Source organism: Amblyomma mixtum, chromosome 4, assembly GCF_055824585.1.
Source record: "Amblyomma mixtum isolate Tamu chromosome 4, ASM5582458v1, whole genome shotgun sequence".
Taxonomy (NCBI): Eukaryota; Metazoa; Arthropoda; class Arachnida; order Ixodida; family Ixodidae; genus Amblyomma; species Amblyomma mixtum.
Window position 1 is genome coordinate 64,689,120 of NC_143015.1, and position 143,716 is coordinate 64,832,835.

Consider the following 143,716-nt stretch of genomic DNA (forward strand, 5'->3'; position numbering starts at 1 on the left):
TATATATTCTAGGCACTATAGCTGCGGCCGCAAGCTCTGCCCTTCCCCCTCCTCCCGCGCGCGTCGGTAGCCGGCGGAGGGATCTATAAAAGAAAACACAACTTTATTGGGATCTCTTTCAGAGTCCCAGTGGACTGTGGTTACCGCATCAACCAAGAAAGATAGATAGATAGATAGATACTTGAGGCCGTACCCTTTGTAACGGGCGGGCACCACTAAAGTGAGCACCCAGACCAAAAAACAAAAAAAAACACTGTGGCGCCGTCTAGTAACAGAAGTTGAAAGCATATGATCGCTGATGCAAAGGAGCGCTGCTTTTCACTGAAAAGTGCACTGGAGAGAAATGAAACTATCATTAAATTTGAATACTTCTGAAAGGAAAAGATACACTGTGCATTTCCACACAAACGGCCATCTGAAATAAGAAGGAAGGGGGGGGGGGGGCTCGACCTATACGCGGAGTTAATCTGTTTGCGGGGTGCTAAGGAAGTTTCGGCCGAGTAGCGGGTAGTACGAGCCTCGTGTCGGTGCCCGTTCCAGGCAGGATGCGTGGAACTCCATGTGTCATAAACAAATCGTTCATTCGTGCGCAAATCAGTTCCATTCCGAAAATTCGATATGCGCACCGTTTACTCAGCTCACTCACGCTGGCGGTCGCTTTGCATGACGAACAGTAGACAGCGCGCGACAGCAAACTTACAGTAACCTCCGGAGCACGCATCACGCTGTAATCCGAAACTATAGGACCATTGGCAGGTCGGTTTGCTGCTAGTCAGCCGGTCGTATGCAAAAACAGAAGGCAGGGAGGAGAGCGTTTCATCGCCTTTGATCTCCATTTGCCTCGTAATGCTGGTCTTGTGATGGCATCGTTACGCGTTTTTTTCTTTGAGCTTCGCGCACCCCGGTGCCGTCCCGCGGAGAGGTTGGGGGCGTGCGTCGACTTATATTTGGAATCAAAATCAATTTTTTTTCATCAACGAGAGCTGTGAGCTGGGGGCGGTGGATCAACTTATAAGCAGTAATATACGGTAATATTTTACAGAGGTGTGGTCACGTTGTGGAATACCCCGATAATGACAAGGCGTAATCAGTGAGGTTGGCACTTCAGCTCGTTTATGCGACTGTTAATGCTGTTTATAACTATAGATCCACATTTTCTCAATATTGCAGAGCACAATTCTTACAATCTGAGGCAATGTATTTTCATTCCCACTATCTCAAGCCATATTTTGATGAGCTGTCTAACCCTTTAAACTAATACTGTTACGGGTGCGATTTAATATGACTACAAATTCACCCAGACAAAAATTAACACCAGCCAGTTTACATAGAATATCAGCAAATGCAACAAAAAAAGAAGCACAAACCTAATTCAATGGAGGAAAAATGCTTCTCTTCACAATTCATCCCCTTGACTACAATACTCCATGTTATCATCACATGTTCTCCCCAAAACATTGTAATGATAAATGTTTAGCAAAAATACAATACATACGTGTAAAACAAACGGCAATGACAGCCAGCTAGGTTGTGGCAGGACCCAAGTGCATGAGCAAGGCAGACTATAACTACTGAAAGAGACAAAGTATAAAAAATTGGCAATGGTTTAGCTCTGGTTAAACCTGGAGGATTGCGAAAGCAACGAGGAGAGAGAGGCGATGGAGAGCGCGCGGCGGCACCTCTCCGCGCAGCGGCGGCGCGCCAGCTGTGCCCCGTGTGACGTCACTGCTCCTCGCGCATGCGCAGTATGGCCTTTCCTCGGCTCCGCGAAATGGCTCGGCGACTCGCGTACGTAGTGTTGCTTTCGCAACAAAATTCACAGGACAGTTATAAGCGCGGAAAGCAAATTTTTTAGCGTTTGTTGTGGTGTGACAGCAAAGAATCTTTCACAGACACTGCTTTTTCTTTCTCACAAAAAAAGATGGACTTGCTCACGACTGCAGTGTTACTCTGAAGATGGGTGTCGGGTCGGGGGCACTTTACCCATCTTTGTCTGGAGGTAGGTTTCAAACTACTGCCTCCCATGGCCCAGGTGGATGCCCAAACCACTCACCCGTTGCCTCTCCTCTACCCTAAACGTGGAGAGATTTCCCTACCTCACCTTTGCCGCCTGCCAACTGGGGCATGCTGCGCTGTGGACGGCAACGATGACGGCGCGAAACTGAGGAAAGAGGTAGTAAGAGCTAATGCTCTAAAAGCAAGTTTAAGGCTGACATAAGGGCAAGCAAAAACCCGCTGCTCCTCCTCTGAAGATTTGAAATAGTATGGATACTAAGAAAAGGTACAAATGACATTGTGCTTCAGAATATGATTGCAATGTTTTAGCATGACTTTTCTTCAAACACATCTCACACATTGTTTTCCAATCCTTGTCATTTTAGGCACAGTGACATGGCTGTGCTCTTGGACAAGCAGGTGGCTTGCCATGCAGCCCACATTGCATGGGCTACTGCGGAGAAGCTGCGCAACGCCTCCGCCGCTGGCACTCTATCAAAGGCTGATGCTTGACACATACCCAGGGTTCTTCAGCTTTGCTAGTGAAGTAGTGCTTTCGCATGAAAAAGAACGGTTTCGTGGGCAAACAGCTAAACAAACGCGGGGTATATACAGCCCATGCAAGGGACCATTAAACATATGGCAGCAGCATAGTGGAAGCCTGGTGAAGGTAGTGGAAATTTCAAAAGAAGACAATGTCAACAATCACACAAAAGTAGCTAGCAATCAACTAAAAAGCACTTAAAGAAATGAAAAAGTGGAAGAGCAAACAATAATGAGCAACAGATCATGTACATGTGCAATATAAGCATGTAAATTGTTTTTTCACGAAGCTCTCTGTATGTCCATATTTCGGTATTGTTACGAGGTTATGGGTCAATGACTGGTATTTATAAAATATGCGGAAATGAGGAACTGCCCAGATATCAGTGTTTATTGTTTCCATGTTAAGAGTATAGACATCAAATTTCGGTTCGCATGTTTTCTTCTTTGTAATGATATGTAAGACATTACTATACATGGATCACCATGTCATATTCTCCTACTGTTGCTAAACAATTTTAATTTAATTTCTTCTCGCCCGTTTTGGTTTCAACAGCCAAGGCATCGTTGTGGCATCGAACTCTGTATCATATGAAGCTTGAGAAAAACTAAATACGATATAATCGCTGCTTCTTCACTCATTGTGTTCCAACTCTTGAGGAAGGCTGGCTTTAATGGTGTAGTGAATTAAAACAACAAAGCAGCTACCGTGAAAGCAGCGATTACATGGCAGTCTTTCTCATGCTTTATGTGACCTATAATGGCCTTTGACGTTGTAGTCATTGCTCAGCTGTTGAAACTGGAACCAAAACAAATGAGAAAAAAAATTTTGACTATTAATTATTTAGCAGTCAAAGGCAAGTACTACTAATTCCTTGCACATCAATACAAACATGAAAACACGCAATGAAAAATTAGTTGCCTAGTCCTTTAATATTTTGTATCTCTAAAGATGCCAAAGAAGCTTAAAGGTTATGAACTTCAAAGGAGAAAAAGTAGGCCAACTGTAATAAGCAAAATTCATAAACCTTGCCTGCACTCACGATATTAAAGTTGCCATGAGTTCAATATTTGCACTGTAGAGGATTTTTTTCTGTAGAACAAGAAGTTTATTTAACTTACTCTTGTTGTACACAAAACTAGACTGCAGCATTTTAAATGCAAGCTGAACAAAGCATAACATAATCGAAGTTTTATCTTTGGGTTGAAAGTATTTTATGACAGCACAACATTGCTCCTCTGTAGAAATAAGCTTTTTACAAATGTGATCAACGCAAGTATCCTAAGTTATGTGAGAAAAAAATATATGCCTATTATTTTATGCAGTCAACATAGTCTGTTCCTTGGCATTCAAGTTATATGTAACTTCGCTTGACGAACTTATGTTTAGCACGGAATACATTATGTTTCATTTTATTGGAATTGATTTGAAGTTGATTTAGCTTGGACCATTCAGATAACTTAGCTAGAACTTCATTATATTTTATTAGTAATAACAGTAGTACTGTCATTATTATATATCAGATTTTAAAGTATTACCTGTATTTAACAAATCACAAACATACATGTTAAATAATAGCGAACCTAACATGCTGCCTTGGGGTGAACGATTTTTGATAGGTAAAAGGGAGGAGCTGTAGGTTTTGACAAATGCTTTTTAAAAGCTGTTGCTGAGGCAAGACCTCAGCAAGGCTAGACACATACTGCAGATTCCAAAACCTTGTCTTTTGATTAGAAGAATGTCTGGTCTAATCTGTCAAAAATATCTAAATAACGACAAGCCAGAAGAAATTACTTTCAGTGTTCAGCAAAACATTTTCTTTTTAAAAGCAGTCTCTGTCAATCTGTCCTTCCTGAAACCAAACTGTACACCATTTATTGTTTTATTTGTAAAACATGTTTGTTATACAAGAGAAAATAATTTTTTCCAGAGCCTTGGAAAAAAATGGAGTATAGAAAGTTTGAGTCGCCACCCTTAAAAATTACAGAAATCCGAGCACATTTCATTGTGTATGAAAAGACGTCCAACTTCAGTAAAAATTAAATTAAAAATGCAAGAAATATGGAAGTTATTAGGGGCAATATGTATTTCACCAGCATTATTTGAATGTGTTCCGGATCGCCAATTGGAATATGCCATAAGCTAATCAGGGTGGCTAGCAGATGGCAGGGCACGGTCGAATTAACTAAAACTAAAAGATTTTAGTCCATTAAGTTTAGGAGAATCCCGCAAGGTGAGGTAAACATGGGAGGAATTGCATGATGCTCTGGCATCAAAACAAGGCGTTGTTTGGTGCTCTGAAGTACATTCGCTAGTACAGAAAGTCATTGCTGTAGCAAATGCTCACACTGATGTATGTTCAGCATGGAATAACTAAACTAAATATACTTAAATATCGAACCTGCGTCTTTCGGGCCAGGAGCCAAGCACCGTAACCACTGAGCCAGCGCGGCGGGGTCTATTGCTGCTTTCATTGCTACACAGAGGAGCATGACTAAAAGCTGCGTGTTGGTACCGATCCCAGATAGTGTTTGCGGCAGGCTGGCATGCACTCAGTTATACCATTTGGCGTGTGCTATGAAGAGAAATTCTTTGTGCTGATTCTTTGTGCTGTATCCACTCAATTTTCTGCTCAGCTTGTTTGTTACATAAATCTGAATATGCTCAGCTTTTGCTTTGAAAGCTTTGGTGAAAAGAAACATGAAAAAATAATTCAGCACAAGCACACATGCAAGAAGCTTCACGGTTTATACAGCAAATCAGCTTCACTGGGCTCTGACAGAAACCACTCAAGAGACATCTTGTCGTCTAGTCATGCACGGTAGTTTCTTCAAAATAAACACTTATCGGAGATTCAAAGTAGAGCTCTGAATCCACGAGGGACGACCAAATCCATTTTGACCAAAAAAAAACAAGATTTCAATTCAAATCACCCACTGAAGCATTCTTTTCAGTTTGTGGAGCAAGAAGACATGCTCTGGATTGTCCACTGGCACACGCCATCAAATCTTCAAAAAGAAATAGACAAAAGTAATTCACTCGGACATACATCCGTAGAGTTTAATGTATATTTTTCAGAAAAAGCAGCACAAAAAAAAGACAACAAGAACGAGCGACAAGGACAGGCCAAGCACCCCTCCTAGTCGTCTCGTCTTTGTCCACGTCTTTTTTTGCACTGCTTTTTCTTAAAAATATGTACCACCACGGCCAACTCATCGCTTTACTGTATATCTTAGCAACCTGCCATCAGCCTGTGCACCAAGAAAAGATGCAGGTGCATTGTTTGTTTGTTTTTTTCCAACTCGGGGGTGCACTTATAAATAGCTGAATACATCTACCATGACAAAAGGCAAGTACCTAGGTTACAAGTGAAAATCAGTTAATAAGATCTACACCTGTGTGGTCCCTTCAGTATCGTCAATTCGTGAGCTATGAACTGCACAAATTTAAAACTAGTTTTGAAAATGTTAATATTAGCCCAAGGAATGTGAAGAGGGTTGACACAGATCCGTAAACAAGGTAGAACAGCAGCACATGTACTAAAGAGCTCTTATTTCTCCCCCAAGGAACTAACAAGACAGGCACTAGAGCTTTATGCATATAGTGTATTTACTGGCATAATGAATGCACTATTTGGTCACCAAAACGTAAACCTCTGCTAATAATTACTCCACATAACAAACATACCTCCCTAATTTTCATGCTTTTTTTTTTACTTTTTTTGTGGTGGTGGTGGTGGGGGTGGGGGTGGGGAGGCCGCGTGTTTATGTGAGCAAATACAGTAACTATGAAAACATCCTGTGAAAAGATAAAATCTGCTGCATCACAGAAATTTATCACATACTGCTTTATCACACGATTTACTGCGCATACGATGGTACAGTTTCACAGTGCCTGGCAAAATTTGAAGCGGCACTAAAGATACTGTAACGAGGAATGCTTTAAACAGAAAACTGGGGGACACTTAAGGGGGGACACTGGTCTTGAAAAGAAAATTTTATTAATTTAGTCACAGTTATGAAATTTTCTGGGCACATGTATCTTTGTGCGCTGATTCTAGATATGTCATTTAATTTAATGTAAAACAATTCCTTGTGCACCTATGCACATTTTATGCAAGTATTTTGCGGAGAGTTTTGAAGAAAATTTGCTGCGGGAAACTCGCTGAAATGTATGCCATTGGGTTCTCTTGACACCAAGGAATACAATAAGGGTGAAATTGTCATCCTGGCTATCATAGAACTTGACTAGTAGGGTACTGAAACTGCCACTTCAGAAACAGGAATACACACTTTCCTTCTCATTTCTGAAGCGACAACTTCAAAACTTTATAACTTAATTTCTATGATAGGCAGGAAGACAATTTCACCCTTATTGCATTCCTTGGTGTCAAGAGAACCCAATGTCATACATTTCAGCGAGTTTCCTGCAGCAAATTTTCTTCAAAATTCTCCGCAAAATATTAGCACAAAAAGTGTATAAGTGCTCAAGGAATTGCTTTACATGAAATTAAATGACATATCTAGAATCAGCACACAAAAATACATATGCCCTGAAGATTTCGTAACTGTGACTTCATTAATAAAAATTGTTTTTTCAAGACCAGTGTACCCCCTTAAACTCTGCCTTTAAGGGTATGACGCGACCTCTTGCCCACGTAGCACAGACACTGTTCCCTCATTCACAATCATTATGTGAAACGCCACGTGACATACATACAAAGCATTACTTTAACCAAGCCGTACGAACGCGTCTCCATGGCACAGCAGCTGTGCATCTGACTCACAGCCCAAGGGCCCGAGGGTCAGGGGTTTCGATGCACCACTGGCGCCATCTATGGGAGCCTCCTGTAATCGACTAGGCCTAACTTGCCCATCCTGTCAACGGCAACACTGACACCAGCTTTTCTGTTGGCACATAAAATGTGCCAACAAGTGGTCCAGTGAAATTTTAAAAAATCCTCTCCTGACAAGCAGTTTCCATTATCCAGAAGTAAAACTAGCATCAGTGATGTATGGACATACCAAAGCCACACCACAGGATTGAACTCTAAACAGCCAAAGTGACTGCGAATACAAAGCAATTGTCTGAATAGACACACAAAGCTGGAATGCCTTCTTGTGCAGACCTAAACAGGGACATACGGACATCACAGTAACTACAAGGTAGTCACAAATGTGCCAAGTCTGCTGAATGAAACACCTCTACAAATGCTCGGAAAGGCATGGTATAGCCAAGCGAAAGAAAAGGTGTTGTAACAGTGTCAGCACCGGGTTAAGTTTTGCACATTCATGAAGTGCAAATGTGACCTCTGATATTATGCATTCAATCACTACAGTGCACATCTGTGAAAAGCTGGCAAGACTGGTATAATCCTGTTACATAAAAATCCACTTATAAAAGTTACTTTCCCCTGAGCAAATGCCAATGCCTGCTTTCCAATGCTTCGTCCCATAGGATGCCATTGTGGTCTATGCCGGCTTGGCAACAAGCAGTCTTCAACAATGGACACCGGCAGCCAACTTTTCTCTCTCGCGAAGCTGGTGCCGAAGAATTTTGCCACTGATTGTCTTGGGCAGCTGGTCGACGAATTCCACCTGTCCAGAGAACGGGATTCACCATTTAGCAGCATGCAGGTTGGACTGCATCCAAGGAAGCACCGGCACTCAATGTAAAGAGTGATGTAAAAACCAACGTCAGCATTCACGAACAGCCGAGGGGTTATGCATTTGATATCAAGCTCCTATGGACACGTTCTTATGGGGGCAAAAACGTAAAGGACATAAAAGGTACGTTGAAGTATGCCAGATAGTTTAAATAAAATGGCACACCCCGGCTAACATGTTTCTTGCAGCCTCCGAGAGGTTCTGAGATGAAAAAAAAAATCAGTTATTATATCTCAAAGTACTCAGTAATAGTGTGAATACACCCATTTTGAGATTATACTGCAAAGTACAGAAAGAAGCCTTTGCACTAAGCCTGAGCCCCTAAATACTTTCACAACACAATAAAGAATCCACCGTATCCTTTCTTGTGCATTATCACAAAGAATGGCACATATCAATGAATGTCCAAGGTCACTATTTACTGTTAAGACTGCAGCTGCAGGCAACAAAACATGTCACAAAGAGGCTCCTTAGTCATGAATACGTAAAGAAGTAATCTGTGCCTCAGTGCTTATGAAAGATAGCATAAGAAAAGTGGTTTAAATGTTAAGACCATCTGGGGCACTTTTCTGTTCACCGATGTCACTCAGTACATGGATGCTTTAGTATTCTGTGTCCATCAAAATGCAGCTGCCATGACTGGAACTCAATACTGCAAATTTGGCTTAAACGAGTTTTTTTTTTTTTTTTTTCGAAAGCATTTGCATCATTCCTTCATAACCTCCATTCCTGGGTGGAATGATGCGTTTTTTTTATTACACTAATGCGCTAATATCTTGTACAACTTGTACAAAGTAATACACACTGTGAATACTCTGGTAACCAAATCCCTGTACGGGCCTGTCAAGGCTCATAGTACTGCCGAATAAATAAATAAAGATAACAGAGCAGGAAAATGTAAGAACCCTTCTGAATGGCATTTCTCAATTTACAAATAAGCACTGCTTCTACAAGAGGTTCACTGCATTTTTTCTTTGTTCCACAATTATCCAGCGGGAAGGTTTTCTTGCACTAGAGTGTTGCTGATGATGGCTGTGCCTTTGATCCATTACCCTAGACTGTGTCAACACACCAGCAGTCAAAGTGGCATTCACCATACATGTTTAGAATGCAAAACAAGCAGAGTCTACCTTTCGGGGGTACTTGTACGGTGCAGTGTGTTTCTTGACGTGCTGCTGCAGTTCTTCGGCAAGGTGCCTGGAGTCCATTGCCTTGTAATCCGAATGCAGCACAACAAAGGCCTTGACAACCTCTCCACGATCAGGGTCCGGACTCGCGACCACAGCGCACTCCACGACAGCGGGGTGTTCCACGAGAACGCTCTCAACTTCAAACGGCCCAATGCGGTAGCTGAATGACACAGACAATGTGCAGGAAAACTCAGCACACAGCAATGGCATTCGCTGTTCGGTGGTGATCGCAGGTTCAAGGAGAATTCTGCACACAATAAGCACTTCTAGGCCAATTACTTGGGCACAACCTTCCACATTCAAGAGTTATTTACAACCTCACACAACATGCTCAAACATTTAATGATGTGTAAGAGGAAGCTGCATTACAATCTGATGTATGAACTGCAGTTTGTGTTCTATACTGCATGTGCATTCTTTATGATGTGAAAACAAAGTTATCCTATATACACTACATGTGCCTCAGATCACAACTATTCGCATTCAACTGCCACAAGCATGGGTATTGTCTGGTCTGGTATGGTATGGTATGTTATGGTATGTTATGGTATGGTATGGAATTGTATGGAATTGTATGGTACGCTATGCTATGGTATGGTATGGTACGATATGGTATGGTACAATTTGGTATGGCATGTAGGGTTTAACGTCCAGAAGTGACACATATGGACTATTAGCGATTCCGCAGTGGAGGGTTTGAGATTAATTTACACCACTTAGTTATTTTTACTGTACACTGACATTGATTAAGGCTGTGATTTGGGCTAGTTGGTAATGATTCATGGTGAAAACAGCGCAGGAAAAACGAACGGATGACGAAAGACACAACACAAGCGCTGACTCGCAACTGATTTTTAATGGAAGAAAACGTCCTTTAATAAAATGCTTTCCTAATCAGGAAAACATCAAAAGTGAAAGAACACAACCAAAAATCCTGATCATACATGACGGTGACAAGACGCACACACCATCTTCGTGGCGCATGCACGTGAGACAGTTAGATGTCTCTTCCGGATAAATACGAGAGCTCTTTATCATTAAGAGCGATGGAAGGATCGCTGATGCACCCGCCACTGTTATCGTGAATATGAAATGCCTCTATAATTTCACGTGTTAATCAATCTTTGTGCCTGGCGAGGATGACGGTGTTGGAGAAAAGAGGAGTGCATATGCCTTCCTTCCAATGACGGGCAAGATTGCATGAAGAATCATTGGTCGTGGAATTGTAATGTTCACTCAAACGAACATTGCGGAACACATGACATTGCACAACACATGGGCAGTTAACCTTCTCACAGCAGTACAGTTCCATTTTAAACTGCGGAATTGGACAGAATGCGCACTGTGTATGATCCAGAAGAAACAATGATGCTGCCATTTCGCCCTTGGCACAAAGCAATGCATAGCTAGTGTAATCCAAGCTCTTTCAGCAATGTGCTGAAAATCTGCTAACCTCAACTCTTTCTAGACCATTTTTTCATCCAGATTCTTTCACTAGCTTTAAATAAGCATTTGTATTGGTATGGCGATTAAACCCAGATTCAAAACTTCTGTTTCTTTTTGATTAAGTCACCAAAAGAGCAGTGCTCATGACTGTGGGGTGGTGTCAAAAGTTGCGCTAATGAGCTACCCAAAATGACAAGTGCAGCTAAATAACACACCCTGCCGAGATGATCACATCGTCTGCACGAGAGTAGAACCAGAAGTAGCCATCCGCATCCACCGAAGCACGATCACCCGTGTAGTAGAAGCCATTCCGAAACGCGCTGACGGTCCTCTCGGGGTCATCCTAGAAACCACATCACACAACAGAAATGTATCGTGTGTCTCAACTGTGATGCAATGGAAGCAACACTACTTGGTATCTGGTACACCATCACAGTCTACACATCCCCTACAAGATCAAAATCTACGGCAGGAGATCTTAATGCACTGTACGACCAGATCACAGTGCACTGTACGCGAAAGATCACAGAACATAAAGCCAAAACATTCTACTGCAAATCAATGACACACCACTGTGACAACTTACATGTTCACAAGACAGAAACTTTGACCCTGTAGGCCCCTGCGTAACACATACAGCAGATGGTGTAATCATGCAAGTGTATAGTTTTCGTTCCTGCTTACAAAAGAATATCAAATTGTCACGTACTGCACTAACCACTTTTTTGAACGTAACATTTCTCAACGTAAACTCATAGCATCAGCTGCCAGAGGTAAACAGGTATGCTGTGTGATAACTCAAAGCTAAAACTAGCCCATCCCACAAGGTAACACAGAATCTCAATAGATGTACAGTTTCATTAGAATTTATGAAACTGGCTTTTAAATTTTATGTGTTTTCTATTGTTCTGCAGTCTCTATGTTAATTTATATTCCAAAATTAAACACATTTAAATTTTTTCAAATAAAGAAATACTTTTCTAAATAAATCTAAAAGCTTTTTACATTTCTGCATGTAACAGCCAGTAACAAAAAATGACTGAAGTTTGGACCTTTTATCTCAAATTTTCAAGGCCCGGTAATAGCAGCATTAATGAGGAAAAGACTAACTTTAACAATGAAGGTCCCCCATCACCAAACATAGATGGACACAAAGATGTGCGAACACACAATGCAAGCACCTCTTGTCCGATGCTAACAGAAAAGTGGAAAGCATTTTTTATTAGGCAAATGTTTCTTCCGTTACACCACCATTTCTCGTCGACGCCATTTCATTACTTGAAACCGTAGCTCTCCAAATTAATGTTTTATCTGCTAGCACTATGTCCTAAATAATTTGCGCTATACTACTCTTCAGAAGAAGGCCTGATGGTGATGCAGTCATTGCAATGCCTGAACCAGCAATGTGGACACGAGAATTCCTGAAATTTAGTGCCGCTCATACTCTTTTCCCATTTTATGGAACTGCATGAGATCAGCATGATGAATAAGTAAATGGAATTTCACGCAAATAAGTGAGATCAAAATGATTAACGGCTTAACAGCATATAATACAGTACTGACATGGCAGTGTGAAGGAAATCTCCACCGATGTACCAACTTGAGCCATGTTTTCTTTCTTTTCTAGCAGCTGATGCAGACAACATGTTAAGGCTTTTTGCCTGGAGTGTTCTGCGTAAATAACCCTAGTATGAAGCGAGATCTGAATGCACAGCAAAGTTAAAGCCATACGCCAGCCATCAGCTCGCTCTGAGTTCTGACGAAAGAGCTGCATGTAACAATGCGGCCTTTATCTACGTATTAAATTTACGACTGGTGTTGAGTAAAAATTGCCTGGACTAACTTTTTTTGCTGAGTGACAGAATAGAAAGGTGTCATTTTCAAATCAAAGTCTAAGATGTAGTCTTACGCAAGAACATAGGTATTAAATTTTATGTAGTAGCCTCCATCAGTGGTGGTGTATTTTCACTGGCCTCCACATATTACGGAAGATGAGAGCAGGAATTGACCTCAATGGGGCACTGCATCAGTGACTTCTTCAATTGAACTCACCAAGTATGTACCCATCCAATGTTTTTTCATTAACCTTAGGTCCAATGACAAGTCTATAGGTCTATAGGTCCATACACCTATATGTCTATAGGTCTATATGTCTATAGGTCAAGTGAAACAAAACAGCTGCCCTCGTTCTTCTACGATGGCATGCAGAAACTATAGTGCAACGGCAGTGGAAGCACATCGTCGATGGTGGGACTAGTGTAATAAAAACTGATGTTGTATGTGCGCAGGAAAAAAGAGGACATTCACTTCAATCTACCACCTTTTCGTCCCATCAATCATAAAAAAATTGCAGCTTGGCAGCAAAGTTTACTGAGCAGCCGCTGTATCAATCAAGCTCTGGCATTATTCGTGATTTAACTTCTTTTTTTTCCCATTAAAGATAAGCAACTAAACTGCTGACAAAATAATTTGCAACCTCATGCGTATCCAGTGCATTCCACCAGAATATGAGTTAACAATATAAGCACACAGCAATGGGACCTTACCCTGTAGCAAGAGAAAAGGCCAAACGGTCGTTTTTTGCCCACAGCAACAGCTATGAGACCAGTCTCACCAACAGGAACCTCTCTGCCCTTCTCGTCATGAATCTGATGAAGCAAAGAGTATACCCGACTTAGTCAGCTCAGAAGAGACAAAAGTATGCTTTAATAAGCGCAGCACATGAAGCTGGGCTAGTTGGTGGCAGTCATATTAGTCCCACTTTAATGAAATTCGTAAAGAGGCCAACACATAAATAAACAGTTACAAGAAGTGGGTAGGCTTACAAATCAGTTTTTGTCCTCTAAGCATTCTACTAACGAGTTTCTGAACCTGCACAAAAGCTCTAAACTAGAAAAATGAATAACACGTAGGCAAACAAGTGGAAATGCTATACACAGAAAAGGGTATTATTAAGAAAAAAATTATGAGAAAAATTATGTAACAAAGTTTACGCATGTAACTCAGTGTTAACCTCTAATGGTTCAGCATAAGTAGTCAGAGTGAATTATGTCCCTCGTTAGCTGTAAGAAAAAATTAAAGTACCAATCCAAGCCCAGACTTTCACTTCTTGAAAATGGCCGATTTCCATGCTGTGGCCGTTCACAATGACATTGTTTGTCATTGTGAACGGCCACAGCATGGAAATCAGGTACCCACAGAAGCTTCCCGGACATGAAAGAGACAAAACCACTGAATTTTCTCTCTACCTAGAGGCCCAGCCTGGCATTCTGGAGTGTATAGCACAAGTTGCACAGGAATGTGCACCGATAACTTCCTGTCTGCATGGTTAGCCTGCCAAGCAAATGGACTTTTTCGTGGTCCCCATGTTTCAAAAACTTTTGTGGGGATTTATACAGGTATCACATTTGCCAGCCAGCCCCAAAGTCACAGTCATGTAAAGCTGCCTGTTACAAATTTGCTTTCAAAGTGTACTTCATTATACGAGCGGAAAAATTACTTTTGAAGAAATCTGAGTGGGCCGACGCTTTAAAATCTGCAACAGTCTTGAGAGTATCACCGAGTCTTACAGTATGCAACCCATGTCTGGCTACATGTACTATCGGCAGCAAAAAGCTTATGGGACACCCACTCTTAGGGAAATATTTATTTTAGTCTTATCTCTCGACCTAGTCACGTGGCATTGCAGCCAGCAGATAAAGTACCCTGATACCTCAAGACTGGATTACGTGACGGCAGCAAAACAAAGTTTTTTTTCTGCAGACTCGAGTCTCGTAAACTTTCGCTGCCAACAGTACGTAAGTAGTATCAGCTGAATGCTATTTTGCAATTATATCAAAACTTTTTTTTTTCTGATTACTCACAAGAGTTAGACCAAAATACAAAAGAAAAAACATGAATGAACATTTTCAATCCATGCTGTCAGAAGCCAGAGGGAGGGCCAAAGCCTAGCACTAACCTGCAGTGTGATATTTCGTGGTGGAATTCCCATGGAGCCAGGCTTGATTGGATGATGCTTTGGTGCAGCACACAGTATAACCTGCAGATGCAACAACCCCTTGTTAGAAGAAGCAAGATGACAAGCAATTCTATTCTAGCTTCCAATGCACTGCACATGCCCTGAAAGACTTGCTCTTGGCATCCCAATTTACAGCTTGAAATATCCTATTTAATTTTTCTATATTTTCATAACTTGTTCCACCCGAAGGCAAAGAATGCTTCTAGAATCAAACTTCACGACTGAGTGCTGGTCACCAGTTGTCAGGACTTAATCACATCACAGCATCTCTTTAACCCCTGAGTTTGCAAAATTGGGTTCCAAACTTCTATTTTTCGCTTGTTTATGGGGTTTCATGTTCCAAAGTGACTCAGGCTATGATGAACGCCGTAGTGGAGGGCTCCGGATAATTTCGACCACATGAGGTTCGTTAATGTTCACTGACATCACACAGTACACAGGCCTCTAGCATTTCACCTCCATCGAAATGAAACCGCCGCAGCCGGAATCGAACCTGCACCTTTCAGGTCAACCACTGAGCCATCGCGGTGGCCCAAACTTCTATTTCAAGGCGCATATGTTGCTATTCTAGTACTGGTCACCTGTTATGAAGACTTAACCATCAAAGCAGCAGTTTGAAAGGTGAGTTTTATTTCAGAAAATAGAGTTCTGAACGTCTCTATCAACTAGGCATACGATGCTTTTCTACACGTAACATATCCTAGATACTACACAGTTGAAAACAAGATCAACAACACTATGTACATGGATCCATATGATGAGAGAGAAAGGCGAGGCATCCACATACCGTTTCTGTCTGACCGTACGCTTCCCTGACCTGGACTCCTGTCAGACTGTGCCACTTCAGCATAACCTCGGGGTTCTGGAAGAGAACACCGACATGCCATCATAGGCTGTTCTTAAAAACACAAAGGAGGCAAGCAGTCTCCACTACTTTGGCGAGTGTTACAAGGAATCTAGCACTAAAGCATACTACTGCTGTGAAACCTACCTGGTAAGGAAGCGTCTGTTGAGAACAATGACTGTTGAGAGAAATAAAAATTCAAGGAATTTTATTTTTTTATGAATGAATGCTAACTTGAAATAAACATTACAAATGCAGTCTTTAAATTTGGAACAAGCAATGCAGTTTCCAAAATTCCCAATATGTTATGTCCATCTCCCCTGCTTTCCCTTTTCCTTCAACGCAAACTGTTTTTCTCAGCATTCATTTCTCATTTCTCAACAACTAACAATTTGACCTGTTGATCTGTTTTTAATACTTCTATGCTATCTATTTCTATGCTACCCATGTTATTTGTTTTTACTAATGTATGTACCTACTCTTGCTATGTCTCTACTCCGAGAAAGCAGTAGTTGTAAATAAATAAATAAATTGTAACGAGGGGTTTATTACGAGGTACTGGGGCGAAGGGAACGGTGATGGTAACAGTCTAGCGAAGCACACACAAGCGTAGCACTGGCAAAACTCGTGAGAGCACTGCCATCTCGTCTTCGTCTTTTAAGATCATCGGACGCATCGTCTTCTTTATCCTTACAAAATAAATAAATAAATTTCCCAAAAATATCTCCTTGAATTCAATATGAAAGAATTTATCAAAAAATTCATAAACACACAAGTGTAGTCATTAATGCAGCAACTCCACCACACAAGATGGGACAAGCATGGACTTCAGAATCACAATCAAATGCATGCACGGTTGCCTCAGTCTCAAGACTACTGCAAGCTCATATCCCCAAATTAATTTCCTAGGATTATTCATTCCATTCATATTAAATAAAGGTAAGGGACACTAAGGACAACTCCACCCAATACAGTTGAGCCTACTTTTAAACAACTTGATGGTCACGCGGATTGCTTCCGTTACATCCACTGTTTGTAGTATCCTCCAAATATAGTCAAAATTACAAAGTCCATGAAAAAGAGGCTTTGATTTCGTACAAACTGCTTCATGCGCATCTACTTCACGAAAGCAAAACCTACCCCAACATGCCCACCATGCCTGCCATGCCTGCCATGCCTGCCATGCCCCACATGCCCATCATGCCCGACATGCCTCTTCCAGTATCCTCTCTGGCGTTCTTATACAGTGCCGCAGCAGGCTGCATTACCGTCCTGGTGCACTACCAAGTTCGCCAAGCAAGCGACCGCCACCGTCACTCCCGTCAAAACATGAACATGCTATACAGTTGCTGGCACACTGCACCTTGGTGCAGTGCCAAGGTCTGTGCTGCGGACAGCATTGTTGCCAACGGAGCTAAACTGTAGACTGAGCTAAGAAGAGCTAAGTCACTGAAAATGCAATCCTATTCGAAGAGGCGATTGACTGATGGTGAAGAGACCACAAGTATGCGAAGCGGCAAAGGCAGATCAGATCGGGCAGGAACCAGCAACGGAAGCAGTCAGCTCAAGCAGGAGACCCGTGTGCGGGCTATCAATGATGACAAAGAAGCGGGCACTACGTCTTCATCGCTTTCCTCGAAACGTGCACTCTGAGTGCCAATGGCGCAAAACTGAGTAACGACTAGGTAAAGCTAAAATTCTGGCCGACGGTGCACAAAACAAAAAACACGGTTTGCAATCAGCACATACCATGGGCTCTCCTGCTGATATGCAGTCCCCAAGGCTCCTAAACTGAAGCAGGGAAGGGTCCTGTTGAAGCAAGGTGCGGTAAACTGTCACCGGCGCACACAGCTGCGTGATGGGATAATCCCTGAGAACCTGCGCAAAAATGTTGGACAGTTGCAATGCTGCGCTGCTATGTCAAGCACAAGTGCAAGACAAAGTCGTCAACTTGCAGCGAGGGTTGTGGCGGGCAGGAATCGCGGCATCTCAGCCTGGAAGTTGCAGGCACCCTTGAGCCACGTGGGGAAGGTGCCCCATGCGACCTTTGCCCAGCCCGTGTCCGAGATGCACCACGACACGTCGTGCTGCTCGGTGTTGTGCATGTGGCTGTGTCAAGAGAGAGAGACACACGGTCACATCGCTGCTTAGCTTGAGAGACTTCGTTCATTTACAGGGTGATTCAAAAGTCATGGGAAAAGTAAAAATTTGTAAATTTGAAGAAAAGAGACAGTAGCGTGATGCAGTTGTCACAGAACCGCACTGAAAAATGTGGGAAATGTTGTTAATGACGTGAAATTTTACTGCCAGAATACCGTATAAACGTGTGTCAGGGCCGCACTCTTTTTTCCAGATTCGGGGGCAATTTTCGGGGTGCGGCCCATACAGGCGATGAACGAAAAAAAAAATTTTTTTTGCTAAAAACACACCAATCAGGGAATGAGCGGCATTTATTCTACGTTCAATCATCACTCGCGGAGTATTTCGACTCTGAGCTGGTGCTGTGCTCTGGTGCATGCTCATCCCAAAGAAGCTGCGCAGCATGTCTGCTGTCAACGCGTAGCCGTTGTTCTGCATTTCCATCACATGAGAGGGGCAGCTCTTCTTCCAGTTCGGGAAACTCGCACGGCTCGCCTCGAAAAGCGCGCTTTTTGCAGCTCGTGTTTCTCAATGCACCCTTTTGACTGCATGATCATCGGACGCACTTCTCGGTCACGTCGAATTCCCTGTCCGTCGCACGCTTGCCGTGTTCGAGAGCTAACTCCCAGCCGTGTAGCTGATAAGGTGCTTGCCCATCGTGCTAAACTGCGACACTCGGCAGCAGCTCGCGAAAGCCACAACACTACGGTGGTCGCGCTAACACGCCATAAAGGGCTGGAGCTGGCGATACTGATGCCAATGTGAATAGCGGGAAATCGCGGGGGAGAAAAAAACTGACGATGATGATGATGGCTGCAGCCTCGGGCGCCATCCATGGACGGTTTTTGAAAGCTCTTGTGCGCGTGCCTGGCCTCCGCGATCAACAGCACCATTGTTCGCAGCTGGAGCCGATCACGGAGGCCACGGCGCGTGCATTGAGAAGGCTATTCCCACCGGGTTCATGGAAAGTTCGGGTGCGGCCCTTACACGGATTTATTTTTTTTAAAACATTTCCTTCAGGAAAACGGGGTGCGGCCCATACACGCGTGCGGCCCTTACACGCGTTTATACTGTAGTTACATTTGCCACCAAAAGGTGGCAGTTTAGCCTTTTAGTTGTGCCAATAGTTTGTAGAGTAACGCTACAGCGCCACATTATGATGAGAAATGCGACAATAAAATTTTTCATTGGTTAAAAAAAATCCAATATCTATCAGTGTACATCTGTGAAAACTGCATAGCACTGCTGACTCTAATTTTTGCATTCTTGAATTGTTACTTTTTCTGTGATTTTTGGATCACCTTATATTTAAAGCATCTTCAGAAAGTAGAAAATAAATGACAAAAAAAATTCAACCTGGCTATGAGGAAAGGGAAGACAAGTAACTGCCTCACTTTTCGGTGGATACCTGAACGAGGCCTGATTGAAAGGATATGAAGAAAGAAGTGAAAAAACGGCAGGGCCCAGGATATTTTAAACACTTCAAATTATTCTATCAACTGAAATCTTCTCCACAAAATCTTGACCACCATGCCTATTAAATGAAAAAAATGAAAGAACAACATGCAGTCCCTATGGCAATGTGCAGAATGCCCTTTAAAATTTTTTTTCAAATCGATACAGAGCAAGTTCGAGAAGGCATGACCCACCATGCTGAAGACAGGTGGGCAAGGTAGTATCCCTGCGTATGCTCCACCATCTTGGGTGGTCCTGTGGTGCCGCTGGTGAAGAAGACGAGAGCGGGGTCGTCCGTGTATGTTGCTTCACCCTGTTGAAAACAGCACAAGATATTTCAAGAATCAGCAGCTTTTTAACATCCAAATCTACTCCCTGGGCTATTAACGTGGGCTGTAAAGGACGCTGCAGTGTGGAGCTTCGCACAAATTTCAGCCATCTCCCTTTTCCTGAGGCACAAAAAGACCAATTGGAAAAGGCCAAAACACAGCTGGAACTAACCGGAATCCCACTGGTTCCAACTGTGTTTTGGCCTGTTCAAAATAGTCTTGTAAGTGGAACGGGCAGAACACCACTACAGAAGCAATGTGCCTTCGACCCCTGTCAAAATGCAGCGAAGACATCTGCTAAGTAAGCCGACCAGCAAGCTCTTCATTTCCAGCATCCTGCAACCACTGCAGAGATTTGCCGACAGGCATATTCTCCTACCAATAGCAGTTCAACGTCCCACTAGTTAACAGCTGATGCAGTGGACGCAGATCAAGAAATGAACCAATTACATACAAGTCACCGAGGGACAGACCGCTATCATTATTGCTTTTTCACTACTGATTTCTTTAAAAAAAAAAGAAAAAAATGTAATACTATGAACAAAACTAATTTCTTTTAAAAACAACCATCATAGTTCTGCAAACTGAGCACAGTGTGCGTCGAAAACTGACCTCATATTCTTGACACTTTCGAAGCAGAGAATCAAAGGACTTCCAATCATTTCTGGAATAAACAAACAACAAACAAGTTCTTGTTAAAAAAAAACCACATATTTCATTCAAATATCTATCACATCACCTTTCATCCCGTTTGGATCATCTCTACAAAGCTGGTATCCCATACTGAACAACTAACATTCTCTTCCAGTCGTTTTTACCGCACACACAACAGTGGAATCATCTTTCTGCACCGATAGCAATCATTAGAGACTAATAGTTCTTCAAGAAAGCGTTAGTTAGCTGCTAACATGGTATGAGTAGACACATCTGCAACTGTTTTGGTAACAACAGCCCCATTTCATTTTTTCTTTTGTTCTTTCTTTTCGTATCTGTAACGCCTCCCATTTCTAGCACCTTTAGCCATGACGGTATACAGATTAAATGAAGAAACAAATAAACATAAAAATTCTACACACCCGACTTGCTCTTTCGAGACAAGCACCTTGTGCTGCACACAGTCAAAGCTTCCAACCACCTGCAAAACCAATGAGCTCCAATTTCAGGCGCAAAGATATAAATGCACTTTTATGTTTTGACAGTACCGTTATCACAACTCAAATAAACAACTCTTCTCCTATGAGCAGGAAGGAATATGCACATACCGTATTTTCTATCGTATAAGACGCAACTTTTTTCCTAGTGCGTCCTGTACAAGTCCTGTACAATGATTTCGTCTTATGTGCATTTTTTTTTTTTTCGTTCTTTTGCTAGTGTAGGAACAACTCCAGTTGATGTTCAGGCTTGCTTCATCAAAAAAAGGTGTCACTATTGATCACGCAGTTGTAACACGGTGATACTTTAATACGAGGACCACCGTGCACAATGTTCCCAGGTGAACTTCACCATGAAATGGCGGTGGTAACAAATCCCACGTATGTATAGTTAAGCAAAAATAAAAATTAAAAATTGGTTTTTTGAGGAAAGGAAATGAGGCAGTAACTGCCTCACTTATCTCGAACCCTGCCATAAGGGAAGGGATAAAGAAGGGAGTGAAAGAAGAAAGGAAGAAAGAGGTGTGGTAGTGAAGGCCAAGGTCTCGGAATAATTTTGACCACCTGGGGATCTTCAACATGCACTGACATCGCACAGCACACGGGCGCTTTTTGCGTTTCGCCTCCACCGAAAGTGGCTGCCGCGGTCGGATTTGAACCCGAGTACTATGACTCGGTAGACGAGCACCTTAGCCACTGAGCCACCACGGTGGGTTGTAGTTACGTCTCACTGACCTAACTGGATAAATTTAGGCGAGTCTTATGTATCAACTTTTTCACTGAACGCCTGCACATATGGGAAATGCATCTTATACGAAGGTGCGTCTTATACACCGGAAAATAAGGTAATTAAAATAATCCGACAGCATTTCATAGGCACAACAGCAACACTGGAAACAATAATCTACGGACAACAGTTTAAAACCACACTAGCCACAGTGACCAGTTTCGCATCAGGCTATATGTAAATCAGTGGCATTCAAACCTAGATAGCGATAATCTGATGTCTTCATTTATTCACGGGCAAACAAAAGCAAGCAAATAGGCATCTCAGCTCATTAGTGACTTACTAGGCGAAACTGGTTTGTGAGAACAGTACACCTGTATCGTAACGAAGTACAAATGTATCATTAAAATGTCCTAGTGCTCTGGGGAAGTTACCAAGTCCTTGCTTGCTTCACGGAACATGACAGGAACAGCACACACAACACCGCTCTGAAGTGCACAAGCAAACAGGGGTGCACTGCAGTACCTGTTCTATTGTGGTCATCTCATTTAAGCCAGCTATGATGCAGTCCGGCTGAAACTTGGATAGCCGGAACTTGATATCCTTTGCTGTCAGCATCGGAGTGCAGGTGGTGAGAAGTACTCCTGAAATGCATACCATGTTAGTATGTACACTACTGACCATACTATACGGCTGACCAACAAAGCAGTTAGGCAGTCGAAAGCTGGGGAGGTTAAACTAATATACTATTGAATTCCCCAGCTGGGTTACTTAACCAGCAAAAGCATTCTCAAAGCCAAAAGTTCAAGAAATTGACCTAATTGCAATAAGTTATTCACTTGATGATGCAACTGGAGAGTCCTGTGTAGTATTTGATCCGACTCCAACTACTTCACTGGCATGTTGCCCTGGCCTGTCTTCTCACAAGTCTAGTGCAGAGGCTAAAAACTGCACCCTGTATTCTCAGAAGTCTAGTGAGAGACTACAATCTGCACTTTGTCTCGATTAACTGAATGTTTGCCACTGGTGTGCTTTGCCTGCAATCACTAAAAGATGTGCATCAACCTGGCCAGGGAAAAAAAATACACCCTGCTAGCCAACAGGACTACTCTCGCCACCTGGTGGTAAATGACTGAAGGAGTAATAGAAAGAGCAGCAGTAGATCTGCTCGCTCTGTGTTTTCCTTGGCAGATGGCGCTACTGACCATGTTGGTTCACTGTACTGTACCCTTTTCCTGTGGCCGAGCTCAAAGATACCAGACTTCTTTTTTTTTTTTTACTGTGTTATCGATATAGACCTCATTCGGAAAAAATGCTAGACTGTGCATCTGAAGCCTCTTGTGTGTGTTACATGGCATGACTACTCATAGCCAAAACTACTTTCCAGTCTAGCCAATGTTTGGTTTGGTTTGGTTTTATGGGGTGTAATGTCCCAAAGCGACTCAGGCTATGAGAGACGCCGTAGTGGAGGGCTCCGGAAATTTCGAACCACCTGGGGTTCTTTATAACGTGCACTGACATCGCACAGTACACGGGCCTCTAGAATTTCGCCTCCAAAGAAATTCAGCCGCCGAGCACCATAACCACTGAGCCACCGCGAGTCTAGCCAATGTGTTCTCAATCTTTCCACGCCTGGGGGAACCCCAGCAATGCTCCAAAAGTGCTGAGGGGCCCCACAAGACTTGACTGCTGTCCCTTCCTGCCATGTAGTCATGATGACAGGCTGAAGACCGGGCTGATCGAGCAGTCGTTAGGATCATAATGACTGTGGCTACTGATTATGCTCTATTTAGGGCGGGGTGAAACTGTGTTCTGTCAAAAAAATCTATTTGTTCAGTTTTGCAACCATAGAGTATTTATTCAACTTCAAAAATGCTCTCTGATCTTTTTTTGTCATCAGGTCGACCAGAAAAGTAGGAGTTTTCAGAGGTTTTATTTGCATTTATCTCAAAACAGCAATTTTGTAGGCTTGTGTACCTTTTTCTCAGGAAATAATAACCACAGAACACTATTTAAAGAAGCAGATATCGCAAGATGTCACGGCAACATGAACATGGTGTCGACGCATTCTCTTAGATGCCCCAACTCACCACATCTGATGGCAGCCAGAAGGACCAGCCAGAATTCTGGGGTCTTGGGCAGCATCACCATAAGTCGACTGCCCTTCCCCAGACCGAGTTCTTGCTTAAAGAAGCCAGCCACCCTGTAGTACGAAATGACCAGCAGCTTTGTTTTGTGCTAACTAAGCACAGTACATGTTTAGCCTCTCAAAATAATTAATGCACTGCATCAAGGAAAAATTCTGATAGCAAAATTACATAACTACTAGGGTCAAAAGTCTCGAATAATCTTTCTCAAGGTACCCTCCCCTCTTTTTGTACCTCGAACAGTAAAGTACTGAAAAAATATTATTTGGTGCAGGTGTTTTAGCCATGGGCTTACTACCACGCAAACATTTTAATAAAATGTATTGCATGTTGCATGCGTGCTATCCCTCAGTTTGTTAAGAAACATGTAATGTAGTTAATTCCGTGTTTTGTTGCCTATGCTGTTTGGAGAGTATATATAGTGTATAGTGCTCAATCATTATGCATATGCTGTCTAAGACATTAAATAATCTCCTCGCATGATTGCCTTAATTATGCTTTGTTGGCAATGCTTTGAACAGTTTATAAGTTAAATTTTTTTCATCCATAGTCAAATGAAGTGCGTATTTTTTTTTTTTTTTTGTGTGTGTGCAGTCCTTCGCCCCTCGCATTCACACTTATGTACATGGACTTCGTAAAATGTCAATGCCACTGCAGTTTACTTGACAGCCTGTGGCAGCAAGAGAGAGTGTAAAAGCTCCATAATCAGCGACAACATTAGCCTTATTGGTCATTACAACACGGTAGCCTATTCGTACATGCCAATTTAAATTTGTACTTTAAACTCGGCAGACTATATATAAGCAAAAAACTAACATAGTCAGTCTCTTAATAACTAAAATTGCATAGTCTGCTAATTTCTGGTTCCAAGGTTAATGCTTCATTAGCAATTCTGAAGCAATTTGTGAATGTGGGAGAAGCTTCACAGCAGACGTATCCGATTATAATATAGCAATTCCTCGAAGATAAGTGTTGACTGTTGCCCTTCATGATCTTGTGAAATATATCACAACACACACTGAATGCAGTGTGTATATGACTTACCTCTGCGAGAGAGTGCTCAGATCAGCAAAAGTGTAGGTGGTGTCTGGTTCACCGCTCGTTTCCCTCGAAAACCAGAATGCCGGACTACCATCGCGCCCTTTTCTCTGCACACACAAAATGAGGGGACACCCTTCAGCTTTTGCGGTATCTATCGAGTACCACAGCAGATAACTCATGGAAAGCTGAAGACAAAAACTGCCAGTTCAGTGGGCTGTGTACTGAAAATTACGCTAGTACAAACTTTTGAAAATAGGCTTGGGGAACACCAACCTTCACACGTCTAAGGCAATTAAAACCACCAACAGCAATCTTGTTATCTCTCTGACTTGGACCCAACCCCTGCCTTCTCCTGCCTTAAATGCCTGCCCTTGCAGCAGTAACGAATTACTTTCCGTGGAGAGGTCTTTGACAGTTACGTCCTGTGTCTGGGCCAAACCAATAATGCATGCTTTCTGCTTATTCTGCATTAACCTATGCCTATTTTTGATGACATAACAGATGCTGGCAAATGAGCCAACTCAGGGGTATAGATAACACATTTTTTATACACACTGCTCTTCCATTTTGCAAACCAGCCAAACAGGTGCAAAACACAATGAATAAACATCCTGCGCCTACACACAGTCCTGTACGCACCAAACAGAGCACTGTCAAAATGAGGATGCACTGCTTTCCCTGTTTGAATACCCTAGCTAAGAAAAGACCAAACGGAATGGGCCAAAAACAGAGCTCAAACCAAAATTAAACCTGACAGGTTCCAATTGGCTTCCAATCAGTTTCAATTAAAGTTTTGGCCCTTTCCAATTGGTCTTCTATAAATGGGACTGCAAAAAACGTAAACACCCTCAACAGATCTACTTGTGAGTGCATAGTTTCTCTAATACAAAAGACGTACAACATATACCTGTCCATATCACATATTACCAGCGCATAATGGTTTCCGATGCTAGCCGCAGTTTTTGCCAGACACGAGATGGCACAAGCTGTGACATAAGAACACATCACGAGCTAGCTGGTTTTCCATCACAACAAAAACAGCGCAAACTTCACGAACGACGCAGAAAGGGGAGACGAGACACAGGCACTGACTAACAACTGAAAATTTTATTGCTCTGACACATCGGTAAAGATATACTCAAGGCATCATAAACAACAAGAAGGATAGGACATGAATCACAGACAATCGCAGCAGGAAACGAGCAGGAAGTCATGACTGCTGAGCTATTGAAAGGAAACGGTATTCCTTATCCAGAAGTGCCACGGATGGAGTGCCAACACAGCGGTCTTTAAGGCTTGCGATTTTTTTGGCTTCAATTATCTCTCGCGTGATTTGGTCACTGCACCTGCTCAGCACGCTCGTGTCACTCCTGTGAGGAGTGCATTTACAATCGCACCAATTAACGCCCAGATGGCATGAGATTCGTGTGCTTACATTGTAGTTGTGCTTTGACAGTCTTTTGTTAAGGCATCTGCCGGTTTGGCCTACGTAAGCATGACCACAAGACAAGGGAATTGAGTAAACAACGCCTTGAGCACAGGAAACAAACCGATCGCGATGATTCGTGGTGCAGCCAACGTATCTGCGACCCATCTGATTTACATGCTTGCACAGGCTTGACAGACGATCTGGGGCTGAAAATACTATGTCTATTCCTACTTTTTTCCCGATCTTTCTCAGGGGATGTGAAATCCCGTGTGTGTAAGGAAACACGGCGATCTTCTAGTCCCTGTCCCTTTGACGTGGTTCTTTTTTTGTCAGCATGGCATCCTTTGTGAAGTTTGCGCTGTTTTAGCTGTGTGACATAAGAATGAACTAGCTATTCTCGTTATGCAGTCACCCTTGAAGCAAGTTGACGAACGTGCAAGAAGATGCAATTACAAAGTGTGACAAGAAGCTAGCAAGGGCTACTGCAGCCTCCCGCACATACCAGCATGGGGTCTGGGATTGTTCTAGATGATAGGTGACCCTACAGGTAGCAGCATCCTAGCGGCAGCTTTTTAAAAGGGGGGTCCCAAAGCACTCTGTAAGGAGGAGCAGTTGGCGACAGGCAGGTGGCAGCTTCCATGGTTCCCAGTGAGGGTGATGGCCCCCGAGATGAGTGCACAGCACGGCTGGAGAGCTGAAGCATGAGCAATGGGGCGGAACAGGGCAAGCAATGTATAAGCAAAGAAATAAAAGTAAAGCAGGGAGAAGAAGGACAGAGCCACCAGACCGTAGCCCGCACAACTGCAAGAATTTAGAATGCCAGTAAATCGGCTTGAAATCAAGCAGCCATCAGGAGCAAAGTGTGTAGCAATATATGCGTTTATGATAGCACACTGTACAGGCCTTGAAGAAACACCGCTCATCTGAAAGTATAGACGCGAAGAGTGCAACAGAGAACTGGAGACCCAAAGGCGGAAGCACAGGAATGTTTGTTAAAGGTGCACTGAAGAGGAATCTGAACTCGTCTTTTTGCCACGGGAACTCTATGTACACGTTCCCAGCATTATTAGAAACTGCGACTTATGGCCCTGTGTGGCCGATTTCCCTAATTAAATCGAATTAACGTCCAGTTCCCGCCTTTTTTTTCAAATTCTCCCCCGTACGGTGGGCAGAGATGACCAACGCGTGGAGTGCCTTTCAGCCAGCTCTGTGGAGGCTTTGCTTTCGCTTTATTTTGTTTTTTAGGTTTCCGTGAATAAATAGTTTCATTTGCAGTTAATATAGCCGCAAAATAAGCCCGCAGAAATAAAAATACGCGCGGACTATTTGCTTCTACGGACTACTGCGTTTCATTCCGCCGATGGCAGAGCAGCAAGCCACCACGGGACTGGGTGAAAGGCACTCCACGCGTTGGTCGACTCCGCCCACCGTACGGGGGAGAATTAAAAAAAAAAAGGCGGGAGCAGGACGTTAATTCGATTTAATTAGGGAAATCGGCCACACAGGGCAATAAATCGAGGTTTCTAAGAATGCTCGGAATGTGCAGATTGAGTTCCTGCGGCAAAAAGACGAGTTCAAATTCCTCTTCACTGCACCTTTAACAATGCGGTTAACTGACACGCAGCAAAGAAATGTGAGGAAAATTCATGGATAAAATGCAATACTGCAGGCCAGGAAGTACTGTTAGAAGTAGCGAAGTGGTGGCAAGAACGAAATGAAAGAAAAAGTTTAATCGATAGTGCAGTTGCAGGAACACATCAATTAAAGCAATGCAAGGCCAAGGAGAGGTCACTATGATGGGGATATAGTGGGGATATGGTCACTATAATGGGGATATAGCCTTAGTCGCTTTGGGACGTTAAACCCCATAAAAACAAACATAAAAACAAAACTCACATAGAAGGATTAGAAAGGTAGACAGACAAGGCAGGAAAAAGAATGCTCAGTATATGCAGGCAGCACAGTCTAATCAGGCTAAACAAACAAGTGATATCAGACCGATTATCTGCTCGGGAATCGGGTACTGAATGCTCCAGCAGAGAATGCTGCTCAATGTTGGGAACTGTGTATGAAAGGCTGGATGTCATGAGACAGACAAGGAAGGGTGAAGAGCATTGGCAGAGACAGCAAGAGGTTATTTGCAATGTTTTGGTATGACAGGAGACATAGATACAGCCCATATTTCATGTTTTTCAAATGTGCATACAACACAAACATTTGATACCCGAGTGATGGCTATTTGGTGGCTAAAGCACAGACAGCAGAATAAACCATGGACATATGACAAATTCCTTTCGCATCATTCACGTAGCTGAAGGGAGAGCACGATGAGCCTGACATACATACAAAGGTTTTGTAAGAAAGGAGCGATAGTGCCAACAACAATAGTAACATTGGTGCTGTCCAGAGAAACAATGCAAGCAGCCAAGGAACAATTTTGTAGGACAGTCTTGAAGAGAGCTGGGTTATCAGTGAAATTGCAGAATGGCTGCAGATAAGGCTGCAGACTGGATGATAACTTATATGCCTGTCAGGTGGCAGTTCTCCAAGGCCTTTCCAACAAAGGCATCTTGTTTCACCAAAGCAGCAAGACCAGATAGGAGCAGTTTTACTGCTTTAAGGCAGACAAAAGGAATACTGGCAGCTTCCCTCATCAACAGTAGCCGATTTTGTTTATTGTTCTGGCCACCATGGGCACTAGCTGCTGCTACTACTTTTTTTCTTGTGACTGAACATGAAATATAAGCACACGTCCAAAAACTAAACGCGGGCAGACTTTTGTTATATTCATAAGATGTTTTCAAAGGTTGTTTGCTACTTAAATTTTTTCTTCTTTGGTTTTAGTTCTGTACAGTGGTTGACACAGTGATCGCAGCTTCTTGAAGGCTGCTCCTTTATCCTTCAAAACCCTTGGATGGCCACCTTCACCTCCAAGGCCCTTTGCAGTAAAGGTCCAACACTTGTACCGTGTACATGTATACTGTACACCTTTGAACGTAATTTTCAAAGGCCTTCAACTGAGCATCAATCACTGGAGATAGCATTTTGATATATTACAGGAGTATACAACAATGCAAACCACTTGCACGCAAATCCTAAAAAATGATGGTGCAGTTAATAGAATGGAAGGTTTATTAAAAATATATCTGCAAAGGAAACAATGTGGAGGTGACAGGAAAAAAATGGAAGGCAGAGTAAGCGTAGAAATAGAGGTCTTAGGCAGGTATTTTCATTACTGCTATTATTTTTATGATATATATAAGGGGGAACCGAAAGAAAACTACACATGAGCAGATTAGGTTTGAATTCATCATGCCAGAGATGAGGCCAAGTAGAGGTGAGTTGCCTATCTACGTATCATACCATTCTTCTAGGAGAAAATCAAAAAGGTTTCCAAGACTGGCATATATATGCAGGCCTGCATGCAGATGGCAGTTCTGAGAGTGTGGTTGAGTTTATTATGATGATCTCAGTACGATTACGCTGCAGAATCTGGAGCAATGAAAACACAGCCTGCAAGTGATCATACACAGTCAGCAGCAGAAGTTTACGGAATGTGTGTGCTCAGAAACAAATTTACTCTGATAATGATAATGATGCCAGCAAATGGCACATTCACGTTCCCTCATGCCTGCACATATTTCACGCGACTAGATTAACTTGACGCTGCTGAAATAATTCTTTTTTTTAATACAACCATACTCAGTAAACTTTTTCTGCTAACTGTGCATGAATGAATGTCAGGCATCCTCAGCCGTGTGAGGGAATAGAAAGGAAAGCATCAGAAAAAAAGCCTGGCTCTAACTTGAAAATGTGGCGTCAGGTCCGACATTGCCAAACGCTGTTGTATCTCTGGGCATTGAAACAATTGTACACTTGGAGTTAACATATGGCAGCGCAAATATCAATGAAGTCATCTGAGGAATGTTTAGTGTGGCCAACATTTGCATGCGAGAGAAAAATGAATAGGAAATAGCAATAGGAAAATAGGACTAGGAAATAGGAATAGGAAAGTATGAGAAATTCAACTGGAGGTGAATTATGGTGATCGGTGTCGAAAATTTTCAGGTACTCAGCAACGCTGCATGGAGAAAAAGAACTCATGGCTCGCGAGTAAATGCGGATATGTTATCAAGAAGACATGGGCCTTGAAAATAAGAGAAGCACAAAATTCAGAAAATATTCGCCAACGAAATAAAACGCTAGATAAACCGACGTGCTGCGTAATGCGAGTCAGTTGATACAGTATCGTCCCACTTAGACAATTCAAGGAATCTGTCCATTCGATTAAATATTTACCTGCTTTTCCGCCGCCCAGAAGTCAATGATATCCCTCGAGAAATTGAACTCATGTGGCGGGTCATCCAAGACTTCCCAGCAGCCATCTGTATCATTGTTACTGCGAAAGAAATATTAAACGCCCGATTATTTGAGCTCTTGACAACGACCGATCTGTGTGATACTCACGACAGATACTTATGAAGACGGCTCACGGACCTCGCGTGTACAAACTTCACGTGAGTTGACACAGGACGCGTCAGTGTTGAACGTACTACAGTAATCATCTCGCACTGCTCTTGCGATCCCGACTGCCGCCGTTTAGCCGCGCACGATAACTTCAGTGCGCGGCTCAAAACAAAGAATAGACGTTACTGGAGATAGGCGCACTTCGAGTCAATGCTCCCCACAGCTGAGCGCATCAACAACAGAACATAACAAAACTGCGCACGTGACGTGTACCACGTGCGTAATCAATGGGACCCATGGAGGAAGGAAAGAACTGATGGGACCGCTAAAGCAGCGACTTCGGGAGCAAGTTAGCGAATCTTTAGACTTCAGCAACAGGCTCAGCTATAAATAAGTGAATCTTTTAGCTTTCGAAGGAAGCTAAAGCCTAAGCTGTTGTTTGTGCGGCTGAAAAAGTCCTTCGTGACAGCAATATGTGATTTGCTGTTGCGTTGCGCGCTGCTTGAGCGCATAACAAAACCGAAACCAACATTTGTGAACCTAGTTTGTAATAGTTTTTTGCTGCTTGCGTAAAACACAAAGCCTTACATTGTTATTAATTCGCTATTTTTGGCTTTTTTTTAAAACTAACCCGCTGACAAACGCGCTGATATTAATTAAATATTTCTGCCCGCTAGGTAACGCGTTGGTCAGTCGAGAAACAGGAAGAGCGGCTGTTTTCCGGTTAAAGGCCATTTGCTGTCACCTGATTGCATTGCGGCCGCTCCTTGCAGCGTCCAGCAAAGAGAGTGACATACCATTCGGCACTTTAGGGTCGCTTGGAGGCGGACTCAAAGCCGTAGAAAACAAAAGAAAAAAAACCCCCTCCGTTCTACGTTGTTCGTTCGAGCCGCCCCAGCGGTGCCCCGCGAAATTCGCGATGTTCAGTTGGTCCACGGCGGCTTTCGACAAGCTGTTGGGTGAGCGTGCCTCTTTGCTCGTTTACATCTACGCTTCTCTGTTTCTCCGTCACGTTCCAGCATTCTCCGTGCCAGCTCTGTTACACTGCGATGACGTCACTGGCTCCCAGTTGCCACTGCGCTGCGATCCTTGCTTTCTGTTGCGTTGCACGTAAGAAGCAGTACCATTGCCTTTGGGCTTATCGGTGTTTACACTGTTGAATGGATACAGTCATCGGCTTCGAGAACTGCATCGGGATATCCACTATCATCGGTAGCTCCGTGTGTGGCTAGAAGTGTATGCTGACTCTATTTCACTTTACTTCTATTTGTCTTGTTTGAACTGAACCATGCGTACTGCGTACAAATAATTTGACTTCCGTGCTAATACTCGCGTTGCCTGCTTACGTCATTCGAGTGTAATCGTCCGCATACCCTTACTGCTGCGAGCTCTGTACTGCATGATATGAAGCGATCATTTTTATTTTCTTAGCGCCTGTCGCTTACGGACTGGTTTGCACGCAACAAGTTGTGACGGGGTCTCTTAGTCATGTGCTGACGGCTCGTCGCGTGGTTTTCAGACAAGGCCACGAGCCATTTGCTTTTGGAGCCCGACTGGCCTTCCATCATTCAGATTTGCGACTGCATTCGCCAGGGAGACGTGCAGTAAGTTCACAGGTTTAATTCCGACGCTCATACCTCACTTTTAGTAGCTAAAATGTGAGCACTTCAGTCTTCACGCATAGGTGAATTGCTGTGTGCTTGCTTACAGCGTTGTCCTGTTTCCGTTGCAGACCAAAGTACGCTATCAGTGCGATCAAGAAGAGACTGTACACCCGAAACCCACACGTGGCATTGTTTGCCCTTCAGGTGATTTGTAAATTTCAATCTGTATTGAAGCAGTTGTTGCTGCTCTGTCCAGTCCTGTCAATTTGGTGTGCAAAAAGCGATCCCGTTCAAAACTTGCTTGCTGACTGCACGTCTCACTTGCAGGTTTTGGAGTCCTGCGTTAAGAACTGCGGCGCCTTGGTTCACAATGAGATTGCCACAAAACCTTTTATGGAAGAGCTGAGAGATCTAGTAAAGGTGAACACGAATTTTCCCAAGTCTCCTGCCAAGTGAATTGCTTGTGCATGGTTCCGTTTCCTGCATGATGTTGCTGCAAGCTGTAGGTCTGCGGAAAGAATGCTGGGAGTAGCCTGCATTGGGATTGATTCTGATCAACAAAGTCGGGAGCTACGCATATGCTGGAGGAGGCCATCCAGTTTCTTAATAACTTGCGGCAGTTGTATTTCGTTCGAGGCGAAATGCAGAAATGCCTGTGTGCTGTGTGATGTCAGCGCACGTTAAAGAACTTCAGGTGTCCTAAATTAATTCAGACCCCCCCCCCCCCTCTAAAGTGTCCTTCATAGCCCATCTAGTTTCTTATATCCGGAGTCTGAAGAAACAAACTGTGGCTCCTTTTGAAGAGATCTAGTCCAGCTTAATGGCTACTTCATGGCTTGAAATAGGCAGCAATCTTATGGGCGCTGTTGTGTTGCTAGACTGCTAAACTGACCAAATAAGCATGCTCACGTTGCAGGTAACATTCCGGTTTGCTGGCTGCAGCATCATTAATGGGAACAGGTTTGAATGGAGAATGGTATATTTAATCTGCTAGCTTGCATGCACTCTAACATGCATGGTGGGGACTTTGACAGTATATTTTGACAAATGATTTATTTGTGGATCTTTTTTTTTTTTGTAGTTCATCCAAAAGTTGGAATAAGCTATTGTTTGCTGATTGGTTTAGGGGTGATGTGCAATTTCTCCGAGAGAAACGTTGTAGTGCCGCTTGTTTCTAGGAGCACCAAAAATCCGCATCCCAATGCTTGCAGGATGCAAAGCTTAATGTACAGACACCAAACTTTCGGTCACATTTTATTCTGCGGAATGGTGCGTAAGACGCAAATAGACATGACCGCCTTGTGGAATTTGCCTGTGGCTGGTTAATAATTTTTGGTCCAGTTTTATCTCTCGTGTTATTTTGTTTCATTTTCAAACAGCCTAACTGTAGCTGTGACGTGTAAGGGGACTTGAGGTTTCATGAATTACGAAAAAAGAACTGCCGTATACCCGCTGTCTTATTGTTTTAATTCACTCCAATTCATACACCATCCTACTCCAAAGAGCTGGAATGAGAATTTATGAACAAACAGCTATAATACCGCACTTCTTTTCTTTATGCTTTACATGACCTCAAGTCCGCTTACACATCGCAGCCACTGTTCAACTGCTGAAACCAAAGCTACACGTGAGGGGAAATCTAATTATAAATTATTTACCGAGCATGAGCAATGACAATGGTCGCGCATTGCAGGCTAATACAAACGAGGCGGTACGGGACAAGGTGCTAGAACTGGTGCAGGCTTGGGCCCACGCATTCCGCAACGATCCCAACTACAGGGCTGTGCAGGACACTGTCAACTTGATGAAGATGGAGGGTGAGCCACCGATGGTGGACGTCGTATTTCCCTGTTGCCTTCTTGCCATTTTTCTCTGTGCCACTGCCTTTAAAGGGACTATGCAATAAATTAATTGAGATTACGTAAACCAAATAAGGGATAGGCATTCCGTTGCTCGTCACCCCGGCGCAAGAATTTTTATTATAGCATTAATAGCAACGAAGGTATAGACGATTAAAAATTATGCTCCTCCTCTCCCCCCTCAACTCATGCACGCGGGGCACCAGAAAAAAAAATTAAGAAAACAGCTCTGGGACTGGGCCCCGCCCATGAATACGTCATTCGCTGACGTTTGGTTTACGACTTCCGGTTGTAGCACCCAGCAGCAGTATCGGCAGCACCTCTCCGGTCTCTCTTCGCCTTCCTGGATTATCGCGAGTGGCTCCCGAACTCCCGACAGAAAGAGGCGGCTGAGGTAAATTGAAACCATATGCGCGAAGGCAATGCCCTGGCTCGCGCTTGCCCAAGAGGGTCGCGCACTATTTTCACGGCTACCGGAAGCGTGCCCGTGACGTCGTGGCTGCCGTGGCTCCACCGAATGACAGCGTGTAGTGGCCTGCCGACGTCACGGGACTAGTGACGTTTATTTTCGCGAATTTAGTTTCAAAATCGGTCACTACGAACGCACCAATCGGCCGGCGAATTTTAAAAAACACGATTTTTAAAAATGCATAATAAATTGCCGGCTAAGTTTCGAAGACTCATACTTGGTGTGAATGCTTCTTAGCATCACTTCTAAGCATTGAAAACATTTACAAGAGACTTTTAATTTGTTGCATAGTCCCTTTAAAGCCTAACATAGACAATTTTATGACTGACCGCGGTCGTAACTGTGCGAGAGGTTCTTTCAGTCCACTTGCAACAGTGCTGGCAAAAAAGCTGGAAAATTTTACAGCTTCAACAGCATGTTACCGTGTTTGAGTGAAGTACATGGGTATTATTAACCAGGCATGTCAAATTAAATTAATGGTTGGTATGGCTGGTAGGAAATGTCTAGGAAATGGGTTTGTTGCTTACCGGTTTTCACTGTAGTTGCGGAAAAGCCTAAACTGACCTAAGCGTGCGTCAAGCACTGCTGTCTTGCATTCAACATGTACTAGCTTTGGTTGTTTGCCACGGAAACAAATAGCAAGAAATTGTGTCCACGTAACTCTTAATATAGCTATTTGTGCATGCCTGTTGTTCTGTGTGGTCTAAAAGTAGATTCATAAAATAAATGTGCCACGAAGCGATTGGCTTCAGAAAGATGACTGCTGCCAGGCACATTTGTTGCGTTAAATCTTACCCAAGTGAAATTCATTTGCAGTAAATTGATACTACTTGGTGGGAAGCCATAGAATAGTCCAGTGAGACAGGCGGTGATGACATGTCCTAATGGCTGGTGGGCTTAGTTGGAGCCGTGCACCCATGCCATCGCTCGCTTTGTCATATTCTAGTCTGTAATCATAGTACGGAAGTTAACTTGACGTTTACATTGGTATACCATGTGTAGTCATTTGTACACATAGTTGTAATACACAATTAACTTTAGTAAGATTATGTCATGAACAGAGTTGGTCTGATGGGACAATGGCAATTTGTGTATTTGGCAACTTTTTGTGGTGAATTCAATATAAAGCCTTCCACGTTAATTCACTGGTTGAGCATTCTGTAAAATATTGTTCTGTTGTGAACATAGCAAAATGTGCCGTACTCTGTTTTGAGATGTGTGTTACGCGGTTGTAGATTGCTGAGTGAGACTTTCTTTTTTCTTAAACTTCTTTGGTTTGTACAACCAGGGTATAAGTTCCCGTACTTGAAGGAGAGCGATGCCATGTTTTCGGCAGACCAGGCTCCCGAGTGGGCGGACGGCGACTGCTGCCATCGGTGCCGTGTGCAGTTCTCCCTCGTCCAGAGAAAGGTACTGGCCCCGAAGCCGCTGGCTCTTTGTTGTTTTAATGCAGGATGCACTTAATGGGCTGCTCCCCGAGGTTCCTTGTCTGCAGTTTTAGAGCAGAAATTTTAGCGTACCTAGGAGGTCACATTTGATATCTTTCTAAAGCACAGTCATGTGAGCACCTGAAAATATCATTTTTAAGCTAGTAATTAAACTTGCACTGCATAGATGGCTTTATCGAAGTGACGCAGTAATAACAAAAAAGTGCATATTGAGCATCATTAGGCGACCACTCATCCATCATAGTCATTATCATCCATCATCCTCCACCACCACAATCATCATCAAACTTCGCACTGGTGACCGATCCGAATGAAATGCCTTCTGTCCTAGACATGCACGAAAATATTGGACTACAGATTTTTTAAATCAACACGGACTGCCTGGTGCCATGGTTTTACATTGTGTCCAGACGAAGGTATTAAAAGGGACGCTCAGGATGAATTGAGATGGCCGTGATCATCGAATAATGCTTTCTAGACGACAAACAGGCCATTTCTACTGAAAACTAAGCTTTTATAATATAGAAAATGGTGAACAATCAGAGATGCGGCTATCACCACCGCTGGCCATTTACACAGCTATACTGGAATTCTGTGCTCCACACGGCATAAAATGAAAGATTACTGTTTTGCACCTGATAGTGGCACTTCTATTGTGCAAGGCGGAAAGAGATTTAATGAAGCAAGCTCTCAGCCCGTACTGCTATCCCTGACATCATCAGTTTGAATCAGTTTGGGAAGGCTATTCGAACTTTATACCTCCAGTTGACAGGGTGGAACCAGCGGAACACAGACGCAGGACAAGAAAGAGGAGGAACAGCGGTGTGGTGTGTGTTCCTCCTTTTTTCTTGTCCTGCGTCTGTGTTCCGCTGGTTCCACCCTCACAACATTATGAACCAACTAGCCCAGCAATTTGCGCTCCTTATACCTCCAGATTTCTCAGCAGTGAAAGCACCTTGCGCTGATGAACAAATGTGTGCAGAGTCACAAAAGGCTAAATTATCACATTTAGCAAGAAGAAAGGACTGGAGGAATTGTCCTTAGTATTCTTTTAAACATTGCGTTAGGCTTGCTGGCTTATTGTCTTGCCCTGCTGCATACTTGTTTTGTAAGGCAGCATATTGTTTGCCTTGGCCAGTGGTCCACATTTTTCTCAAGCACTGAAATTTTTTTAGTGTACTTTGCTAAGCTACTTACCCTTGATGTTATATGTGGATTGCTAAGTTACACTTGTTGTGCATGTTTTTCTGCTGGTTTAGTTCTCAGTGGTTTAGGGCTCAGTTCTGTTAATTTGCTTAGCAAGAAGCAAAAAAATGGTCATAGCGGTCATTTTTAAAGGTCAGCTCGGCACTTGCACCATGGCAGGTGCAGTTGGTTACGTTAACTAGAAAAGCTCGTAAAAACTTGTAAAGGGCTTTTTTTTTGCTGCTCTGGGGGAAAGTGAGAATCAGATCTTCAACTAGCCCTTTTTCAGACGTTAGCTGTTCGACATCACTGTCCTTGCTGAGCCCACATGTCATGCCTTTGTGTTTCCACAGCACCACTGCCGCAACTGTGGCCAGATCTTCTGCCAGAAGTGTTCCTCGCAGAATGCGCCCATCCCTCGTTTCGGCATCGAGAAAGAAGTGCGTGTCTGCGAGGCCTGCTTTGAGAAGTTGTCGGCGTAAGTGGAGTGCCCCCTCTTTAACGTAACCCTCCCCCCCCCCCCCCCCCCCCAATCCTCCACCACTGCCGCTACCACCACTTGGGACAGTGGTACTGCTCGTTTGGTGGAAACAGTTCACTGGACACTGAGAAACTATAGTCTTGGAGTAATTGTTGGCTAGTTGTTTTATAGTTTGCATTTGTTTTGCCTGTGTATGCCTTAATTATGCATTTCTTGTACAAGTATTCCTTGTTACATTCTATTCGAATGGGAAGACATGGGCAGTATTCCTCTAAAAGGGTCCACGAAAGGGAGGCTCCGAAAAATGTTAACTGACGGGCTCTTGTGCTGACATCAGTGCCCAAGATTTCTTTATTTTTCCTCTGTCAAACAAAACCATAAGAATTGGTTCACTGCACGTGGTTGGAAAGTTCCAGAAGTCATTTGCTGTGTCTGAAACACTTGGACGTTTGATGTCTTGAAGAGTCACTGCCTTCATTCTCAGTCTGGAGTATCATAGCCCAAGTTTCAGAATTTTTATGTCGGATGTCTAAAGTGCGCGCCTTGGTACATTTTGTTTACTTCTCTCTGCAGCCTGCTTAAAAAAAAAAGGTTAAGAAATAGTAGCTGTGGGAGAGAAATTACATTTTTTTTCTCAGAATTGCGCTGTTTTTTTTGTTTTTTTTTTGCTTTTTTTGCTTGGCTCCCTTCATTTTATCTTCTTTTTTCTTTCTTTCCCTGTAGTGCAAGCAAGATTGCGACGGCTAAGGTGTCTCAAAAAGGAAGCGGCTCGGAGCAGTCTTCCCCTAGCCAGACCTCATCTGCGGTGAGTTGCATTGCAAAACTTTTCCGTTCTCGTTCACCCATCGTGCAACGAGGTCTGCAGCTTATATTGCACGATTTGACATCCTAGCAGTGAAGACGCATCAGAAATTCAGCTGGCATGCAGGGTTTGTTCTGCATGCAGCTTGTTGGTCAGGTGCAGCAAGTCCAGGCGTCTGCTGCAACAGTAGAAATTCAAAAACAAAAGTCTGTTTCAGGTTGAGCACTGTCCCAAGTATGTTGTGCCTGTTAGGCAATCGGACAGGGTGTACCTCGCTTACCAGTTTCAACCAAGCTTCAGTAGCTCGCTGCAAGTTTTCAAGACTGGTTTGACCATTTTTTGAAGCAAACGCTTCACTACGGCTTGTAAAGCCAAGGTCGTGGACCGGAGGACTATGACCTTGAAGTGAGCCAGAGGTCATACCAAGGAAGCAGCCATGGTACAAGTATGGTGTCCTACCACATGGCACCAAGGTAAAGGGTCAAAGAAAAGGAACTGAGAGGAGGGGATCATTGTCTGTCGATTCACATGACCATGTAGCTGATGAAGTGTTGACAAGCCCCCTGGTGACTGAGCTGAGAATAACACCTGACTTCTGCACTCTTGTGTAACCATGCGTTGAAGCTTTTGCTTGTACACTAGGGTTAACCGGAGCTAAACCACCAGCGATTTTTTTTTTTTTTGTTCTTTGATAGGGCCAATCTTGAAGCAATGGTCATTACAGTATGAAAAGGTTACAGCTCCTATTTACAGTTTGGCTTTGTTCTTTTATGCTTCTTAAATGTTTCACACATTGCATAGGTTTCTGAAAGGCATTGTTTTGCACAGTTGTTTTCTACCTAGACAGACACGTCTGTATCAGTGATGCCGGTGTCTACATCTGTACTGCACTGCAGATAGACACCACGTACGGTGGCTTTTAAGCTTTCTTCGCTCAGTTTTTAAAAGGGGGGCTTCTCTGGTGTGTCAGTGGAACTTTTTAGCCTTGCATTCTTATCTGTTGGGAGCTGTCGAGGCTGTTGGGGAGTTGCTTCACAGTGTGCCCACTGAATGAAGCCCGAACTTGGCGGATAATAATAATAATAATAAACACCTTTATTTTCAGAGAACAGAATACAATCTTTAAGACAAGTCTGCCAAAGCCATAAAGGCTTGTAGGGCAGTACTCGGCAATCGATGAAAGACATATATTAAACAATAGGTGTTACAAAGCAAGCAAACAATGATAAACCGCAATACCTAAGGCAAAACAAGAACAAAGAAACAGTTTAGGTTACCGACATATGTGTTTTTAAGAAATTTTTTAATAGAGACAACGAAGAAACTGAAAAGATTGAATCAGGCAGAGAATTAAACATTTTTGGTATGTAATAATTACGAGTGAAGTGGCCATAGTGAGTGTAGCAGCGAGGTACCGTAAAACGGGGATGATGTCGAAAAGGACGAACAGGAATGAAAGGCACCAAAAATGTACTCTCCCAAAAGTGAGCACGAATGACTACATGATGGAAGAGGGCATCAAAAGAGGGCAGCTGTAAAAGCGAAAACAAATTGCAATCAGGTGAAACATTTGTGTTGTATGCCACGGATCGAAGGATGTTCTTTAGTATCGCATTTAATTTCATTCGCCAAGTCTTTGAGCAGTGATAATAAACAGTGACTCCATATCTGAGAATCCCATAAATGAGAGCATGTGCAATAAGCTTGCGAGTCTGAAAAGGTAATAAATAACGAACATTGTACAGTACACATGATAAACCACGAAGCTTGTTGCATACTAGGGTAAGATGACTGTTCCAAGACATATCACTGTCAAAAAGTATACCAAGGTACTTGACACTATTTGAAAAATTAATTGGAATGCAAGAACAATTAAGACAATGCGAAGAATGTAAAAACAATGGTTCAACAAAAGAAAGCCTTTTATGAGGATTACGAAAACAAATTAGTTTAGTTTTCTGTTGATTAATTGTAATAGAATTATTTAAGAACCAATTCATAACATGCACCACATCTGTTCTAAGAGCATCCATGGCCAGAGGCAACGAAGTATTTGTTGACAACAATAACGTGTCATCGGCGTATTGAAAGATGTAACATTTTGCGACAGCATTCGATAAATCATTTACAAATAAATTGAAAAGCAAAGGCGATAAAACAGAGCCCTGTGGAACACCTGCCGACAAAAATGATTCAGAACTTCGATGCCCGCTTATTTCAACAACTTGAGCCCGATTAGAAAAATATTCTTTCAGCAAATCTTTAAAAGGACCCCTAAAGCCCATGACATCAAGTTTTTCTAGCAGTAGGTCATGCCGAACACAATCAAAAGCTTTGCTAGCGTCCAAAAACAGACCACATGCGAATTTGTTATTATCAAAGCATGAGTAAACAATATCAGTAAAGGTTTCTAATAACAGAACAGTTCCTTTACCTTCAATAAAACCAAACTGTGCCTCTGATAAGATATTATTCGTGAAAACAAAACTGTACATAACTCGGAATAGGTGCTTTTCAAGAATCTGCGCAATCGCAGGTAGAATTGAAATAGGCCTGTAATTTTCGATAGCTTTTAAAGAGCCACTTTTGTGTAACGGTTTAACTATGGCAACTTTTAAATTGTGCGGAATGAAGCATTCAGTGATAAAACCATTCAACATAAAAAGAAGTACCGACTGCAGTTTTGTGAAGTTCCGTTGGAGGTCACTCATCCTGATATTGTCAATACCTGCGGCTTTCTTCGAATTGAAGCTAAAGATTATGCTGTGAAGGTCCTGGGGTGTAATAGAGGGGAGAAAAGCTGAAGAAGCTGTGCAATATAAAGACCGAGGAACCTCATAGTGGGATAATGGAAACTTCCTGGAAACCTGAGAGAAAAATGCATTAAACTCAGAGGCAGCAGAGGGAAGGTCTTTGAAGGATTTGGCAAATGCATCGCTAATGGATTGTTTAGGGTTTCGTCCAAAAAGGCAATTGATAGTTGACCAAGTTTTACGCGAAGAGTGTTGGTTGTTACGGAAAGCCGAATTGAAGTAGTTACGTTTCGAGGCTCGAATCATGGCAGTAACTTTGTTTCTAAATAACCTGAAATTATCTTTGAGGCGTGTGTTGTTGGGAGAACGCTTGCAACGTGACCAAAGGGCGTCTTTTTCTGCAATGGCCTTTAGAATGTCCCTTGTTAACCAAGGAAGGTTTGGGTTACGTTTTTTGATCACTTTGACCTTTTGTGATGAGGCTGTTATGGAATTGACAACCTGCACAAATGTGATGTGATCTCGAAGGAGCCTGCCTCTGATGCTGTGCAGCCCGCTGGTGGAAAATCGGAGCAGGAGCTGCAGGAGGAAGAAGAGCTCCAGCTGGCCCTGGCACTCTCCAAGAGCGAGGTGGAGACCAACCAGCGTTCCACCGTGAGTGACAGCGAGTAGTGCTAGTACTAGTAATGGCAAGGGGAATGGACTCCCGTATTAGGGCGCTGTGAACAGTTACAGGGGCCAGGGGAGACTCGTACGATTGCAAGTTGGACGAGTTGTGCATTATTTGTTTTACAAAGACCGGTAGTAAGGACAGAGAGCAAGCTTGGAAGAAGGCTGTCTACATGCTTTCGTGCATAAAGTTTTGCCTTTGTTTAGGATTCCTAGCTTTGTGCCCAGCCATTAAATAGTGACTATGGGAAAGGGGGGAGGGGTTCACCTAAAATAGTGCAACACTTACTGTTGGTAGTTCTCTTCTCCATCTCAACTGTTTTTGCTTAGTTCGGCAGCTGTGTAGTGTTTTATTTGGGCTTATATCATTTTTAAAGTGTACCGTTTGTGAAACACCAGTCTAAGTGATTTCTACAGGCGCCGCTGTATTTGGGACGTCACAAGCTTTGCCCACGTGCTGTTCGCTTGGTGAATGTATGTTTTCAGGCTTTCATTTGCTTGCTTTGGACATCTCGCAAATTAAGTCTTTGGTTGCAACCACTGTTTCAATCATTCAGTGCGAATGACAGTTTGGTGGTATAATAATATTTTTTAACTGGATTGCTACGTCATGGAAAGCACTGCCCCATTTCGGTTTTAATTCACCATATTTTGCAGTTTTAGAATTTCTTTACTTGGTATATTGAAGATGAAGTCATTGTATTGAAAAAAAACGGGGGGGAGGGGGTTCACAAATGCTGCATTTCAGTGCATAGAGTACCTAGCAAGAATGCTAGTGAACTTCCCTGTTTGAGAGAAGCTGTGCCTTTTTGTCAGTGGCTGTGCAGTGTAAAAAACAACAGCGCTTCCTGCTAACAAAGAAATGTTCTGTAGTGAAGCTTCTGAGTTGTTTCATCGTTGTGCACTTCACCTGTGCTTCCTCCTTTGCTTTCCAGCGGAGGTCGTGGCAGCCTGCCAGTACAGCGCAGAACACCACCACGACCAATGCGACGAGCACGCCTGCATCAGCTACAGACGTGAGTGCAGCGTTCTCCTTCTTTTCACTCGGGACCACAGTCATTCCCTCTGGTTGCGTCCCATCCTGTTGTTGTTCATGTAGTAAGGTCCCCCGGTACTTTTCTACTTGTCACGAAGCACCTGCATACTATGAGAGCTTTGTACTCAGCCTGTAGTGATCAAACCACTGTGGCGTGTCGGTTGGAGGGGGGCACGGACTTTTTATTTGCTGTGTTACGCCCGTTCGTCTCTTCTGTGTCTATGTGCGGTTACACTGGTTGGCCATCGTGCAAAACCAACTCACCCAACATTGTATGCTTTATCCGATGTGGTTGGCATCATATACAGTGAAAGCTCGTTAATTCGAACCTCGATAATTCGAATTTTCGGATAATTCAAACTACACTACTTGGTCCGGCCAACATCCATAGAGATCTTTGTATAAAAAAGCCCGTTAATTCAAAAGCGAGTGTTTCCGCTACTGTTAATTCGAACCACGCACGCCCCCTCGTCTGGGCGGCTTGGCACACAGCACGGGGCAAAAAAAAAAAGCCCTTCTGCATGGTTAGAGGCTGCGCACGTCGTGAACGGAGACAGAAGATGGAACCAGATAAAACCGTGAAAGAGTGGGTATAAAGCCGAAATGGCGCCATCATCGGCGTGGCGGCCGGTGGTGCCGGTGCCGGAGGGTAGGGGTTCGCGGTGGCGGCTGCCTACCCTCTTTTCAGCGCAACCTCCAGAACTCGCAACTCGTTGATTCGAGCCCTGTTAATTCGGAAATACGGATAAGTGCTGTCACGCGGTCCCAACCAACGCCCATGAAGACTATGACTTCGGAGGGGCGCTACAAATTACGCGCCAAAAACTTTTTTTTCTTTCTTTGCGAGTGCCTTTTTTCTTTCTTTGCGAGTGCCGTCCATCCTTCCACCCATCAGTCGCCAACGGAAGCACGCGGTCAGTCGTGATCCTGATGCTGGTTTTAGCATATCGTTCGTTCGCTGCAAAAGGCGTTTGCTGCTATCATTGAGTGGCGGTAGACAGCGTCCGCCCCAGTCGCCCATGGCGGGATAAGGCGAACCTATGCTGAAAACGAGGCTTGCACAACCGGACAAGAGCGCTGGCACTCTGCCAAGTTTGCTTCCCCCCTTGCTATGAAGAGCAAGGGGGGAAGCTATAGAGCTAACGTCAAAAGTAAACACACGATGATATCGCTGCGCAGCATCTTGGCGCGCCTTCTGGACGCGTTAACGACTGACTGACGCTTTTTTTTTTTTTTTCAAATTTTGGGGCGAAAATCGGGGGGGGGGGGGGGGGGTTCATTATGGGAGTGGGTTCATTACGCGAGTAAATACAGTCCATATACCGTAATGCAAATGGTTCTTGTCAGTTTTTTCGCGGCCATTCGATAATTCGAACATAGGATAATTCGAACTTTTTTCCTGGTCCCGTGAAGTTCGAATTAACGAGCTTTTACTGTATACTCACACACACATACACACTTGGAGCTGTGTTGGCTCAGCTGTGATGAACTACTTTGCTGGTCCTGCAGAACATGTGCAGACATGCTACAGATGTAGGCCTTCTCTAAATTAGTGTTTTTTGAAGGAAAAAAAAAATTAAATTTACTGAATTGGTATGGTTTAGTTTATGGGGTTCAATGTCCCAAAGCGACTAAGGCTATGAGGGACGCCGTAGTGGAGGGCTCCGGAAATTTCGACCACCTGGGGTTCTCTAACGTGCACTGACATCGCACAGCACACGGGCCTCGAATTTCTCCTCCAATGAAATTCTAGCCGCCGCGGCCGGGTATTTACTGAATCCTCAAGGCCTTAGTGATTAACAGGGCATTGGTTAGACTCGCACCTCATTTTTAAATATCGAAACCATATTTTGATTGCTGTTAGAGAAATTGTTGTGTGGTGCTAGTCATTCTTTAATCGAGTACAGTGAAAGCTCGTTAATTCGACCCCCGTTAATTCGGCAAATCGGATAATTCGACGCGCGCGCGAGGTCCCTACAATTATACATAGGAGTCTATGGGGCGAAACTCTCGTTAATTCGAACAAATTCTGCCGTGCGTCGGTTAATTCGACTTCACTCCGCAGCCCGCCAAGCCGGTGTGCCGAGAGCAAAAAGAAAAAAACACTGCCATGAGCGGCGCTACTGTACGGCTGATAGGCCATCCCTATGGTCATATCATCCATCCATCCGTCCATCCATCCGAGGAAGCGAGTTAGGGGCGGCCGAAGCGGCTGGCGTCTTTTTTTTTTGTGCTTTGTTGTGTCGCAGCAGTCGCTATCATGGTTATTTACGGCGCCTTTTTTGGTAAATGCGCGCTTTGTCAGCGTGTTTACTGCGCTACTTGTTGCTGTTTTGTTGCGACTGAGAGAAGGGTGAAAGGAAATCGCAAGGGATTGCCTACTGGCTCAGCCACCACCGCTGCCATGTGCAGATAGAGGAGAGTTAAAAGATCAGAGGAAAGTTAAGACCCGCGTCCCAGCAACAACGCCGTCCCCGCGGATGCTGGTTGAAAAAACAGATAAGCGGGGAGGGGCGCTCCCTTCACCTCCTCCCCGCGCTGCTTTCCGGTGGGTAGCGCGCAGGGCACCGTCAGCTGTCGGAGGATGAAATAATTGAAGTGACAGGCGCTGACAACGACGACGATTTACGATTGTGAGCAGTTGCACCAAATGCCGAAGTGCACGGTGAAAGAAGCCGCAGAAGCCTTGTCTGTGCGGGAGGACTTCTGTGAACAAATCCCTGACGGCGCGTGTGCCGCGGAGCACCTGGCAGCTGTTAGAGCTATCGTAGTCGCTCAAATTCGCTCGAAAAAGCGGACGGTGATTACAGATTTCCTTGCCAACTAAAGGTATACGTCCTGTTGCGGCAAACATTGTTTTTTGTTGTTCATTCGATAATTCGACATTCGGATAATTCGACAATTTTTCGCGGTCCCGTCAGTGTCGAATTAACGAGCTTTTACTGTACTACAGTAGCCCCATCTTTTTTTATTCGTTTACTTTGGGGGGGGGGAGACCTGAGGTGTTTTTTGTTTTTTTTCTGTGCGAAAGTAGCTGACGTTTTGTCTGAGCCCGCCAACATCAAGTAAATGCAAGTATGAGTGTGATATGGAATGGCCCATAACATTTTTACGATGCCATCAGTGCCTCCAGAACACGCTGATTCATGCTTTGTTTCTCACAAGCTTGAGCGAAGTGCCACTATGAGTGCCGGTAAATAGCGGATGTGTCCGACAGCTAAGCTTTCATTTCATACTGCCCAATACATGCTTAAAGCTTTTTCTCGAGATGTGTTTCATGAGTAGTCTATCTTCTAATCGTGAAATAGGCTGGGGACAAGACCCTGGACAAGACGCGTCGCAAGGACCTGGCCGATGGGGACCCCGAACTGGCGCGTTACCTCAACCGCGCCTACTGGGAGCAGCGCCAGCAGCAGCAGCAGCAACAGGATGGGGCCGCGGTCGACGGGCTGCCGTCGCGGCAGAGCCCCATACCCAGCGCACCAACTTCCACGGGGTCACCATACACCATTCCCCTCAAGAATGCGGAGGTCAGTGCTGGGCTATGCTTGAATGAACTAGTTGCTACTAGCTGCACTTGTTGGTGATAAAAAGTAGCTTAAAGGGCATAGTTCAATTTGCAATGCCTCACATGCTCTTTATGTAAAGCTTTTTTTTCTGCATGAAATCATAAAAATTCGGCGCTGTGAAAAGGACGCCAATGGTGCTAAAAAGTAGGTGTTTGTCTTGTGAAGTGCAAGATATGCTTGCTTACAGAAAAAAACGCATTCACAAAGGACAGGTAAACAGTACTAAAGTGTTGAAGATATAAGATTAACAACACTGATTCATGGTTGAGATTCGCTCAGCTGCTGACCCGAATGATGCAGGTTCATTCCCGGCCACGGCGGTCGAATTTCAATGGAGGCGAAATTCTAGAGGCCCGTGTAGTGTGCGATGTCAGTGCACGTTAAAGAACCCCAGGTGGTCGAAATTTCCAGAGCCCTCCACTACGGCGTCTCTCATAGCCTGAGTCGCCTTGGGACGTTAAACCCTAATAAACCTAAGCCTAATCATGGTTGAGATTGAATAGACCTGCCTTATGATTCCGCGTCAACATGATATGCGTCAGTGCTTTTTGGTCACATCTTCACACTGCTTTCATTGTGTTCACCTACCTTCTTGTATTTCTTTTTCCACCAGTATTATTCAGTTCATTGCATAAATGCTTAGCTGTTGCATAGTGCCTTTGCCATCCTTCATGGCGGGTCCCACTTTGCCGATGTTATGCAACCAATCTAACTATAAATTGGGCTTGCTTGGTGAACATGTGTAGTATATTAGAGGAGGCTATGCTTCCATACGAGGGTCCACCTGTGGTTATCTGCAAAAATTCATTCAGGCATTCTTGCTATCTCTTTCTTCACGGTTCCATTTTGAAAGAGCACTTCTTGTCAAGGATTTTTTTTTTTCTTCCCAAAGAGTTTCAGTTCTTCCCACACCAGATTTCATGTCCCCAGGTCTTTTTTGAGGTCACCTGTGCCATTCTGCTTGCATTCAGAGTTGAGTTGTTGTATGCTACTGGTAGGATAGCCCTGCTTATTCTGCCGGCGATTGCTCCACCATAGCATCACTTATATGTTAATAATGTCCTAAAACTGGCCAGATCTGTCCCGCTATGCACACAGTCACTTATAATAAATAGTACATATTCCACTCCCGCTGTCACCATCATTCAAAGTCAGACCAGTGAGGCTATAGGTTCGTGTATGTTTAGGTTTACCAGCAGCCAATGATATTACAGTAAAAGCTCGTTAATTCGACACTGACGGGACCGTGAAAAATTGGCAAATTATCCAAATGTCGAATTATCGAATGAACAAAAAAAAAACGTTTGCCGCAACAGGACATACCTTTATTTGGCAAAGAAATCTGTTATCATCGTCTGCTATTTTGAGCGAATTTGAGCGACTACGATAGCTCTAACAGCTGCCAGGTGCTCCGCGGCACACGCGCCGGCAGGGATTTGTTCACAGAAGTCCTCCCGCCCAGACAAGGCTTCTGCGGCTTCTTTCACCGTGCACTTTGGCATTTGGGACAACTGCTCATAATCCTCACCTTCTGACGAATCGTCGTTGTCAGCGCCTGTCACTTCAAATATTTCATCCTCGGTCAGCTGACAGGATACAAAGGCGAGGCCCGCAGGCACTGCGCGCTACCCACTCCAAAGCAGTGCGGGGAGGTGAAGCAAGCGCGGCTTCGACCGCTTATCTGTTTTTTCAGCCAGCGTCCGCTTCGGCGGAGGTGGTTGTTGCTGCTGTTGCTGGGATGCACGTCTTATCTTTTCTCTCCTCTGATCTTTTAACTCTCTTCTATCTGCACGTGGCAGCGGTGGTGGCTCGGCTGAGTCAGTAGGCAGGCCCGTGCAATTTTCTTTCATCCTTCTCTCAGTCGCAGCAAAACAGCAACAACAAGCAGCGCAGTAAACACGCTGACAAAGTGCGCAGTTACCAAAAAAAGGCGCCGCCTTGTGGTTAAATAACCGCGATCGTAGCAGCAAGAACACCTGGAAACGACACACGCCAAAACGAGACTTGCTGTCGATGGGGTTAAGCGGACGACGCCAGCCGCTTCGGCCGTCGCTAACCTCGCTTCCCTCGCCCTCGCTCACGCTGCTGCCGATGACCATACAGATGGCCTATGAGCCATACAGTAGCGCCGCTCGTGGCAGTGTTTTTTTTTTCTTTTTTCTCTCGGCGCACCGGCTTGGCAGGCTTAGGTGTGAAGTCGAATTAACCGACGCATGGCAAAATTTGTTCGAATTAACGAGAGTTTCACCCCATAGACTCCTATGTATAATTGTAGGGACCTCGCGTGCACGTCGAATTATCTGATTTTCCGAATTAACGGGGGTCGAATTAACGAGCTTTCACTTTATGTATTTAGTGCATTTTCCTCCCTCTTTTTCTGCTCTGTTTGCTTTCTTCTAGTGAATTATTGACCACCCTGCTGCCAGTTTCTCTACCATAACCATGACAGTGCAACATTGTGGCTGGTGTTGTTGCTGTTCCAGAAAGTGGATGGCCTTGTTGGCGAGGCGGATTCCCAGCTGGAGGAGTTTGTCACCCAGCTGCGCTCCACGCTGGAGGTGTTTGTCAACCGGCTGCAGAGCAACGCGGCGCGCGGCCGGCCCGTGGGCAACGACTCGTACGTGCAGAGCCTCTTCCTGAGCGTCAGCAACATGCACTCGCAGCTGCTGCACCACCTGCAGCAGCAGGAGGACCTGCGCGGTGAGCACACCTCTGCGCCCTGCACTGCACTTTCGCTTCTACAGCGACGGCTGTTAGCAGGAGGAAGATGCATAATGTTGGCGTTGGCGACGTCCACATAGTGAAGGAGTGCGAGTGGGTAGGATAGCTGTTATGCTGTGCTGTCTGTGAGAGGAAATACAGAAGCGCAGTGTGGCGCAAAGGGGCATTACTTTGTCATCATGTTGTGAATTGAGGGGGAGTTACGTCATCATCATCGGCCTGACTTGCGCCCACTGCAGGGCAAAGGCCTCTCCCATGTCTCTCCAATCGACCCTGTCCTCTGCCAGCTGCGGCCACCCCATCCCCTTAAGCTTCTTAATCCCATCCGCCCACCCAACTTTCTGCCGCCCCCTGCTACGCTGGCCCTCTCTTGGAATCCATTTTGTTACCCTTAAGGACCAGCACTTATCTTGCCTTCGCATTACAGGGGTAGTTACATAGCACAGAAAAACAGGTATTGCTGGCTTCTCGCATTACACAGTGTAGCATTGTTATGTTCATCAATATTTTTTTTCTTTCTTCCCTCACTGTGGAATGACTACCGTGTGCACCCATTCCAATGGGAGTAGTTGTATGGCAAGCTTTCCTTTAAAGGGGTACAGATATATTTCAAAAACTAACAGAGGACATAACTAGGGGTGCCCATGTCCTCTTTTGACCTTTGGAAGGTTGTCTGTGTACGCCTGTAAAGTTTAGCTAAGATGCTGAACTTCTTTTGTTCATATAGGTCATATAATTCATCCGTTCTGCCCTCAGGAACTGCCAAAAAAAAAGGCAGCTGTCATTTATTTTCTACCCGCACTTTAGCCACCCAGCAATTTTCAGTTGCGGGCATTGAGTGAGGTATCGATCCATTGCAGATGAACTGATATAGAGTGAAAGATTGGAATTTACGAACTTGAGCGTTGGGTTTTTTTTTTTTTTTGGAGCTGTTAAACACCTATCTTAAATCTACATTTGTTAAGGGGGACGAAGAAGTATTTTGTACCATAAAATCTTCTTTTTGCATTGTTTTTGTTTGTTCTTCCCAAGGACCTATACTCTGCCACCATCCAAACACCTTGGGATGTGAAGTCACTTGCTCTAAACGGAGCTCATCTGTTCTCTCGTTGTGTGCAGAGTACTACGAAGGGCTGCAGGACAAGCTGGCCCAGATCCGGGATGCACGGGCAGCCCTGGATGCGCTGCGGGAGGAGCACCGCGAGCAGCTGCGGCGGGAGGCCGACGAGGCTGAGCGGCAGCGCCAGATTCAGATGGCCCAGAAGCTGCACATCATGCGGCAGAAGAAGCAGGTGGGGGGACAGCTTCAGCAGCAGGGGCACACACTGCTTTAGCGCGTAGTACTCTGGCTGTATCTTAAAGGGACACTGAGGAGAAATTTAAGTTGGCTTGTATCGACAGAATACCAGCTCCTGATTACAGAAACGCCACTCATACTGACAGCAAAGCTCTTGTAACGTAGAAAAGAGCAAGAACCAAAATACAGGTATCGCCGCCACAGGCCAAGTACAAGCGTGATGACGTCATAGGACAAAGCAGTGTTGCTAGAACCAATGGTTCCAGCAACTCTAGGACCCGAGAAGCCATGAATCACTGAGGCGCAGCCAATGCATGCGCAAATCTCCTTGACGTCGCCAGATGGCGCCACGTACCCGGCAGCTACGCACACGCCTGCAGCATTGGGACCAATCAGCACCTGCTCACCGGCGGTAGGCGGGCTCCTGGTATTCTGCTAACGGTAACAAGGTACACGGTATGCCAAAGGTGTCTATTTGCGAGAACTTCGTTGACGACTTCGAGAACGGGATCCGTCGTAACGCTGGCAAAACGCCGGTGCAAACGTAAACGAAGCGATGGTAGCGACGGCCACAATAGCCAATAGATGCCTTCAACGTGCGACCAGCGGTAACTTTCTTTTCAGCTGCTGCTAGTCCGCACTGCTGGCCGGCAGAAATCACGGAGTCTGCGTTACATCATGTTTCACGTCACTTATTTAGTCCTGTGTCGTCATAAGAGAATCCCAAGTTTGAACCAGAGCAGCGGGAAAAACTTTTTCAACTTAGAATCTAAATTTCTTAGAAATAAATGCGTCTTTCACTGCCAGTCAAGTGGCAACAAAGCCATGAAATGCCGAACTATCGGATTTTGCTATAAAAAAAATATTAATAGAGCTCTCCTCACTGTCTCTTTAACACCCAGTTTACCCTGCGGTCTTGGCTGTAATACCTTCATTAACAGTTGATGCTCTAAGCACTGTATGAATTGCAGCAAGCACTGGAACACACCTGCAATCGGACCTTGTTATAGTGAACAGGTAAAAAATCGTTGAATAGTTGGATACAGCCAAAATTAGTAATATCACATTTCATCACAGACACACACAAGAGCAGCGCACTTTAGTTGGTGATGGGGATGGCAGCTCAGGTGTTTCATGCTGGAAATACAGGGTGACCTTTTCCCAAGGTGTAGCGACGTTTGGAACGCACTTGCGGCGATGCTGCAGGCTTGTGCTGCTGCTGCTGTTCTGTGTGGAGGCTTTCAGATTGCATGAGCGTTGCTTTTAAATGTACTTTAGGTTATCGCTTTCATACTCTGCTTTTCTTGTTAGTTTGAGGAAGCAAGAACAGTTTTTCAGCTAATATTTTTTTTTTCTTTGAAGTCATCAGCTTATCTCGTTGTGGGCCACAGAAATGGAGTTTGTGTTGTAGTTTTTATCCCGTTATGAACGAATTGTTCACAGCATGTTTTTACTGGCTGAAGCAGCCAAGAAGCAGCTGTGGTCGGTACATATGAAGAAAAACCTCGGTGTCTTATGAACTGTGTCTGTCTTTGCATTGGGATAAAGGACATACTAAATAATTTAGCCTCAGATGCATGAGCTTTTTTGTTTCTTGGCTATATGTGTGCACTATTTATAAGAACAGCAACGCTTCACTGAAGTCATTCACCATTGTTTACACAAGAGGTTCATGTAAATGTGCTTGCTCTGATATTTTGGTGTTCATTGCAGAGCTTCTTGACATCTTAACACATTGCTCCTCTTGCTCGCTGCAGTCAGTATGGTCTGCTGCTCTTTGTATGGGTGGACACTCACAGTACTGAAGGCATCCCATCCCGTCCTTGCATGTCTTGGGGGGGTTGTTGACTTTTCATGAATCTCTTTTTTTGAGTGGTGTTGTGAACTGGACTGACACTGGCACAAGGTTTGAAAGGTTTTATGTGTTTCGAAACAAAACTTAAGAACCGTTTCTTTGCCATGTCACTGAAAGAAGTCTGTTTAGAAACTACAGAACCCTGTGGTACCGCAAGCTTCCAAATTGGGGTGTACCGCATTTGTCTGTGCTTTCAGAGCTTGACGCTTAGATTTTCTAAGCACAGTTATATGTGGCACTGACAGAAGGGTCACAGCTTTAGATTGACTAGGATGTTGATTGGAAACCTTTTTCACTTGCTCATCCTGGAAGAAGGTTTTCAGGTTTATTGCCAGTAAAACGGTGTTCCGAGAAACCCGTATTCTTGTTCCGGAGATGCGATCCTTCACCGCTGTTTGTACGTGTGGCCCGTTCTTGCAGGAGTACCTGCAGTACCAGCACCAGCTCGCCCTACAGCGGATGCAAGAGCAGGAGCGGGAGCTTCAGATGCGGCACGAGCTGCAGAAGCAGTACCACCACGGAGGTGCGGGATTCCCGAACCAGCCACCGCCAGGGATGCCGCCACCCGCGGGCATGCCACCGCACTCGGTCGGCATGGCACCGTCGCAGCAGGCGCCACCCGTCGGCATGGGGCCACCACAGGAGCCACAGATGCACCTCCCGCCTCAGCTTCACGGAGGGCCGATGCCCCCACCAGGACAGATGATGCCACCCCCTCAAGGTCACCCCATTCCACACCAACAGGGCATGCCTCCTCCCCCCATGTCCACAGCCCAGGGACACGTGATGACCGCACAGGGGCACACCATTCTACCTCCGCCAGGCCACTCCATACCACAGCAGCACGGCACATCCGGGACAGTACCCGGACAGCACGGGGTTCCGCCACAGGGACACGCGATGACGTCCCAGGGACATCTCTCCATGCACTCGCTGCCACCGCAGTCGGGCCCGATGTCGATGCCCTCGCAGATGGCGCCACCGCAGCAGGCGAGACCGCCTCCGGTGCACATGCCGGTGGCGCCCCCGCCGTACCGGTCGCCGACCCATGCGGCGCCAGGCGCCGTGCCGTACATGATGGGCACGGCACCACCGCACGCCATGATGGGACAGTACGGCCCCGTGAGCATGCCTGGTCCCATGGGGATGCCCATGGACTTCCAGGCGTACAGCATGCAGCAAGGTGAGCCTTGTGCGTCTTTCTTGGGAGTGAGTTTCTTAATGGTGACTTGTGGCTAGTGGGTCTGTCTGCTGGGCGCTTTCCGGTAAGGGCAGAGATGGAAGAGCATCTCTGGGCCTCCGGCTGCCTCTGACACCCTCCCCCGAAAAGAATGGGGGACCCAGAAACACCACAAAAAAAAAAAGGCAGTGGTTTAGCTCTGGTTAAACCTGGAGGATTGCGAGAGCAACGAGGAGAGAGAGAGAGGCGATGGAGAGCATGCGGCAGTACAGTCGACGACCGAAAATTCGGACGCCTGATTTTTCGGACATGCTTGATTATTCGGACTTTTTCGCGGCACCACGACATGGCCCATAGAGCCAATGTGTAAGAGCGCTTGAAATTTCGGACGCACCGCAACTGACCACTCGATTTTTCGGACCTCGTTCGCACTCGCCGCCAGTACCCAAGCCGCCATATTATGTGTACAGTGGAACCTCATTAATTCAGACTGCAGGAGATATCGAAAACTTGATCAAACAAAACGAAATTCAAGCTTAAGGGGAGCCTCTTGCGACGCTGAAATTCTGCGCGAGTCGGCACATTGCGCTCGCGTGTTTTCGAATTCATACTGTCCTTGAATGTCTTCTGCCGCACGAACTTGAACCGTAGTCTGAGTTCACGGAACTCATCTGTGCCGAGTCTTTAGTCCCGAACACGGAACGCGAATACGATCGCGGAGCGCTTGATCGCGGAGGCTACGCGCACGCCGTGGCCTCCGTGACCGAAGCGCACTTCGGGCGCGCCGCCAGATCTTATCGCGCCGCCGGATCTTATCGCGGCCGCGATCTGCTCCGGCGCTGCGCCGTTCGCGGAGGCCACGCGCGCGCACCGGAGCATCCAAGTGCCGTCTATGGATGGCGCAGTGATCATTATCATCAACATTTTTCTATGTCGCGATTTTCCGCTGTTCACATCGGCATCAGTATCGCCAGCTCCAGCCTTTCGTGGCGTGTTAGCATGCGTGTTAGCGCGTTCGCCGTGATAGTGGCTTTCGCGTGCTGCCGCCGAGCTTCACAGTTTTAGCGCGATGGGCAAGCACCTTAAGCTACACGGCTGGGAGTTAGCTCTCGAACGCGGTCGGTAAGCGCGCGGCGGGCGGGAAATTCGACGTGGCCGAGAAGTGCGTCCGATGATGGTGCAACCAAAAGAGAAACACAAGCTGCAAAAAGCGCGCTTTCCGAGTCAAGCCGTGCGAGTTTCCTGAACTGGAAGAAGAGCTGCTCCTCTATGTGATGGAATTTCGGAACAACGGCTACGCGTTGACAGCGGACATGCTGCGCGGCTTTTTTTGGCATGAGCGTGCACCAGAGCGCAGCACCAGCTCAGGAGTCTAAATACTTCGCGAGTGACGATTGAACGTAGAATAAATGTCGCTCATTCCCTGGTTGGTGTGTTTTTACTTAAAAAAAAAAATTTTTTTCGCATATCGCGTGTATGGGCAGCACCCCGAAAATTGGCCCTCGAATCTGGAAAAAAAAAGTGCGGCCCTTATACGCGTTTATACAGTATTTCGCGCGGCGAAATATAGTCATGAGGAGCTTTAGAATGTGTGCAATACAATTGGCCGCTTTCTCCGGCATAGTGGAAATAAGTTCGCGATTTTTTCGGTGAAATTTGATTTTCCGGACTGCCCGATTTTTCGGTCGTTTTCGCGGTCCCTAGAAAGTCCGAAAAATCGGTCGTCGACTGTAGCGGCGGCCCCGGCACCTCTGAGTCGCCCGCGCAGTGACGGCAGCAAAGCGCCAGCTGTGCGCCGTGTGACATCACCGCTCCTCGCGCATGCGCAGTATGGCCTTTGATCAGCTCTGCAAAATGGCTCGACGACTAGCGTACGTAGTGTCGCTTTCGCAACAAAATTGCAGCCGGTTTAGCTTACTTCACCAATTTACGAATGCTTTGCAGTTCATCCCCTGGCTGACTTAGGAAGGCAATCTCATTAGCAAATTGCAGATTATTTAGGCATTCTGCATTAATTTTTATCCACAACTGTTCCTAATCCAGGCTCAGAATACCTCCTGTAAACAGCCCCGCTGCAGTGGCTCAGTGTTTATGGTGCTCGACTGCTGGCCTGAAAGACACGGGTTCGATCCTGGCCGCGGCGGCTGAATTTCAATGGAGGTGAAATTCTTGAGGCCCGTGTACTGTGCAATGTCAGTGCACGTTAAAGAACCCCAGGTGGTCGAAATTTCCGGAGACCTTCACTGCGGCGTCCCTCATAGCCTTAGTTGCTTTGGGACGTTAAACTCTAATAAACCAAACCAAACCAAACTAAACCTCCTGTAAACAGGCGGTGGATAGCATTGGCGAGATCGTGTCTCCCTGCCTGACACCCTTCCTCATTGGAACTTCGCTGCTGACTTTATGGAGTACTGTGGTAGGATTGGATTTGTTATAGATATCCAGTATTTTTATACAAGGCTCTTCTACACCCCAATTCTGCTGAGGTTTCAACCGCATCAAGTCCTTTCTCGTAATCAATGAATGCTACATATACAGGTTGGTTGTATTTCTCTGTCACCTGATTGGTAGTGTGACTATGGTCTATTGTTGAGTGTCTTTTACGAAAGCCTGCCTAATCATTCAGTTGATTGAAGTCTAAGGTTGTCCTGACCCTATTAGCGATTACCTTAGTAAATACCTTGTAGTCAACAGACAATAAGCTAATTGGTCTGTAATTCTTCAAGTCCTTGACGTCTCCTTTCTTGCGAATTAACATAATGTTAGCATTCTTCCAGCTTCTGGTGCACTCGAGGCCATAAGGCATTGCGTATACAGGGTGGCTAGTCTTCCAAGTACAGTCTGCCCTTTGTCCTTCAACAGATCTGTTGTTACCTGATCCTCACCAGCTGATTTGTCACTTTGCATTGCTCCTTTTTCATTCCTGGCTGGATTTCCCATTGCTGTGCTCTACTGCCTCTCTCATCAACATCCTGATTCCTGTTTGAGTATTGGTTATAGTGTGCCTCTAATGGGATTAGACCACTTGTGATAGGCAGTGACCTACACCACTATTCGCATGGCAGGTGAGGCCTAGCTACATCATGCAAGCAGTGCGCTACTAATAAGACGGGCAGCATGCCACTACAGGAAGCACTCCGCTAGTGTGAGTGGACGGTATTCTTGCTTCCCGGTCGCAGACTAGCTTATCTATTGCCATGTTTCCTGTATGGAATTATTCTATCAGACTATTTCACTGCCCTTGTCACTATATCCAGGATCAACTGTACTACGGATTCAGATATATATCGTACTTGAGATATACTTAAGATATACCGTACTTACGTACGGTATATCTTTTGTTGCCCACACTCAAAGTGGCTGTTGCAGTGCGTTTGGGACAAAGAACTCTCCTCCCCCTCGCCACTTTGCAGCAATGCCGATGGGTGTGCCCATGATGCACGGCATGCCGCCCCAAGAGAACCCAGCCTCCCCACCGCAGCACCATCGTCCGCCGACGAGCAGTCCGTCGGCCGAGTCCAACACCGCTGCCCCGGCCGCTCCGCCAGTGCAGGAGGCTGCCCTCATAAGCTTCGACTGAGCGCAGACCGTCGTCGGGCACCTCAGTCCGTAACAGTCTTAATTGCTTTTGGTCAAGAGAAAGCTTTCCACTTTGTGGCAAGAGAAACAGACTCAGTTGGGCCAGTTCGAAGTGTGCAGTTGTACAGTCCGAGCTTTGTAGGATGTCTGTTTGTGCGTATATTTCGCGTTGCTTAACCAAGAATCGATGCTTTCTGTCATTCTTCTTCTTCGACGAGATGCTCATTGCTGGTCGATGTCTTCAACGGTGAAAGAGGGAATGGCGGAAGCCTTGGGCATGGAGCAGAAGCATTAATATTCAGAACTTTCTATTTTTGGGAGGAAGTCAAGGCTGTACGAATGTAGCACTGAGCGAATTTCTTGCCACAGTCAGACCGCAGGCAGCAGCTCACACTCAGCTATAAGGCAGGTTACGAGTCTCCTATAACTTGTAGTTTGCTGGTTGTGTTTAACCAGTAGACAGGCCCGGAGGCATTAACTGCTGAATCGTTAGCAGTGTTTCAGTGGATGTTCTTTCTGCTGGCAGAATGCTAGGCTTGAGGGCAGAACAGTGTGCAAGAAGCCGGAAATTCAATGTTGAAAACTCTAAGCCTTATTTTTAACCGATTAACTGACAAGAACAGAGCATACCTGTTGCTGCTGCTAGTTGACTTTCAGTCGTTTTTAATACTGAGGCTTTAAATTTTGTCTTGGCATTTCTTGTAATTTGTACAGAAAGTTTGAAAAAAGTTGGTTGCTTTGAAATTTTTAATTGTCTTAACTCCCGCTAGAGCTGACTTCAATGGCAATTTACTCGTAATCTAGTGTCTCTGCACAACACAGCAGCTGTTCGGACCTCTCACCTTATTAAATTGTGCATGGCTTCTTAACCCTGCCCTTATAGTTTTACATTAAACAATTAAGAAGCTTTTGCTACAGAAAAAAAAAAAAAATCTGGCTGTTGTGCACAGGAGTTGGTGATCCCTCTGCAAGCACAGCTTCCCTCAAATAGTTTGTCTTAACCAGTTTGTTTCATGCCCAAAAAGTGCTTTCTTATTTTCCCAAGCACAGCTGTTCCTGTGACTGTCTCCCTGATTCATGCTTAGTCACTTGGAATGTCAATGATGCTTTTCAAATGTGCAAAGAACAATTAAATTGTGTAATGGCAATGTTTGTAAGTATATAGATATGTATATCGGAGCTACTTTATTTCTGCTGTGTACATTGATACATCTCGTATAATAAAGGCTTTTCCTTATGGTAACATTTCCCAGTGCTTTGAATTGCTTCTGTGAGCATCTCAACAGAGTCAGTGCAGAAATTTTCGAATATTGCTAAAGTTTAAAATATGTAGAAAATTCGGTAATTTTTTTACCTCCGTCGACCAGGGACACCATAGTCAAGGGCATGTAGTTGCCACAATGACTCAGCAGCTGTGGCCGTATTTTGAAGGAAACAAAATATACAAAAACGCCGCATAGTGTGCAGTGTCAGCACACATTATAGAACCCCAGCTGGCCTAAATAAATTGAGAGCCCTACACAGTGATGTCCCTCATAGTCGTATGTGTCGCTTGGGATTTTAAACGTCACAATTTATGATTTCTTTAAGGATATGCATGGAGAAATCATTTCTGAAAAGTAATTAAATAAATAACTTCTTGCAGCTTCACAAGTGAAGCCCTCTTATAACAATACTGGTTATAACAATATATCGGATATAACAATGGTCAGTCATGGCACCATCAGCTTTTCCATGTGTTCTATGGTAAAATAAACTGCTTATAGCAATGCTGTCAAGGCACATTATTGGTTATAGCAATCAAATCTTTTCATTGAGTGTCAACCGTAATAGGAAAAAAACCAAGGAAATGCTACAACCACACCAGCAAAACCATGCTTACAACACAAAAGCGTGCATGTGTGGGGCCGACCAATGGACTAAGCTGGCGCAGCAATGCCACGAAAACAAAGAGGCAGGCGTCATCGCGTCAGGAGAGCTGCTGCATTGCTGCATTGGCTATGTGCACCATGCGTACCCCCAATCAGTCGGTGCAGTGTGCGTGCGTGCAGCCAGCGCGGTTTTTCTCTTGTCAGGTGTCACCGCACCCTTAGTTCTGCATGCTTCTTGAATCTCCCATAAGAATAGCTTCCAAAAAGCCGGCTTGATTCCTGTGACGTGGAGGTGCGCGAAGCTCCCGGTGGCGCAGTGTTGGCGGTGCTTTGGTCATCGGTAAACGGTGAACATTGTTCTGGTTCCCTGAAGTTCGAATTAACCCGCTTTTACAGGCATTAGAGCAGTCAAACCCCTCCAGGTATTTACTGTCAATAAATGCTCTGAAATTTGTTCTCTTCTTTTTTTCGGCACAACCCTGTTATAACAATTATTGGTTATGGCAATGGTATTTCTATGGCACTTCAATATTGTTATAAGTGGGCTTGACTGTAGTTACTAGTTACTTCGTACAGACAGTAATGATAGTAGGAGAGTGAATTTCAGGGGTCTGTTATGTGGATGTTCTCGCATCTACCATCTGATATGTGCCCACTACAGTAGGATACAACTTATAAAAAACATCAGTTGTTAAAGGTGCACTGGAGAGGAATCTGAACTCATCTTTTTGCCACGGGAACTCGATCTGCACGTTCTGAGCATTCTTAGAAACTGCGATGTATTGCCCTGTGTGGCTGATTTTCCTAATTAAATCGAATTAACGTCCCTCGTACGGTGGGCGGAGTCGACCAACGAGTGGAGTGCCTTGCAGCCAGCTCCGTGGAGGCTTTGCTTTCGCTCTATTTTGTTTTTTAGGTTTCCATGAATAAATAGTTTCATTCACAGATAATATAGCCGCAAAATAAGCCCGAAGAAATAAAAATATGCGCGGACTATTTGCTTCTACGGACTACTACGTATTACTCCGCCGATGGCAGAGCGGCAAGCCACCACGAGACTGGGTGAAAGGCACTCCAAGCGTTGGCCGACTCTGCCCACCGTACGAGGGAGAATTAAAGAAAAAAAGGCGGGAGCCGGACGTTAATTTGATTTAATTAGAAAAATCAGCCACACGGGGCAATAAATCGAAGTTTCTAAGAATGCTCGGAACGTGCAGATCGAGTTGCCGCGGCAAAAAGACGAGTTCAGATTCCTCTTCAGTGCACCTTTAACAATGGGTCACAGTCTGAGCCGTCCTGTATTACTCCGCTAGCCAATTGCAACAGTATAAACTAAACCAGCTTTTGAATGCTTTACTTTATTAAACAAGCCAGGTATAAGAATTCTAGATCTTATAATTTTTTCTCCTTGTGATTAGCTTTCCGATTAGGTTACAAGAAAACTTTTATCAATGGACTACTTTTATGTCGTGGAGTAATTCTGTGCGCAGAGGCCGAATGTGTGCGGGAGCTTCACTGCAGACTTAAGTTGTACCCGGATATACAAATGGGTAATCATAGATCAATCTTCCAGCTATTTCTGAACTATCATGATGGCTGAGTAAAGCTGGCAGGCCAACGCTTGGGACAACAAAAAAGCAGATTAGAAAAAACAAACCATTCCAATTGGACCACCTGTATCATTCAGAGATTGCTGATAGACTACTTACCAATTGGGAAAATACTTTTGTTAATAGGGCACACATACACTGCAGTGAAGAATGGTGTGCAGGCAATTACATCAAAAAACAATTGGAAACAAGTAAAAATACTTTTATTAATGTGGAATGTACTAAATACTACACCTTGAAAAGGAGTATGCATGCAATTATGCTAATACTGTAAAATTATTGAAATGGACTGTGCTGAAAAACCGATTTGATCGTTATTGCAGCTCCTAGTAAATACATAGATCACTTAAGGACAAACTGCTGCAGGTTTCAACCAAGGAAGCAAGACTGCAGGCGAGCCATGTTTCCAATGCAGTAAAGGCTCACAACGGTACAAAAGAAACATGGCACATTTTTTAACGGAGTAGCATCGTAACAACAGAATCTTGATCACCGAGGGCAATGGAACAACGCAACCCGTACTGCACTGAAGCAAAGAATAGCGTTATCGTCCTGTGCTAGACAAGCAAGTCATCAGGCCTCGCTTGTCATGGATAGATAAAAAAAATACTTCATTACACCTCCTGTGATAAGCAGCATGTGTAGCAATTCTGCCGTCATGTATAAAAGCTTGTCCTTTGTAAGCAACTGCCTTGCTTGCATTAAAGTTTTGCACCGAGATCGCATTTGGAGGCATGCTTCGTATTCCACCATGTCCGTTAAGACGTGTAAGAACTTGTTCATTTTATATTCAGAACAAATCGCACAATAAGTTGTGCATGAATGCACAGCAGAAAACTTGGAATTTTTCAGCTCAGTAAAGTGGCGCCATCTGTTGACAGTAAGGCAAAACGTCTGCAGCTTTCATCACAGTTTGGCTGACACTTGGTCTTGCCAGCAGGCATTACCACGGTTCTTTCCCATATAAATCAGTATGTTAACAGTTTAATATATGCATAAAAAGTGCATCTCAATTCGTTAGCAAAAAAATTGTGCAGAAAACTGCCCTAAAACTGGGTACCAATTAGAACCCACGGCACCACAGCAAGACACGTGTACAGGACTGCGTACCAACGATTTAGGCAGCAGGAGCATTTGAATCAGTCATTCTTCACAGTGCTAGAACAGTTAGCGCATATAACAAACTCTCTGGAATGTTGCCGTGAAAAAACCGCCCACACATTCTCATCTCATCCGCACCGGTATTGTCTTGGTCGCACACCATGTCACGCTTGCGGTAAGACACACTTCAGGTGCTCTGTTTTGGTCTGCCTGGGTCCTGAATGGCTTTTGAAGGGTCGCAGGAAAATGACACGGTCAGCGCGTACCGTACACCCCTGTCCACTTTCTCCACAAAGTGCGGGTTTTCTGAGCCAGACGTGAAGGCCAGGACTCGACCTATAAAAAAAGGTGTACGTCGCAGATGTGAATTTAGATCCAAGAACAATAAAAATAAAGACGTTTATTGTCATGAATGCACATAGTTTACACATGCAGGAGCAACCCCGAAACAGGTCATATTAAGGGTTCGTATTGTTGGTGACTGTGTGTAAAAGAGCAGTCTAGAAGGTAAACAAGCGGTCACAATATCGATAAAGTGCTGAGTACAACAAGCTTATGGGCAAGTTGGCTGCATGGGAGAGGCCTTTGCCCTGCAGTGGGCGTAGTTAGGCTGATGATGATGATGGCTGCATACTTAAAACGCTACTGCAGTGCAAGAACCATGTGCACAATAAGAAAACACGTGGATGAACACTGCACTCACAACTGGCATGCTGATTATAAGAGCTGCGTCACACATGCACGCAGGGAATACTGAAAGACATGGGTCAAAGGCAAACGTGAACCGACATCAGCTCTAGGGAACATCTTATTCATCTTATGGCAAGGAAAAGGTTGTCTTCTGATCTGCACTATCAACTGAAACATCGCTTACACAGGCATTTTAATGTACATATTGCATTAATTGTGAGTAATTTATGATAACAAAAATCCCACAAAGCACTTCACAGTCGGAAGGAAAGAACTTTGCCACTCTCACACCGCTCTGCTGCAGCATTGCACGCTTACACTGACCATGGCTCACCCCAATTTTTAATGGCACAACTTGCAAAGGTAGTCATGACACTGTACATGAAGTCAGGCTTTCAGCAAACAAAAAGAAAACATATAAAGGGCAATAGTAAAAATAAACGACGCAACAAGTAGTGCAGGAACAGTCAGAATTCTCTTCACCGTTGCAAAGTGCAATTATACCAACTACCGCCACCATGTAAATGCAATAATGTTTTCCCACAACCCTCAACGTTGTCAGCCGTACCTGGTCTGACAGCACTTTCCAAAGCATTAGCAATGAAGGAGACCATCCACATAATTTTTTAAACCATGCAGAGTTGTGTCAAAAGAACATCGCCACACAGCTCAGCTATTCTCTGAATGCTGTCCAAAGTAGGCTGGCTGGATGCTTTTAACAAAGGCATCAAAGGGCGCTGTGAAAACTGCGCTCCACTGACTTACCTCTCTTTGGCTCCACTGTGGCGTTGCCTCTCACGCTATCCACAAAAAACAGACGGCCTCCGCCAAAGTCTGCGCTGTAGTCTGTCAGGTACAGCAGCGAGGTGTAGTGGAATGATCCATACTGCTCCTGCAAGGCAACAGCGGGTAGATGTGCACGGAGTTGACAGTGCTCAATTTAGGTGCAGTAATGCAAGCTGAGAATGCTGTTTATCAGTTCACAGCATGCGTATGTGTGCTCTGAAAACAAAGCATGTGTATTCGACTTGTGTATTTGAGGGTCCACAGGTCTACACTTTGTGAACCTGGAAATCAATCAGAAAAACAGAGAAAATGAATCTTCACCTTACCTTGTAGTGTAATCTTGAAAAAGATAGGTTGAATCAAAAACCAAAAAATAGTTTAACCCCCTGCCACATCTGAGCGTTAGGATGTGGCAGTGAGAGCTAGACTGAAAAATTCTCCCCCTTCTTCAACATGTCTTCCACTGTGGCAGTCAGATGCAGTAAATATGTGAACAGCAGCAGTGAATCAGCGATGTGCTCTCCATGAGTCTGAGATGGGCCTGTCTTCACAACCTGCAAACCTGCTCTCCGGAGGTGGTGGCAATCGTACCTCGGAAGGCAAGTTGTGTTCCAAGTTTCTAAGTTGTGCACCTTGACTGCTTGCTGAGCTGTTTCCAATGCAGTTATCTTCTAACACCACTCACACTGCTTTTTTCTTGGGATAATAATAATAATAATGTTTATTTCCATCATAACATATGATGGAGGTGGTGAGAAAAAAAGCGAGGACGCTTGACTAAGTTCTCACCACCTCAGGCAGTGGCATGCAGCAAGACACATTCCGCTCTGTACATACTGCACACATGCAGCAAAACAAAAAAATCAAAAAGAAAAGTGCAACAAAAGAATTAACAACACGTAATACAACATTAACACACTCAGTAAATAAAAAAAAATAACACAACGCAAGGCTTGAATCTAAAAGTGGTGTTAGTGCTGCTTATGAATAAGAATTAGTATAATTACAAGCTTTGAATTATAAAATCACGTACAGTGAAAAACGGAATATGAAGGACATCAATGTTTGAGTCAATAAATATGTTTAAAAGTAGCAGGAGACGGTAATTAAGCATTTGGTGTCCGTAATTTGTTCGTGTAACAGGTACAGACCAGTGTGGTTTGTGACGTTGTGGGTAATTGTGTTTAAGTAGGCTTTTTGTTCAGTTATGTAAGATTTCATTAACCTGTAAATATATATTTTCTGGACGTTTACAATGCTGAATGTGGTAAACAAGTGCCTGGTTGTGTGTCCGTAGGGTAACCCATATATTATTCTAAGCATCTTTTTTTCCAGTACTGACACATACACATGCTGGATGGTGTTGCGCACACAAAAAAACGTGCACAGGAAAGAGCAGAAGATGACAGATAGAGCGCCATCTATCTGTCATCTTCTGCTCCTTCTTGTGTATGTTTGTTTGTGTGCGCAACGCCATCCCAAGAAAGCTATGCACCAACTCGCCCAGCAAGAAGTTTTTCAACACTGCTTTTTTTTTCCTTTAAACGTTGATTCAAACAGTTGGCGGTAACTGTATCACAAGCGAGCCCTGACAACTGACCTTGTCGATGTGCACGTGCCAGTATTCGTCATGCACGGTGACAGCCGGCCGAGCCGTCATTTCCGAGAAGAAGGTCGGATGCGTCAGGTGCAGGAGCTCAGGTCTGACACCAAACTGGAACCCGATGAGGCTTCGAATCTTGTCCTTGACCTGCCTGCAGTATGCCATTTGAAAAATAAATGCATAAATAAATAAAAGCCCAGTGCTAGTCAGCACTAAGCTGGGAAGCACAACTATATGAAGAACATCAAAAGCAGGCAGGCCAATTCACACGCTGCTAATGCAGTTGTCAGGAGACATGGTTTGTGGTTCCTGTAGTGCTTCTGCAGCTTCAATGCTGAAGCAACTAAGAACGAGAGGAATTTCTTGCTCCTGAGGGTGAGAACTGTGTGAATTTTCTAATCACTTGCAAAGAAGCCCTGTGCACTGTCAACACAGACTATGAAGACCTTAAGCTGTCACATGTCCATTTCTGTCAGACATGGCAAAACATTACTCACAATGATGAGTATCATAAATGGTAGAAGAGGAAAGAGTTTGCAAAAGCACAAAATTTTGTTGCACATCTGTTCTATATCTATAAAAGAAGTCGTTTAAGAATGGTTAAATTATGCACGCTGAAATACTGTGGTAATTATCACACCATGTCCTGGCTACCAGTTTGCTTAGCAGTATGCATCAAGCTTTCAATCCATGCCATTTCACACCAGCAAAAGCAGCCCTATACAACCTAATTTCTTGTACAAGCTATCTTGACAACTCGAGACTTAAGGGACTCTGCCTACAATAAAACAAGCAGCTTAGGCTTAGAACTAGCAGCGAGCAAGGTTCATGCAAGATCATCCTCTCAGAACTCAAAATAAAAGAAGTATGATGTCACGGCAAACCACGTGTTGGAGGGAGGGGGGGGCAACAGTTCTGTTTTGATGACAATCGAGAAGAGTTTCATGGCTAGCTAAAAATTAGATTGTCCAGTCCACTTCCACAGGTTGGTAGATTATACATATCATAGGGCAAATGCATATGAATGGTAACAAGGTTTGTGCTGAAGACCGTGCAAACTATGTCTAGTGGCAGACAGAAGATGAACTCACTTGTAGACTTTCAAGTCATTGTCGGAGAATAGTGTGGTGCCTTTGTTCTCAAGAAGCCTGGGGACAAAGAACATATGAAGCTTGCTGAAATACAGCAGTAAGGAAATCGAATACCAAAGCAATATGTGGCCATCTTGGAGGACCAATGAGTTTAATACTTGGAAATAAAGTGAAAAATCAGCTTGCCTGTAGACATTGACAAACTTTTTCCCGAGAGAAATAGATCCAGAATGGAGGTCCAAAATTGATGCTCCCCCATCAGAACGACTCAGTGCCAGGCCTCTTTTTGCTAGGCTGGAAGGCAGGAAGAAAGAAAAAAAATTTTCACTTATAAAAGATGCAATTTCATTGCAGAATATTTATGGAAACATTCGTGTACACTATGGCTACATAACATAACTAAGATTTGAATGTTCAGTGCATCCCTGTCTACAAAGAGGACGAAAATTCGCTCTCTCCATTTATTATCACTCCTCAGCTGTGGTACTACGGAAAACTAGACCATACATATAGTAATTTACCTGCAGGCCTACACAAGAAATACCACTAACTTCTCCAAAATATCATGAAGAAAAATATTCCACATTTGTGCCCAAAACAAACTTGTGCTCTTTAGGCACAAGACTGAATTGAAAAGCTTACTCACCTCAACAGTGCACTGCTCTCTTCGTCTGTGACTACACTGTCGGATACGACTCTTCCGCACTTAATGGGTGCACAGTCTGCGTGATGGGAATTGACAGCATGCAATAAAACCACAAAATTACAATGGTATCGGCATGGCATGCCACAATGTCCTTTACGAGTTTACGCCAGACGTTAACATGACAATTGCGAATGGCAGGTGAGGCAGTAGTTTGCAAAGACGCAGAGGGCATCTATAACAGATGCCTTAAGAAACGAAAGGTTACAGGCGGTGAACAATGAAATATAAAATAGACACGCACCAGCGCTGTGGTGTGGTCTTCAATGTTCTGTCCTGTCTGTTCGCTGCTAATTTTATGTGATATACCAACTGTCCCGGATAATTCCTCTCTTGCACAATGAAACATTCGTAACTTTCCCGCCCACCCATGACCACACGACAAATATGCCCCGGAAAGCCAACTGCACGCACGCACTAGGATCAAGTTAAGATAATGAAATATATGACATTCCGGTGTTAGCAGCTGATTTGCAGGATTTCACTTTTAACAACTTGTGCGACCCGCCGCGGTGGCTCAGTGGTTAGAGCACCTGGCTACTGAGCCAGAGTTCCCGAGTTCGAACCCAACCGCTGCGGCAGCGTTTCGACGGAGGCGAAATGCAAAAGGCGCCCGTGTGCTGTGCGATTTCAGTGCAGAGTTAAAGATCAGGAGGCCGAAATTATTCCGGAGCCCTCCACTACGGCACCTCTTTCTTCTCTCACTCCTTCCTTTATCCCTTCCCTTACGGCGCGGTTCAGGTGTCCACCGAGATCGGACACACGATACTGCGCAATTTCCTTTCCTGAAAAACCAATTCTCTCTCTCTTTCAATAAAGTTACAGCTTCTACTATTCGTCACTGAGTACTTTCCTTCAACGCATAAAAACCAACCGAAGCACCTCAAAAGAGCACCTTTGAATAGGCTGCGGTCTTTGACGTAGTCGTCGGAGCACTTCACCGTTTCGGATTTGATCGGCAAGACTTCGCTTCGGGAGGCGAACACCGTGACCGTCTCCGACTTCCACCTCGCTGGAATGTAAAGGACTGCCAGCAACGCCACGGACACGGCGATTCGCACGACGATTCGCCGAGTAGGAAACACAGGCGCAGCAGACGATGTGGACGAGGCTGAGCCGGCATCCGGCGAAGCCGACCCGGCCGCGGGCTTCTTCGCTTCGCCACGTTTCCTTAGCGCCATTACTGTTTTAAAACGCACTCCGCGGTCTTAAAGGGCACAGGATGTGCTGGAACACTTTTAGTTGAAGCCAGAGCGGTTCATCGTCAAACAACACTTTCCCGCGACACGCACAGCTGTGTGACTGATTCTGCATCCGGCGTTCAAGTCACATGGAACCGGGCCGCAAGCGCCCTGAAAGCAGTCCAAAGTCTCGCCGCTGAACAGCGTCAGCGAGTGGTCTCGGAGCAAATTCGTTCAAAGAAGGAAACTGGTGACTTTCAAGAGTTTTGACTGAGAATAACCGCGCGGGGACTGGAGCACGGTAGCAGTTTCACGAGGGCGAGATCACGTAATATTTCATTACGCAGTGGCCATATTTGGGATCTACCAAGCGATGGGCATCAGAATTGCCATAGCAACCAGTAATTTCTTTCTGGCTGGCTGTGGCTAATATAAGCTAACGCGTGTTAACTTTGAATGAATGAATAGTTGAATAAATGTATTATTTATTTTTAAATACATCATATTTACCTTTTTATTGCATTTTGTAGGCGTATACGACAAATTTTTAAACAAATACAAATAAATATTGATAGCCAAATTCGGCGCGTAATTCGAACCATCAGCTTCGAGAAGAAGTCGATTTGTGCCACCTCCGGGTGATCTAGTTAAAGCTCCTTCTCTCGAGCGGTGGGAGACCGTGCTGGCTAGCTCTGACCCCAGAACGCAAGTTTTGGCGGTGGAGTGGGCTGACAAAGTCGTCGAGGGCTATGTACTCTCGACCACTTAACACGACCTCTTGCCAAGCTCTTCCCGGCGAATAAAATGTTTTACAATCAATCGATTTGTGCCAGTTTGGGGGGAATTTTGATCAGGGATAGGTTAAAAAGGAAAGGGGACAGGACGGAGCCCTGTGGCGTCCCTTTACTTCCTAGTGTGATTGGGGCAGACTCTATTGTTCCGACCGTTATCACTGCTATTCTGTTAGTGAGGAAGGATCGGATGTAGTTGTACGTCCTTTCTCCGGGGTTGATTTCTGACAAGTTTGTCAAAATGGCTTTGTGGGTGACGTTGTCGAAAGCTTTAACAAGGTCTAAACCCAATATTGCTTGCGTTCCTTTTCCCTCGTCAGCTTCAATTATGTCCTTGTTAAGCTGCAAGAGTATGTCCTGGGTAGATAGTTGGGCCCTGAATCCTAACATTGTTTCAGGTAGGAGGTTCATGTCCTCCGCATAGTTTTGGAGCCTATTGAGGATGACATGCTCCATGGGTTTGCCTAGGCATGATGTTAATGAAATTGGGCGTAGATTCTCAGTGCTGAGTTTCTTACCCGCTTTAGGAATAAAAGTGATTTTCGCGTGTTTCCACTCTGGTGGTATGTTGCCTGCATGCCAGTATTTGTTCATAACGTCTGTAACCGCCGCGATCGACGTTGCGTCTAAGTTCTCAGAGTCTTATTTGTTACTTTGTCTGGTCCTGCCGCAGATGTTGTCCGCAGTTTTCCAATTGCGTACCAGACCTCTGCGTCTGTGATGTCTGCGTCTAAATTTGGATTAGGAGTCCCCCGGTAGTCTGGTTGTGTGGTACCATCATCCGTGTTTAGATAACGTTCTGCTAGCTCTTTGATTAGGTCTTCAGTTGTACCCTCACATTTATGTATGAGTCTGTACAGTTGACTTTGTTGCACGGGACGTGTTTGTTCTGGGTCGAGCAGGTGTCTTAGAAGATGCCATGTCTTCTTATTTCCGAGCTGTCCATTGACGCTTTCACATATTTGGTTCCATTGTTGTGTTTGGAGAGTAAGTGTATGTTCCTCGATTCGCCTCTCGATTTCAGCGATCTTTTTGCGTAGTCGCTTGTTGTGTTTTTGCTTCTTCCAGCGTTTTTGGAGGCCTTTTTGTGCCTGCCACAGGTGTAACAGTTTTGAGTCTGCAATCTGCTCCTCCTTCTCAACTGACACCACAACGCTAGTGTAGCTGACATCCTCATTCAGGGAGATAACCCAGTCGCTAAGGTTAGAGATCTCCTTTGGAGCTGTTTTGTCGCGAAGTTGCCTGAACTTGTCCCAATCCGTGGTTCGTATTTCTTTTGCTTTGTTTTTAAGTTTTGTCGTGGGGAAGGTGATGCTAAGGATGAAGTGATCACTACCAAGGTTTTGCCCGGTGTTGACCCACTTTGCGTCCTTGACGTTTTTAGAGAGGGATAAGTCTGGAGATGTGTCTACACATACACTGTTACCCATGCGTGTGTGGTCGCTCGAGTTGTTTAGCGTTGTGAGCCCTAGTGACTATGATTTGCCAGAGCAGGTTCCCTTTCGGAGTTGCTTTGGTATATCTCCATGCTGGGTGTTGAGCGTTGAAGCCTCCCACAATTATTAGTTGAGCCCTAGCAGCCAGCTTTACTGTGTTTATTAACAAGTGTGGGAGTCCATTGCCTTTGTTTCTTGGCGGGTTGTATACATTAAGGATGAAGAGATTTAAGTCTCCTTTTTGCCTTGGTACTATTTCAAGTAGGGTGTAATCTTCTTCCGAATCATTTATAAAATGTTGAACTGCGGTGATATTTCTATGCACCAGAGTGACTGTGAAGGAGCCGGCTGCGTTACTAGTATCCTAATGAGGTGGCAGATATGCTTTATAGCCTGGCAGTGTAGCCCTGCCGCTAGCTTCTTGCAATGCAATCACGTCTGGGGTTGGAACAGACGGTGCTTGTTGGATGTGGAGCTGCAAGTGGGCCCTCTTGCGGCGGAAGCCTCTGCAGTTCCATTGCCAAATTTCAAATTTTTGGCGTGGTGCCATGTTGGGTTATAGATGGTTGTGGCGTCGTGGACAGATCCAAGATGGGGGGTAGGCTCGCCTCGATAGTTGTAAGCCTATCCATTATTTGCTGCATGCAGGTGGCTATTTGGGATACCTGTCAATCTAGTGTTGCAAAGCGAATATCTATCTCTGCAAATTTGGTAGTAACGAGGCCTTGGAAGGTTGCTTGTTCTGTTGATATAGCGCTAGTTCTCTCTGACAGAGTATTGATGTCTGCCCTGAGTTTGGTAGGCGCTTTCGACGGCTGCGGGGTGTCGGCTTCCGAAGCCTCGGCCTTTCTTTTGGATTCCTCGCCTTCTTTTGTAGGAAGCGGTCTTTTAGTTGCTATTCTGGCGTCTGGATCCGTCGCGTTATGGGCCGAAGACTGGGACGCGGTGGAGGGAGTGTGGCAAATAGCGTCTGTTTCCATCGCGTCCCCCCCCAAACTGGCACAAATACCAGACCTACATCACACGTTCTATGCAGATGACATCACACTTTGGGTAACCAAAGGATGCGAAGGCTACATAGAAGACACACTCCAAGCAGCAGTGGACATCATTGGGGCATGCGCATGGGAATCCGGCCTTACTTGTTCTGAGCAAAAATCTGAACTCTTCGTGATCCGTCGTAAACAAAGAGGTAGGCGTACCACGACATCCCCCCGCAGATAAACGTCTATGTTAATGGACGATCTGTCAAAGAGGTTGTGGGGTTTAAATAGGGGAGATAAATCCGTTCTCCCCGTTTAACCGCGGCTGACACAGTTCAAAACCGCGCGGACCCCACCCCGTGGTCGCGTACGCTACCGAGCGCACGCCGACCACGGCGGGCCTTGCTCTGCGGGAACAAAGGAACGACACACTGGCTGACACAAACAAGGCATTTATTGCTATAAAACAATAACGCCAGCTAGCAACAAAATACACTGAGGAATCGAGGATGTCCGACTCACCAGCAAGGTTACGAGCGAATGTTCGCCCACGGTAGGGCAGAGGGAATATCTCCGAGGCCGGACGGGACGAGCTGAGGGGAACACGTTTCCACACGAGGACGCCCGCGGCGAAGAGCGGAGCTTTGCGCGTGAACGTCCAACACGCTTCCCTGTCCCAGGGAGAAGAGAGCCAGCTATCCCCCGCGCGCGCGCAGCAAAACGCCATCCGCGCTGGTGTCGCTGCGACGCGAGCGCCCTCCCCTGTTAGTTGAAAGTAACCGAACCGAGAGGAGTGCGCTCGCGGAGGAGCTAACTACAGTAGGGGGTGCAATGCGGTAAAGTAAACGCAGGGGACGAAGGCGTCCCCACAAGGTACAGACCATGCATGAGAATACTGGGGTTGTATTTACAAACAAATGGAAAGAATACTGACACACTCACTAAGCTAAAACGCACGGTAGAAGCGATGGCGTGATTAATCCGCCGCATAGCTAACCGCAGACAAGGGGTGAGGGAAAGAGGTTTATGCCGCCTAGTGCAGGCCTTTGCGCTAAGCAGGATACTCTATGCCACCCCTTACCTCAAATTTTCGAAAGCAGAAAAGGACAAATTGGATAGCATGATACGGCAGGCCTATAAGGCTGCGTTAGGACTCCCACTAAATGCCTCAACCGAAAGGCTTATGAGGTTAGGAATACATAACACCTACAATGAACTGAAAGAAGCCCATTTAATGGCTCAAACAGCGCGATTAGCCAATTCCAGAACTGGCAGGAGTATTCTTACCAGGCTCGGAATTAACTTTCAACCTACGAATAACGATGCTAAAGTAGACTTACCCCGCGACTATAGGACAGCCCTACTAATCAAACCACTCCCCAAAAACATGCACCCCTTACACCATGAGGGTAGAAGACAAGCACGAGCCAAAGCCTTACATAACAAATACAGACAGTGCGCTGCAACACTTTATGTAGATGCGGCAGAATACAAAAATACCAATGCCTTTGCAATTGTGGTTGTGAACGAGAATGGTGACCACATCGTCTCGGCGACAATCAAAACGAAATCCTCTGAAACGGCAGAAGAGGCGGCTATAGCCCTCGCCCTAGCACATACCCAAGGGAGCATCATCATCACCGATTCCAAAATGGGTATCAATAATTTCGCTAAAGGGCGAATTACAAACACATCCCTTAGAATCCTTAACGCAACCAAATTCTCACCAAATTATTCCGAATTGATATGGGTCCCAGCCCATTCGGGGAATCCGGGGAACGAGGCAGCCCACAATAAAGCCCGAGGTTTCGTCGACCGGGCAGTGGATGAGTCTGGCTCCCTGAATTTCACGAAGGACTCCATGATCACATATCATGATCTCACCAATCATTTTAAATTAGGGAGGAGAATTTTCCCCCCTCGATACAAAAGACTTACTAAAGAACAAGAGGTTACGTGGCCTCGTCTACAGACGAGATCGATACGCACCCCATCACTCCTCGCGCACATTTATCCAGATCTTTACAACCCAAACTGCAAACACTGGCCAACGTGCTACCTACGATCACATCCTGTGGGACTGCAAAATAGAGCCACCTCCGGGTGATCTAGTTACAGCTCCTTCTCTCGAGCGGTGGGAGACCGTGCTGGCTAGCTCTGGCCCCAGAACGCAAGTTTTGGCGGTGTAGTGGGCTGACAAAGTCGTCGAGGGCTATGTACTCTCGACCACTTAACGCGACCTCTTGCCAAGCTCTTCCCGGCGAATAAAATGTTTTACAATCAATCAATTGATAATTCTAGAAAGCTACGGCAATCATTTATCTTCGGTGCAACTTTAACGAAAGCCAAGAAGCTGCTGCCGCTGTTGTCAGCCTAAATTATGTAGCTATCAAATAACAGGAAATCAAATAGGAACTTGTCGGACACAAAAGTAACAGCAAAAAAAAGTGTATTGGGTTAATTCCCATATTTTCGCTCACAACTCCGACAACGCCAGCGCCGACACCGGATTTTCTGAAGAACGGGGCATTTAACCCTATCGCGTTAAAATTGTAGACAAATCATTATAAACTTGTGCGCAAATAATGAGCTTTTGGACAACAGAGTGGCACCAGTAAACTCAATTGGTGACCGCGGTTATTTAACATCATCTTTTGTAAAACAGCGCGAACAACGTCGGACAAGAACAAGAAGGACACAGGACGAGCGCTGACTCTCAACTAAGGTTTTATTAGCAACACTTGGTGCTTATAGAGGAAAAAACACACACAAGAACATCACATATGTTACACTAAAATCGGTAATACATGAGGCAGAGAAGCATGCGACGCTCAAAGGCCACCAAGAAAAGCTATCTCTTTGTAACTGAGAGTGACTGGCGGTTTGCTGACACACTTTAGCTCTTGACCGATATGGAAGGCTTCCATTACTTCTCGCGTGGTCTGATCAGAGTGCGGGCAAAGCACCTTTTTGCTACTCCACATGGCTGTGCATTTTTTCTTCTTCTTTTTCATTACCTCACAATTTTTACAGTGCCTTACCAAGTATGAAAGTTCCTTGTTATTGTCTAGATTGCTTTTGTGCTCCTGCAACCTTTTATTTAAGCAACGTCACGTCTGCCCGATGTGCCGGGCTCCGCAGGAGAGTGGAATTTCTTACACAACCCCTTTGCGACAAGCGACGAACTTGTTTCTGTGCGCGATGTAACAACCTTTCCTTCTTTCCGACGGTTCCTCTCCCTTTGGATTGCTGGACGTATCTGCTTTAGTTTTATGGGAGCTGATATAGCTACATTAACTTCATATTGACTTGCCCCATTTTTCACCTCATGGGTGATGCGATGTAGGTAAGGAAGAACAGCAACTTTTTCTTTCTTCTTTTTTTTTCCTTTTGGTTGACACCGGTTTGCTGAGTGTCCTGCTGTTTCACCCACTTGAGCAAACGAGAGCAGGCCTCTGTTACTGTAAAACTTGGGCTACCGGTGAAAATCGTAACTGGTAAAACTGGTTTAGGGAACAATTTCCCAGTTGACTCCAGTTGGGTTCCAGTTGGCGGCAGCTGGAACACGGCTGGAAGCCAATTGGAAACAACTGGAATCAACCGGGAAATTGTTCCCTAAACCAATTTGACCAGTTGCGATTTTCGCCTGACTGGAAACTGTCGCTGAGAACATGGTGACAGGATTTTGTCATAGAATTCCGAAGGTAGGAACTGACAGTGCCGTTTCTAACAATTTTTAAATGACTTGAGTGGGAACTAAGGAGTGGTTTTGTTGATCTGGGGTTGTATTTCCAGCAGGCATGGCCGGGAACGAAGCGCAAATCCAAGAACTGCAAGTCATCGTCGGATGGTGCCTCGAAAGTGAATTCCAGCCTGGCACCACATTTTCTGAACACCTTCAAAATGTCAGCCATGCGCGCTTCTCAGAGATCACGGTCTGTTAACAGCAGATAGCCGTCCAAATATCTCACGGTCTTATGGTGCAGTCCCGATAGTTCCCTCTCCAGGTCAATATCCACGTATATGAGAAAAATTTCGCTAAGGACCGGGGCGACTCTTGACCCGATACACACTCCTGCCTTTTGTGAATAAAGATTATTTGTTTATTTATTTATTCATTAAGTTAATCATACTGTTAACGTACTGTATGTTGAAAGTTTCCAAAAGCTACTCCAGTTTTACCTGTGTTCGACTTTCGTGGGTTGGCTCGTTTTATCTGTGGTAGGTATAGACGCTTTACAGCGCCGTATCATGGGGGCTGCCATCTTTGATCACGTGATCACGCCGCCATTACTCGCCTCCTGACCGCTCGGTGCGCGCCTCGTCCCGAAGGCTGCTGCGTCGGACGGTTCGGTTCCGACAGGCAGTGTTTCGGCTGATACGGTTTTAGAGGAGAGGAAAGACGACACTATGGTGTGGCCAAAGCTTGGAAGGACATGTGAGAACCTTAATTTGATCACTTCAGGCGTGAAAACGCGATAGGACTTCATGTCGCGTAGAGCCGCTGAGCTCTCCGCCTCTTCGAGCCAACGGACAGATCGCCTGAATGCTTGTCTTTGCATGCGCTGAAGGCTCTGCTTAATGTTTTTTTATTGTGATTATATAAAACGGCAAGGTTGAATGTTCCTGCGGCCTTACAGGTCGTTGTCCTATTGTGTACCTGCATGCAGACACTACTGTAAAACGCTCACATGCACATCGTATGCATTTGTTTACAACCTGTTAACGGTGCTTAGGAAACCTGAAATATTTCCTACTGGTTGGTTAAACATAGAAAAGCGACAAAAATAAATAGACACACAAAGGTTGACTATCATGGTAGCTGTACCATGCATCAAGCAGCCGTCACAAGCTGGCGTGCAATCATTTCGGAGGATTCCGCGATATAATTGTTATAGCGTGTGCATGGCAACGCGTTCATGCTAGACCAATTTCACAATAACGTCAGCCTCATATAAAAAATTTTGGTACGCTCGATATGCGGACATGGTCTCTTTGGATGTAATTAATCAGCTTCACTCTGAGCGTGCGAAGTCACTTTTAGTGACTGTCGCGCATGGACCGCGAGCAAGTGACAACCGCCCAGCACAGCAGCCGTAAACCTAATGCTGTAATCCGAATACGGTCCACGGAAACCGCGCTTCTTGGAGCGAAATTGAACAGTAGCACCAAGACAGCGTGTAATACACGGACTGAGGGTAAGCGTTGTCGGCTCGCACGGCAGTGCGGTGCACAATAAACAGCAGCAGCATGTAGGAGCGCAAGTCGACTTTTTTTTTTTCGTTCCTAATTCGGCTTCGGGCGCTCCCTTTACTAATGGCCACACACCATCACTTACGATCAATGGGGACTCAGGACAGTGCACAACAACTGAAAGCACGCCGTCATGGTTTCGGTGGCGGAACAGCTTCTTCATGCGGCTGTGTTGTGCACTTACCCTCGGAGATTTTCCGAGATCGAAATCTTTTTTTTATTAGCTATCTAGCGCTCGCGAACGTGTTTGTTGCGTTCGCCAGTTCGGAAAGGATGCGTGTCGAATGGGCGCGAACATTGGCTTTACCTACTTGTCCAGTTCGGTTCCGTGAAGCTTGCAAACGGCCACATCCCGCACCTTTAACTCTCTGTCGCAATTCCTGCAATCCACAACACAGCGCGTGTTTCCTCTACCTTTTAACATCGTAGAAAGAACACATTCGGCAACCACCCGCGAAATTTCCACTGCTGCGTTGAAACGTACACGCCGGCGACTTACGAGGCCAGTAATGGCGCCGTGTTCCAAGCGCACGTGTGGCGCCATCTGGTCTCAAACGGAAGAACTGCGCGCTGTAAACGGTCTATAGGAGGACCAACTCGGCCACTGAAATGTTACAGTCCTGCAACCTTTAGCTGCTAGAAACCAGGATAAAAAAAAAATAAATGGCTGAGGCTTAGCTAAGGTTAAGCCTAGTCAGATGCGAAGCATATTGATGGCTAGGCTTGGTAATACATGGCTTTCCTTGGTTGAATACTTGGTCATTTTAATACAACCACTAGAAGTGTAGCAAGGATTGCCGTGGCAGCTATATACGGGATCATAGGTGAATTCAATGCAGAGTGTACAACCGCTGCCCCAGCACCGGCTACAACAGCATTCTTGGCACCCATGGTACATTGGAAACACCCTTAGTTATTCCACCACCGCCACCATTCCCTATAGACTGTATTGATGTACCCCCAGCAGCAGCAGGCAGCGCCTCTGATGTGGAGCCTCCACCGCCGCGGCCGACCGCGCGAGCCGGCAGCCCATCTCTCCTCTGCTGTGACGTCATGTTGTCACGTGGTCACGCTAAAGGTCAATGGTAGCTCCACCGCCGCGCTCGACGGGCTGTAGTGTAGCTCTAGTAATATGCTTCGCATAAAAACAAAGTTTGAAATTTTTATACCAGATACTGCATGCGGAATTAAAGATAGACAGACACGGGTACCTGCATCCTCCAGCCAAACGTAGCGACCGACTGAATCATGATCTCCCAATACGTCCTTACTTTACGCGCACTGATGTCTTTCGTTGTTCCTTCTTTCCGGTGCGATACAGCTGTGGAATGAACTGCCTACTCATGTTGTACATAGTGTCTGCATGACAGCTTTTGAATCAAATCTTGACAAATATTTTAATCAGAGCTGACCTGCCTTTTTGTATTTGTAATTCGCATTTTTTTCGTGTTATTAGCTCCGTCGTAACAGTATTTGCATTCGAATGTTGTGTTTGCACTACTGACTCGAAATCTTCAGCGTTATAATGAATCATATTTCACGTTTTCGTATATATTAGTGCTTTAAACGAATTGTTTCTGTTCCCTCCCTGTCATGACCCTCAAATGAGTGTTGACAGTATGATGAAATAAATAAATAAATAAATAAATAAACTTTATTCACAGAAGGCAGGAGTGTGTATCGGGTCAAGCGTCGCCCCGGTCCTTAGCGAAATTTTTCTCATGTACGTGGATATGACCTGGAGAGGGAACTATCGGGACTGCACCATAAGACCGTGAGTATGCGGACGGCTACCTGGTGTTTACAGACCGCGATTGCTTAGAAGCGCGCATGGCTGACATTTTGAAGGTACTCAGAAAATGTTGTGCAGGGCTGGGATTCATTTTCGAGGCACCATCCGACGATGAGTTGCAGTTTTTGGATTGGCGCTTGCGGTTCGGTCACGGTCAAGTCTGCTGGAAATGCAACCCTAGATCAACAAAACCACTCCTTACTTCCCACTCAAGTCATTCAAAAATCGTTTAAAACGGCATTGTCAGTTCCGGCCTTCGGAATTCTATGACAAAATCCTGTCACCATGCTCTCAGCAACAGTTTCCAGCCTCAACTCTCCAGGATTAGGCTTGTCGGGTCTCGTTTGCTCAAGTGGGTGAAACAGCAGGACACTCACCAAACCCGTGAACAGCCAAAAGGGGGAAAAAAAAGAAGAAAGAAAAAGTTGCTGTTCTTCCTTACTTACATCGCATCACCCATGGGCTGAAAAATGTGGCAAGTCGATATGAAGTAAATGTAGCTATGTCAGCTCCCATCAAACTAAACCAGTTATGTCCGGCATTCCAAAAGGAGAGGGAACCACGCACATTTCCTTTTTCGGAAAAAAACGAAAGGTTGTGGCATTGCGCACAGAGACAAGTTCGTCTCTTGTCGCAAAGGTGTTATTGTGTACGGAATTCCACTCTCCCGCGGAGCCCGGTACATCGGGCAGACGGGACGTAGCTTAAATAAAAGGTTCCAGGAGCACAGAAGCAATCTAGGCAATTACAAGGAACTTTCATACTTGGTGAGCCAATGTAGAAATTGTGAGGTAATGAAAAATAAGAAGAAAATATGCTCAGCCATGTCGCGTAGCACAAAGGTGCTTTACACGCACTGTGGTCAGGCCCCGCTAGAAGTAATGATAGCCCTCTATATCAGTCAAGAGCTAAAGTGTGTCAGAAAACCGTCAGTCGCTCTCAGTGACAAAGATATAGCTTTTCTTTGTGGCCTTTGAGCGTCGCGTGCGTCTCTGCCTCATGTTTTATCGATTTTTAGTGTAACATGTGATGTTCTTTGTGCGTGTTTTTTTAGTTTAGAAGCACGAGGTGTTGATAATAAAACATTAGTTCAGAATCAGCGCTTGTCCCGTGTCCTTCTTGTTCTTTTCCGATGTTGTTCGCGCTGTTTTGCAAAAGTTTCATCGGTACTACCAACTTGGCCAACTGAACGCTCTACTTATTTAACACCAGTTTCGAGACACCAGCTCGGAACCTGATTCCCCATGTGGCAGCTGTTTCTCTCAACGCAGACATGCCGCCATCAGAAACCTTGCGCGGATGGCGGCCGGGGATCAAGGACCATCAGACAAATATTTCAAGCCTGGTGAAGATAGTTTTAAGAACCAGTGTTATAATTAAAAGGCACTTGAAAATCCCGAGACCCGTTGCCGTAGCTAATGACGTGGACGATGACTATGGCAGTTTAAGTTTCTTGACAGACGCCGAAGAGTGTTGGTGGGGGAGAGCAGGAGAGGCTAATGTACCTTCAGCTCATCAAGCTATAGCTTACCTGAATGGCTATACGCTCGAGTAAATTGGCTAGCGTGCACCTGCACAGCCGGGGACTGAAGTCTGCGGATCACGAGTTCCTTAAACGAAGATGACAGCTCTGCTATTAACCGGCGTCTGGAGACCACACTTGTGAAAGTGAAAGTCAAAATATTGTTCTTTCATCTCTACAAGAGTGGTCGCCATCCGCCGGATAATAATAGAGCTATCGGCTTCGTTTAAGGAACACATGGTCCATAGACTTTTGTCCCCTACTGTTCTCGGCCAAAGCTTTGGTTTGTTTGGCTTGCATACGAGGCGCACGTGTCACAAGACCGCGAAGGTTATAGAGGGACGTACGAGAGCTACTATGAAAGTTTACAGCAGGTTTATAGACAGACTGTGTTGCAGTTCACTGTTTTACTAGCAAGAAACACGGTCGAGAATGGCCCCCTTTCAGGATTACTTGGGCAAGTTTGAACTTGCCCGGCCTATTTTTTTCTAGCAGGACGGCTCTTGTCGTCTGCAACAGTGAAGCTGTAAGGAGAGCACTATCACACGACGATTTTCTATGGTTCAGAGCATTGAGCACTTAATTTACATAGGGTTCTGGGGCTCCTGCTCCTTCCCGTGCAAAAGTTCTCGTGCGCAGAGGTGAAGAAACAGCGTCCTTGTCGAAAAGATAAACTCTACGCGAAAACAACTCATTGAGTAGCGTATCTGAGGACGTTGACGCGTAAATGCCCATTCGGTCACAGCTAGAAGCTATTATGAGAAGGGTCCAGGAATTCATTCCCACCATAGTCTCACAACAGATAGCGAAAGCGATGACGGTTCGCAAATACGCTAACACGAGGAGACTCCAGAATCCCCGAGCCTACAGGATGCCTAGGGTGCTGAGCGAGGACGAGGAGGAAGACCACCAGGAGCAATTTCCCCTCCAGAATAACAACAATCTCCAGATACAACATGGCGAGACAGACTAAAGAGAGTCCCATAACATTAACCCAGTGGAATAGTCGAGGCTTGAAATCGAGGACTAAGAGAGCGGATCTTAGGATGCACCTGTCTACGTACGAGCATACTCCGGCAGTAGTGGCCGTACAGGAACCTGGCGGGAACGTGAGCCTCACAAACTACAAAACGTTCCAACTCGACCCCTTAACGTGTATCTTTGTGCACAAAAATTTCACTGCAAATTTGGTAGATCTGGAATTACAAACCAGCTTTTCGCACGTGATGGTAACTCTTCTGCCACTGAAGAAGGAGGATTCACCGCTACACATCCTGAACGTGTACTGCCCACCTAAAGCAAAAAAACGTAACCTTCTCCACACTCCTGAGCAGAGCTATCAGGGAAGCGGGACGAGACCCGCTACTAGTAATGGGAGATTTCAACGCGCAGAGTCCCTCATGGGGCTATCATCGAGAAGACATACGAGGACGGAAGCTAGCGGAGGCGGCGTCCGCGTTAGGTCTAACCCTACACACTGACCCGGCGTGCCCCACGCGGATAGGGAACTCGGTGCAGAGGGACACGTGTCCCGACTTAACCTTCACGAAAAACGCGAGGCGAGTGGAGTGGACGAATACGGAGGAAACTCTCGGTAGTGACCACTGCCTGATCACCATAACGATCCGTACGAAACCCCTTACCAGGCCTACGGGGCAAACTATGCTGCCGAACTGGACGAAATTTAGAAAGGAATACGAGGTAAGCTCCATCCAGGAGCAGGGATATCAAGCCTGGACAAAACAGCTGCTGATCAACCTGCGTTCGACGGAGACGCAGGTAAAGCTCTCAGAGGCGGTGACGGACGTGGACACCCACCTCCTCCACCTCTGGGCAGCCAGACGCAGCATGGTCAAAAGATGGCGTAGACAGAAGCATAACCGAAAGCTAAGATCTCGGATCGCTGCAATCACTAAAGAAGCGGCGGAGTACGCGGCGCAACTCGCGGACGCGAACTGGGTAGATAGGTGCAACGCGGCCGCTAGGCAGATGTCTAGCAAAAACACGTGGCGCCTCTTCCGGGCGCTCATGTATCCAAACCAGACGCGCACCGAGACGCAGAAGCACCTGCAGAGAGCGGTACATGCATTTCAAGGAAATACGGCCCAGCTCGCACTGAAGCTTCGGGACCAGTACCTGAGCACGACCCAAGAGCCAAGGGGAGAAGCTTACAGATACAGTGGAGCCCAAAATGCTGAGCTGGACGAACCTTTCAAAATATACGAACTCAAGGCCGCTCTAGCGAGGATGAAACGCGGGACCGCGCCAGGAAGGGACGGGATCTCGGTAAAACTCCTAGCCAATCTGCCGGACCGCGCATACGAATCCCTCCTAGAACACTTTAATTCGGTTTGGATGGGCGCAGCTCCACTTCCCACGGAGTGGACGATGGCGCTGATAACTTTCATCCCCAAGGCGGGCAATGCCATAGATACGGATAACCTCAGACCTATTTCTCTCACCTCGTGCGTGGGTAAACTGATGGAAGCTATGGTCAGAGATAGACTATCTGAGTACCTAGAAAACAAGCGAGTCTTCGCCGACTCGATGTACGGCTTCAGACCAAATAAATAGGTTCAGGACATCCTGCTGCAGCTCAGCAGGGAGGTACTAAACCCGATCGAACATCCGAACGGGGATAAGATAGTGCTGGCCCTAGATCTGAAGGGAGCCTTCGATAATGTGACACACGAGGCGATCCTCACACACCTATCAGAGACGGGATGCGGCAAGAACGCTTTCGAGTACATAAAACGCTTCCTCACAGACAGACAGGCCTACGTGAGGATCCAGAACGCGGAACACGGCCCCTTTCTATTAGGCACGAGAGGGACGCCACAGGGAGCGGTGCTATCCCCCCTGCTTTTCAACTTGGCAATGAAGACCTGGAGAAAGTCCCGGGTGTGCAGCACGCGCTGTACGCGGACGACATCTCCATTTGGACCACGCAGGGCTCTCTCGGAGAAATGGAGGCCAGCCTGCAGGAGGCGGCCACCGCGGTGTACGAGTACGCGAAAAAATGTGGCCTTCATTGCTCCCCTCAAAAATCTGAATTCGTGCACATTCGCCCCAACAAAAAATGCACAAACAAGATAGAATTGAGACTTGGATCGGAACCGATACCGAAAGAAAAGAAATTAGAGTCCTAGGTCTTTTCATCCACCAGCGTAGGCTGGCGACGACCACGCTCGACAAACTAAAGAAGGTGGGAGATCAGGTGGGCCGAATGGTCCGCAGAGTCTCGAACAAGAAAGGGGGATTGCGAAGCAAAGACGCCTTGCGGCTGGCCAATGCCTTTGTAACAAGCAGAATCCTGTACTCGACCCTCTATCTCCGCCTCAACAAACACGACCAGAACATCATCGAGGTGATAATACGCAAAATGGCGAAGAAGGCCCTCGACCTCCCGATAACCACGTCTAACCTGAGACTCCAAGGTCTGGGTATGACGAACTCCTTCGATGAACTTAGAGAAGCCCACCTCACAGGTCAATACACGCGATTATCGCAGACGCCGTCGGGACGCCGTCTTTTAGCCCGTCTGCACATAGAACACACGACTCTAACCGAGGAGAGAGTAAGACTCCCTCAGGAGTGGCGTTACGCCCTGCACGTAAGACCACTCCCAATTAAGATGTCCAGGGACGACCACGAGGGTAGACGCAGGGCCAGGGCAGAGGCCTTAGCTCACCACTACGGAAGGAAACCCGGGGTATACTACGTGGACGCATCCGGCCCGCACCAAGGCGGGTGGTACACGGCGGCGGTGATCCACGAGTCCAAAACGGTGAACGGGCTCACCTTCAAAGCCCGAAACGTAACTCAAGCAGAGGAAGTCGCCATCGCATTAGCGGCAACACACTCCGATTCCAAGACAATCATAACCGACTCGCGAGGGGCGTGTCGGAACCTCCAACAGGGCTGGGTCCCGTACCTGGCCTACCGGCTACTGAAAAACAGCTCGTACGTAGGAGGTCCATCCCATCGCTTCATAGTCTGGGCTCCGGCCCACTCGGGGCTAGGAGGAAACGAGGCAGCAGATGCAGCCGCCCGCGCGCTCTCTAACCGGGCAACCTCGTCCCCCGCCTCCTCTGAAGAAGTAGCGGAAGCCACGCCGACCTACACTTACAGGGAAATAACGCAGTTATACCAAGATAGACATAAACTGTACCCCCACCCGTGTAAAGGATTAACGAGAGCGGAAGAACGCCTGTTCCTCCGCCTTGTCACGAACACCATGATGTGCCCGGCCTCGCTAAAGCACTTTGACCCTGCCTTTTCCGGGGAGTGCCCGCACTGTGGGGAGAGGTCCTCGGACCTCTACCACATGGTGTGGGCGTGCCCCTCCAACCCTGCTTTTACTCCAAACCCAAACCCCACCCGGGAGGACTGGGAGGCGACCCTACTCGCCTGTTGCGACCTGAAAGCCCAAAAGGCGATGGTCGAACGAGCTATGGCGGCAGCGGAAGCCACTGGGGTCCCGTACTAGGGACTCCACCTAGTGTTTGTGAGGGGAAGGGCACTAAGCCTGACTCCAGAGCAACCTCCATATAACTCCCACTTTTCAGAGGAAATAAACGTTTTTACCACCACCACCATTCGGTCACCGGCAGCACCTTTGGCCCAGTACATGCCCCCCCCCCCCCTGCCCTAAATGGGTGCCGTACACTTTGATAAATGAGCAAAAGCTCTAAAGTGTTGAATAGTATATTGAAATATTTGTAAACTCAACCAGACGTGGATCTAGGCCACCGCTTTGGTTAGGCACTTCCTTCTCAGTCCGAGTTGCAGGTAATTGCATGGTTGAGGCTTTCAGCTAAAGCTAGGCATCTCTTTTGGGTGAATATCGTGAGCTTTTTAGGAGTTACACAATTTAAAAAAATGATGGCTTTTTTGATGGCAGCCCTAGAGTTGTTGAATGTCATCACTGCTGCGGAGACTAGGTGCGTCGAAGCCATGAGCTGCTTGGAAAGCCCATCAGCTTTCTCGTTTCCGAGGGCTCCAAAGTGGTATGGCAAAAAGTGCTCACGGTCTTGCAGGGAATGGAGCTTGCATCGGAGGATGATCCCTATGAGGGTGTCTTCCTGCAGTCTGACATTTTGGAGTGCGGCCCGGCAGTCGCATACAATGGCAACTGGTCGTACGGGTGGGATTTCGGGGGCGGGAGTACGTCTGCTCCAAGGTGTAGTCCTGAGAGCTGTGCAGCCGTCGAGCTCCCGGTGAAGTCCAGTCGGCAAGTCTTGAAGAGGTTCAGCGCGGGGATATGGTACAGGCTGCGGTTGCCTGCCTAGTGCTTGAGACAACCGAGCCATCTGTGAAAGCCTGAAGGATGCCGGAGTGCCGCGGCTGCTTGCTGCATTGCAGGGATGGGAGGTGGGGGGCTTGGATTGGCCCTCAAGATCCATGTGGACTGAGATGGAGGGTCGGGGGGTGGCGACGGTGTAGGCCGGAAAAATTGATGGCAGATGACGCAAAGATGTCCAACTCTTGAGGAGCGAAGATGCCACATCTAAGGCAGAAGAGCACCACCGTCAGAGGCGTGGTGCAGCCTGTCGATGTGAATTACGCCCGTTCGGAGTAGAAGGAAGAAGGGAAGTTCGCCAGCTTCTGCCAAGGTGGCAGGGACCTGGAATGGCTTCGGAACCACCGGGCATCTTCGGATGATGTGTAGGTATTGGGTCTCCAGTCTGTTTATCCGGAAAGGGCAGAGAGGTACCAGAGGCAAGGCATAGAGCAGCAGGTTGGTCGCAGCAACATTATAGACCTTGAGGCTGATTATGATGATCATGAATCTGGATGAATCTGGATTATGATCATGAATCTGGATAACTGCCTGGCCTACTCAGTGGAGTAGTGGAACAACGGCTTTTCCGCCGGGATCCAAGTCAGCCTATGGTCGATCACGAGACCAAGGTACTTCACCTTAGTCATGTAAGGAAGTCTGGTCCCGGTGAGGTGGAGGGTGGTGATCTCTGAAGGGCAAAAGGGACTCCGTCTTAGTTGCCGAAACGGTGAGCCCTAAAAAGGAAAGAGTGGACCGCATCAAGGGCTTTCTGCAGGGATTTCCTTGCCGTGAAGAGCCTCCTCGCTCGGCCACGCCGCAGGGGTACATCGAGCACTGTACCTGGAGAGGGGTACGGCGGATAGCTTGTGGGAGACGGACCAGGTCCAGGTTAAACAGGAAGGGGCTCGAAACTGAGCCCTGTGGGACTCCTGCTGTGACTGGACAGGGCGTGCTGCATGTGTTTCCGATGCGGACCCTCATGGTACGTCTGCTGAGTAAGGCGGTGATGAATGGACGCAGGCAGCCATCCACTCCAATAAGGTCGAGTGTGTCCTGTATGGCGGCGTGAGGGAGGCTATAGAAGGCAGCCTCAACGCCCAGCAGGGCCAGGCGGCCCAGCTCACCATACCCTGCTTGGCCTCCTCCTGAAAATCATGTACGTCAGCAATGGAGTCGGCTGTTGCATGGTGCCTCCGGAAGCCCGTCCGCGGTTCGGAGGGGAATCCTCTGACCCTCGCGATCCAGGATACCCGGACCAATGCCACTGCTTCTAGTATCTAGCAAGAAACGGACGTGACACCGGCCAGCAACAGCTGAGGTCCTGGGCCGACGTATTGGTCTTAAGTACCTAGATGATGACGGTCGTGATCCAAACGGCGTTCAGGGACTCCGGAAGGTGTTTCCTCTCGGGGCGGTCCAGATTGCGGAGCATCTGGTGGGTTACCCCCTCTGCTCCAAGGGCGCTCTTTCGCTTGGGGCAGTTCAGCACTGCGGCCAGCTCGTGGAGTGTGATGGCTGCGTTGCGTATGTATTGAACGTGCATCGCGGGTGGTCTGGAGGCCTTCCACTGGTTCTCTGCGAGGTGACGGCCCGCCTTGGTACTATAGCTGGAAGCAGGGAAGTGAGGAGCACAGTTGAGGGGGGGGCACCGTGAGAGCTGGTCGGCCAGCTGCTCTGCCAGGTCCTGAACGGTGACGCGCTTGGCTACTGCAACTGCCAGGACTGGATATCGGGTCTTGGAGGGCCGTAGAAAAGCCTTGAGTAGCCGCTACGCGCTGCAGGATTGCCACGCTGTCTGGATGGAGATGCAGAATTCCTTGCTAGTCTCACGGCGCTTGGCATGGCGTCGACAGACGGCGTCAGTCCTTCTGTGGACAGTCCAGTCTGTGGGGCGACCCATCCTCAGGGATTTCTCTTCTTTTCGACGCTCTGCTGCTCGTAAACCCAGGTGTCGGAAGTCAGGGGCAGGGCAGTTGGGAGATCGTGCATCGAATGGTGGTCTTTCGGGCGTATTCTGCAATGTGTATAAGGAAGTCGTCCTAGACTGGAGCGTCTTAGCAGAGGGCACGGTAGTCGAACACATACCAGTTGGTACACCTGGCCAGAAAGTTGTCTCGGGTGGAAGTGAGGGAAATTGGCAAGTGGTCCGACCTCGTCCTGTGCCTCCTCTCACGTGCAAGGGTGTGTGTGGGCAGCCTTGAGGATGGCCGGGGTATAGGCTTAGGGTACCCCCCCCCCCCCCCGCCCCACCTCATATAACGGAGATGTAACAAGTTGAGCATGGAACAATGGTTTCACTCAAATGTGAAGGGTCCTCGTTATAGTCCATCGATGCCAGCGTTAGTGCTTCCTGTATGCAGGCCCTTGTTGGTTCCAGTACAGAGTCAAGCAGGCCCTAACAGGTATTCACTGCCATTCTCTCTTTTCGAGTTTCAGCGTCAGTTAACCTTTCGAAACGTCGGATGCCCGGTTTGGGCTACTCGGATGCTCGTCGAGCGACGGATGACTATGGCGCGTTGGCCGGTGGTCGTATACACGGCAGATAGCAGTACGAAGAGCGCTTCGGGCCTTCGTCTGCTCGTCCGGCGACACGTTGTGCCGGTTGGGGCAGCAACTCCAACTTCTTAGCAAACAAAACCGATCTATTAAGAACGGGACCTAAATACAAGACAGTATGAGAAAAGGGAAGTTTAAAAGTAAGGCTGTATGAAAGCGGCCGAGACTGAGACTCGACAAGCTCCTCTTGACTTCCCACGGACACGGCAGGCAGTTCCCAGCGAAAGGGGGAAACGAGACACCGGCGCCGTAGGCTTCTTACTTAACAGTGCCGGACACCCACTTTGGCGAGAGAAAAATTGCAGGTTCGTGCGAGAGGAGAACAGCCTTCCTTCACAGCCTACATTTTTCGAAGAATTTGAACGCTTCGAACCATAATGGAGGCTAATAGCTGAACACACGCCTTGTCAAAGTCTGCCCCACATAAGAGCGACTGCACCAAAAACCCGAAAATTGAGCAGTACGAACACCCAGAAGACAACCGACTGCTGCGTACTATGCCTCTTTGTAGAAGCAAGAGTAAGTTCGTGTAAGAGAACCAGTGTAGGGCCCTCCAGGACAGGGGTACGCAGTTGTCAACGGAGTCATTCTCAAGAAAAAAAAAACAGAAAACGGAACAGGAAAACGCTAAAAATAAAAATACAAAGCAAGTGAAACGGTGGTAAAACGCCGTCGTGAAGGGATTTTTTTTTATTCTGAGCGGTCATGCCCACTTTCGGCAAAACGCAGTGGAAGCCAAAGAATGTCCCCGAGGAATGCGCAACCGTGTCAGCGACTTCCAGAGACATCAGGAAGCGACAGCAGGATTCAGGGTACCGTGTTAACTTCCACGAGCCCGGAGCGCGGAAGAGGTTTCTTGCCTTTGCTTCGCGCTCTTAATTGCGCCTCAGCGGCGATGACACGGCCTTGCTGAAGCGGGGCCTCCGGGTTCTTCTCTTTCTTATCACCCGGATTCGGTTTTGCACGCTCCCGCAGCAACTCTGAAAGCGGCGGCAATAAAAAATAAATCCGGGCAGCGCTTCGAGCCGAAGTGGGACAATTAGTAGTGCGTAAAGATCTGAGACAACGGCTTCCAAAGCCGGGCGCCGGTGACGGAAAAAGAACGTTGTATTACATTCGCGGAACAACCGGGCCCGTCCGTCTATACCAGGACGTCGCCGGACCAGGGCAGACGGAACGATCAGTCTTAACACAGAAGGACTTAGACTCGCTGGAACAGAAGCGAGCTTGTGGGGACGGGCGATCTGTAAAGGTCACCGAAGCGCCCAAGTGGGGCCCAGGAGTTGCTTGGGAGAGGCCCGGTTTACCCTCTCTGATTTCTTTCACCCGTTGCTCGTTGCGGGGCCTCTATACTGGCGAAAAACTCGACTCTGCACCAGCTCCGGCGAATCTTTTAGCGGAGGGGAGAAAGCGGTTCCTCCTCCGTTCCAAGTGGGCGAAAGTAACGCTGCCGTTACGGAGCCGAAACGATGTGACCTACATATGGCGGCGGCGGGTCTTCCGGACACTGGTCGCCCTCCTCGCCACACCGCGGCGGCTGCTTCCTTGCCGACTTGTCTCTTTTTTTCCCGAAGTAGACTCACTCGCCGTCACACGGCGTGCGATCTTGGTAGAGAGAGAAAGCACAGAGTCGTGCCGTTTCGCTGCGGGTCAGCCCCCCCTCCCCCCTTTCAACCTCCGCTCCTGGAAAGTTGGGTGCAAAGCTCGCTACGAAACTGTCACGTTGCATGCCGTCTGCGTCGCTGCGAGTGAGCACGCGTCGCCCTTCGCCTTGCCAGCGTCGGTCGGTGTCGTCTGCTCGCCAGTCGTCGACCCGCCGCCGCCGTCTGCGCCCGCGTGGAAAAACCGAAACCGGAAGAAGGAGGTAGCCGACGACTTCCTTGCCGCAGTCGACTTCGTCGGCCAGCGTCGTCGCCGACAGCGAAGAGACGTCTTACTTACTTCCACGCAGCGCAGTCAGCGAGGAAGACTTGATGGTGGAGTGACGGCAAGACAGAAGACGGTGTGCAGTTTGACGGCGTCGCGTCGTCTGCATCGATCGAACCACGTGACCGATATTCCGCGCGCAAGTTTTTCGGGGCAGGAAAGGACGTGTGCCGGTGGTTCGAAGGAAAAAGCGACGCTTACCCAGTGATACGGAGGTAGCCTGAACGGCCTGCAGTCGGAAATGATTTCCAAAGAGATCTGCGTAGCCGTCATGGCGCTGTGCGCCGTGAAGTTGGTGACGTCCGGTGATGAAGTCGTCCTGCCATCGTCCTCATCCGGCCTGAACATAACTGGTAAGCGATCGAAATTGCCCTTTTGTTCGAATATGTGTGCTCTTAATCTTTCAAGTCGTCTGGAAGCTTGGAAAATCAGCGTAACGTAGATAGCATGCATGACTTCGTTGTTTAGACCACCTCAAGACAACGTGTAAGAACAACGGTACAATAGAATCCCGAATATTGTCTGCACTGTACAAAGGCAAATATTTTTGCCCGTAAACGTGTGCAGTGTTTACAAAACTAGCGTAGTGGAACCCTTGAAGAACGTTTTCTCTCTGCTGACTAAGATTTATTAAAGGGCCATAAAACTGCAGTACATTTCGATGACAGTGATTATAAAGAAGACACATTGTACAAAGACAAATACTGTTGCCCGTAAACGTGTGCAACGTTCACCCACTCAGCGAAGTGGAGCTCTTAAAGAACGTCTTCTCTTTGCTAACTAAGATTTAATGAGGGGCCATAAAACTGCAGTACATTTTTATAACAGTGATTATAAAGAAGATAAATTAGAGGGGTACGGCTTCATTCTACGCTCATGATTTGCTCCCCTTTTTTCCGCTGTTGAAAACTCTTTGGCAGATTCCAAGGTGGGCTTTAGCGAAAGGAACTGGGACAGCTGTTTTAGCATCCTAACGTTGGTAGTGTTGATACGGCGACAAGAACCAGCCCAGTTCCAAACTTCCTCGCTGACCTTCACTGCTGCGTTAGTACGCGCAGTATACAAACGACGGTTCCGATAAAAACTCCTCGGTTCGAAGGTGGCGCGCCTGCGGCAATACCACGTGACGCTGGAAAGCTGCATACGTGCGGCAACGCAATCGCCGCCAGCGAGCACCTGTGACCGCCATATTGAACTGCTTTCACCGTTTCGAGTGTTTCCTTAAAATGACCAAAATAGTAGCGAGCGTTTGCGATATCGGGGTGCGTGTCTTTGGGAGCACGAGAGATCCCTTGAAGCTCCCACCGTGAAGTCGGGTAACGCACTGCGTAAAGGAGCGCTAGGATTATTTAGAATCCTGAACATATTACGGGGCTGAGGAACAAATAAAACAAATTCAATCAATCAATCAATCAATCAATCCGCCTTTTATTTTCTCTATATTAGAGAAGGAGACAGGACTAAAAGCTCGGAAGCTTGACAGAGGTCCTGCCCCCTTTTTTCACGTTGGCATTGCATCACACAAGCCGAAATAAATTCTGCGCTATACATTATAGCACAAATGAAAATAACACACCTTGCAAAAAAAAAGCAAAAAGTACCAACACAAAAATACATGCAGCGTAATCACATAAACTTGTTCAGAAATAATTTCTTAATAGCAGTATTTGAATGCTGGAAAGGGTCAAATATTTCTTTGTTTAAGTTATTTAATAGCACTGGCAGCGTATACGAGATAGTTTGTTCTGAGCAATATGTTCTAGGTGTAGGAACTAGCCGCATTTCTTTATTTCTGGTTTGTGGAATATGGGTGTTTTTTGCAAGTTCTGCCAAATTACCAACATAAGTTTCATTGCTCCGCGAAGCACTTTCGAAGCTCATTAAAAGTCTGTATTCGTTCATCTATATTTCATATATATTTTCTTTATTCTTTAAGTACAAAATTAGCAGATCCGTTCAAAACAACGTATAGAAATCCTATTGCTGTTAAAGAACTGACGCATGGCCTTCCGTCCAGCATATTGAGAGGAGAGGGGGGTTGAGATTGGGTGCGGCCGACTCCCTCGTAATTTCTTTCTCTTCTCGCCCTAACGAGTGCTGATACCGAAGCCTTGTGTTCCCCTCTCAAACGGGCTTGGTAAACATCCCTTTGTCCCTGGGGCGAAACCTATAGCGTCGCTGCTGTTCACTATCAGGCGGGGCAATTTATTTTTCGCCCTTTTCGTTCGCTCCATCATAGTTTTCGTCCGTTATTACCAAATAAACCCGGCGTATACACTCATTGGCGAGCTCTTTACTACGTGTTCGCACTTTACTCTTGCCAACCGAGAGTGCCGTGAACAATGTCTGTCTTAAGACAGCGTCCTTGCCTTGAGAGTACACCCAATTAACAGCCCATCACGGCGGCCGCATTTGGATGGAGGCGAAATGCAAAAAATTAGGGGGACGCTTTAGGATCGCCTTAAAAGTAGACGCGATAGCGCCTTCTTCTCCTTTTCTTCCTCTTTTTATTCCTTTTCTTTCTCATTTCTCACCGCTTAACAATCCACAATCACATTATCGATCACGGTCGTTGATTACCGATCACATTACCGATTACCAATTACCAGTCATCGATAATTACCTAGGTTACACTGCACGACATACTACGTCCCTATATACACATGCACACCATTTGTTTTGTCTTAGTACAATGAAGCACCATAGCACCGCCTTTTCATTTCGCGGAATTTATTACACCTGATTAGTATATGTATATTTGGTTTTATTTTTTTTTTAATTACAATAAGACCAGTGCACATCCTTACGCTACAGCGCAAAGCCACGCAGTGTACTACACGATGTTAGTGCGCGGTAAAAGCGACGAAATTAATCCGCAGCTTTGTACTAAACGGCGGCTTCATATGCCAGGTGCAGCTACGGTAGATTAAATCCTGCTCATTATTCCGAGAGATCCAGAAACATTTAGAGGACATTCGAAAATGATCGCAATACGAGGGGGTACCCAAAAGAAACCGGACTTATTTTTGTTTGAACTTATTTGTTCACATTTTCAGCACAGACCTTCAATATCCTTCAAAGTACTTTCCACTTACAATGGTACGTTTGTCGAATCTTTCATCCCATTTTTCACAATATTGTTTAAATTCATCTTTTGTGATGCTTGACTGTCCCTCCGTCGTTTTTTTCTTCACCTCAGCAACATCAGCGAAACGCTTTCCATTCACCTGTCTTTTCATTCTACGAAACAAAGAAAGTAGCACGTGGCAAGGTCGGGTGAGTATGAGGGTTGAGGAACAGAGGTCATGCCATTTTTGGTCAGAATTTCTCGTAGAGACACGGCTGTGTGAGCAGGGGCATTGCCATGATGGAAAAACCAGTCACCCGTCTGCCACAAATCAGGCCGCTTCCACCGAACACTGTTGCCCAATCTTTTCAAACCATCCAAGCAGAAAGCCTGGTTAACTCTCTGACCCTGCGGAACAAATTCTGAATGGACGACTCGTCTCACGTCGAAAAAACAAATCAGCATTGTTTTGAGGTTTGGTTTCGCCTGACGAGCTTTCTTGAGGCGAGGTGAATTTGAAGTTTTCCATTGGCATGACTGTTGCTTTGATTCAGGATTTAATTCAGGAACACTTGAGTTGTCCCCATTGCATCGTCCTCGAACGTCTTTCTGAATATTTCAAGAGTTTCCGTTCCATTGTTTCCGAGAAAAAATCAGAATTTCACCGGCGCACGCTGTTCACGAAAATCAGCCATTGAAAAAACGACACTCACACAAAACAGTCGTCACTCTAAAGCTCTGCCTAAACTAGTCTGACCTCCTTCAGCGACGGCACTCGGCTTACTGACTCTGAAATGTTCGTTCTATGCACTCCTAGCGGCAAAACGCGGTTCCACAGAAGCTGTGCCGATTCAAAAAATTAGTCCGGTTTCTTTTGGGTACCCCCTCGTAAAACATCATTTTTGAGAGACCCATGAAACATCCGTGCGAGAATTCGCAAGAGATCATTCGTTACTAGACATCCACTTGACTTGCGTTTTGCGATAAATGATCGCTGAGACTCCAACAGGTGACTTCCTGCGAACATTCGCAAATAAATTAAACATGCTCGCTGTACCATCACAAAGAACTCAGCTTATTGGCTCGTAAAGCTTTTCAAACGGTTTGTACTGCGTTGTATGCACCAAAGAAGACTACGTTTGTTTCTACCTAACTCAATTGCATAATGTTGGCGCAAAAACACCAGAGCAGACTAAAATGTTTTCTTTTAATAAAAGCTGTTGCCAACATGATGTGCTTACTTTGATTTCTCGTTTTTGCCATCATAAAGTTCATGATTTATTGAAACAACTTAGCTCGCCTGGCAAGTGCCACTGGCTCTAACAGGAGGGCCTTATGTGGGGGATATATAAGTTCGCTGAAAGTCACTGTCATGTGTGCGTGAGAGCAGCACGTCGATATATATCGACGTCGTTTTCTGACGTGACGTTTTCTGTTTCATATATAATGTCTGTAGCTCGTATGACTGTTGTAGCTGGTATGACTGATTGTCTGACTGGATTGCCGAGGTAACTTTCGATGCAAATTCCGTTAATCAACTGTAAAACATGGACACCTGTGCGGGTGAACCAACTCCCTTACGATTAACCTACTTCATTTAAAATATTTTCTCTTAATTTAGCCTTCGCAGATTATGCAAAGAGGATCACAGATATTTTCCACACTTGAGTGTGTTTTGCAGATCCGCCGACCCAGTTTCAGTGCGAAAAATTTTTGGTGATATATTCTGTAGATGTCCATTCCGAAAATGGACAAAGTGTGATTATTAAGAAACATACTCTGCACATCAAATATTTTCAGAGGTACATCGAGTCAATATATTCTAGATCTCAAACGGTTGACTGGGTTACCATTGCCTGTGTGATGTCACACTCGGCGAGGCAAATGTTTGGCGTGTTAGAGTTTTGCGAAACCTCTTAGAGAGTGCAGTCGAACAGATAATGCCTTATTGAACATAAGTGAATGTGCCCGAACATGTCTATGAATGAGCTGCTTTAGGAGAGGCGAGGCGAACCTCGTTGAGCCATGAAGTTGAACTTATCGCAATGTCAAATCAAACAAATGTTTGGGCATCGTTGAACATGTTTGAGGCAAAGAAAAAAAAATAACACACTTCAACCCTAAAAAAAGCGCGATGTAGTCAGGCTCGTTGGTGCATATTCGAGAACATATGACGACAAAACAGTGCACTGACACGGGCCGCACGAAAGGCTCGCCATGAACTTGCTTCTTGAACCTTAACTCTGTGTCTGTGTATGACCACATTCGATGCTTAAGCGAAAACGAATCCAACATAACTGACCCGTTCTCTTTAAATGGGAAGAATTTCAACATGCTCAATACGGTTGCAAAACAAAGCACAAGTATTTTTTTGTGGCTCCACGCTCATTGGGCGGATAGCTGTACGAGGAATTTTAACAGCTGTGTAAACACTGTCCACGCCATCATGTTGAGCCTTGCACTAAAAATTCTGCAGTCATTTCAAGGTAAGCGTACCTTTCGCCCTGCTTCTATACAGAGCTCTCGAACGCCAGGGGTGTAGTACACGGTTAAACAGTGAGCCCAGTGGGTTGGACACTTTCGACAAAAGACACTTTCGACAAATACTTTTAGACCGTTCATATTGATTAGGTAGGAGATGCAGCTACGGTGATCTCAAAGAAATACATACTCTTTTCTTGTGTTGTTTTGACTATTTGTATAGCTGTGAGTCAAAAATTCAAGCTGCCGCTCGATCCCCGATATAGGACTGAATAATAATGGGTTGATAATCTTTATCTCATAATCAGGTACAAATCTGTTTGTTCAGCAAAATGGTCGATAATTCTAGATTATTTTTCTTTCCCGTCCGTTTTTACCGCGGAATAAAAATTCACTACCAGCGCTCGTTTTTGTGTGCGACATAATACGCTCAGTTTTCTGCTCATTATTTCATAAACAACAAAGAAATAAACAACAGCACAATACAACAACAATAAGAGACACAGAAATGACAAAGTGAGTTTTTTTTTCTCCTCATTTATTGCAGCTTTAACGCAGCACTTCGCACCCAAGAAAGACCCTCTTGCGTTGCACACTGTACAAACATGCATTCAACATCACAGAGACCATTTCAAATGCTCAAGAGCCATCAAGGACGCCGTTAGCGTGGATAGCGCTGGTTACAATGATGCCGATAAGATGTCTGGTTAATGCCTGTGCTTGGGCCTCTCGCTTCTGAAGCGTACTTTTCAAGCTTATCTTCAAATTAGGCCGCATCATGAATAACCAAAGTTAAAGGTTTAACATCATCAGTTGACCGAGAACATCCATCTAGAATAAGCATAACACATCGTCTAATTTCCGTACGGTATATCCAGCTTGTGCGGGAAAACATTCGTTCTCTACAAGGCACGTTTTAGGGTAGAAATCAGGTGCAACCCGATTTGAAGGCGTCATTTCGGGATGCAACAATCGGGCGCTCTCGATGAGAGTTATAGCGACGAGTAGTAGCAGTATTTATAATGGTGGTATAGTAGCAGCACCTGTAGTAGCAGTAGAAGTAATAGTAGTAGTGGTAGTTATAATGGCGGTATAGTGGCAGCAGCTGTAGCAGTAGTTTGGTTTATTGGGGTTTAACGTCCCGAAGCGACTCAGGCTATGAGGGACGCCGTAGTGAAGGGCTCCGGAAATTTCGACCACCCGAGGTTCTTTAACGTGCACTGACATCGCACAGTACACGGGCATCTAGAATTTCGCCTCTATCCAAAATGCGACCGCCGCGGCCGGGATCGAATCCTGCGTCTTTCGGGTCAGCAGCCGAGCACCATAACAACTGAGCCACCGCGGCGGCTAAAGTAGTAGTAGTAGTAGTAGTAGTAGTAGTAGTAGTAGTAGTAGTAGTAGTAGTAGTAGTAGTAGTAGTAGTAGCAGTAGTAGTAGCAGCAGCAGCAGCAGCAACAGCAATAGTAATGGCAGCTGTATAGTATAGTGGTAGCAATAGTAGTAGCCTAGGCAGTTAGTAGTTAGTAGTAGCAGTAATGGAATATCAGTAATAGGAGTTTTCATTATTTTCTTTAAATAACTTCGAAGTAAAAACAAAAAAGGTGGCGACGAAAAGGGCCGAATTCCTGCTCGCGCCTGCCGTGTGCGTCTTTTAGCACCCCAGTGCCATTTAGGCTTGTCGGCATTTCTTTTTACTGACCCTGCGTGCTTCGCAAAGCGTTTCACCGGAGCTCCCGTGATCCGCGGCGCCTGCGAAGTCGGGGCACGCGACGATAGTACACCTCCGCATCCAATCGCAGCTTCTGCAGAGGCCACGGAGTAACAAGACCGTGACAAAATGTCCGCACACGCGATGTAGCGTTCGCGTTCAGGTCCGTATCGCAAACCGACCGGTGCTGCTCCGAAGAAGGCGGAGCAAAACGGCGGTAGGTCATCCTTTCAGCGTCGGTGAGCACGCGTGAGCCGTTGTTTCTTGGATTTGGTCGGTCCGTTACACGTCTCTTTCGATTTTGATTGCTCTATTAGGCCTTGATCACTGCACTCTCTGCACTAGTTCCGGAAAATTCCGCAGGGCGGCGCCATGACCGTGCCGCACACCCACTTTCCCGTTCAAGCAATGTAAGTGCAGCTTGGATGCCTGGATGGCTTGCCCCCGGCCACACCCCGGAAATCGTCGTTTCTGTGTATAAGACTGTCTTTCTTGGCCATAGCTGTGTGCAACTGAAGCCCGTAGTGACCGCCAGGGTTTGCCCTCGACTACCCTTCGCAAATAGTCATTTCTCTGTACAATAATGGCTTTCTTGGCTATATAAAAAAAGAGCAATACGTTGGGGCAGCATATGAGTATCGAGCGCTAGAAATATCGAACGAATATTGCGTCATTAGCCATCTTCGCTACATCCTGCACGAATTTTTCGTTATATCCGGATATCTACTTTTTTTTTATGCCAGAGTAACAAATCGTTTGACACCACTTCTAATGTCCTACGTAGTTTGGCCGTAATGGACGTTTGAAGTTTCGGGAAGTCATGGTTGGGGAACCAAAGGTCGTCGGTGCGAAACTCCATGATAAGCTACGCTTTGATTCGACTAGTAATCGTATGCTCCGTAACGCGCTGAATCGTTTGATACCTCTCCGAACATTCTACGCCAGTTAGGTGGTACACAACCTGTGTGCCAATGGTACCACCCACTGGTCCCACTTGAATTACGTTGTGTTTCATACTAACGCGACCCTGAGTAAACTGAGTACTAGAGCTAACGCCTAATTCTCTAAAAGTAGGGTGCAGCTTAAGTTGTAGTGGACAGCCACACAAAATTCCTCCGTCGCAAAATGTAGTGCGCTGTTAAAGCTATTCTTGTACGGGGGCGTTCGATTATCATTATGGCATGGCATTGCGTTAGCATTAGATCTTCTCTTTGCTTTCAATTGCTTCTCTAAAAGTTTTTATCCTCTCCTGATAGTTTCTTGTATATCTTACCAGGTATTTATTTCCTCACCAAAGTGTTCTTGCTCAACTGTGCCGAGGAAACTGCTGAGCAACTCTGCTTTGCTGTTTGTTGAGCCATTCTCAGTCGTTTTCATTTTTGCTGAGTCATTCTGAGTAATCATAAGTCATTATCAATTTTGCATTTGGGGGGGGGGGGGGGGTGGAGGGGAGCGTGAAAACCATGCACCTTCGGGTCTCTCCCCTACAAGTTATTATTGTTGTTATTAGCCTTTGAAAAGATAGCACATACCCACATTGGGGGATCGGCCAAAAATCGGGAGGCAGAGGTTGCTATTCATTTCCAGCAGCAGCAGTAGGAGTAGCACTAGTAGTAGTGTAGCAGTAGTAGTGCTAGCACTAGCAATAGTAGCAGCCTAAGCAGTTAGCAGTTAGTACTCAGTAATGCAGTCAAACATGAAAAGGCTGATTTCGTTTAGTGTTGTGATTGGTCAACGGATTAATACAGGACACCGCGGACCACGGCCCATTGTTACTAACCGCTGTTTTTTGAAGTTGTATCCTACTTTAGTTGGTACGGATTCGTATGAGCAGAAACCAGCGAGCACGGAACAGCAGCTGTATTGTGCGTCTAGTCTTTCTTACATTATTTATTTATTTTCGACATGCTGCTAGCCTGACGCAGGAGACGTTTGCAGGAAAGGGACTAAAGAATGCGTACATTCTGGTTTCTGTTAAGGAAATGAAACAAGCAAAAAAGCCTTTGTAATCGTACAAACAATACAAGTAACTGAAGGCAAACAAGTCGGAATCACGCCACTCACTACCAATCTAGGTCTGTGCACGTTGCTTTCAAAACGGTCGCCTGTATTCCACACACGTGGCTTACGAATTCGAAAGCAATGCTCAACCTGATCGTTCGGGTTTACAAAACCTGATGCCACGTGTAGGCATCTCCTTTCTTTTTTTTTTTTCCTTGAAGAACTGTAACCTCTTCCTTCTCCGATTTGGACGCGACGGTCTCCATCTTGCTGCGCTTTATCTGCACTTCCACTTCGGCGAATGCCAGCTGGCCATGAATTTGGGAGGGCACTTTTGCGAAACAAATTGAGAAGTGCAGGGAGCTATCGGAGCTCTGTAACAAATAAAAAACAATAAATTTACATTAGACATCACCAGAAGTAATCAGGCCGTTTCGTAGCACCAGTTTCAGATTAAAAAGAAAAAAAACAACGACCAAACGAGACAGGCTATATATCAACAGCTTCGCTGATGTTTCATCTCGTTTATTTAATTTTATTGAATTGATCGTCTTGTGAGATTTATCGTCCCGAAGTGGCACACAGGATATGAGGGACACCACAATAGAGAGCTCCGGAATAATTTAGTTTGCCTGAGGTTCATTAACCTGCGCTGACATCGCACAGCGCGTGGACGTCGACCCGCTTATAGTCACCACTACCTCTGACAAGAAACTGATATGACAAAGACAGGAAGAATCGAATAGGTGTCCCTGTCGTGTAGTTTCTTCACTGCGCTTCGCTGTATCCGTTGAAGACAACCTGTCAAAGACGCTTGGTAAAGGTTATTCTGGGCGAAAATATTTTCTTTCTGGCCACTTTATTATAGATCTGCCGTTTGATTATAGAGAATAACACCATCTGCGGGGCTAGTTGGTTGCGATCCATATGCATCAGCAGCACGAACACAACACAGGAAGAAGAAGGAGAAGAAGGTAAAGAGCGCTGAACTTCCAACTTCTTCTTCTTCCTGTGTTGTGTTCGTGCTGCTGATACATATGATTATAGAGGTAAGCCTAGACACAATTTAACCCCGATTACGGAGCCTCAACCCCTAACAAGTCCGAGGTGAGAGAGATAGAGATAAGATTAGAAGGCAAAGATGTCGGCCGGAAAGATCTGGCCCGCTATACTCTGCAGTGGGGAAGAGACAGAGGAGAAGAAAGAGGGTCATGATAGGTGACGATGTAGCGAGAAGAGAGATGCAGAGTTGGAAAGCAATCCAGACAATGCGGGCGTTTTCACGTTCTTTGAGCGACACGGGCCTCGGCTCGTGGTTATGATGCCACCAAAACTGCGTGTCCAAAATGGGTTCCCGATCACGCAATTAAGGTTTGGCGATCCCGCCCTAAAATAGTAGTTAAATGGTGTCTTTATATCTATAAGAATTTTATCTGGCTGACATCACCATAACCAGCTGCATAGAGTGATCCCAAGGGTCCCGTTATAATGCCATTAATGTCGTAATGAATGCCACGGACCACATCACAAGTTTTGCAGTGTTTTATTAGTGCAAAAACATTAGATGGCTATGTCGCGTCATCAAAATTCGTCCGCACGATCGTGTCCTCCAATAAAGATATATGCGCAAAAGTTTGATTGTGTTAGTGCGTGATCGGGTCTTGCTGTGTTAAAATCTGGCTCATGAGTTGTAATTAGTTAATTAATTACACTCAAAAATTACACTTGGGCGTCAAAATAGCCATGGACGTCGATATAGTACATGGACGTCAGAATAGTCATGGACATCGATATAGTATGTGGACATTTTGCTTTCGCACTGCTCCAGTGCGGTTCGCCGCAGTCCTCTCAAAGTTGATTTTTTTTTTTTTTAAGAACACTTTCAGTCTTTGTGATAAACTCGAGCATTTTCGTGTGGCCTGAGAAGTTTGTATCGAGGGTGGGAACCTACCGAATGTACAGTCTTTGTAAAAAGTACACAGACCAAGGGGTCCGCAGCCCGCCGCGGTGGCTCAGAGGTTACGACGCTCGGCTTCTGGTCCGAAAGACGCGGGTTCGATCCCGGCCGCGGCGGTCGAATTTCGATGGAGGCGAAATTCTAGAGTCCCGTGTACTGTGCGATGTCAGTGCACCTTAAAGAACCCCAGGTGGTCGAAATTTCCGGAGCCGTTCACTACGGCGTCCCTCATAGCCTGAGTCGCTTCGGGACGTTAAACCCCAATAAACCAATAAAGCAAACCAAGGCGTCTGCTTCTGGGCCCTGCAGCGCGGCCCCTCTCGCATACTTAGGGACCACAATATTGCGAAGACAGGGGGAATTTAAGTGCTCGACCTTCCCAAGCTTAGGAGTGTCAAATGTACTAAACAGCTTGGCTACGCGACTTGGAAGTAAACCCCTTGGACTGTATATTTTTGACAAAGACTGTACTTGTTGTAGCCATGCAAGTCCCTTTGCCCGAGACGGCTAGCGTTTCCGCGATGTCACCTCGAAACACATTTGCCGCTTTGTCCAAGGTCGGACATATACGTATGCCGACACATTTTCTCCTTCGCATAAACCTACTCGTGACAAGACCGGCTCTGCTGCTGCAAAATTTGGCACACGAAACGAATACCAAAGCTCGTTTTTTTTTTTTTCCGAAAAGCTTTTAGCGCGCTCACCGGTGACGGTGCATGCTTATGAGTGGTTTAAAGCACCGGAACACGAGAAAACAAAATGCATGCATGCTAGAAGACTATGTTACAACTTGCCCGGTGCACTTGACCCTCGTAACCAAAACCTCTTTTAGAGACCGACTGCCTTACTTATGTCACTCTATGAGGTAAAAAGCAGCACTCTCGATTCGTGGAAAGTTTCGGGCACAGTTTCGTTTTATGAAGAGTTGCGTACACATCATTCCACTCCGATAAAAAAAATGCAGGCTGTGCTATAGTAGGATACAACTTTAAAAAAGACAGCAGTTGCTAACACTTGGTATCCTGTCTTACTCCGTTGGCCAATCGCAATAGTAAACGAAATCAGCTTTTTATTGTCCGACTGTATTAAACAAGCCAAGAATCAAAATTCTATCATTTCTAACTTTTTTTGTGATAAGCTTCTTCTTGAAGTAACAATAAAACTTACAACCACGGACTACTTTTTCGTCGCGAAGGAATTCTGTGCGGCGGTCCCGAATGTTGGTGCAGCTTCACTGCATACTTAAGTTGTATCCGACTATAGTTCTGGTCTGTTCCGATTGCATCCAGAACCGAAACAAACCAAAGTTTTTATTGGAGACCATTTTCTGTCCAGCTGTATAGTTCACGAAAAGCTGCTCTGCAGGACAACTGTTAGGCAAAGATTATAGCGACCCAGACACCACACATAAGTTAGAGTGAGACTAAAGCAGAATGTCCCGGTTATGTTGAAAGAAAGCGCGCGTGTCTGCGTTCGAGTGTGATACAAATGCGTCTGTTGCCCGCCCGCACACACTGGCGTCATGCTCCGTTAATGCGCATGCGCGGATCGCCTCGATGGCGTCAGATGGCGCCTGGTAACCGGCAGCTGCGCGGACGCCTGCCGCATCGCGACCAATCAGCGCGTGCACCCTGCCGGTAGGCGGGCTCCCTGTACTCCGGTAACAGCAACACGGTACACGGTATGCTAAAGGTGTCTCATGTCTGTAAAGCACAGCAGCCAATGCAGGCACTTGTGGGGAGCGGTGCTTCTGAGAGGTGACGTCTCGTACTGATGATAACGATGATAAAGTACTCGTTGATAAATAAGGGGAAGGCATAAACGTCCCTGCCGCAGAACGTGTAGTCAGGGGTCTCATTGTCCGCGGCTATCTTGTGCACTGCCTTAACGAGTCATTGCTGGCCGGCTAGTATTAATATTTCGAGACGCACTGTGTCGGAGATCATTGGATTTATATTGGTCCCCTGGAGTTTCTTTTCAGTCTCTAAGACTATCTTAACGGAACAAGCGTTCTTAAACTTTCTTTTTTTTTTCGGTTAGCGTCCAGAGAAATACTGCCGCCGCGGATAGGTACTCACGGCCAGGTGTTCAGAAGCGCAACGTTTGATATGCAGCTACTCAGCCCTTCGGCGGCGGGTACCGAAGTTTACGAGGCTCTATCCAGAGATAAAATTTGCACACGCAGTCAGCGATGAGTGCCTACACATACGCATTATCACACGTCTTCACGCGACGACACAAATCAGGCTCTTACACTCGACGCCGGCACTGCCACAAAGTCGTGAAGAAAATAAGAACCGGGTTTCCCCCGCCTCTTCCCCCCCCCCCCCCTGACTACATTTGAAAGGGAGGTTTTCCTGCGCACTTCCTGGTTTCGGTGACGTAATCGCGACAGTGCGCGTGGACCGCTAGCTGCCCGACTTGCGTGCTTTCGTTAGAAAGGGGAAAGAAAAGAAAAAAAGATGAAATAAAAGTGCCCCGCCGCGACACGCTTTCTTCCGTTTTTGCCGCCCCCTCCCCCCCCCCCCATCCTTCTGGTTATACAGCTGGGCTTAGGCCAGATCGGAAGCGGATACTACGCTTCCGAACCGGATCGCGCGACCCACTATGCTGCGCGGCCTGCGTAATAAAAGAAGCTATAGCCGGAGAGAGGCACTGCAGTCGATCGAGCTACGGCTAGCAGTGGACTGCAAGGAGAGAGAAAAAAAGAAAGAAAGAAAGCCCACAAGGGGTAGAAGTGGCCGGTGTCGGCCGCCGCTTCCACATCTGGAATGACCCTGTTCGGCTGTCCTATAGCTCTTTTCGTCGGGAGAATGGCGTTTTTTCGACTGTTTAAGAATGGGCCGATGACGTGCCCCATCATTCTGCTATTTCCATTCCAAGCGATGGCTGTGTGAGGCAGTTTCTCCGGCTTATATGGATAGCATGAGCCATAGTGAATCTACAGACAGGGACATGAAAGGAGACAAAACAAGCGCTTGCCTCCTTTCACGTCCATGTCTTTCGCGCTATTAGATTCGCTGTGACACCACACCAACTTGCACGCATTGCCTACCCAATAGCACGGGCATCACCGTCGTTTACTTTGTCGTAAACTTCGATGTTACGAGCAGGTAGAAGGGAACGCTCTCAAGGACCCACATTCTGGAGGTGTCCACTTCCCCGTGGTCTGTGTATCAGGCTCCCGTGGTTCAGTGCTGCAGCAGAGACGAAGTAATTTGATGCATGTTTCGTGCACCTCCGCCCAATTGAGCATTCTGATTAGATTCAAACGAGTCCTGCCATATTATCCAGATGGTTTGTCTGGTTCTTACCGGACATTGCATATAATTCTTCCAGGCACGTAGCTAGTGTTTTCTTTTATTTTTCATGGTGGAAGGGGGGTGGGGGGTGGGGTTACTGCCAAGAAACGGGGAGGACAGGTGGACCTTGATTTCCGGAGGTGAACGTGGGTTTCCAGGTTTCTTCCATTCCCAACTGGTTAGTCCGAATTGGTTTCTAGGGTTCAAGCTAGTTTTACTCAGTGCTTAAAGTATGGCTCCATCGAAGGTGGGTCTCTAGTGATTCAAGCAGATGTGAATAGGGAAATAATGAGAGAGAGAGCAATCGGCTCGCGGCCTCTTTTCCACATCGTTTTATGCAAAAGAGAGAGATGATTTATTTTTAAAGGCCGTTGTCTGCTCAGTTTGTGTCACAGACCTGGAACAAACGATTCCACGTTCTGCCAGTGTACTCGCTGTTGTTGAATAGCCTTGGAGCTGAGTGGCCGGCTCTGGACTCATCGTGGTGTGAAGGCATTCGTTTTCCTTTTTCTTCCACTCTTTGCAGTGCCGCCAACTTTGTGTTTTGCTCCGTCATGGGTCTGAAAAGACATGCTAGTAGTTCTTACTAAAAATCACAACCAAATTTCAAAACACTAGAGAAGAAATGTTTTGAACATTAGTGACAAGAATAATAAAAAAAAAATGGTTTCTTGCTTCGGATCCAGGCAGTCCCTACATTCTAGCACAGTAGGTCTCAGAACCCTTGCCAATACTGGTAGAAGGGTCCGAGAGAGAGAGAGAAAGGAATTCGAGATCCCCTTTCCTTTAACCACTGGGTTCGCTACTCCAAACTGTGTCATGTAGTTGGTACTAATCGTGGTGGTTTTAGTGCAATTGGTTCCCAGACTCTAAATTAGTTACCAACTGCTTTCGAGGACCTAACAACAAGTAAGTTTTAGAAGGCTTTCGTCTTTGCTTCCCACGAGTTTTGACCGAACTAAGCCTATACTTCAGGCGTATTTAAAACGTATAAGCTCACGTGTCAGCCGGATCCGTTTAAATCGAGGGTTCCTCGACCAGGTCCAAGGTGACAAACACGAGTAAGGAAGTGAGTCACCGACGGTGCACTATGCAGCAGGAATGAGCGTAGTCGCAAATGCGGCCACGTCACCTCTGCCCTAGTGACAGCCCTCGCCGCTGTAAGCGCAACTCGACGCGTTCAAAGACACGCGTAGTTGCGATACGCGTATCGGACACAGTTCCACTGCTCACACTTCGTGGTGCACTGCGACTGAAAATTTTGAGGTGGGCCAGAAACGCCGGAACGGATCAACGCAATCAGAAGCGCTCAAGAGGGCGCCGGTGAGGTGACGCGAGGCTCCTGCGTGCAGTGCTGCTTAAGTTCCGGGTTATATAGGGGGCGCTGCCGTTGGCCGCGAGGGAAACGCTGAAGAGATCCGGGGGCACCACAGCACCGCTGCAAGAGAGGGGTAACACGAAAAGAAATATGTTTAACATAGCAGGAAAATAGGTAACGCAAAATAGGTATAGTCGAACCTCGTTATAACGAAATAATGGATATATCGAAGTAATGGCGGTTCCCCTCAGAAACTCGGTCAGCACGGGCTATAACGATGCTACAGCTATAACGAAGTAATCGCAGGACCCGTTGAACTTCGTTATAACGAAGTACAACAAAGTAAGAAATAATTTTTTTTGTGTGGGTGACGTTCTTTCAGCGCCCCTTACGTGCGCCCTGGTCGTGATAAAAGAGCCTCTTCAAGGGGCTATAGGCAGTGGGGTTGCCAGAATTTTTTAGGAAAGCGAGGTACTCTGGCACTGAAGATTAGTCGGTGCCTGAAATCTCGAAGATGTGATGAAGGGCAACTTGTGAGCCAGCCCCGTCTTAAATCGGCGAAACGAGCGATCGTGAAAGTAGGTTTAGGACTAGGCAAAGGGACCCAGGCACAAATGAAATTGGCTTGCACTGACATACTACCGCGTTCCAAAGAAAAAGGGGTACATACTCTCAATAAAAACGAAGCTTTCTTTAGCTCAAGAAAACAAAGAATTAAATACAAGTGTCGCCTTCTCTGGGAGAATTCGCAAATTGCGGTGACATCGAGCAATTATTTTAATACGCGGAACGTTTCGGGAAAACGTTTAGTTTCAATTTTCGCAGCAATAATTACGTCTTTTACTGCCGGGAAAACCTCACCGAAGCCAGAGATAGCCATAAAATTGATTGTAAGAGAGAATAAAAAATTGGGTCGAGCTGTCTTCGGTGTCCCTTTCATGTCCCGGAATCACAAATGCAATCAATAAAGCGGCAGCCATCAGAGTTTCCGTTCATTGAGCGTGTTTCTACTTCTATTGCGTGATTCTATTAACAAAGGCCTAATCCTGGTGAATTCGATAGTCTGGTCGAGAATAAACACGACGGAAGTACATCAAGCACCGACTGCTTATTAATAATTAAGAGTTCGAAGGCATCTTGTCACAGCTACTGGTTTGGAATTAATGCTCCTGCAGCGGGGCCCGTACACCTTTCGGCAATTAATTATTAGAGACTCTGCGCATAGTGCCACCGCCACCACGCGCCGCCACTGCGCATGCGCACAATGCCCCCAGATGGCGCCACGTTCCTGTCAGCCATAGGGCACACCAATAAGCACGTGCGCACTGGCGGTGCGCGGTAGCGATACGCGCTATTGCAAAGTATCTTTTAGTGAATGGGCGATGGTGGGCATATTTCCGCTATGACCTGATTATAATTGCGTCTTGGTGGCCGAGGCAAAGATACATCAGTGATGCAAGCACGTTATAGTAGGATACAGCTGCAGTTGCTTACAGTGGGCCGCGGGTCGCGGCGTCCTGTATTAGACCGCTGGCCAATCGCAACAGTATACGATATCAGCTTTTTAATGTTTCACTATATCAAACAATCCACGTATCAATATTCTAGAGGTCATATTTTTTTCTTGGGATCGTTTAGGTAACAAGAAACGTTTAAGCAACGGACTACTTTTTCGTCGTGGAGAAATTCGTTGCGCGGAGGCTGAATGTGGGCGGAGCTTCACTGCAGACTTAAGTTGTATCCGACTATAGTTACACCCGCTGCGGTGGCTCAGTGGTTACGGCGCTCGGCTGCTGACCCAAAAGACGCGGGTTCCATCCCGGCCGCGGCGGCTGAATTTCGATGAAGGCGAAATTCCAGAGGCCCGTGTGCTGTGCGATGTCAGTGCACGTTAAAGAACCCCAGGTGGTCGAAATTTCCGGAGCCCTTCACAACGGCGTCCCTCATAGCCTGAGTTGCTTGGGACGTTAAACCCCAATAAACCAAACCAAACCGACTGTAGTTACGCCATGACTACGCTATACCACACTGCTGAACAAATGACCGCTAGTCAAGTTAGATCAATTTTCGATTGGTGAAAGGTCTCCGACGTTTAGTTAGACCTGCACGGAACTACAAGCTGCAGCAGAACAGACGCACATATAATAAGACGCGTCGAAGAGCGCCGTCACGTCGCGTCAGAGGCGTCCGCTGTCGCGACGGAGCCGGTCATGCGCGTCGCCGCCCGAAAAGATTCGCGGCTCCTGCAAAGGTCCGCGACCTCGGAAGAAGAGCCAAGTCCCCTCCCGCGTCTCGGGGCCTCGACGAGGAAACGTCTCGCCGCCCGTTCGTCGATTCCTGTGGCCCATGCGAATGTCTTCCGCGATGGGCTTCGGCGACCTGACCGCACTCTCCCTCCGCGTGGCCTCGGCGGTGCGGAGACAAAAAAAAAAAAAAACGCTCTGAGCGCCTCCCTTTATCGCCTCGGTCAAACGGGGTGCGATCGGAGTCGCCCCAGGGGAAAATGGAAGGGATAAAGGATGCGACGCGACTCGGGCGGCCGACCCGGAAAGGGGTCAGTCAGTCGCGTGGGGCCTCGGGGGTCAGTCGCGCGCTGTCACTCTCCCACTCACACTTTCCCTCTCCTTTGGACCTCCTTCTTTTTTATTAGTTGTTGCTGCCTTTACTTTTCAGTTTGCTGGGTGAATGTGTCAATCCTTCGATCAGGAAGGACAGCTCGGGATAGGATAAGAATACAGGCCCATTAGACCTAGGGGGGTACCGGGCTGTCAAGAGCCGGAGGTTCTGTCGCCGCGCTGTCCGTTGCATGACATCGCTGCTGGTTTATAACCGAGAGCCACGCCTTAAAGACCTGCTTGACTAACAGGAACGCGTCATCTCAGCCCTTTGGAGAACAGGAATGAGGAAATGACCTGGCGGTTTCCCGTCCTCAGGTGAGCTAAGAAATGACAACGATAAGTTGTGTCATCTTCGCGCGCATTGCCTCCCTGCTACTGCAGGCAGGTTTAGGCGGTTGTCCTGTATTTTAATGTGCTTGCAGCCGGCGAGCTTCGCGTGCGGCGAAGGATTCTGTGACGTCATCTGACACGTGACTGCATGCGCGTGTAACGTCATGGCGTATGCTCCTGATTTGTGGCTTATACCACGCGATGCCGTGGCTACAAACATCATGTGTGGCTGCAGACCGACCGTAACGTCATGGTACGGTACATGCAAGTGGTTTAAGGCCATTGCTGCCCCACTATTTTTCTCTATACGCCACTCGCAAAAGTTTACGTCAGTGGCTATGGCCTTGTCAACAGCTTTGGCCTTGCTATGGCCTTGTCACCTGCTGTCTACAGCCGTTGAATAAGGTCACCACACGGCTTTCACAAAAAACTTGACGGTCAATATACTTATAAAGTTAGTTGTTTATTTCCAAGCTATCCAGGCCGGTAATATGCGATACATGCACCATAAGAATCCACCACATTATACAAATAAATGTTGAAAGAAAAGGTCCGGTTCGTTTCTTCAGAATCATTCTTGCGGCCTGTTGTCTGCAGTCCGGGGATGTTGACCTGTACAGCGCAAAGGAAAAAAAAAACAATGTAAGGGTAACTGAAAAAAAAAAAATTCTACTTCATCTCTACCCACGTGCTTTACAATAACCCCAGGCATATCTTGGCTATCCCATTCATAAACAGGTAATCCTGATCGTTTCGGTTTGGTTTTATGGGATTCAACGACCCAAGGTGACTAAGGCTATGAGGGACGCTTTAGTGAAGGGCTGCGGATAATGTTGACGCCTGGGGTTATTTACCGCGCACTGACATCGCATAGAACACGGGCCTCTAGCATTTCACCTCTACCAAAATGCGACCGCCGGGGCCGGTATCGAACCTGCGTCTTTCGGGACAGCAGACGAACACAACCATCAACCACTGAGCCACCGAGCCGGCTTCATCATTTCTCTAAATACGCATGACAAGCTCTAAATGCTTTTCATAAAAATTACCGACGATTACGTTACTTCCTAATGCGAAATTTGAGCGCAGCAAATAAGCTGTTTCACCTTTTCGATAGATTGAGGCAAAGAAATCGAGCAACACATGTATGCGCTATCACAGAATTTTCTTTTTATTTTTCACACGTATTCGCAATTTCGGCTCGGGCGGTGCACATATACAGATCCGCCGCCACCGATCTGGCTCTCTGATTGCCACCGCACAGGGGTTGCATTGGAGGAGGAGCGAAGAAAGGAATTAAGTTCGAGCCGGCGCTTTGACAACCGGAGACTCGCAGGAAGAGGGGGGAGGGGGGCGGCGTGTACACCCAGCGGCAAACGATGGGGGCAGAAGCGCGCGCAGCAAGCGGACAACACGATAAAGGGAGGAGGGAAGAGATAGCAGCGACTCACTGATGCCGCTGACGCCGATAGCGCTGGGGGGATGAAAGGGGGGCGGAGCTGGTTTCGAGGCCGACGACGACGCGAAACCCAGGAACGGACGCCAAAGAGCTGCGCTCTAAACACTGCAACGAAGACATAACGACTAAAACCGTAACAGACACAAGGCGGAGGCAGGCTACAACATAGGTCCTTTGTCTCTTGTTGTTTTAGTCGTTATGTCTCACCAGCTGGGCTACAGCTTTACTCTCTTAAGTTATGTAACAAAGACCTATAATCTCTGGAACAATCTCCCTCTGCACTGGATACCTACTTTCAATACTGATCTCTGTATGGCATTCCTTTTACATTGGAACCTAAGACTGCGAATAATTGTGCCACATGTCAGCATTGATTCACCACGAGCAGTTGAGAATGGCAACGCCGTAAAATGCACATTCAGAGCTCCTTACACAGGTATCCCAACAGGAGAATACTGCAGCATTTATTCTTATACCTGCTATTAAACAAGTGGCTTCAAGAATACGCTGCGTGACACATGGTACGTACGCTGATACTCATACGGGCACAAGCCATGCGAAACCTACCAGGCAGACTGCGATCCAGTTCACCACAGTTTTGAGCCTGTAACTTCAAGCACAAAAAGGGAACAGCATTGTTATACCTCAGCCCGCGCTCTTAGAAACTAGGGGGTTGTAGCACTTCCATGCCGCGCGCATTATCCAGAAAAACTCGAACAGCATTTTGTTTATAAACTTTATAACCAATTTGCTTATAAACTTAGTTCTCCACTCGCGCTTTAAAAATCGTATCGTTTTCTCGAAAACAAAACAGAACTTACTCATACCCAACAATTCAGGACAAAAGTATTTTTGAACGGGAACCTGTTTATGAACTCATTTTTTTTTTCATATATTGTAAGATTTCACTATAACAATCAATACATCCGTACACCTCCCGTAGGGAGGCTTGGAATTTTTTGCTACATGAAGATTCTTGCCATCGTCAAAAGAGTTCCCCATTGATTTTCTATGGCAGTCTTAACTGTTCGACGCGGGCGATGGAAACGCTATAAAAAAAATATTTTGCTACACGTCGGAAGTGTGGACCGTTACCTTCGATGTTTCCATAACAATACCTTACAATATTCGAGTACTCAAAATTTTTGACCGAGAATGTTACACATGGCTTAGTCCATACTCGCCGCGTCTCCCACCGAATGGTACACGGCACACTTTTCGAATAATAATTAAAAAGTTGCCAGCATAGTCTTTTTTTTATGTTTGTGTTTAGAAAACTGGTACGGGCGACATCAGTATGCCACCGGCTCCGTGTGATTGTTCCGTCGCAGCACTTTTTGACGTGAATGCAAGCGGCAAAGGTATAAATGGCAGATGTTAATCCCGCCGAGGATCATATCCTTTGAGACTCTTCTAACCAAGTTTCTAAGAGATGGGCACATCCTTGAATTCTATCACCCGTCTTTCCCTCTTTATTTTCAGGAAGTTTTAAAGAGAAATGTGATATCGGTGATGAAATATTTTTGAGCTCAGCGCGTTGGACAGTAACGATCGAAAGGTGGAATGAAATTGTCTCGAGCGATTTCTTCAATGGAGAGCGTGTTCATTTAATGTAGCACAGTTTGGGGAACTATCACTCGTGTCCGCAAAAGGTGTCCTCAGCAGTTGTGACTTTCTCAGAAGAGGTAGCATCAAACGAATGGTTGTGATCGATATAAAACGGTGTGAGGACGCTGCTCAAAAAAAAAAATTGTCACTAAGTTGATTCGTTAATTAATTACAGCCAATAATTTGAGTCAAAATGTCGAAATTGAATGCCGACATAGCGCGGACGGCAAGCAAAAGCAGGGGATTGCACAAAATGAGTGAAAAAAGTAAACGTTCGAAATGGATTGAAAGGTGTTTAGTGAATGAAATCCAAAGTAATCGATTAAAAACACTTCATTGATATGGAGTAATTAGTTAATTAGAAGCAAAAGCAATGCCGGATTGAATATGGTTTGGATGATTATATATTAAGTGGACGGAAAAGCAATTAAGGCGTCGAATTGAAACAACGAAATGGGTAATCAAGTGTCGACCAATACAATTTAAAATCGATAATTAATCAATTGATTTATGATTAATAAATCCACCTATAATTAATAATTTGACCTATAACTAATAAATTGACCAATGATTAACCCTTTGACCTGTAATTAATCACCGGATCGATAATTAATCGATTGGTCGAGAATTCGTCAACTGATCGATGATTAATCAGTTGATTGATAATTAATCAATAAAGAGAGGCGACGAGTGCCGAGGAGGCGTCAATGCTTCCGCATTCTCCCTATGCGGATCGCCGCAGTGATTTTGTGTTTGCAATCTACGTCACGGTATAACGAAAAGGAGCTGTTAAAAACAATATACAAGAGGGCGTACCACTGTCCTCACCCAATATTTGTTGAATTCCCGAAATAGCGAAGGAGGTGAAGGACTCTGCAGCGGTCACCCGCTGCATAGTTCCCTTCAGCATGCAGTGCTGAATGATCTGAATGATCATCTTATTCAACATGCGGGCACTTGAAGAATGGACCGCGTTCACAGGTGCGACACAGAGTGTGGCGTTAGACCCTCCCAGCTGCGACAAGAACTGTTGTAAAGATGCTACCCACATTTTGCGTGCGATTAAAAAGTTGTGTCGACATAAGTCAGTAAACGCAACCAAGCTGAACGACTAGCTAATCACACTGGCTAACATAAGGTAAATTTTTATCACTTTTTTTTGTGTACATCTTCAACCACTGGCCTTGCAGATGCTCAGATTTTAGAAGGGATCAGGTAACTCATCATCCTACTTACACAGAAGCAAGTGAACGCTGTAGTTCCAGGATAGCAAAACCTTTGTCTCAGGTGAATATGTTATGATCACCAGATGCAGCTGTCGCACATTATCCCTAAGAAAGCTGGAAGAGACATCACGACCGATTCTGCAAACTGGCCTTCAGTCAATTGAGTCTACGATATGTACTATTGATAGACGTCGAACAGACAAAATGAAATAGAAATTGCCATAGACTTACTCAAAAGGCAGTCTACAGATTGTCTGTACACAAAAGGAAATCGGAATTGTTAAAGACTTTGGCTTACAAATAGTTTATAGACTGTCTATAGACAAAAATAAATTGAGGCTGTTATAGACTTAGGTTATAGATAGTCTATAAACAAAAGGAAATTAAAGCTGTTATAGACTTTAGTCTATATAGAAAAAGAAAGGCTGTTGTAGGTTTTAGTCTGCAGGTAGTCTACAGACCGTCTATAGACAAAATGAAAATTAGGGTGTTATAGACTTCATTCTATATATAGTCTATAGATTGTCTGTTGACAGGAAATGAAGGGTGTTACATTACAGACTTTAGTTTACATATAGTTTACAGACTATCTATTGACAAAAGGATATTAAGCTGTTTTAGACTTTATTTATTTATTTATTAGTCTATGATAGTCTATATAACGTCTATAGACGAAGAGAAATTAAGGCTGTTATAGACTTTAGTCCATAGATAGTCATTAAATTGTTTATAGACAAAAGGAAATGAAGGGTGTTATAGACTTTAGCCTATAGATAGTGATTAGATTGTCTATAGACAAAAGGAAACGAAGGGTATTATAAACTTTAGTCTATAGACTATCTGTAGACAAAAGGAAAAATCTAAAGATGTCTATAGTGTATAAAAAGTCTATAAGTCATTTTTATAAGAGAGTGCGTCAGTTTTCGGTCACAAGACGCTCATCCCATGGACAACTGCGCTAAAAAGACTGGTGAAAACCCCTCATGCAGTAGTGGCTATGACAAAGTAAAAAAAAAAATTAATTACAGTGTGCGCCTCGCACAGCTCAGTATAAAATCCCAGGTATTCCCCACGGCGGAGCCCACGAAGCTATAGCTGGATAAAGAGAATAGACCTCCCCTTCGAACAGTCCATTTTAAAGTCCCTTAACTATCCGGAAGCGGTCGTGTGTCTTCGTTACGGTTCATAAGCGCCGCTTTATGCGGACGGTGTGTACTGCAACGCACACTACCGCCTTCCCTCCCGCCCCTTCGAGCATTGATATGGCACGGCATTGCATGAAATGGCACGCGACATGGCATGGTGTGATATGGAATGGGTATTATATGGAATGGCATGCTATGGCTTGGCACGGTATGACATGGTATGGTATGGTATGGTATGGTATGGTATGGTATGACTTGGCATGGTATGACATGGTATGGCATGGTATGGTATGACATGGCATATTACTGTATGGTATGGGATGGTACGGTACGGTATGTGAAGCTTGGGGACCCCATAGCATACCATGTACAGGGTCCGTCAAAAGTTCCAAGGCCACAGGGTTTGCTTTTGAGCAGCATTGTCGGGCTGTTGAGATACCCTCGAAGCTCCAAATATCTGTAGAGAATAGAAGAAGGATCGTTCTACCATCTGAGAACCTCGATAGCTCTATCGGAATCTTAAGTGCCAGGATATACCGATGAAAAGCGGACCATGTGGCCTGGGAACTTTTGACGGACCCTGTACATGGTATGCTATGGGGTCCCCAAGCTTCACATGGGCTGTGACCGCTCGGAATGTATGTGGTTCAACTGGACACCCAAAGCCCCTAAGCTACCGCGGTGGGTATCCTTCGAGCATTCCTTAAAGAGTTTCAGCACAGCGTTGCCTTGCACTACTACCGTAAGTCGCTGCCGCTGTAATTTCCGGCTAGCGGTAACGATGTACGTTAGCCGCATGGTAAAAACTCTAATGTTAATACTCTCTAACATATCGGCTCCCCGCGCCGAAACGTCCCGGTCCAGCGCGCAGACACACCAGCCTTCGATTCCAGCGTCGTGATTACCCCGGGCTCACGCGACGCGTGCTTCGGAAGAACGCCGGTCGAATCGTCCCCGCGGGCGGAGATCGCCTCCGGATGATTGCCATCGCTCCGGAGACCCAATGTGTCGTCGCCGTTCGAATCTTCGCGCTGGCCATTTATCCCGCTGGAGGAAAAAAGAAGAAAATAGAAAGCAACAGGTTTTTCTCCGAGCGTCCTCCTCCCTTCTTGGCGCCTGTACACTTCCTGAGCGGAGGATCGAATCCAGCCGGCAGAACGAGCGGACGCCCGTGTACTACCTCCGCCGTGCTGAGTCTGCGGAGCAGGATGAGGCCCCGTTTTGGGGAGTCGTGCCACGGCCGCCTTTTCTGCAGCGCGCGCTCGGACGTTGAGATAATTTCCAGACGTAAAGCGATAGAGGAAATCCGAGTCTAAAACATGGTGGTATCGAGAGTCAGGTGGTAAAGTTAAAGCCTATATAGAAAAAGTTGAGGACACGCATGGAAGCTGCGTTTTGACATAAGGCACTGTCCTAAAATGAAAAAGGGACGTCCTACGCACGGAGCGAAGGCTATAGTAATGAAATCTGACTATGCTTGCTTCTTTACCGAGAACAGTTTATGGGGAAAAAACGCACCAGGTAAAAGCATTGGTTGTACACTCTTTGTCAAAAGTAACCACCCTTACAAAAAAGTTTTCGACAGTCTGTAGAGTGTCATATACTTCTGTCTATAAAGTCTTACACTGTCTATACACAAATCCTAGAGAATAGTCTATAGGCAATACAAATGACATAGAAAGTATATTGACAATCTACAAATTTATGCCATACACTTTTAGTAGACTTTTGTCTATAGACACTCTATAGACTATAAATAGACGAAAGGAAATATCTATAGGAAGTCAATAGAGTCAATAAGAAGTGTACAGACTGTCTATAGACCATTTTTTTACCATGGTTTGCTTCTCACGGCTTCCCTAAAGACCAAAAAGTTCTTTGAAGATGAGAACAGGGGCTCTCCTTACCATACAGAGATTTAGAGCTTGAGGGCTGGCATAATAGCTTTAATATACGAATCAGAAGAGAAACGTGCAGCCTGGTCACTTTTGACAAAAACTGTACCTCGTTGCAGATACGTGCTAGTAGTTGTACTGGCCGCCAGGTTTCCGCCGAGCCACGCGGCCAGCCGGATGCGATCAGGCGGGCCTGAGGCCAACATGGGTGGTCGCATGCTGGGTGGTACAGAGAGAGAGGGTAGAGGGTGCGGTTCTTGGTGAGGTTGCACATCAGGGTGTTTTGGCAGTTTCAAAGACCTGCAGTTGCACGGCTTGAGCTTGAGAGAGAGCGGGAAAAACTTGAGAAAAGTTGGAGTACGAGCGAATGAACCGCGTGATGGAGGAAAGACGGCGACACGAAAATGAAAACACAACGCTTGCGAAAGGACGAATCGCCGCGACAAAACAAAAACAGAAAAAGAAGGTGTAGAGGCAGCAACACAGCGTTAGCGTAGCGCAGACAATAGCAGAATAATGCCAAGAATAAAGCTATAGACAAAAGGAAGGCTGTTACAGACTTCAGTCTAGAGCTAGTCTAAAGACTGTCTATAGACAAAGGGAAATGAAGGGTTTTATAGACTTTAATCTATAGATTGTCTACTTGCAAAAATATATTAATGATCTTATAGACGCCCGTCTATAGTATATAGATTGTCAATAGACAAATTTGTTTGAAGGGTGCTATATACTTCAGTCTAGTCTATTGACTGTCTATAGATAGTCTACACTGCACTGCAAGCGCACTGCACTGCACAATTGAGGAGCCCAAAATGACAAGAAAACCTGTCCAATTTGTTTCAAGGATACCTCTGCCTTTGCATATGAGCAATAAATCTTCTTTTTCCGCCCTGCTGCATTAGATGACTTTGCACAATCCTTCCCATACTCGTACGATGAAACAGACCTCCTTAACCACAGTGTTTCTGACCGTCATTGTGTCTTAAGGCTGGGGCTTCACATCCCGTAAATAGGTGATTTTCATGACCTAGAGGGGGCGCCTCAATTTATGCAGTACGAAGGTGCTAAGGAGGTCTGCTTCTCTGTCCAGCCTAGGCAGTAAGCTAAAAAAGCTTCGTACACAACAAATCGGGACAAAAGTATTTTTGAACGGAAAAGAGTTTATGAACGCAATTTTTTTACTATATTATAAGATTTCACTATAAAAATTAATATATCCGCACATCTCTTGTCAAAAGGCTTGCTTTTATTTTCTACTAATGTTTTTGCGATCGTCAAAAGCGTTCACAATTGGTTTTCTATGGCGGTCTTAACTGCGCCAAGCGAGCGATGGAAAAACTTCAAACGAAAGATTTTGTCGCACATCAGAAGAATGGACCGTTACCTTCAATATTTCCATAAAAGTACCTTATAGTTTTCCTGTATTCAAGATTTTTGTTCGAGAATGTTCGACATGACTGCCGCTTGAGCTTTAGCTCATAAAGCTTTTGCCTTTGTGTGAATTGTATATTGCCAACCACCTGCGGTTATAAATATCGGTATAGATTTCTAAGCATATGTGAAGGCGGAAAGCTATTGAGGAATGATGTAGCCATTTTTCTCGGAACGACCGCACCTTGCGAACTCAGTTTATTCGTAAGCATTGAAATTAAGGCATTTTGCGAATACAACTCGGCTACGATAAATTCTTTCTGCCCGGTTCTATTTGATTCTTACTATTCGTCAGATCATGATGCTGAGTTTTAACGAAGCGAGGGCATCATTATCATCAGCCTGACTACACCCACTGCAGGCCAAAGGCCTCTCCCATGTCTCTCCAATTAACCCTGTCCTTTGCCAGCTGCGGCCACCGTATCCCCGCAAAACTTCATCTTATCCGCCCACCTGACTTTCTGCCGCCAGAAGAGCATCATGTCACAATGTATTCTTCTTTACACAAGGTGGGGTCAAACATCGATTCTGCATGAATCCCGGCGCCACTGGGGATCGAACCCCACAATTTAAGCACGCCAAGTGTACCATCCGTCTGTCTGAGCGATTCCACTGAGTGTGTATAGGACAACGGAACAAAGAAAATAATCAGGCTGAAATAAAATTGGAATGAAATCCTTATTAACCCCACCTCCTTCGCCTTCCTGTTGATAACAATTAAAGCACCGTATCATCTTACACGTATACCGTAAGGGCTGTCAGTAGTATTGTGACAATTATGCGCAACACTGTTCGCGCTTGAAATGTGCCCGTTAGTCTCCTGCGCCCAGCGATGTTTCTTTGTAAACAATGCCTCGCGTTTACACAGGCTTTCCTGTAGTCCGGAACATTCATCCTCTCAGAAGAAGGCTTGGTGGCTGAAAAGAACTATGCGGTCATGGTGCTTTAGAGTGCAAAATAATTTTAACTTACCAGAGGCACAGATAGGTTCTTGAGACTCTGAAGTGGAAGGCTTCGGAATAATGTCGAATGCACCTAGAGTTCTTTTAACGTGTAGTGAAATGGTGGAGAAGAGTTTCAATGCAAAACATTATATCTCGCACACATCGTGTAGTGGTCCCCACGGTCGAAGTCGAACTCGCGATCCGGTGTTCAGTGTAAGAACGTGTTGGTTACTGAGCCAACACGGCGCCTGTGGCTGGACGACGGAAAACAAAAGTGTTGAGATATATTCAGTCTCTGAGTCGTCAAGACAAGGGCGACATACATTCTGCTTCAACTGCAAACCGCCCCACGTGCAAGACGTAGGCATCATTCTCTGGAAGCCAGCGCACCCATTTGCAGAGGACAGGAACCAATGTCATTGTTTCTGGATCGGGTAATGAGTTGCTATCACTGATCACCTCATTTTATCAATGCTGAATACTTCTCTAAGGTCCCAGTGCAGTAGATGCTGCACTGAGACCTTAAACACGCACGCACGCACGCACACACGCACGCACACACACACACACACACACACACACACACACACACACACACACACACACACACACACACACACACACACACACACACACACACACACCGAGCAACTTGAAACAACAGGACGTAGCAAAAAAGAAAAGGGGCGTCCTGTTGCTATGTGCTTTCTTTTTTAATTTATACGTGACATGAGGAACTGTTGGCACCCGCTCTCAGAGCCGCCAACTCCATCTGTTCAATGATAAATACGTTATGGAAAATATAGGCGAAAGGGAACATTGCCGCAACTCTAAAAGGAAAAAAAAAAACAATCGGGCCCATAGAGTCGTTCTGCGCAAAAGAAGGTCTTCGGGCACATATCACACATATCGCACACAAGGCGCACAATTAATAGCGATTACACGCGGATGACGAGCGCCAGCTATTGAGACACAATAACTTCTCAATCCCTGCTCTGGACTTCCTCCAAGTTACTCGCCATGGACGCATCCGAATTCCGCGAAAGGCAGCGCGCGGGGAAGCAGGGAAACACGAGACGTTTCGAAAGCATTCTTTCTTTCGCATAACTCTGACTATAATGAGAAGGGCACGAGTCCCTCTAGTGTCCTTGCTTTAACGCAGTCTACTTCGCACAGTGTCGAGAAGAGCTAAATCATTTCGCCTCAGCTGTCGCAATCTTTCTTTGGCACAACGCTGTGACGTAACGCTGCGGCTATAACGCATAGGAAGGGCAGGATCACAGTGATTTGCTCTCGTCCCTCGAGCGTCCTCGCTTTAGCGCAGTATACTGTACTTTCCCACCGTATCGAGAAGAGCTCAATCACTTCCTCCCCGCTGTCACAACCTCCTTTTCCTTCCAAGGGGTCGCCTAGACGGCCATTTTTCTTCACGCGTCGGAAGATCGTGCGTGGGGCCGGGCAGGCAAGCGGGCGGGCGGAATTGCCGACTGTTGTTACGGCAATTCCAAAGTCCGCCTCTAGCCTAGATGGTGGCCCCGTAAGTATAGTCCTTGGGCAGCGGGATCCCATCGAATTAATCCCGTGTGGACGCGCGATCCACGGGGCCCGGTGAAGGGCACTGAACGCTCCACCGGTCAGACTTCGAGGAGCGGAGATGTCCGAGTGCGTAAAGATAGAAGCTATTCCGAGGAACGAGTCGAATGAGATTAGTGCGAACAGGGGCCCAGATGTGGAAGGGCATTAATTCGTCAAAAATGAGCGCTGCACACACGGAAGTATACGCTGTATATGTCCACTGCGCGTATCATTGGGGGAAAAACACTCTTTTCTGATTTGTCCTCGACCGAATGTCCGTGAAATCTTGCGAAGAGTATATACACAAAAGCTTGGGCCCTCCGCCCAATGGAACATTTGAGGCAACTTGCTCGCACTAAGTGCGTATACGGCTTTGGTCAGTGACCCGCTGAAGCGGAGTTAGGTGCGGCGCCGAGCCGTTTTGGAGGGACAAAAAAGCGATATCTTTGGGACGTCGGTCAGTCGATACGCTAGAGGGCGCGGAGTTGATACGCATGCGCAGATGGTTTGGAAGTAGGGGTGTTTATGTTTTTGGACGAACACACGATATAGCGTCCTACTTCTATTTTGCGACATATTCGGGATTCAGAATCGCATCTCTGCCTTCGATGAGTGTCAGAGCGGCGTCTTCATTCATGTTTCAGCGGTCCTTAACTTTGTATATACACAGCGTAATTTCGTCGAAAAAACGTATATATAACGAGATGATGGGCACTACAAAGAAGGTGCGATTCTTCTTTAAGAACTCACAGAGAAGCGAGTGCTGTTCAGAACGCATTTCAACGAGGTAAATATTCGTACCCAGCAATTCTGGACAAAAGCACTTATGAGCGGGAAACCGTTTATGAACGCATTTTTTTCAGACAATAGAATTTTTCACTATAACGATCAATACATCCGCAGTTCACCCGACGACAGTCTTACATATTTTTCTTTATCCAGGTTTTTGCTATCGTCGAAAGCGTTCCCTACTGGTTTTGGAAGTCTTAACTGTTCGATGCGATCGATGGAAACACTGTAACAGAAAGATTTTGCCACATATCAGAAGAATTGACCATTGCCTTTAATATTTCCTTCACAATATCTTGCAATTTACCAATTTTCAAAATTTTTGTCCGTGATTGTTGGACATGTTTCTGGACACTGAATATTATGACTCATATTTGTTTTCCAAAATAGAGATAATCAGCCATTTCGCGCACCGTATGCGAGACACTGTTCGATCCTCGTCCGGTGCGACAATTCGACATTCCCGCGTGTCTTACACTGCCCGGGAAAGTGCCATTCTTCAGCTGCGCAGGATCTATATCCAGTGTAATGGAGGCTCAATACTGAATTTGGAATGGCAGTCACTTGGTCGTCAGAAGCGTCGTCGCGCCGCGGGCTCTGCTCGCTCGTAAGACGTGCGGACCTAGTTCTCTGCCTTATTTACTCTAGTTTCAGCCCGTGACGTTCACAAAAACTGCGAATTCAGAACTCGTAGGTTGGCTTAGATAGGTGTGCATTAGCCTTGCCCTGCGTGCCGTATAGGAAGTGTAGACCGAGCTCGATCGCGTTCATTAGCTGTTGCGGTCGCTTACGGACACAACGAACCGACGGTTATAACAAAAAATACTTGCCTCACATCCGAAGCTGGCGCAGCTCGGAGGTGGCGGCCCGCATGCATGCGCAGTAATGTCGAACGCCTGTAACCTCCAGGTCAAGCACATTGCATGAGTGAACGCATTTTCAAACTGCATGGGCATAGCAGGAGCTTACCAAGAAGAAGCATCAAACCACATGAAGTAAGCCGGCATATATAATGTGTACTATTTTGATTACTGATTTTATTGATTATTTTGATTTTGTGTACTATTTAGCGCGAAAGCACTATACTTTACAAGGCCTCACCGGCTCACCGAGTTTGTGTGAAGCTTGACCTTAAAGATGACCTTGGCAAAATCTAGCATATCAACAGCCTGTGCTCAAATAAAATAAATATTGCCACTACTGGGTTTCGAACCCGCGGCGGCGCCAACAGATCAGCTTCGCTGGCCACTGCACGAGAGCATAAGGCTAACGTCGCAGCCGATCACGGCTCACGTTAACTGCAGCACACACCATCGCGCTGTGCATTACACATCGTCGTTTATCAGCTTCCATCCGTGGCGCGAATAGATCAGATCAGCTTAACCTCGATCACAGCTTAACCTGAATCTAATGTCGTTGGCAGATGTGCCGACCACCCAGCAAAGCAAAAAAAAACATGAGCTAACCAGGCTAAACACATGCTTTTGCGTGTCTTCTCGTTTTAGCTACGTTAAACCCCTACCATTTTTTTGGTTTCGACTGCGCGAAATCCATAAGATCAATGATGTACAGTGCATGCGGATTTGGACATAGGTATCTGTATCGACGAATACATCGTTTTATTTGTGTATTTCGCGCGGATGCGTACACAGGCCGGCGGACCTGGCTGACCACTTTGGGAGGTAAACAAGTACGGACCTATGTTTGGGCACTCAAAGGTTTTGACGTGTAGCAGGGATTAAGCAAACTAATCAAATCTGGAAGGCGTTCCGCATCGCTTGAAAAGGCATCGTTTGCATAAGCTCCCCTATTACTAGGCAGCCAAGAAATCAAGCTGGTTGCAGGCGGTCGCAGCCAAATGAACAGTTAACAGATGGGCAGGTGAATGAAGGTCAGTGAAAGGCGTCTCATCTAACACGTAAAAAACGCTCACAATGTCAAAAATATACCAACTACTAGTTCCGCTTCCTCCCACAAACTTTTCGTTCCTCGTGTAAGTGTCCTATTTTTCGTAAAGAATTTCCACGTTCCGAAAAAAAAAAATTAATCAGCTTGTTTAGGTCTTAGAGCAGTTCAAGTATTGGCTGTGCATGCTATCATTTGGTGTGGTGTATTGGGGTTTAACGTCCCAAAGCAACTCAGGCTATGAGGGTCCGGACGCCGTAGTGGAGGGCTCCGGAAATTTCGACCACCTGGGGTTCTTTAACGTGCACTGACATCGCACAGCACACGGGCCTCTAGAATTTCGCCTTCATCGAAATTCAGCCGCCGCAGCCGGGATCGAACCCGCGTTTTCCGGGTCCGCAGCCGAGCGCCGTAACCACTGAGCCACCGCTTTCATTTCGTCTTGTCTTTGTTCTTGTGCACGCTGCTGTGTGCGCCGTACCACAGATGGCCGAAAGAACAAAGAGGAACCGTTATGAAGTTAGTGGAAGCGCGCCATTACGACGTATGCCTGCGAAATTCAACCCGGATTGTTGGTTAATGTATTCAGAAGAAAAAGCTGAGCGGTCTACACAAGGTTTTCATAAAGTTTTCACCTGCCTGAACGCGGCGGAGTCCTTCGTTTACAAGGTTCGAAAGAATTCATGCCCTCTGACGATGACGTGGCATCTGTGGCGGAGAGAAAAGGGCACAGTCAGCGGTCAGTTGTCGTCAGAACGCCTGATTTTATCCAGCATCTGCAAGCCATCGTGAGTGGTGACCTAGGAATGTCAATGAGAGCTCGAAGTAGCGGCTCCAGGCTTACGGCGAATATGTCCAGGGCTCTACAACGGTGTCAATTACCTCCACGTACACAGCCCCATTAACGCGGAGTCTTTCTTCGAAGATGTGGGGTAGCATTACGTCACCCTCGTTGCTAACTATGGCTAACGCTTACGGAAATTTCGTGTACAGAGGGCAAAACACATGCCTAGAACAACCAAACTGTGTGTTCCGCAGCTCCCAAAGCCGCTGCGAGCAAGCAGGCAAAAAATGGCGATGAAATTCGATTAGTTTAACTGCACATGTTTAGATCTAGACCATTTTTAACCAAATCTTACCGCTAGTTATAGCTAGAGATGTGAAGGCCTGAAAAAAACACTGCAATTTTGGAAAAAAAAAAAGACCGTTTTTTTTTCGTTTTTTTCAGACGAGCAAAAATGGAAAGAAACGTCGAAAATTTCACAATGCAATTTCAAGGTTTTACGACTGCTTGCTTTTAGTTTAGGTTTTTGTTTTTGCTTTGAAAACCATTACAGCGTGCATCGTTGAATGTTAAAAAGCAGTCATCATCGCCTGTGCCAGGTAGTGCTCTTAAAACGTTCGTGTTGCGAGTACGCGGGTTGAAGTCCAGGTCACATATAAGATCCAGGCTTGACTTAAAAACACACTAATACTTGAACTCATGGCTGAAGTAGAACGAAATGGCTGCAAATTCCACAGCGCTACACACATGGCATAAATAACATAGGCTGCTGTGCACGTAAGCGGTTTTAGCCAAATACAAGCCTAGCCTCTTGATTTCCAACGTAGCAGAGTACAGTACATCCGCAGGAATTTGGTCCAGGACTGGGGTCTTCAGCGAAGCACACGGCCCCATCTACCTGGGGGCAAGGCCTTTGCACCAACCAGCCGCTAACTCGTCTGGCTTGCCGATTGCTGCAGATACTGGTCACGTTTCGGAAACGTTCATACAAGGATTCGCAACAGGCTTTCAGTGGAACCCGTTCGAAAGCTTGTGTATGTGCAGTCGAACCTAGCGGTGGACACAGCTTCAAACCATGCTGCTGCGCGTAGTGCCGCATCCAGCGACAGTGACTCTGAGTCCGATATGGAGTCACTTATAGATCAGTTTTCATGTTCCCTTTCTCGGTGCAACAGAACAAGAAGTCCGTTCCACAAATATATTTATATCGTCATGTTCGCCTGAAGTGCAAATCATTATTTATCTTCTCGGTGCAATAGAAAAGAAGTTCGTTTCACAATATGACATCTATAACTGCATATTCGACTGAACTTCGGAGCATTATTATTGATCGTTGTGCTGTTGCAAAAAAAAAAACATCTGTTTTGTGTCACGTTTTGCAAAATTTCCAATTTTTCATGAAAAAAACCCTGAAAAAAAAAACGGTTTTTTTCATGCCATTCAAAATTTCTTGAAATTTTACATCTCTAGTTATAGCGTATTCAGCCCGAAACACGCCCAGAACGTGTTCTAGGCATGCGTTTTGCCCTCTGTACATCACTGGAGGCACCTCATCAGAGCTTGCGCAAAGACACTTATTACGCCGGTTAGCTTTTTGGCTATGGTCAGAGTTCCTTTCATTTGAGAAAACGAGAGCGTTTCGCGCTCCTCAGGGCTCTTCAGCTTGCTCTGCAACCGCTTGGACCAGAGCAGACAACTGTGCCGAGTTTTATCGAACATGAATTCATGACACAGGATCTGTAACTCAAGTCAACAGGAAAACCTTACGCCTTTCAACAAGATACGGCTCCAGCCCAAACCGCCTGCGTTCCCCTGGAATGGCTGGCCAAGAACTTCCGCAACCATGTTACTCCAAACTCATGGACTCGTAGCTATCCAGATCTAAATCCGCTGGACTACTATGTCTGGAGCATCGTTAAGAAGGAGGTCAACAAACAGTGGCATAATACGAAAGATTCATGAAGGCCGCCAGAAAGGGGCAGAGAGTCAGGTGGGCAGATGAGGTAAGGAAGTGTGTGGGAGTATAGGTGGTGACAGCTGGCGTAGTACAAGGTTAATCGGAAGCCAATGATAGAGGCCTTCGTTCTGCAGTGGACGCAGCTCTGTTTTAGGACATTGCAGCTGTGCCGCTTGCTCCAGTTGATGACCACGACGATAACGACAAAAGAGATATTCATCAACAAAAACGTGGCGATCTAAAACTTCCCGCCGACTTTCGCTTTACAGTGTCTCTTCAGTATCAACCAGCATGCGATTCCTCGGGTCAAGTATGACGCAGCGTGGCTCTAACCACCACCTCCGCACACAAAGCAGTTCGTTTAATTTCTCCCAACGCCACAACCTTATAAAAACGGTCTATAGACTATCTATAGGCTTCTTATAGACTGTACTACCCTCCTATAGATATTTACTTTAGTCTAATCATAGTCTAGACATCCCATAGACGATCTAGAGATTTATGGCCATACACTTTTAGTACAATTTTGTCTATAGAGAGTCGATAGAATATGATTAGACAAAAGAAAATATCTATGGGAAGGCAATAATCTATAAGAAGTCTATAGACTTCTTATAGACTGTATTGCCTTCCTATAGATATTTCCTTTTATCTAATAATACCTTATAGACTGTCTATAGACTTCCTATAGACTGTATTGCCTTCCTATAGATATTTCCTTTTATCTAATAATACCTTATAGACTGTCTATAGACTTCCTATAGACTGTATTGCCTTCCTATAGATATTTCCTTTTATCTAATAATACCTTATAGACTGTCTATAGACTTCCTATAGACTGTATTGCCTTCCTATAGGTATTTCCTTTTGTCTAATCATAGTCTATTGACTGTCTATATACAAACTTCTACTAAAAGTGTATGGACATAACTCTATAGGTAGACTATAGACCGTCAATAGGGTTTGCATTGCCTATGGACTAGTCCGCCGGATTTATCTATAAAACGTTTAGAGACTTCATAGACAAAAGTCTATGGACAGTCTATAGACATGTCTAAAGAATTTTTTTTAAGGGCATGCTTCGGGCATGGAGGAACGTGGTGCAGATAGCACACATACCGCCATGCCCGAGCGCGAGGAGGTTCCGCCCGGAATACACTACGTCGCGTAGCGAACTCCCTTTCGACGCTAAGTCGCGTAGGCGGAAAACTGCAGCCACCTACAAGGTGCACTTGATACCGGAAGCGGAAAAAAACGAACAAACGAGAGAGGGAAGACACCCTGCAGAAGCCCAGCCTTCCCCTTTCCCACTTCTCTCTCTCGCTCTCTCTTTCTCTTTCCTTGTGCGTTCGGAAATCCTCTTAGCGAGCGCGGAGATCGCCCTTCCTCTCAATCGTGAAGTAGTTCCGTATCGCACAATCCACGGTACAGCACACAAAAGCAAGCACGCGAGCTAGCTCGAAACGGTATATTTACACCCGCTATCTGCAATATCTGTCACGTGCGAAGTCTTCTTCCCGTATACGGCAACCGCTGCAGGATTAGGGCTGGCAGGACGTACGAACCGGAAGTGGACATGCTGCTCACGCGCACGTTCGGAACTTGGCCTGAGTGGCTTTCCAATTGCTCCTGTAGGGACGGCCGAGCGGACGCTTATACTGCGCCCGCGTTCAGTCAGTTCCGCGGTCATCAATATACCCATTCCGTTTCTGCAATAGAAAACGAAAGTGCATATGCGCTTCACGAACAAGAGACACCGAGCGGTCGTCTGCGTCGGTAAATGTTTTATGCGGAAACGAAAGACGCATTAATCATACGCTTATGGCGGGCACATGAGCAGCTCCTTGAGAGAGCGGATGAAAAGAGAGTGAAAAAAAGGAAAAGAGAAAGTTCATAACGTAAAGAATAGCACGAAGGAAACAAGAAGGACGACGGCGAACGTTGGTGAACGTTCACCAACTCGCTCAATTTTTGACTTTCTTCTAGTGGAACGTTCGAACTTTCTTGTGCCCCTTCGGGTGCTTTGATGCGGGAATCTTTAATAGGTGTCAAATGCGCTGTTTATAACGGCCCCAAAGCGGAATTAGCGTCTACTTGCTTGGAGCTACACCATTCAAACAGGGTCGTCTGTACCGCAGGAGAACATTTCTCAACAACGTACACTGCGAGCTGTTTATTGAAGTCTTTACAACACACCAGGGGACGCCACAGTTTCCTAGTTTCGAAGCTGAGGCCGCTTGCTATAGGCTTACTATAAGCGGCACACAGGCTTGAGGACCTTAGAAGTCTAAGTGGCATATACATGACTGCCTGGTGCCCCGCACTATGGATTAGGACACACCCTATAGAACTTCCGCCCAATGGAGCCGTGCTTGAGACGACGAAGTAGCCTTTACGAAGTGCCGCCGGGAAAGTGTATATATTAAAGGCGCATTAGCGCTTACGTATATATGCGACGTGCCCGGTCATGTATAATCTTCTTCGCCATAGGGGGAAAGCCGAGCTTTTCCGCCAGGGTGTTTCATTTGGAACGGAATCTAATGCCACACTTCCCTTCCTGTATCCCGTAGCAGCCCGTGTAATGTCTTGACCCTTGTAATACCGAACCCACGAGTGCTAGCGCGTTGTGAGAGTGAAAGATGTGATTTATGTAATTGCGACTGCAGGACGCGTTTTCCTTTTTGCGTCGATGTATAGTCGGCAAGCCTGTGTGACGAACGAGGTTGTTGAAGCAAAAGTAATTGACACGAAAATGGCTGCCGGTTGGCGTTTGGTCAGTATGCTCGGGACGATTACAATTTGCAACCTGGAATCATTCAGTCAACCAATGTACCACGGGCGAAAGTGGCCGCCATTTTGGTTCCTCGTGGGCCGGATCGCTAAAAGTGACACGGAAGAGCTGATGGCGCCGCAGGAGCACAGCTTCAGCTTCGAGCGCGGTCCCTCTGCGGGTGTTGTACGTCCACATGAAGATTGATCTACAGCGTGCGCGCACAGAATTGCTATTTAAGATACGCCGACGATACCTAGAAAAATTACGAGGGCACATCGGCAACTAAAGCCGAGGACACTATGCCATGACGACTTCCGGTAGATGTGACGTCACACCATTCCCGTGGCTATATCGATACCCAAATTATACGTCTTTCGAGGATCTTAAGTGTTAATTACGCTTAATTACACATTTTTCCGTCATATTTGACGCAAATCCGACGTATTTCCGACCATTCTGCGAAAATTTTCACTATGCCGTGACGACTTCCGATGGATGTGACGTCACACCGTTTCCGTCGCTATATCGACGTCCGCGCTATTTCGACGCAATTTCGACATTTTTGCGTATAAGTAATCAACTAATTAAACTACATTCATCGAGCTTGGCTTCTGGGTTCATTTTTTCCTCCTCTATTTGAAGCAACCATTGGCTTTCTTCTATCTTTTTTAGTTCCCGAGTTAAACGCGTGTAACACGCTTTGTTAACGGACGACAGCATGAGCCACTAAAGGCTTAAAACTACAGGGGGCGCGATTTCATGTCGTCGCACTCATTACGGTTATGCAAGCAGGGCATCTTTAGCAGGAATTCCATGCACGTTGATAGAACGCTTCTGTTTCCAGTATAGCCAGTGTGGCTGCATCCCTAACGTCGACGCCTATTAACGCGATAGCATTAGAGGCCACGTTCTCCAGAAAATCTGCCGTCGGCGTAGTGAGCGAAATGTCACGGGCATGGCTCTGGCAGGTTGTCCCCAGAGAGCAGCCTAGGAAGCAGGTGGGCCACCTAGGTCACGTGACCTTGTGGCGTCATCCCAACCTGCCCACCGAATTGTGAGCATACTGCCCACCGTGGCAGGTGGCAGTTAAACTAACGATTGGTCGCTCGGGAAGAGCAGCCTGTGTCGCACAAGCCCCCACCGCTAGGAGCACCTACCGTCGCAGGGCAGTGGCGCATCGCTTAACTGCTGCACCACTGCGCCAGGAGGGGTATGAGGACATCCAGGGATCTGTGAATGTAAAGTAGAGAATGACCTTCTGCATATATGGGAACGAACCCAATACGTTATCACGTCATATCCTTAGGGCGGAGCTTCAGTGTCTGCTCCAATTTTTTTTTAAACGTTTCCGCTTCACTTGGCTCTTCGTGCAGTTTGAAGACTGCAGTTCTAAACGCATCGACCTCTGCGTGCTTTCGAAGAAGCATGCAGCCACAGCAACCTTTCCAGTGCACGTAACTAGTCGAAAGAGCCCAATTAAGCCGAGCCACAGCACCAAGGGTAATCGCGTTTTCCAAGTTCTATAAAGTGATAGGCTAATTTAACGACCGGCTACAAAGCTCATATTGTAACTAGGCGCCTAAATCTACTAGTTAAAAAGTCAATTATTAAAAATTAGTAAACCAATTTACTAAATACGACGATTCACATCTTTCAACACTGGTGATACTATGCTGAAAAAGCCATATTATTACCTAAAAAACCTATTTTAGAGAATTACTTAAACTCTTCCCCCAAAACACCTGCTATATGCCTTCTAGTTGGGCAAAATTCCGTCTAGGTACGCTTCAGAAATACGATCACTTCTAACGTACGCTTGGTGATAATCGTGTAACCGCGATGCGCGCTCTCTCCATCCCTTACAAAAATCTTTCTAGACAGTCTACAGACTGTCCATAGACTTCTGCCTATAAAGCCTACAGGCTCTCTACAATAAAATCCTATAGACTATAGGCAATACAAAAAATGCTACAGACAGTCTATAAACAATTTATAGAGTTATGGCCATACACTTTTAATAGAATTTTGTCTATAGATAGTCTACAGACTATGAATAGACAAAAAGAAATATCTACAGCAAGGCATTAGGGTCTATAAGAAGTCTATATACTGCCTACAGACCATTTTTCATGCCCCCCGCAGGCAACATGCGCTCGATGAACGAGGACCAGGTGATGTCTCTGCACGAGCTGCTCAAGCGCAAGCTGGAGCGGGCCCGCAGCCAGGTCAGCCGGGGACTGGACCCTTTCCAGGCGGGGAACATGGGCTTCCTCATCCAGGAGACGGGCGCCTACGTCAACGTCTCCCTCACCAAGGTACGTACAAGTGCGAATGCCACCACTCTCGGTAAAAAAAAAAAAAAAGCTTTCCGGCAACACCTGAAGCCTCCAAGCCGTTTCTTCGCGCTTTTGCACCCCCTTCACCTTCCTTTGCCATCCTCCCCTACGTACTCCCGTACGAAGCATATTACGACTCTCTACTTTAATGCGAAAGCATTATATCCCATTAGCACAAAAGCAGGCGTCCGCCGTCCGCCGTCTATGGCACGAAATTCGGGCGATGTCAGAACGCTGGGTGTACGATGTCGCAACACATGCCAGCGAACGTGTACAGTCATGAATGATGAAACTTAACATATTATGACCTATGGATATCATGACTTGTAGACGTAGTCATGACTCAGAGTCAATCTGCAAAGTTGCAAGACTCAACACTTTACAATAAGGCAAGGTAAGGTGTATAGAGTTTGTACAAATTACGCGTAATCATAGATATAGATATAGACATGTTTATTTCACAAGATATGTTTATTTGAGTGTGCCTCAATGACTCATAACTCAATCATTCGGCAACCTAGCATGATTCAGCACTTTTACAAAATGTCAGGTGTATATGTAGAGTACGCGTAGTCATGCCTCGTAGTCATAGTCATTCTGCAACCCAGCATGACTAAGCACCTTATAATGCTTTCGCATTCTTACACTTAAGCAGTCTTAAGGTGCATCTGCCGAAATTTTTATTCGTCAGAACAAAACGCGAAAACGCCCGGTTACGATCAAAGGTCGGCATGCATATGCTACCTTGCGAAAGGTTATGCTTTCGACTGCACGTGGTGACAGCGCTGCAGAGTGCACTAATTGAACGCGGGAGCGACCCCATCGTATATGTGTACTGCCACGTGCCCAGTGAAAAAAAATATCTTCGTCATCTGTGCTAACAGAGAACCGAGAAATGACGCGTGGCTACAAGAGGAGCATCTCATGGCGTTCCAGGCCGCTGCAGTTGTTCAGAACGACCGCAGCTGCCGAGCAGAACGCAGGAAAAGAAAGGAAAACAGTTGCTGGACTAGTCAAAACACACGAAACAATAAGCTCTGATTCGACTTCATATCTGCGAGCAATTCTTTTTCTACTGTTAAGGCTAGGCTCGCGTTCCCTGTAGGGTTTGTTTCCCCGCGGTGTCCTTTCTAGCTATCTCAACTAACAAAGGAGGGCGCCGGCGTTGCAGCAACATGAGCGCCACGGATGGCGGGATTGCTGCGCGCGCGCGCGGTATACAGTTCTCCCTCTTCGGCTCGGGCGCTCGACGCGCGCTGACGTTCCGGAGCGGCGCTCCGCCATCGAAGCGAGGCCTAGTGGGGACATTTTCCCTCTAGATCGTCCCGTCCGGCCTCGGAGCTTCTCCCATGCCCTAGCGTGGGCGAACATTCGCTCGTCACCTAGCTGGTTGATCGGAATACCTCGATTCCTTAGCGTATTTTGTTGCTAGGTGGTGTTTGTTATTGCAGCAATAAATGCCTTGTTTGTGCCAGCCAAAGTGTGGTTACTTTGCTCCCCCTCAGAACAAGGCCCACCATGGTCGGCCTACGTTTGTTAGGCCGCGTGATTACTGGGTGGGGTCCGGCAGACTGAACTGTGTCAGCCGCGGTTAATCGGGGAGGACGTATCCCCCTTCCCCAATTTCAAACTCACACTGCACACTACTGAGCTGTTTTTAGCAAGTTCTTAGCTTTGTTTCTTTTTTATATTCCCACATACGGGATGCGTAGGCTAGCAGGCTAACTGTAGGTTAAATGAATGTGCAAGGTTTTCGAGATTCACAGAGCACAACTAAGTGTGACTCCAATTCAGACGAACCTAGCGCGATATAAGGTAAGGTATAGGAAAGACCATCGTAACAGCAGACAGACAGCGTCGTAACAGCTGCTGACGACGATGTCTGTGATGGTAACGGCTCCAACACCTTCACTCACGACGCATAGGCCGAAGTGGCTGACAACGAAGTTTATTATATCTCGACATTAACGGGTGGGGGGAGGCACCGACAGGTGATCGGTGCTGCGTGTTTGTTCATTCAAAAGTGATGCGTTTTGAGAAACAAACGCAGCTAAGCGAGTGTCCCAATCGTCACCCACGACCTCTCTTGCCGGTCCAGGTGACCGTGACGGGCCTCTCCAACTTCACCATCCGCGACGTGGCCACCAACAACGCCGCCATGCGGGCAAGCGTGCTCATGATCATGCCCCGGCTGGAAATCCAGTGCGCATACCGGATCAAGGTGAGTGGCGCATATGCCTCCATGCAGTGTCCATAGTCATCCAAGTGCAAAGAGGGAACTCGGATCCTGCTCTAGTTTTTGTTGAAAGAGGAATTATGCTTTACTTGGAGAAACACTGTACCTGCCTGGACTTGATGATAGGTATACTGTGCGTGGAGAGAAACGCTCTATAAGATGTAACTGAAGGCTATATTAGTCTAGACCTTAAAGTTATAATTTATAAAGTTAAGAGGAAATTGAATTTCAAAATTGCCAAACGCTATTTTCGAAGCTGTGTCTCCTTCCCGTTACCAGATCTGTAAAATAAGGGTGGATATCTAATCTGCAAACTAAGGACTCTCTTGAAAAGAGGGTCTTTGGAACGCTAAAAAGAACAGACACCATATCCGTGCAACGGCATCACAATCTCTGTCGATTCACACCATCGCCTACCAGGAGAGCTCATCGAAAGACACCAACAGAATTTCCTGTAGTATTCTAGAACATGACCACATTACTTCTTGTAGCAGCCTTCTGTCGTGACGACAGAGCCGGTTCTGTCGTAACAACAGACAGTATAACAGAAGAAGCTGTCGTAACGACAGAATGGCAATAATTTCCGTTGTATTTTTGGGGCCGGCTCTGTCGTATTTTTCACCAGCTGTGTTCCTCTTCTGTTATAATAGCGCAATCCAGGACAAGGACAAGAGAAAGGCCAGGGACATGCGATCGCAAATGTGTATGTGTGCCTCTTGTCTTTCTCATGTCCTCGTCTTGATCATCGTTATAAATTTGAAGTCATGGCACATCAACTTGCCAAACTGCCCAATAATTCTGGACAAAAGCATTTTTGAGCGGGAAACCATTTATGAACCCAATTTTTTCATATAATGAAAGGTTTAACTATAACAATCAAGATATCCGCATATCACCCGACGGCAGTCTTGAATATTTTTTAGTAACGTTCTTGCTATCGTCAAAAGCGTTCCCCATTGGTTTTCTATGGGTGTCTTAACTGTTCGATACGAGCCATGGAAACACTTTAAAAGAATGATTTGGCTACACATCAGAAGAATGGAATATTACCTTCAATATTTTTGTAAAAGTATCTTACAGTTTTCCAATTTTCATAACTTTTTGGCCCGAAATTGTTGGACATGTGGTAGTCCTCTTTTATACTGAGTGTATTGAGAGTTGGCCATCACGATGTGCGATGTCTGCAATGGCCTGAACCCGGTTCGCACCCAGGGTTACATCAACGGAGACGGGGACAGGGAACCCCAAGTGGTCGAGGACAGCGGGCAGTTCGAGGCCGTGCTGGGCCGCGCGGCCATGTCCTGGTTCGCCCGGGTGCTGCACGTCGACAAGGACGACCTGCTGGTGGCCCAGACGGGGCTGCGTACGCACGTGGACGAAATCACCAAGCGGTTCCCGCACACCACCAGGGGCAAGGGGGCGCAGCAACCCCGGCCCGAGGACCAGGAGATGATGGACGTCATCGGGTCCAGCATCGTGGACCACGTGCGACAGATGGTGGAGGACCGGCTCAACGGAGTCATAACTAAGGTGACGGAGGGACGCAGTGCCATGGCCGGTGGGGCCGGCAGAAAACGGCTCTCCTATGCTCCAGTGTCGTGTTAATGCAGCAATGCTGCCAAAGTTAACGCATGTTGATCTAGTGCTTTGTTTATGGCACAACGTTGTCCAGGCCACCGCATGCAACGCACATCTCTCTGTCACTACCACCACATAGCTCAAAGCGCGAATATTAGTTTGATAGTATAGTATTAGTTGATGAAGAAGACGATGTGCAATTCACAGCGCGAAAGTGTATTTTAGTTTAACCCGAGACGTGTTTGACTGCGGCAATAGCTCAGTGCTCTTTCGCAGTGGCCAGCGACGCTGATCTGTTCGAATCCCAGTCGCGGATATTTATTTTATTTATTCATTCATTTCACTTGGCACAGAGCAACATCGCATGCCCTTGCTTGGGATTTACCTATAGGAATAGTGCTTTCGAACTAAAAACTTTTGCCTCCTGAGCTGCGCTTTATTAAGTGCAATATATGCTACTTTCGAATGATAGTATGGAACGTCCTTTTTCCCAGAGACACGCGCTCTTCGGCATAGTCTACACCAGCGGCATAGTCTCTGCATGTTATCGGGAAAGAATGACAGCGGCTGTTACACCTCATCTACCGTAATTTTCCTGCGTATAATCACCACGCGTTGTGTAACCCACAGTGCTCTATTTCGGCTAAAATATTGGATTATCCGTATCTGCTACATACTAGAACGCACCCGGTGTACAGCGCAGTCATAGGTCTCCCGTCAACTTTCATTTTATGAATGACGTGTACCTCGTAGTGTACAACCAATTTCATAAAAAATGTCCTGACATCCTTCTTTTATTCTAGTAGTTTATGGATGACCCGAGGAATTAGTTATAATTGGTCAGAATCACATTAGTAACAAATAATAACCAGCTGCACCGAAATTTTAGTGAACGAGTGTCTTTGAACGTACGGCGCCCCCCCCCCCCCCCCCCCCCACCCCCGAAAAAAAAATGCTGCCACTTTTGCAGCCGAGTATCGACCCGTGCTCACCAGCAGAACTTTACAGCCACCCAGCCACAGTGACAAGTTCTGATTCATCGTCTGGTTCATGAAAAGGCACTGATTATGTGACCAAAGAATCACAGGATGTCTACGAGTTTGTAATGCGAATGATGCAGAGTTAGCTGGCTTGTGATCGCGAAGGAATGGAGACATATTAGAGCTCATGTTTTTTACATCAAGGACCCCAGAGAGAATGCCCTTACTCTGGCGGCGTGCACGAGCTTCGAGCTGCACGGACTGCATGGGCTGCGGCGCCGCTTCGGAGTTCTTCCACCACGGCCGATGACAATGCCTATGATGCTGCTACACAACACGTCTTTCAAAACAGAGATCTATAGCTAAGATGTGCAACACATCACAGTGCGTGATCACAAAGCCGTTTTCAACGCCCGTTTTACTGGATGCGGTGACCACTTGGGGTCCGTTTCAGGCTGTTACATTAGTGGGGCTTGAAGGTCGCTGATGAAATCGGCATTGAATACTGAATCGGATACTGAATGTTACAGTATCCCACCAGAATCATGGGACAGTGCCTGCAGGGTAGCAAGATATTGACGAGGCCACGAAGTAACATTCAACCTCCGAAACGGTGACTTTGGGCTTGAAGAGGGCGAAGCCATCGCACATTTGGCCCCCTCGACGGTTGCCTAACGGTTATCCTACCCGTCTCATACGTGAGAGGTATACTTGGTTTGTAACTTGGCGATGAATTTTTACCGGTGGGTGTCCGGCGTTGGGCTAGCGGACGCCGACGCCAACGGTGCAAGACTGAGGAAAGAGCTAATAACAGCGAACGCTGTATAATTTTCAATCGGTAGCCCCATGCGAAAAGACAATGTTCCCTCGGTCCCCGCTAAGTGTCGCTCGCGCAACACCCCACTTCCAGGCGGTGTCCCAGAAGCCCAGCGAGGTGCAGGACATGCTGGAGTCGATGGTGGTGCCGACACCCCACTCGGAGGTGCCGCGAACCTTCTCGCCGCACGGGCACCGCATCAGCAAACGCCAGGTGCCCTGCAATAACGGCACCGAGCTGGACGACTACGTCGACTACCTGTTCCGCTTCGCCACCAGGCTCATCCGAGCCATGGAACCCATCCAGGGACCAAACTTCACCATCTACATTGAGGAGCACCTTCAGGTGAGCGTGGAGCGGCTGGGACAACGCTTGACTCTATAGTCCTTCAGATGAACTGCCAAGCACCCGCAGGACTTGCTAAACATTCGCAACGGAGGAGTAAATAATCGTCTCGTAGTGTCTGTCCTGCCGTCGTTGTTGAGCCGTTGGAGATAAGTCGTGCGCGTTTGTTGCCTTCCTTTTCGCTGCATTTTACTTGAAAATTGAAACCTACTAGCCAAACATGAAGCTATTTGCTCGAAGGATCAATTGCTACTGTAGTCGGATACAACTCAAGAACGAAGCGGCAAATGCCCCTCAGAGGAGCACTTCCAGCCAATGGCGCCGACCGGTTGTCATGACGTCCCACCTGGCAGCGTAACATCGTAGGGGTGTGGCTTAACAGATTAACCGCGACGTCTTGACAATCGATCGACGCCACTGAAAGAAGGGCCTCCTTTGAGAGGCATTTTCTGCTCCGTTCTTGAGTTGTACCCGACTGCAATCCTCCGATATACTCCTGCGCTTGACTCGTTGTTGTCTATCAAAGATCAAAGCGAGACGTGCCAAGAACGGTAGAGGAAGTGGAGGTAGTGTTCTTGCTGGTGACAGGGTATGCAAGTGTACTAACTTGGCACGGGGTTAAGCATCACCCTGTGAACCTCAGGAAGGTTCTAAGGTTCACCCTAACGACCTATTCCCGAGGGACACACAAAGCGAGCACCTCTTTCCATTCCCTTGTCTGCTGAAAATTCCCTAGGGGAGGGGGGGGAGGTACATTTCCCGCCGTCCTCATTAAGTTCTAATCAGCAGACAAGGCACCAGCCTCACCCCTCCCCTCTTCTCCTTCCATGCGAAATAGATTTATGACTAGTAGGGGTGTGTGAATAGTACTTTTTCGAAACAGAGTCGAATACATATAGAATAGTGAAACAACCAAATCGAATATTTGTAATTATTCGCTACTTGCAGAGACATTCGTAGAAAACAAATATCCATGCGAAACCGTGAAGCGCTTGCGGTTACGCTATAAGTCACTGAGTTAAAGCTGCAGCTGTCGAGAGAAGGAAAATTGTTCTCAAGCAACACGATGTTACATTAACTCTATAACCGTCATGTCATGCGCACTGTGACAACAGTGAACAAACCAGAGCCATATTTCAGTGGATGATAGGAACGAGAGTTTGAGCCATGGCCTCCGAGACTGGAGGCTTCAAAGAAGGGTTTGCTAAGCCTATCTGAGCCCTGTCGCCTCTCCCAGTCTTGGATGCAGGTGTGAGCATTATGAACGATTCTTTGCAAATGGAACGATCGTGGCAGCGTGCTGCGCAGCATCGGAATGGACACTGTTTTTAAACAGCTGTCGAAAAAAAAAAAGCTACGGCGCGCTCTATTCGAACTTCGTACCAATTATTCGGAAGCTATTCAAAAACTTCATAACGGATTCGATTCGTTTTGAACAGTCTTGAGCGTGCATTATTTGATTCGTTCAGCGAAACGAATAGAAAGAAATTCAATTCGCTATTCAAAGATTCCGAATATTCGCTCATTCCTACTATGAGCTACTAGGCTGCTGGGGGTAATTTAATCCCAGGTTTGAAAACTGTTTCCGAAAATCACAAAGGCCTTTTAACGTCATCTGCGCAGGTGTTTCTGTACGACGTCCAAGCCCGCAACGTCTACACGCTGTCCCGACGCAAACCGGCCTACGTCATCTGCAAGAACGGCGACGTCACTGTAGGCCTCGTCATCCGTCTCGAGACCATCATGGCGACGGCCAAATACCGCGTGCTCACCGACCACCGGCACCTGCTGTACAACGGTGACGCCGACATCAAGCTGTCGGGCAGTGTGATCTGGATCCAAATCTCGCAGCTGGCAAACGGAAATAACCGATTGGACGTGGTTCGCGTGTGGAACATGGGCAGAGCCCAGGTGTTACTCAAGGGACTCGGCAATCTAACGTCAGCGATGTCGATGTTACTCACGAGTATATTGAATCACGACCCGTGGAACGTTATACCGGTGGCCGAGGCACAGGCAATAACTTTCGGCAGAGAGATGTTAGCAAACATCACGGTGCCTATATTCTCTTTAGTGTGAGGCCGCTCCCGGCGGTCCCAACATCTCCCCAGACGGCCTTTGCTGGAGCTGGCGATGCCGGTGTGTGCAAGACACAGTACATATCCGCGCCGTCAGGTTCCGCTCGCGAGGTGTCTTCTCGTAGTACTGTGTCTTCGGCACCAGCTCTTCCAAGGGTAGCCCAGGGGAAAACAACAGAAACCGTCTGGACGATGAATTTGCTGGTGGTACCGGGAAGAAGACCTGCAGATACCTTAAACAAGATGGCCGCAGATAATTGGCAGCCATCTCGGAGTGTGCCAAACCCGTGTAACATGAAGAACTGATGCGCTTCAGCAGAGGAAGAACCCTTCTCCCAACAAGACAGGTTTTAACGGGAACGTCTACTTTCAGAACGCCGAGGGCCCGCGTGTTTTCTGCGCCTTGGAAACACCTACTGTGAGGTTGACGGACATTGGAAAGTGCTTCTTTCATGAAACGACTATACCGCTGCGTCGACCGTGGCAGCGTTGTTGGAAGTATTACAGTCAGATCAAGCCGTTCGGCTATTGTTCAGACAGTTCCCTAAATGCATATGGTGGATTCTGTTTTCTCGGACGCCAAGAGTACGCGAGAACTTTTGCACGCCTGTCTAAGGCAAAGAGAACAAAGTTGACTCTGGAGTTCGCAACGATGACAAAGACACAGCTCTAGCATGGAACCAGTCGTTGTCCTTACAGGTTTTCGTTTTCGACATGTACCCCCAGCTCAATCGAGCATCCTGTTGCCTATATGGTTCTCACAGCTCGGACTTGCATTTCGAGAGAAACCATGCATTCTTTTCGTCAGCGCCTGTTATCGCTTTTATCGCGCCCTGCTCTGTTCTCTTTGCTTTTACCATTACTCAGTCAAAAAGGAGCCAGGGGTTGTTCCCCATGCTCTGCCTGCACACTCAGAGTCCAGACCCGTTTTCCGGGGTTATCGCGCAAGAATTACTGCCGTGCTGAGCCGTTCGGCAACGGCAAATTCAGCCAGCATTAAGGCTGGGTTGCTGTGCGCACTCCACCGCGGCACTATAATTCACGAAAGTCAGCAGGTAAGTGATAGAAGTGTTAGCTGAGTCGCGTTGCTTCCACGCGCGCCATCTATTGAAAGGGTACACAAACAGTGGTCCCCGCTCCCACGGAGCCTCCAACAGCCAGGAGCCGCGCGTCCTGGCGTTGGTGTGGCTCCGCCATCTTAATGTGTTTTCCCGAAAACTCAATGGCAAAGCTCGAAAGTCACTTTCTGTGCCCCTCTGACTGCCCCTACGGTTGCAAATTACGTGACACGCTTTAGCAAGAGTTGAGAGGGCGGAGCTGTCGCCGAGCCGTGCGATTAATTCTCTGTATAGCCCTGATGGCGTTCCTCAGGGTACAGGCAGCGAGGAGGGCTGCTCTTATACGACGCAAAGCGTTCAGAGTGCCAGGACTGCAACAGGGATCGCATTAGACGACTCAACGATAGTCGACGTCACAAGTAAGCTGGGGACTTCTAAAAGTCATTGCCCTTGAAGAAGCTTAGCACCAGGGATGCTGTTCTTGTTTTTGCGCATTTAGTTGAGGTGGTGGGCTCAGGTGACGTGTAGTCAGAGGCTCACAGCTGTTAGGCCCGACATGTCAGTCCATTACTGAAGACAGAGCAGACAAAGCCTGCCGCCTTAGACGAACACGCCGAGATTAGACACAGAAAAGTAATCCACTAGGGAAAGTGTGTTATTTGCTTCTGCGAGCACCTGAGATGCAGGGGTCAACGTAAGTTCTACTGTCCCGCCATTAACGATAGCGCCACGCCATGCCCTCGCTTCTGATCACGCAGGGCGTGTTGTGAACACTTCATTACTTCTTAGGCAAGACTTTAGGTATTATGAAAACCAAGATGGCGGCCTAGCCGGAGCATTTCAAACTCGAGTGGTTGTTGAAGTCATGTGAGCGCTCCTCTTCAGGAGCTTGTTGAAGTTATAGGAAGAGCACTTTACATCCCTCGATCGTGGCCGATGCATATCAGACGCACTTTTGAGGGTTCAGTCGACGCCACTTCACGACGCCTTTGTAAATTATTATAGATACGCGCTCGTTACATGCAAGTACGGCGGTACGAACTCATGACGTGGGCTCTCGTCTTGACAAGCTCTGTATAGTGCGCCTTTCATGCCCATAGCCCGAACGTTGCCTGAGAATTAGACCGTGGTGTACACCTTGCATATTCAATCAAGGCATAGTCATTGTCATTTTTTTTTTCGGAACCTAGCCAGTAATGTATGCACGTGCCTGGAAGGGGGCCATTCATCTTTGACTGCATCTACTCAAGGGGGAACTAAATGAGCTTAAGATGCTTTGAGCATGCACTTGCAAGCTAGACGCTGTCTCAGTCTTATGTTGGAAACGGGTATAATTGTGACAGTTTTGGTTGTGGTCAAACTCGCAACGCGTGTGCCTTACACCTCGTGACATGTTAACACAGACACACTTATTTTGCTTTTAAATGTTGACTAAAGTGCTTCTGTCGTCACTGCGACCACTGATCACTGCTGCTGCCTGATATGTTTGTAGCTTGGCATCAAAGAAAATGTCTCTTTAGTTTGCAACGAGAGCATAAGAAGACGTCGAGGAAATCTCGGGCGGCCAATACCTTTCGTGGACACTGGCTGGAGAGTCTCTGAACATTTCATTAGTTACTCCAGTGACTTTGCTTACCTGTCATGCTGCTTGTCTGTGACTGCACAATCTACTCCGATCTAGAACCATCACGCGCCCTGCTCAAGCCAAGCGTTTGCCTATACTGCCGAGTGTCCCGAGCTGCAGAAAATAGAAACGTCCACTGATCGTGGGAGCTAGTCCCTCCTACACGACAGTTTTGTTTGTCCCTGTTTTGGACGGCGCGAGCTAACAGACCTAACAGGTAACACGGAATTAAAACTTTACTTTGCAAACGTGTTGTCTTCTAATTCATTATTGTTTTTTACTGTTGTTAGAAGATGCGGTGTGTGGAGTTCAACGCTCCGATCGCCGCACGTGGTCTACACGGGACGGCATAGTGAAGGATCAATTTCAGACACCTGGAGTTCTTTATCGTGCCCTGAAATTGCACAGCACACGAACGCTCCTGCATTTCGCCGCCGTGAAAATGAGGCCGCCGCTGCCGGGATTCGATTCCGGCACCTGAGCTGAGCAGCAAGAACGAGTTGCGCAGACATAAAGGGCGTACACTGGAAAGACGATGAACCCTCATAAAAATGGTCTACAGAAACTCTGTAAACTTCTCATAGACTCTATTGCCTTCCTATATAGATATTTATTTTTGTCTATTCGTAGTCTATAGACTTTCTATGGACAAAAGTCTAAAAGTGCATGGCCATAAATCCATAGATTACCTATAGACTGTCTATAGTATTTGTACTGCCTATAGACTGTTGTCTAGGATTTGTGTATGGAGAATATATAACTTTATTGACAGAAGTCTACAGACAGTCTATGGGCAGTCTAAAAAATTTTTGCAAGGGAAGACTGAAAGAGATCTTGCGCTCTTCCCGCCTTCGTCGTCTTTCCTGTGTCCGTCCTTTATGTACGCGCAACTCCTTCTTAACGATATATCCTTGCACCAACTTACCCAGCAAGAGATTCTTCTAAGCTGCCAAAGCCACTGCGCCACACACGGCGGGTTTTAAGCATGAAATGTTTTTCAGCTTCTATTCTTGGCATATTCAGGCGAACATCGTCCGAACATGACACAGAACATTCCGAAACTTTCCACAGACGTGGTGTTCAGCTGGGCGCACGCTAAAGGAACCGGCGATTCGTGCAGGCCTTTGAATGTTCTAGAACGATGGCGAAGATTCCTCGGGTTACCAGTGGCAGCGCGTACCATTGCAAGTGTTGCGGCGATTCCTATCCCCATCGTTCGGAAGCCGCGGCGCCGGGACGATTCAGGTGCCGCGACAGGAGAGAGAAACGACGTTTACGTCGTCACGGTTGTGTTTGTGTGCGCCTCAGCTTGGGGCTAAAAACGAACGGTCTACGAAAAAAGAAAACGGCTGGGATTCAACGTAGCTTGAACCTATAGCTGAGTGAAACCTCTGCTAAGCATGGCCTCACTGTCTCAAATCAAATGTCAAGGTCAACGGTCAGGTACCCAGTGGTCACAGTCATATGATCAAATGGTCATACTACCATAGCTTGGGCCATACCACCACGAAGTTAAGTTTGACCTTGTGAGGCATTGAAGGTTTATTAAAACGAAATATGATGTGGTGCCCACTGTCTCAAATCAAATGTAAAGCAGACGCGGATACTTTCACTGCCACACTTAACCTATTGTTAGGAGTACAATACGATATAGAGATTCCTCTCGCACAAGTACTCCTTCTTTTCTGTCGCATAGGCTCTGCATACATGTCCATATATGCGTAATCGGTCATTCTCTATATTCGTTCCTCCACTGGCGCAGTGGTGCAGGGGTCGAAAAACGAGGAGTAGAAAAGCAAAGACTGGGGGTACTCGGGCTCTGGAACTATATAGATTAGAAGTTGCTCTAAAATTCTGTACCTCAACATACCATAAAATATAAACACCATGCTGAATTTCGCGCTATAGAGCGGTAACTGCAATGTCAATTTTTATCCGTTTGTTCGAGCACAAAAACATGAAACAGCACTTTGAGACGTGTCCAGATGTGTTTGGAAGAACGGCTCCAACACGGGTGAAAAAAAAAAAAAAAAAATTCACCTATAGAACAGGACAACCTATACTTTGTATCTGAACAATTCTTGTACACTGAACCTAAACAGCCGTGCAACAATGCACTATCTTGATGCTGTGTGCATGTTAACCATGGAGGAAAAAAAACTAAGGAGGGAGCATGACATCACGCGGCCAGCGTTCGCAAGCCGAGTGTTTTGAAGTCGTTTTCTCCCTCAGTTTTTCGCTCTCCGAGCCGGTCCTTTATGTTTTGATTCCGGTATGTTTTAGTGCCGGCGGCGCGAGCGTCTACAGCAAGGAAGTTGATCTACAGTTAGTCTGCTGCGCCAACCGGCGCATGCGCGCGCGCAGCGGGGCTCGACTTTACCGCACGCTATCACGTGCTGCGATCACGGGGGGACACACTCTCTTTTTTTTGCTATATCTTTACTTGTTAAGACTAGGCTTCAAGGTTGTCGCCGGACGCTCCCTCCTAAGTTTTTTTTCCTCCATGATGTTAACAACAAGCGTTCGCTATTGTAGGGGCATAAGTTGGAACGGCGAAGTCGGTTGTCGTACGTCCGAAGACAGAGAAAGTCACGTGACTGACCTAGAGGTCAGGAGGCCGCTAACCGTGAGGCTTTGAAGAAAGGAAAGATGCAGCAACTTCCTCACATCTGGGCAAGCACCTTAACCGGACCGGGATGCAAGGGCTGAAAGAAGAAAAAGGGAAAGCGGCCCCAGGCTGAGCTCAGGAGAAATTTGCTGACCCCAAGGAAGCGGGTGTTATCTCAGCCGCATTTCGATGGTGTCGAAATGCCAGACGCCCGCGTACTGTGATCTCAGTGCACATTGAAGAACCCCAGTCCCGCAAAGAGCCAACAGCGCACTCGTATTTGGTTGCGCTCATGGTTGCGAGGCGATGGTTATGAGGACAGGAGAGGCGCATGCATTTACTCATTAGTCTTGCCCAGTAAAGCAAACATGTTCTCACAGAGTGTTATATCCGGCACATACAGTAAACACACTTTGATATGCGTTATGTTGAGGCACGACAGCCCGACGGTCGCTGGTGCATTCATTCACAATTACGGATAGGAATCTCTAGCACTTTGTCAGGAC

The 143,716-nt window shown here is 46.3% G+C and overlaps 4 protein-coding genes and 1 pseudogene across 8 annotated transcripts; 3 read left to right on the forward strand and 2 right to left on the reverse strand.

The window, feature by feature from the left end:
• Window positions 1–7,069: 7,069 nt before the first annotated feature.
• Window positions 7,070–30,822, reverse strand: LOC149346632 (acyl-coenzyme A synthetase ACSM3, mitochondrial-like). Of its 2 annotated transcripts, XM_089586546.1 has the most exons (16): window positions 30,589–30,822; window positions 30,421–30,520; window positions 24,696–24,799; window positions 23,595–23,707; window positions 22,030–22,148; window positions 20,703–20,761; window positions 20,239–20,290; window positions 19,492–19,610; window positions 17,659–17,812; window positions 17,453–17,581; window positions 15,647–15,721; window positions 14,800–14,880; window positions 13,388–13,489; window positions 11,057–11,184; window positions 9,336–9,555; window positions 7,070–8,136 (listed from the first exon to the last, which is right to left on the reverse strand). In XM_089586546.1, the coding sequence occupies exons 1-16, from the start codon at window positions 30,684–30,686 to the stop codon at window positions 8,038–8,040; spliced, it is 1,752 nt and encodes a 583-aa protein (XP_089442672.1). In that variant the 5' UTR covers window positions 30,687–30,822; the 3' UTR covers window positions 7,070–8,037. The 2 variants fall into 2 exon arrangements, with proteins under 2 accessions (XP_089442672.1, XP_089442673.1); XM_089586547.1 differs by lacking the exons at window positions 30,421–30,520; window positions 30,589–30,822 and adding an exon at window positions 26,624–26,754.
• Window positions 30,823–31,317: 495 nt separating this feature from the next.
• Hrs (Hepatocyte growth factor regulated tyrosine kinase substrate) lies at window positions 31,318–58,338 on the forward strand. Of its 4 annotated transcripts, none has more exons than XM_089586548.1 (15): window positions 31,318–31,547; window positions 32,108–32,192; window positions 32,321–32,396; window positions 32,520–32,612; window positions 33,886–34,009; window positions 35,809–35,930; window positions 37,507–37,631; window positions 38,358–38,439; window positions 41,718–41,843; window positions 42,794–42,874; window positions 46,203–46,424; window positions 48,947–49,163; window positions 50,304–50,476; window positions 52,757–53,519; window positions 56,930–58,338. In XM_089586548.1, exons 1-15 carry the CDS (start codon window positions 31,508–31,510, stop codon window positions 57,094–57,096), a joined length of 2,496 nt encoding a protein of 831 aa, XP_089442674.1. In that variant the 5' UTR covers window positions 31,318–31,507; the 3' UTR covers window positions 57,097–58,338. The 4 variants fall into 4 exon arrangements, with proteins under 4 accessions (XP_089442674.1, XP_089442675.1, XP_089442676.1 ...); XM_089586549.1 differs by having other exon boundaries at window positions 41,742–41,843; XM_089586550.1 differs by having other exon boundaries at window positions 35,857–35,930.
• A 2,424-nt stretch (window positions 58,339–60,762) lies between these two features.
• LOC149346634 (2-oxoglutarate and iron-dependent oxygenase domain-containing protein 3-like) lies at window positions 60,763–68,086 on the reverse strand. The gene is made up of 7 exons (XM_089586552.1): window positions 67,446–68,086; window positions 66,494–66,569; window positions 66,034–66,141; window positions 65,848–65,904; window positions 64,754–64,907; window positions 63,133–63,259; window positions 60,763–62,013 (listed from the first exon to the last, which is right to left on the reverse strand). Exons 1-7 carry the CDS (start codon window positions 67,729–67,731, stop codon window positions 61,865–61,867), a joined length of 957 nt encoding a protein of 318 aa, XP_089442678.1. The 5' UTR covers window positions 67,732–68,086; the 3' UTR covers window positions 60,763–61,864.
• Window positions 68,087–81,989: 13,903 nt separating this feature from the next.
• LOC149346635 (uncharacterized) lies at window positions 81,990–84,050 on the forward strand (annotated as a pseudogene).
• A 4,926-nt stretch (window positions 84,051–88,976) lies between these two features.
• On the forward strand, window positions 88,977–140,850 carry LOC149346636 (uncharacterized). The gene is made up of 6 exons (XM_089586554.1): window positions 88,977–89,627; window positions 129,693–129,865; window positions 131,985–132,107; window positions 133,335–133,652; window positions 135,591–135,842; window positions 137,466–140,850. The coding sequence occupies exons 1-6, from the start codon at window positions 89,516–89,518 to the stop codon at window positions 137,919–137,921; spliced, it is 1,434 nt and encodes a 477-aa protein (XP_089442680.1). The 5' UTR covers window positions 88,977–89,515; the 3' UTR covers window positions 137,922–140,850.
• Window positions 140,851–143,716: the final 2,866 nt, after the last annotated feature.

Bases quoted from the DNA above. Each gene is read 5' to 3' on its own strand.
- LOC149346632 (XM_089586546.1), bottom strand. From the start codon at position 30,686: ATGATTACTGTAGTACGTTCAACACTGACGCGTCCTGTGTCAACTCAC. The intron at 20,291-20,702 runs GTGTGTAGAATT...TGTTTATTCCAG, and splicing joins GTCTCGAAAGAGCAAGTCGG to AAATGATTGGAAGTCCTTTG. The intron at 13,490-14,799 runs GTTAGTGCTAGG...TTGCTTCATCAG, and splicing joins CACGAAATATCACACTGCAG to ATTCATGACGAGAAGGGCAG.
- Hrs (XM_089586548.1), top strand. From the start codon at position 31,508: ATGTTCAGTTGGTCCACGGCGGCTTTCGACAAGCTGTTGG. The intron at 38,440-41,717 runs GTGAGTTGCATT...GTGATCTCGAAG, and splicing joins CTAGCCAGACCTCATCTGCG to GAGCCTGCCTCTGATGCTGT. The intron at 42,875-46,202 runs GTGAGTGCAGCG...ATCGTGAAATAG, and splicing joins CGCCTGCATCAGCTACAGAC to GCTGGGGACAAGACCCTGGA.
- LOC149346634 (XM_089586552.1), bottom strand. From the start codon at position 67,731: ATGGCGCTAAGGAAACGTGGCGAAGCGAAGAAGCCCGCGGCCGGGTCG. The intron at 63,260-64,753 runs GTCAGTTGTCAG...GTTGCCTTGCAG, and splicing joins GGCACGTGCACATCGACAAG to GAGCAGTATGGATCATTCCA. The intron at 62,014-63,132 runs GTAAGTCAGTGG...CTTTTTTTATAG, and splicing joins CACAGTGGAGCCAAAGAGAG to GTCGAGTCCTGGCCTTCACG.
- LOC149346636 (XM_089586554.1), top strand. From the start codon at position 89,516: ATGATTTCCAAAGAGATCTGCGTAGCCGTCATGGCGCTGTGCGCCGTG. The intron at 133,653-135,590 runs GTGACGGAGGGA...CCCCACTTCCAG, and splicing joins TCAACGGAGTCATAACTAAG to GCGGTGTCCCAGAAGCCCAG. The intron at 135,843-137,465 runs GTGAGCGTGGAG...TCATCTGCGCAG, and splicing joins ACATTGAGGAGCACCTTCAG to GTGTTTCTGTACGACGTCCA.